The sequence below is a fragment of the Oryzias latipes genome, chromosome 17 (genome assembly GCF_053564925.1).
Source record: "Oryzias latipes strain Hd-rR chromosome 17, Olatipes_Hd-rR_3.1".
In the NCBI taxonomy this organism is placed as follows: domain Eukaryota; kingdom Metazoa; phylum Chordata; class Actinopteri; order Beloniformes; family Adrianichthyidae; genus Oryzias; species Oryzias latipes.
Genome location: NC_136253.1, coordinates 17463326 through 17592120, shown reverse-complemented (window position 1 = coordinate 17592120; position 128795 = coordinate 17463326). Strand labels below are relative to the sequence as shown.

Here is a 128795-nt window from a genome sequence, read left to right as displayed (position 1 = left end):
ACAGAACGAAATAATGTACAAAACTGACATTTCCGTCAATGTGTCCGTCTGGCGGAGCAGATATAGGTGCAATTAGACAGACAGATGGATAGATAGAGAGAGATGCATTAATTGTCCACTAGGGAAAGTTGTTTTCATAGTAAAACATTTCTTCATAAGCTACAGAATTATGTTATTCATGCATATGCCTTTAGTTTGTTTTATTTTTGATAAAACAATGTATGGCGTATGTCTCGACCATTCAGAAAGCAACAAGAAATTACATTTGCGCTGATCAATTTCCCATTTCCACGTCGATTATTACCGACTTCTGCAGCTTGTCAGATGTAATTAAATGGAGGGAAATAAAATGCCCCATCACAATGCGTAATGACGCACAATGGCTGATCTTGCGCTCTTAGAAGATGTGGCAAATGGAAGAATTCGGAGTGAACGCATCTTTAGACAGCAAGGAAACTTGTTGGCAAACGAGGACGAGTGGCTTATGAGCCGGTTCCGACTTCCTCTGCGGGATTTTGGGGGTGTGTCACCCGGTGCATCTGGCGCGTCGTTGTCCCCCTGCGCCTCAGTCACCACTCCACTTAAAAGGGATTCCCCAATTATTGCCGCCAGTCTCTCATCAGGAGGGGTCAGCTCCGGTGTCCCCCCCCCACACACACACACCCGTGGCAGACACGGGTGTGTGTGTGTGGGGGGGGGGGGTTCAGCGCTAGACGTTTTTTTGCCTTGACTTTGATGTCCGACCTTTTCTTTTTTATTTCGGCCACGGTCCGAGGTTGTGAGGCTGCAGCATTTACAGCGTCTGCCGCCGTCTGCCACTCACGTGCCTTTTTGGCAATAGTAAGGCCACACTGTGCCCTCCAAACAACATTTTTCTCCTCTTTTCCACCTCGCCAACGATAACTTCTACTTCACATTGAGTGAAGTTACGTTTTTTTTGATTTTCTCTCCGTGTTTGGCATGGTTTCGCAATCAACGAATATTCATTTGTGGGCGTTTCACGGACTATTTATGGGCAACTATAGGCGTGTCATGAGGCCGCAAAAGCTGCGCAGCATTTAGAATTGGTTGTGATTTATTAAGAGAAAGATGCGTAGGATGTGCGTGCGCACGGTTTTATAACTCCGAATATTTCTGTGCGTACGCACATCCTATGTTTCATCCGTACGCCACTTCTGACGCAAATCCTACGCAAAGTTTTATAAATGAGGCCCCTGGTCTGTCAGCTGCTTCATACAAAAGTATTTGTCTTTCTCAGACAAACACCTTTAGCTTGGAAGCTGAGGTGACTTTTATGGGCAACATAAGCACTATAGGATTTTCCTGCCACTCCAAACGCCAAAACAAACTACCGGTAGAAGCTTTTTGACATAATGTTGCACAAAGTTCTGAGAATTTGGACAGGATATGGGGGATTGCTGTACTTCTATCTGGATGACAGCCAATAAAATTGAACTAATATGCGGTTCAGCATTTATTTTATGTCCCCTACAGCCATAGGATTGACTTATTTTAATTCAGGTGGAAGTGTCTGTTTGGTTGGTTCTTCAGCACCAGTAACTAGATCTTTTTAGGACTGTCGAGTGTTAATAACATCATTAAAACGACAGTTACAACAAACATAATATATTAGAAAATCTATGTATTTTAATATGCTCATGCTCAAGAGCTATTATTATGCTGCATCTCCACGTTCAACCACTTTTTGGCAAATCACAGCTGAAATCTGTTGTATGCTCTCATAACTTTACAGCATTGCTCTACAGCCCTCTCAGATTGAAGGAGGAGAATTTGGTTGGGAACAGCTGATTGTAGTGGAACATTGGAAATAGTAAATGACAAGTAACTTGATTGCATTATGCTTAACGTTGAGGAGGTTTGAAACAATGCAAGCCCAGAGCAGTAGCATCCCATTTAAAAAAGAAAATCCACACCAATCGGTTGTCAGTGCTTAACTGTCTGGCCACTGTGATCTAGTTATATAATAATCAGTGTAATCAGCCTAACTCAGGCCCATTAGAGGCTGATCCTGCTACAAGGTGACTGTTGTGCAAAGTCGTGGTCATGTGTTTAAAGGCCATAACAGAAACGTGTTTTTTATTTTTTTTATTGGTCTTTTATGGATCGTCAAAGTTCATGCAAAGAAAGTGTAAAGATCTCATCAGATTGTGCATGCAAAGTGGTTGCATCATGTGCGCACCCTACAGCTTGTTGGATGACTGTGAGCATCATTTGGTTTTCAATAGCTGAAGATGCTGACTAACCTATCCTTTTTTTCTGTTTAAGAAAATAAAGTCATGTTTGTGGGACTTTAAGAAACCAATGAGGAGGGAAAATGGACATTAGCAGAGCCTTTTTATCCAAGGGGAAAGTTGCAACAGTATGGGATTAGAAAAAAATTCAGTTTAGAACTATTCTATTTTTACAGTCAGAAAAAATCCCAATTTAAATCTTTGTTCAGATAAACTTAATTTATCAAAATTAGGCTTTTGGGTTCAGTGAGCTGTATGATTGATGACCTGTTTCCCTGTACGTATGTGTGTGTTTTGTGATTCGAATACAAAGGATAAAGAAATCACATTAATGTGTCATCAATGAATGCAATAAATCAAAAAAAAAAATCGTATCGAGTATTCATCTGTGTAATACAAAGATTTGCCACAAGAGGACAGCCTGTAATTTGCAATGAAGTTAGAAAGAATTCAGACCAGGGATCTGAAATCTGTAATACCAAAAGGGCCGTTTAAGCCAGTTTCCAACTGACCAAAACCCAGTAAAGTTTCATCAAAAAGGGTGTCAAAAGGAAAAAAATAACGTCTTTTCCAAACCATTATAAAATTATTTGTAAAATGTGGTTTTGAACTCATTTAATTGCAAAAAAGTGTATATTTTATGAACATTACAATTGAAATTTCTATTCACTACAGTAAATACACATTCTTTTTGAAATAAAAACAAAACATAACAAAAAGGATTTAAGATGAGCCCTGTCCAAAATTTCTGGTTGTTATGACAAGAGGCTACTTTAGTAAGCCAATGTTCATTTTCTCTTCCTGATATTGAATATAAACTTGACAACACCGGTTTATGATCCAAAATCAAAAATCAAAAATCTATTCATGTTTAAGAAATTATACACTTTTTGCCTCTGAGCAACAGTTGTGGAGTTGTATAAAAGGAACAATTCTGGATTCCCTGGTTTTATTATAATATCCAATCTAGTGATAGATAAACTGGGGAAAATAGAACTAAGCAGTCACCAATTCTGCAAGTGATTTCACGTAACCCTTGTGCTATCCTAGGCACTTTAACATTGGGAGTTGGGTCATCTAGACCCACTAGACAGTGCGTTCGACCTTTTTTCTTCAACGATTTGTTAACGTCACTCATGTCCATAGATTACATGAAATCTTTCCACCTTTATCCACCTTTGTCATGGTAGGGAGAACACATCAATGCAAGGGAGGGGTCATCTAAGATAGCACAAGGGTTAAAAGAGATGATAGAGGCAAGAGACAGAATCTAAAAACAGAATCCATATAATCACATTGTGTGATTCTTTTTGAGAATATATTTGTGTAAACACACAGAAGTAAGAATTCTATTCCTCAAAGACCTTTTACTTCTTCTTTAAGAAGCTCTTCTATCCTCCACTCATTACCTGTGTTAATGGCACCTAGCTTATCACCTTGACACCTGAAAGCATGACACCTGACTTCGCCCCTAACCCTGGAGAACCCAAAACAATTTTCTTCCGAGCTTTTAAAGCTCATTTAAATATGTTTTAATTTGTTTGTTTGTTTTGGGTGGTAGCAATTACCAGCAGTCAAAAATATAAAAATTAAAGAACAAAAAGAAAAATAATTTAAAGAATGTATAAATTAAAACCCCATGGGCTCTCCAGGGTTAAACAGACAGACTGCAACCTCTCCACCATGACCAAGACCAACGTTCTGTCAAAGGACACCAGGGACAGGATTGTAGACCTGAAGAGAACCGGGATGAACCAATCCACAATAAGCAAGAGACAGAAATATCTGAGTGATTGTTTGAAAACATGCAACTCTGGAAAATTTAACATTTGAAACTTGTCAGAGTTTCTTTTGAAAAAAAAAAGTTTTCCAGATTCAAATTCTAGCATCAAAATGTCAATATTGTGTTAAGCAGCTGTGTCAACGGCCAAACATTGGGCGCTTCTGTAATCTGATCCATCTCAACTTTTATTCAGCATCTTTTTTCAAGCTTTTTCTGGCTTTTGCAGATCACTAATAAAAATAAATAAATAAATAAAACAAGAAAAAAAATGTCTACTAAAGCTTCAGGCTGGAATGATGTCCTGTTCTATTCCTTTTGTTCTGTAAATGTGTTTATTCGTCATTCTGTGTCCCTTCTGGGTCCTCATCTCCTCTCTCCATCATTTATTAGGAATTATTTTAACTGCTGTCTCTGATGCTGCAGTCCAACAAATGACTGCTCACAAAAATACACACCCTCTGGTATAGACTCATAATGTTATCTGCCACATCTTTACACAAATGTTAATGTCTTCTTTATAGGTGCTTCTGAGACTTTGAGGAGTTGGAATTTTTCAGCATCCCTGCAAGGTGGATTGGAAGACATGCACACTTGGTGGAAAAAAGCCTTGCTTTACACCGCTAATGAATTTGGTATCCCAACAAATTAACAGAGTAAGTGAAATATTTTCTGGAAAATCTGTACCAGAGACAAAACACAACAGTTTGAGTCTTTCACACTGGAACAACCCACAGACCCTGTTGGAAATTGGCAGAAATGTTGATAAATGTTGCACCTTTGTGCTGTTTTGCTTTGTACAGCACCCTCAAGGGAGAAGCAGATTAAACCCTACATTAACCCTTGTGCTATCTTAGATGACCCCACCCTGACATTGACGTGTTCTCCCTACCATGACAAAGGTGGATAAAGGTGGAAAGATTTCATGTAATCTATGGACATGAGTGACGTTAACAAATCGTTGAAGAAAAAAGGTCGAACGCACTGTCTAGTGGGTCTAGATGACCCAACTCCCAATGTTAAAGTGCCTAGGATAGCACAAGGGTTAAAAAAATAAAATACAGATTAATGGTTGCAAATCAGGAAACCACATCACCCAAAGCAAGCTCTGTTGATGACAGAGAAAAATGCCTGAAAACCCAAGTCCAGCAGTTTCTTCTCATTCTCTCTACAGCCTGTTCATCCACAAGATAAAAAAAAAGCTGACTTAAACTAAGAAAAGAATTGACTGATCAGCTGCTAAATGATCCAGGCCAGCTGGAGGCAGCGATCCCTGTACTCTGTGTTCACCATAAAGGAGTTACAACCCAATGGCACAGAAAAGAACTCAAGAAACCTTATCGACTCCAATTTCTACTTCAAATTTAGCCAGGAAAAAAAATCACATTCAATCAATTTTAAATTTTGCATATTTTCATAAAAAGAAAGAAAAGACAGAGGTCTCAATACAACAAGCATTAAATAGCTAGATATATTGCCCCATCTGCAGCTGGTTTCAGACCAGCATCTGCACAAGCATTAAAATTAACATTCACACACAAAATGAAAAACTTCAATTTTTCATAAATGTGGCTGCCTCATGTTGATCTCATCCCTGTTTATACAGGACATGCATAAAGTAAGAAGTATTCTGGTTTGTTCAAAAGCAGTTTTGGAGCCTTCACTAATACTTGCATGCTCTGATTAGACAGAAGAATGTTTCGCATGGATCCTGACAAACTGCACTTATAATAGAAATACATTACGGTAGTTGGTATTTCAAGATTTATGTCCCCAAGATTAGAGTTTCCTCTTTCAGTGGCATCTCCAAAATATTCCAGACTTTTATTGTGCTTTTTCATTGACTGGAAAGGCTCCTCCAAACTTTCCTTTTGAGAGACTTTGACCCTCTAGGACAACCCATTGTAGTGGTTGAAAAATTGTCACTCTTCAGTCAATCTCAGTCTGTCTGGACCAGGGGTCCCAAAATCCAGGCCTCGAGGGCCGGCTTACTGCTGGTTCTCCAGAAACCCTGCCTTATTTTCTGTTGATTACCTGGATCAGGTGTGTTTAGTCAACAAGGCGCTTCAATGGCAGGTTGGTTGGAAAACAAGTAGGACACTGGCCCTCTAGGCCTGGATTTGGGGACCCCTGGTCTAAAACAGCCTGCAGTACCTTGTTCTACAAGGGTTGAGGAAACTGTTGTCTTGTTATCCACTCCGCATCCGTCTAGAAAGTTCCTCATTCCATGAAACATTGCTTCTAGCTTAGCAATGGTAGCAGGGAAAACTCCAAACAGTGCTGCAACTTGGTTCTGTAGAACACTAATGTCAGTTGGCCTATTAAGCCTCGTTTCCACTAAGTGGCATGGTACGGTAATGTTCAGTTTGGTCAGGTATTTTGAGTGTCTCCATTATGAAATGGACCCATTACCCTTACCAAATCGTACCCTTTTTGGGCCCACAGAATGTGTAGGTGCAAAGAATGGATCGGTTAGGGCGGAGCAACCGTCGTCACATGATGAAACCCGTTGATTGGTGGAAGATCATTATGACGATCCAAGAAAGCGGCTGTATTCCTCGTCACCCCCCACAATCTTCTCTCAAACGACAGTACAGTGATCCCTCACTACAACGCGGTTAACTTTTCACGGCTTCGCTACTTCACGGATTTGCATTGTGTTCTGCATTCTGATTGGCTAAAAAGTCCCTCTGCTTCTTCTCTACCTGTGCGTCAATAACGTTGCAGTTTACACGTACGTGCAAATCATCTTGTAATTTCGAGTTACTCTAAAAGTATAGTAAAAAGAGCGACAACAACTGCCTATCACTGTCTTCTTCTCCCGAACAAACACACCTGCACCGCGGGCTTCAAAAGGAGAAAGCACTGCAGAGCGGAGTCAGGATGAAGCAGCTCAGTCTGAAGAGCAGTGAAATACACCTGAGTCACTATTTGTCCCACTGTACTTTGTATTTTTTTCATGATCATTTTAAATTTTCTGCCGTTTAATCCAATTACTCGGGTCGCGGTGGGCGGGGCTAATCTCCGCAATTTGAAGCCTTCTGTCCACATTGATGATTAAAATTATTATTTGACAGTACAGTACAGAAGTTATTTGTTGAAAAAAACGTTTCTAAAGTACTTTGATTTGTGAAACAAATGCTTGAGCCTGTAAAATGGTTTGTTCTTTCTTTTCAATGTATAATAGAGTATTTAATTGTATAATAATTATTTAAAAAAAAGAGGTTTCTACTTCACGGATTTTGCCTATTCTTTATTCTATTCTTTTTGGAACGTAACCCCCGCGAAAAACAAGGGTTTACTGTAATTGACTTGTATATAAAGTACCAAAAGCCAAGCGGGAAAAAAAGAGCTGCTGGTTGACTTCCACTGTTGTTGTTGATAGCTTCATTTTTGCTGTAGTCGACCTACTATGACTCAAAGCTATGCAATTGGTCTGTACCCCGAATGCGCAGTGAATGTCTAACTTTGAGTGGAAACGCTCACCTGAATTGCCTGGACCATTCTAAGCTGGACAGTACTGCTCAGTGGAAACGAGGCTTTATGAACAGCACCCATTCAAATCAAAGGTTGCATTGTGAATCTTGAAGCATCTATGGTCCTTCAGGCACAATGTCCTGCATGTTTTCAGTGCTCAACACATCTGATTAAACTTATCATCAACCTTTGTGGGGACTTGACAATGACCGCCATTAAAGGCAGGTGTGTTTCAGCAGGTCAGGATACAAAACATGCAGGTCAGTCAGCCCCAAAGACTACAGTTGGGAACCTGGCAACTGCCATACTGCCTACTGAAACAATTCCCCAAGGTTACAAAAGGTCTTGACCTGTTTTAAGCTTCTAGTAGACCCAGGTGCTGCCAAAAGCTACCAGAAGCTCAAAGCAAGTCAATAGTAACAGTAAATTATGCTGCTTGCAGCTGGTAGAGAAAATATGGCAAATATTTCACATCTTCAACTTTGCTTTATATATCACACATGAAAGTTCCCTAAAAATGTGCCACATTTGTAAAAGAAAAATCCACATACTTCACAACATTTCTGGCCCATGGACATTGTTACAACAGAGGGATATTCCACCAAACACAAATTCTTGCAGTTTTTCTGGGATTGGATGTTTTCTCGTGAAACCATTTTTTAAATGTTTTGTTTTTTCAACCCCTGTTCCAACTATTTTGAGACGTGCAGCAGGCATCACATTTAATATCAATCCAACTAGTGGATAAAAGCTTATAAAAATAGAACCGTATTTTAAACAAAACGTCATCTCATTTTATATAAAAGTCCCTTAGCCTTTATTCTATGAAAAATTATGGATATCCCACCTTTTCCAGAATTGTGGTAGTTCTTACTTGAGCACATTTCTGTCCTAATGCCTTCCTTGCAGCTTTACTGTCTTTGAAGAGCTGGAGAAAAAAATCCACAAGAATAAAATAAAGATAACTTTAGCAAGTTTGTTGCAGTATAAAGGCCACCCAACGATGCTAAGCCCCTAATAGAGGACTGAATTTCAAGGCATCACATTTTTTCCTGAAACACAGGGAAGCAGTGAAGGGACTGTCTTCTATGTTAGAAAAAGAAAGATGACATCACACCCTAAACAGGTGCAGATAACTGAGTTGACTGGAGAGATTTGTTTCTGTTGGGATTTCTGCAGCACAGGGCGATCACTGTGACAAGGACGATGATGACGGTGATGATGAGGAAGACCACTCCAACCCAGGCTCCAACACTCAGTTCTAAAAGAGAAAGGATGAATCATAGTTACTGCAGTGCATCAGGGACTTATCCCAAACTACAACAGACCATATTATCTGAAAAAAGATCTTCATTCGTCTCATTTTCCAAGGCAAACCTCCACCTCTCAAGATGTCCCTCCACCTGCTCCCTTCTCTCACTACAGATAACAATGTCATCTGTCATTTCTAACCTCATCTCTCAGTCTGTCCATCACCACAGCAAGCGTGAAGTAGCTCAAAGCTGATCTTTGATCCTGATCCTCTTCAAGGTCTCACTTATTGAGATCTTTGCTACTTCCTGCCCTACTCCACCTCTACTCTTCAAATTTTCTACATGCTCTACAGGAGCTAGCAAAAGGCATGGAATGTGTTTGTTCTTCTGGAGTTCAACATTCTGTAGCAGTTTTAGATGTTGTCTGGCACTGTGTAATGTGCTGTGTGTACCTTGCAGGATGCCGCCGTCTCCCTCAGTGCACTGCTCCAAGCTCAAGGCTCCGTTTTGATTGGCTTTGGCTCTGGATGGGATATAGGCTGCCACCATGAAGCAGTAACTCTGGCCTGGATCCAGCCCTGAGATTTCTGCTGTGCTGGTGGGGGATTCGAAGTCTCTCTGTCAAGAATGACCAGTACATTACAGTAAAAAAACACAAAAGTTTCCTTTAGGAACTCAGTTATGAAGCATAAATTTGATTTTGAATATTCACCAAAGGTCTGTCTTTTGATTTGTTACATTTTTTAACTTTGCAAAGTTTTACCTTGATAGGGCAAACTATGCACTGCTTTTTAAAATTGTGAATAATAGCATTCATAGATGATACAAAGGGGGGAAAAACATACTGAAAATGGAATATGAAGTCAGTCTGCAAGAATCTTAGATCAATCATCACTTTTTAGATTAAATAATGTAAATAATTATTATTAAAACATTCAATTTTTGACTTTCTTGAGTCCACTGTCAGCAAAGACAAATGTTTTTCCCAAACAGATTCTTTGTTTTTGAACTGAACAAGGATATGTATTGTTTATTGGTTCCTTCCTCAGTATTTTACCTCACCTCAATACCTAAGGGTCAATTGTTTTATAATGTACTGATTTTCTATGCAACTGTCAGGGATTGGTAAGTAGAGATGTCCAGCTGTGTCAGGCGTCGGGGTCGTCCCCGCACACCTGCGTGATGATCCGGTCTCGCACACCTGTTCAACATCCAATCAGGGACCCTATTTAGTCCATCTGGCCCTCCAGCCATTGTCGGTTCGTCTGCCCTAATGAAGGACTCGCCGATCCAAGCCAAAGCCAAACTAAAGCCTACGCCAAAGCCCTCGCCAAGGCCAAAGCCGAAGTCTACGCTAAAACCTACGCCGAAACCCAAGCCAAATCCAAAGCCAAGCCAAGTCAAGCCAAAGCTAACGCCCACAGTCCACACCAAGCCAAGCCGACGCCCAAGCCAACGCCAAAGCCAACGTCCACTCCAAAGCCACCAGAACCGAAGCCACAAGAACCCAAGCCTCCAGATCAAAATTTCGCAAGAAACTCTGAATCCTCCTCCAAAGAACAAAAACCCAAAAGAACCAAGACCAACACCAAAAATCCAACGCCCAACATCATCTGTTTCATCCTACAATAAAACTCACTAAATCAAACCAAGTCCTCGTCTGCCTTTTTGGGTCCAGCAACTCCAAACCTAACAAGCTGGACACCTCTTTCTCGACACAGCATCAATAAGTTCATCCGAGTCACCAGCCTCAGAAATGGCAGGTTAACAGCAGCTCAGATTAGAGGGCAGGTCAATGGCACACAGAGTTCTAGCAGCAGACACATCTCTACAACAACTGTTAAGAGGAGACTGTGTGAATCAGGCCTTCATGGCAGAATATCTGCTAGGAAACCACTGCTAAAGAAAGGCAACAAGCAGAAGAGACTTGTTTGGGCTAAAGAACACAAAGAATGGACATTAGACCAGTGGAAATCTGTGCTTTGGTCTGATGAGTCCAAATTGGAGATTTTTGGTTCCAACCACCGTGTCTTTGTGTGACGCAGAAAGACGGAACGGATGGACTCTACATGCCTGGTTCCCACCATGAAGCATGGAGGAGGAGGTGTGATGGTGTGGGGGTGCTTTGCTGGTGACACTGTTGAGGATTTATTCCAAATTGAAGGCACACTTAACCAGCATGGCTACCACAGCATCTTGCAGCGGCATGCTATTCCATCTGCTTTGCGTTTAGTTGGACCATCATTTATTTTTCAACCGGACAATGACCCCAAACACATCTCCAGGCTGTGTGAGGGCTATTTGACCAAGAAGGAGAGTGATGGGGTGCTGCACCAGATGACCTGGCCTCCAGAGTCACTGGACCTGAACCCAATGGAGATGGATTGGGGGGAGCTGGACCGCAGTGTGAAAGTAAAGCGGCCAACAAGTGCTAAGCATCTCTGGGAATCCTTCAAGACTGTTGGAAGACCGTTTCAGGTTCACCTCTTGAATCTCATCAAGAGAATGCCAAGAGTGTGCAAAGCAGTAATCAAAGCAAAAGGTGGCTACTATGAAGAACCTAGAATATGACATATTTACAGTTCACACTTTTCTGTTATGTATATAATTCCTCATGTGTTAATTCACGGTTTTGATGCCTTCAGTGTGAATCTACAATTTTTATAGTCATGAAAATAAAGAAAACTCTTTAAATGAGAAGATGTGTCCAAACGTTTGGCTTGTACTGTACATATATTGCCAATACAACTATCCAACATATTTGCCATGTGAAATTGTTGTCAAACCATTATCCAGATCAAATGAAAATAATTACACACCTTTATTCAAACATTTCACAAAAAGACAAACATCGACTGAGCTTTAAAATCTTCTTGAAGTCTTTTGACAGCATGTATGCTCAGATGTGTTAATAACAAACAACCAGCAGATATCACTATTTCTAACAGAAATAATCCAAGGGTGTCGATCTCAGCCCAGTTGTGTCAAAGTTGGTCAGTGCTTCACATTACTTCTTACAGTGGAGAACTGTTCCAAGTGCCATAGAGAGGAGCCTTTACTTACACTGTTTGGATGACATTGGTGTTTTTCCTCACCAACCTCACTGTAAAACTTCCCTTTCCCTGCCTTTTCCAAAGAAGTGATGTCATTATTGCTCTGGCTAACTTGCTAATATTTCTTTCTTACAACAAGTCGTTTGGGGTGTTTCTGTTCGTGTTTTTAATGTCTTTTCCGACCCTAACAAGTCTGGTTCTGCTGGAGGTTTCTTTCCAATCACTCATAAACAGGGAGTCATTCCTCTCAATATAATTTTAATATTATTACAGGGACTACGTTTTATATTTTTATGTTATCTATTGGTGACGTCAGGCTAGTTAAATCTGGGATAGTCCTATGGGCTTTGTTCAAATGGGTGTATAATGTAAATACTTTTACAACTACGTAGTTTGTGTTTCTTGAACTGAAAAGGACCAAACTGCCTGGAAAAATCAACTCCTCAAACAGTTACCCCAGTAAAATGTAATACTTTCTCTGATCAGTGTTAAAAATTATTCACTCAAGAACTGTAGTAGTTTGTTTCTTGCTTATCAGCAGGAGGCAAAACAGGGTGGAAATGGCATTTACAACTCCTTACCATGTGGGTTTACCCAAAAGACATTTTCAATTTCTTTTGTGCTTTAGGCTTCTTTGGTGAATCAACACTATTAATGGCTGCAATTAGCAATCAGAATATTTTTAGAAAAATGTGAAGAAGAGCAAAACTGTTCGTGTGTCAATCTGAACCTTGAGATATTCACTTTTAAACAAAAACTGGGTCCTTTTATTTAATTGCAGTTATTCCATGTAGGGTCACATGGACACTGGATCTTATCCGAACTATGTAGGGCAAGGGAGGGGTACTCCCTGGACAGGTCACCAGACATCACAGGGCCACACAACAAAAGAGAACGACACTCACTAACACACTCACATTCAGACCTAAAGGTCAGTTGTTATTTTTAAGGTACTGATTAATCCATTTGACATGTTGTTGGACAATGGGAGGAACCTGGAGTATCTAGAGAAAAGCCACGCATGAACAGAAAGAGCATGATTTTATGTTGATCTGTCTAATGTGTGACACACAACAGCAGTATAAATGGACACACTACTGTCTTGTTTACCTTTAAAAATAGGATTTTCATTGAGGTGCCTCTGAGCTGTCTAAACTCAGGAATCAATATCTACGCTAAATAAAGGACATTTGCTGTTTTCATGAAAATCAGGCTAATAACTGTCCGACTTTACTGCAGAATCTTGTCCACCGTTATCTGTCTCCAAATGTCCCTCAAATGTTTCAACTATTTCAACTTTCGCCTTTCAGTGCACTCAAACCAATCCCAAATTGACATCTTAGTTACACTGTTGAATATAGTGCACAGAGAGGTGTAAAAAATTAGCCTCAGACATGGAAAGGAATGGCACTGAAGAAGGGGTTAATGTTTGCTAAAATATCTGTCTTTTATGGATTTTAATGCATTTTGATCAGAGAAGACGAGTTGTAAAGGATGTGTGTTTCTGTAGGTTGTTAGTTAACACTTTTAATAACACAAATCACAAAATATAGTCTAAGATTGTAAATAATTAGGCCCAGGTGATTATTTTGCTGATCTATACTGATCTGAGCATCCTTTTTGCTTAAAGACCCACGCTGATGAAAATCTGTTTTTTTGTTGTTTTTTTAACATGTTCTTGTCACATTTTTCTGATCATCCATAAAAAAAAAATAAGTAAAAAATGCATTTCTCTGTATTTCTTTATTTTAAGTGCTGTGAATCAGGGTTGTGGAAAATACACTGGACAGGCCACAAGGTCCCTGCTCTGCTCTGCAACTAGGAGGGAGATGGGGGGGGCGAGATTGCTCCACCTCAATTTAGAAGTGAATTCCTAACAATCTCCTTCTGCTATGCAGAAACTAAGTCCTAAAAATACTGTTGTTTTTGTGGGGGGTTTTGGCTAAAAATGAAAAAATTATTATTGAAAGACCACTGGGAACACTTTTACAATAGATAAAAAGTTTAGAGTGGGTCTTCATAATTTGTACTATACCAAAAGTTACTGTACCTTTCTGGTGTTTCCAGACTTGTAATAGCTGATCTTGTACTTGAGATCCTTTTTGAGAATGTCTCTGATGCTGAGCTGCTGATTTTTCTGATGGATGGCTGTCAGCGGATCTGTGATGTTCACGCAGACCGTGGTCTCATTCAGCTGCGTCACAGAGAACTCCACAGCACTGATGTTACCTGCAGGGGCCAATCACATGTGCCCAATGGAACCAAAGCAGCTGCGTCAGTGTAAAGGCAACCAGCAAAGAAGGAAAGATCACTTTTTCCAATTAATGATTTGCAAGACAAATAATGAATGGAATTGCAGCAATTTGACAGAACTTAACAACAGTAAGCATTTCCCTGCAGTTTATGGCTGTTTCCCTGGCACTAAGAAGCAGCTTTAGCCCAGTTTAGGAATTCAGAGCTTGTGTTAAGTGAAAAACTCAGCCTTTAGTGAATGCCTCCTTAATCCCACGACCATCAAGAGTGGAAATGAGGATTTAAAGTCAACTGCTTTGTCATACAAAAAAATGTTTCTTTTATTTGTTGCCATATAAATGACTGCTGCTAGACATTTTGTTTCTGTTCATTTGAAAAAAACCTAACATCCAAAAGTTGATGAATTTCTAAAGAAACATCGATGTCTTACTTTCGCTGAAAGGGTTAAATTTAGGGGAATAAGTGTGAGGTAAATTTTCCACGTCGTAGTCGGCCTCCAGATGCTCCGTCTGGATATCAGCGATGTAATTCCTGTTTAAAAAAAAAAAAAAGAACCATTGAAAAGACTTTCAAACAAGTTTTTATAAATTTGAATAGTTTTTCATTCAAATTTTTGTTCCAAACCCTATTTTTCTTCTTATAAAAAATCTGTTTTAACAACAACTCCTTCCACTTTCGGCTTCTCCCATCAGGGGTCGCCACAGCGAACAAGTCGCATGGTAAGGTTGGCATTGTTTTACGCCGGATGCCCTTCCTGACGCAACCTTCTCAAACCGGGCTTGGAACCGGCAGAGGTAGAGAAGGGAACAGGGAGCAGCCCGGAGTCGAATCCTGGTTTCACAGACGGAAGGCGCCGCAAACCAGCATGAGCTAAACCGCCTCCCTGTTTTAACAACAACAACGGATTTAAACTAAACAAAGTTAGAATTGAATTAATTAAAAAAAAAATCTTAGATTAACTACAATCAAAGAACATATAATTGTGAGGCCAGAGCAGGTTTAATATATTAAAGAATTTGATAAAATAAGAAAAGTAAGTTGTTCTTTTGGCTAAAATGAATTGCATTTATATGTAGATAAAAAGTCGGCAGCTATTTTTAAAGACTGTTTCCATTGATTTACTATTAAGATCCCATACAGGCCAAGAGAAAGTTTCAATTATTACAGAAAAAAATGCTTTTGACAAAGATCTTAGCTGCTGTTCATGTAATTTCAGATGTATTGTCATTTTAAGAGACTTCTTTTTTAGTGCAAAACCAAATTAAGGATTTTTTTTAATTTAGCAGCTTTGTCGTAAGAGCGAAAATGAAGAGCAAACTTAAAAAACTGTTGTTCCCTATTTATCCGCTCAACAGTCAAATCAGAAGCTCAAAATTAGAGGCTAACTTCAGCCTTGTCTCTGAATCACTTTTCTCCAAGAAAAAGGCCTTTTTGTCGGACACACCACAAATATTTTACTGCTTTTATCATCCAGAATCAAAAGAATGCACGACTGGAAGAAATGTGAAAAAAGTTATAAAAAGTAAATGTTCTTACATGTCATAAGGTATGAGATGTTCAGTCAGATCACATTTTGTATCTGATATTCTGATGCAGTCAGGACTCTCAGTCCAGTCATCCCCATCTCTGCAATAAAAGCAAAACATTGACCACAACCAACACTTACATCCTGACTCGAGTAGAGAAACAGTTTTTTTTTTACTAAGTAAAGTTAAAAACAAAAAAATGCAACATCTTTTTGGGTTCATGTAACATAAAAACTCAGGAGATTTAACAGATTTATTTAAATCTAAACACACAAAATCCATGCTTTTTCACTTTCCTTAACAAAGCTGTAAAAAAAACGTGAAAGAAAATGCCTACAAAGACAGATTTAAAAAAAAATAGAAACTTGTTCTTGTGTTTCTCTGGTTCCCTTGGAGACACTCTAAAAACTTGCAAACCTTTAAGCAGCATTAGATCATGTCAGCTTTTGTCATGTATCCTGTCCCCAATTTTTTTGCACAAATGTCTCAACACGTGACTAAATATTTTATTCCTGACCAAGTCCTTGTGGGCTTTGTGCCTTCATTTATTTTTTCTGTTTTCTTCTAAAGTTTGGGATTAGGAGTTGAATTTCTTTGCCTGAATTTCGATTGTTAACCCATTGTTTTGACATGGTCTTAGCTTAATATAACATTTTTTTTGTATTTATTCATTTGAATTTGTCCTTACATGTTTGATCTCTGTTAATAAACACAAAATCGAATTGATCTCAATTTTGGGGGATTTTTGCAATAGAAATGACCAAATTCACTATTTGAAATTTTTTTGTAGTTTCAGGTTTATTGTGGCAATTGATGTAAAAAATGAAAATCTCACTCATTCTTATATCTATTGTTAAGGCATGCGCAGTGGTCTTTTAATTAAGATTATGTTGTTTTTAGCCAGAAAAAAACTGAATTGTTTTTCTAGGACATAGTTTATGCAGAGCAGGAGTAGTTCATTAGAACTTTGCCTTTGAGTTTTGGGCTGTCGACACAAAGTAACCTTGTCCACATTTCCCATCATCCCTTTGTTTTCAGTCTCTCCTGCTAGCTTGCAGCCACCCACAGTCCCAACCTAGTTTTACCGGGGCAACAAAAATGGCGAGCATTATTGGAGCTATCCAGCAAAATTTGAGCCAGATCTCAGCTCAGAAGAGGAAAACAAAGAATTTCATGGATTTATTTGATTTTTTATCAATGTGGATGGATCAGAATGGAGTGGAGCGGGAACCTGTGGTCTGTTGGATGTAGCACCTACAGTATATCCCAGCTACAAGCTATTTCAACGGCATTTTTTAATCTGTTCTTTATTCCCAATGATTGACTAAAGAAATACTCAGAAACACAATTTTGAGCTCCATTTTCTTTATATGAGTCCTAAATTATTGGAAAAATACATTTAAAAAAACCAAAACACGATTTTTAATGGACTGGGTCTTTAAAAAAAAGAAACTGGGGTTTTCTACAAAAATGCATATCAGGCATTGACACAAAAAACTGTTTCAGGGCAAAAGCTAAATTAGTAAAAAGCACTTGAAAAGGCTCTGTAATTATTGTAGTTAAGTACAAAAGTTATTTTTATTTTATTTATTTTTAAATTGTATTATTTATGGGTTTTAAGTGTCCCTCCAAGGACACAATCATTTTTAACTTCGTGCCGCTTTTGTCCATCAACTTCAGGAGACATCTTTGAGTTAGAAAAGTTAGAAAAAGCTGGACTGCCAGCCAAAATCCTCGGTTAATCCATCTGTTGTAAATGAAAGAAGTTTAGCAGAAGCACTGCACACACAGAGCAACCACCATCATTGGGCCCCCCACCACCCCTCTTAAGGTCTGCTCTCTTTGATGTAAAGCAATATTAACAGAAGAAACAGCAGGATGCTAATCAGATGCTTTGCACCAACTCTAAGGCTTAAAAAAAATTTTTTAGAATAAGCTCAAAGCACATCTTCCCATAGTTTCTGTTCAGATGCAAAGTTCTTAAAGAATGTAATTGCATCTACATGCACCGATTTTACAAAAATGCATTTTTCACCAACATGCCGGTAGTCATGTTTACATTTGACAGTAAAAGTGGAAATGCATCATAATGTTAGAAAATGTTTGACTTCACCTTTTTGCATTTTTAATTCAATTAAATCTGCGAGAGCAGGCAAATCTTATTTGACACAGGACGTATTTTATTTTGATAGGAACTTGTATGTGCTGTTGTCATAAATATAATTTCCTGCTGTCCCTTGGTTGCAGTATGAAACTAGCCAAGTGGTTCTTTTAGTATTAAAGGTTGCAGACTCCCAAGCTAATCCAAGTCCCTTCAATTTTATTAAATGAAAGCAGATAAGTCAAAATGATCTACAAGATCCCATATTTCAACTGTGCAAGAAAGGTGCTTTGAAATCAAGTTCTGCCTAAAGTCTAGCATAACTCAGTGGAAAAACTCAGTAGAAGGCAAAGTCTAGTGGCCATTTAGTATAATGTATGGATGTGGGTGTAAACTCACGTTGCGTACTGGACAGTGAAGCTGTAGCTTGATGGTTTTGCAGTCCAGGTGAGAACTGTTGTAAAGTCCAGAGACATCCACCTCACATTTTCTGCTTTGGGAACCGAGTTGTCATCTGTGGAGTGACATTACACAGCTCGGCTGTCATGAATAAACTTCCAGTAATGTTTTTTTCTTTTTACTGAGACAATGAATGAAGCAACACACCCTAATATGAACCATGCGTCAATAAAACAGAACTCTTACTCACAGATGAGCCCTAATCAAAGTCATACTTTGGCAATTTGCAGAAGAGGAAGTAAAGGAAGGACAAGCAAAAAAAATACAAAACAATCTTGGGTAAAACTTTCTGCAATAATACACAGATCTTCAGTTTGCATTTTTGAAGTTTAAAGACATATTTTGAAACAGTTTTTGCTCGCGAGTTTCTGCAAATGTTACCAAATGCCTGGAAAAAGGAATGCATCAAAATTGAGCAACACTAACGTGATTCATCCCCTTTGCTCTCACGGCTGACCCAGTCAAAATGTGTTCGATTGAGATTTTCTTTAGTTTATGTTCTTGATTTTTCCATGTCTTTGTACAATATCATAGAGTTCACTGAATGCTTCTCAGTATTTATCTGTCACCTGGATGTAAATCTGTGCGGATTTAGAAAATGAAAACAAGGCGTCCAGTTGTCTGTGCCGTGCCACGGGTTTACCTGCAGTGGTGATGCTAAAAGCAGACATCCAGACTCCAACCCAAAGCAGAGTTTCCACAGATGCCATGATGGATCCCAACTCAGAAGCTCTGTATCTACAGATCCCCAGCCTCAGACTTCCCTCGTTCTGTTCGGGCAGCTAAGTACCGTTTCTTTCAGCCAAACTGTGAGAGAGGGAGCTGTTTGTGTGTGAAGGGGAGGAGGGGGAGTGGCAGGGGGACCATTCAGGGTTCTGCTTCGCCTCACTTGCTGATTCTTCCCACATGTTTGCCCACATATGGGGGGTCTTTCTGAAGTCCTCCCCCCATATCAAGGCATGCGCCGACACCACAAATATCCCCAGGCTGACAGGTTTTTTTGGGCAAAAGTCTCACATTTAAAAGGATTTTTAACCATTTTTTCTTTGTGGGATGGAACAGGAGAGCTTAAGATGTTTTGACAAGCAAGCGGTGGAAGTCCTTGTTGCTATGACAACTAGCTGGTTTTGTCTAAGTGACCAAGTTCGAGCTTTAAACTGATTTATTTTGCCAGGAAAGTTTTTTTGTTGGCAAACGACAACATTTTAGCTTTTGTTTAAAAAGAACAAACCTCACTGTATTTAAAATTTTTATTATCACAAAAAAAGAAGATGTTCTCTTTGTTAGGATTATAAAGAGAAAGTCTAGCCTGTCAGAAAAAAACAAAAAAACTGGAGGGAAGTTCAAGTAACTCTGTTGGAACAATAAAATCAGCTGTTAAGCACCAAATATCTCTTTTTCAGATTTATATTAAAGAAGCAATGACAAATTGTTTGCCAACGAACACAGATACGCATTCCAGATGAAAAACACAAAGTCAGAGTAAGAAAGATTAGAGAAACCTGCTTTATCTTTTTGGCTTTGAATCAACTGCATACTTTTTTTTTTTTTCTATTACTTTTTTTTAGGGCAGTCAGTTGGAAGTTGGTTAGATGTCGAGATTTTGAGGAGTTTCTGCTTGAAAACATATCAAAACATCTTCACAGTCTTGTCCTGTCTTGTCCTGGACCTCACTTTTGCTTTTTAGTTTCCTTACCTGCAAAGTTTCAATTCTCCTTTGTGTTAACTGTAACCATGAAGCCTACAAATTATTTAATGTCACGTTATGGCTTAATATTAAAGATATAATCCGGGTGCAAACAAAAAGACAAATAAAACAAAGATAATATCAACTGTATCCTTAGGCTTTTGGACATTGGCCTTTGGGAACTTAACTTGCCATCTGCACTTAAAGCCTTGTGGGATGGAAGTTCAGGGAAAGAAGCCAAGGAATGCAAGGCTGAAGAAAGCAAACTAAAAGTCATCCCAGCTGAATCAAAGAATCCTTCCCCATGATTTGGAAATCTCTGAATACTTCTTTAATAAACATCTGGAATCTCTTGAGGCAGATCTGTTTGAGTAGCGAACTGTGGGAACTCTTGATGTTTTTTCTTGTAAGCCGGCCTGCATACCAGGCCAGGGAAGCCATTTATGAGAATGCCTTGATGGAGAAGTACTATTAGCATGTCCACTGGATAACAGGAAAGGCCGCCATAAGCCAAAAAAATACAAACATGAAAACATTAGTTAGTATGCTGAAGAAAAGGAGGAGTGAGTTTGCTTAGTCAAATGCCCCACACCGCAAACCAGGATATTTATTTAGAAAAAACAGATGAACTCAAATCCAAAATACTTCAGACTTCTTGCTGTCCAAGACAGAAAACAAGTTGGTAACAAGTTGGTAACCCCGGTCCTTTTTTTCTGTAGAAAATGAAATCCATTTGGAAAGTGGATAATCCCTGAGCGAGACACAAGAGTTCAATACGCACAAACATGTTTCCCACACAAAAAACACTGGTATCCCCACAGTGGGACACTATTTACATCATATACTCAAACACTAAGGGCAGCCAAAAATAACATCAGTTTAAATAAAAAAATGAACATCCCTTAAATGTGTTTTTAAAATTTCCCTCACCTTTAAAATGAGAAATGAAAAAAGAAAAAAAAAGACAAAAACCCCCATGGCTTTTTGTGATGGAAAAACTGAGCTGTTTGCAGAGACTTATGTATGTTTTTTTTAATGGTAAACCAAAAGACAGGCTTTGTCAGTACAATAAACACATGAACATGCTGTTTCAAAAAGTTGTAAACTGTATTTATAGAGGAGGAAGCCAGGAAATTCAAACAAAATTGGTTCAGAATTATGTCAAATCAGCTCACACATTAATAAAAGTTGTTAAGACCCCACAAAAGGGTTCCAAAGCATAACAGAATGTGAAGAAAATGTTTCATCTTTCTGTGAAAATAGGAAAGAGGAAATTAGGATTTCAAATACGCAATGACCAAGTTGCGTCAATGACTGGTTTTAGTGGGTCGGCTGACGTGGCGACCCAAGGCGCTGAAAACTCAACTCTACACTGAAAATGTTCTAATTCCTGTTTATTTTGTGTAAGCAACAAGGTTGCACAGCTGTAAACAGAAAACCAGTTTCCTCTTGAGGGCAGAACAACTTAATTGCCTATTAATCTGCAGCGCGCTCTAGACAGCCAAGTGCACTTAGGAGGACTTTCCATTGGGTTTTATAGTAGAGAGGGATGTGGTAGAAAGCACACTGTAAAAGCTCACAACAATGATGTGTATGCTGCCTGATGAAACACAGATTGCAAGTGACAGCTTGCAAATTCCTTATGGTCCGCTTCATGGGAAAGATGACTGGACTGACTCATCAGCTCATAAATTCATAAAGAACCCAGTCAGTTTGTAAAACTTCCTGGTGATTTCTCTTCAGCACATGACTCACTAGTAAAGCATGAACACAGAGCAGTCCACAGTTGTGGTTTGGTTTGTCTATAACACTTTGAGGAACTACACAACATGTGCTGACCTCTGGTCTACGACATTCAGAACATGTGTATCGCAGCAACACAGTAACCTGACCCCAAGAGGTCGATGTCTGTTAACACAAGTGTAATAACAGCCCCTGATACACAGCCTCTCACATCTGTTCCATCTCTGTAGAGGTAGGGTCTTCACAAAAAGTGGAAATAAAAGCTGATGAGGAGTATTGAAAAACAGGCCAAATTTAGTGCTGGAAACATTTAGGTTCAAGGCATTTTAATGTCTTTGTGGACATTGATAAAGAGCTGTTGTTTAGGATGAGAAACAATAGTTTCTTCCATCCATCTGCCTCTTTTTTTCAGTATTCCCGTTGTTTAAGCATTGATTTACCAGTTATTTAGCAATTCATCTTTGTAAACTTGTGTGTGGTCCTGTGATGGACTAGCAAGCCTTCAAGGGTGTACCCCGCCTTCACCCATCAGTGGCTAGGATAGGCTCCAGCAACACAGAAAGGGATTAAGCAGGTTTGGAAAATAAATGGATGGATGGATGGATGGATGGATGGATGGATGGATGGATGGATGGATGGATGGATGGATGGATGGATGGATGGATGGATGGATGGATGGATGGATGGATGGATGGATGGATGGATAAATGGATAGATGGTTTTAGCACTTCGTGTGCCCAGGTCTGGAAGAACGGGCCTGCATGCCTGAAGCACATCCTGAAGCAGAGACCGTCCACCACTACAGATGTGAAAGTTTCTTACAAAATGTGATACAATGCAGAGAATACCCTGTGACAGACTGGCAACCCATCCGGGGTGTATCCTGACTTCATCCAACAGTGGCTGGGATAGGCTCCAGCCACCCTGTGACCCCGAAATTAGGTGGGCTTGATAAATGGACAGAGATAGGTTACAGATTAGTTGATGTCACTTGTTGTTATTTAAAAGTAATTCCTGCTTCACGATATTACTGTTATATAATTTTATAAACGTGCTACAGTACTTTCTGCAGTTGCTAAGTTACTGTCTTTAAAATACTTTGAAAAAATAGAATTAAATCTGGAGTGAAAAATATGACACAAATGTGATGATTGGCAGTGTCATATAGGGAATATGACAGGTGGAATAAATATGTAAAAATAATTACTGATAATGTAATTAATGTAAAAAGTAAAAGCACTGGACCTCTCACTCTATAAAAATAAAAAAACTAATATGAAGAATGAAAAATTAGCAACGCAAAAAATGAAACAAATTTACTAACTAAAAAAAGGTTTAAAAAAGCTGGTTAAAGTTATTTTTTTAGATGAAAACAACAAGAAAGACAACTGACAGCTCTGTGAAAAACAGAACTAGACATGAGTTATTTGATAAAAATAGACACATTTATAGCTTAACAACTCCCAACGAACCCTGCAACAGACTGGCCACCGTCCAGGATGTCTCCTGCTTCGCCTACAAGTGGATAGGCTCCAACAGCCCCCTGACCCTGACAGGGACAAAACAAGTTTAGAAGATGAATGAATAAATGAATGAATGAATGAACTCTTAATGCCTCATGAACAATTATTCATGGTCTAGGTATGATGTAATTCGCAAGTTACTGGATAAATACTGAGGAAAATATTACTGGAAATTCATGAGTAATGCCTAACTCTTCTTCATTACAGCAAACTCTTACTGTATACGTGTCTGTAATGTATCACTTTTGTCATGAATTACTTGCAACACTGTGAACCAATGCCTGCTGTGTAATGAACCAAAGGCAGCCCCAGATACCAAGTGACACACCCCAACCAACCCACCCACCAGTCCAGCACAGCCGACAGAAGGAAGCAGAGGGGAGGGTTGAGGGCTCACAGAAAGGTTCAGGAGACCCAAATACAAGGCAGGAGGGCGTGGTCATGTTTAATCCGGCCCCAGCACAAAGAACAATGCAGGACAACCACTTAGACTCATCTATCTAACCACTGGTTGTTCAAAAAGAGAAATGGTTGCAGTTAAGATTTGGAATAATCTTTACCCGAAAAAGCCATAAATGTCTAAATGCAAATTAAAAAAAATCAAAAAGACATTAAGTTTATGGGGATATATGAGGTGAAAAGTTAATCTACTTAAACAACAATATTAAGACAATGCATTAGTGCATTCAGTTTTGAAAGCCAAAAAAGTGCTTCAAATGTGGAATACAGGCGTTCATACAATGAAGTTCCATCATCAAACTAACTTGGATTTCTGTGGGCTGTAGTGGATAATGTCCTGGGGTAGGAAAGCCACAGGACAAAGAACAATGCAGGCAGGACTGGCACATGGGAAATCAGGGTTCAAGTCCCAGGGGTGTGATGAGCCTCATTCAGCGTAGTTCCTAAGACCTATTGGCTAACTACATAGCCATAACGGGGGCCCGAGTCTGGTCCCCTGTGCCAGTTTCAGATAAAATACAGGGTTGTGTCAGGAAGGGCACCTGGCATGAAAATCTGTTGCAACCTCTGAAGGGATATGCCAACAGGTAAAAAAACAACACAGGGAATATTATCTAATATTGCACAATAGTCTGGCAATGACAAGTTATATTAAAAAGTCAACAAAGACACTAACCAAAAAAGGGGTGGTTTTGCTTTAGTTTTCCCATCATCTAGCTGATTGTTCTTTGATTTAATGAAATGGCCTAAAGTATTCACATTCATTTATTCTTTAGGGTTCTTTTCCTTCTTCTTTTGAGTTCGTAGGGTCTATAAAAATGCATTTTATGGATCTTTGTTGAAGAGTATAATATTAATGTTTTCAAAATAGAAATTTTGAAATACAGGAGTTAGTCAGTTATATTTATTTAAGGTGGCCGGTTTAGCTCGTGCTGGTTTGCGGCGCCTTCCGTCCGTGAAACCAGGGTTCAAATCCGGGCTGCTCCCTATTCCCTTCTCTGCGGCTGTGCCAGTCCCAAGCCCGGTTGGATTGAGAGGGTTGCGTCAGGAAGGGCATCCAGGGTAAAAACATTGCCAAGTTACCCATGCAACTCATCCTCAAGGGAGGGTTGTTTCACTGTGGCGACCCCTGATGGTAGAAGCCAAAAGTGGAAGGAGTCAGTTTTATGTATTTAAGTTTTGATGATTGCCACTGTCCAATGCTTTTTTGTGTCTCCTGGGTTATATGCATCTGTAATCTGGGACAAAAAGTGACAGGACATGTAATATTATTGCAAGAATGGCAAAAACAATTTTGCCATTCTCTCACCCGAGAAAAAAAAGAATTATGTTCTGTAGAACCACCCCTAGTTTATACGACAGTAGTCCAACTCCTCTATGAATTATTGTTATAATTGGTTATAAAAATAAACCTGAACTGTTTGGCATAAAATGAAAATGGAAAAAAATGAGTTTTTGCACAATTTGGAACCCAGTGTGATCTCTTATTTTAAGTGAAACATGATATTACCTGATATGCAACCAATGAGGCTGCAGGCTGAGGCAAAGTTAACTCTTCTCTACCTCCTTTTAAGCGCCGTGCTTCGCCAGCTGTTCTTACTCAGAGTGATTAGCTGTGCTGGGCTTCAAGATTCAAGAGCTTTTTTTATTGCAGCGTGTGCCCATCCCTGCTGTTTGAGCACAGAGGAGTTAAGAAAACAGAGTAGAAAAATATAAGCATAGGATACAAGATTGTACAAACACATAAAAAAGATTGACAGGCAAACAGTGTTTATACTGTACATTGACATATACATAAAAACACAAAGTACATGCACACATAGTTACATCAATAATGAAATTTTATATAAAGCACAGCTTAGATCTTGAAGACATGGACTCCTGAAATGGTATTAAAGCTAATTGCATTACCCCTTATTACTGCCCTCTGACTAGAATTTATTGAATGATGGGTTTACCATTAGATGTTCTAAAAGAGAGTCCTGCATGTGATCAAGATGTCTGCCCTCCTCTTCCTTCAGATGGGGCACAGAAAATGTGTGCTTGAAGTGAAAGTGAGCTCAGAGTATCTGGTGATGTGATAAGCTCTCAACTTAGTTTAAACTCAGCACAAAGGAGCGTTTTATCAGAAAAAGTTTGCAATTTGCTTTTAAAACACCATGAAAATTCCTCAGGTTAAAGTTTCCCAACAGTATGATTATTTGGCAGAAACTAGAGTCGATCTTTGTTCACAGCAGAAACTTGCTTTAAAAACCGTACACTTAGTTGGCAGCATGCCTACTGAATACTGGCCATGTTTCATATCTTAAGGGCACTCCTTTCTCTTGCAGACTCCTGTGTGTGCACGCACACTCACTTCAGGTCAGAAAATACTTTTCTTGAAAGCGAGAGATGTGCTGTCCTGAAATGAGAGGCTGATAACAAGGAATGTTCTACACATTTTTTGTTGTTTTGATAACTTTAAACTGCAGATTCAAAGTCATTTAACCTTTATTTTGTGTCCGGGTCAAAAGTGTGAAAACAGGTCAATTTTGACATGAACACAGTATGTGAATTAATGCCAGTTGCTTTGAAGTGGTTTCAAAAGTTTTTATGTGCAATTACTATCTTTATCTCATTGTAACAACTATAAATCAGTTACTTTGATTGTCTGTATCATAATTCCATGTCACATGAAAAAAACATTTAAAAGGTACCAGATATTAAAGCTCATTACAGACATTCTATTTTAGCTTTTTTGAAAATCCCAGGATCTCAAGTCTTGTGCAGTTCAAAAAACAACCACAAGGAGGCTTGTTGCACAAGAAATCGCTTCTCGTTTAGTCTAACGTAAAAATGTAAGATGCTAAGAATGATGTTAAAAGTAGAGACAAAGCTCAAAAATTATTTAAACATATTGCCTTTCCTATGAAATTGCATGTATGCAGATATCTAAACCACAGTATCAAATAGGACTTTATAGTGTAAATCTGCATGATTGATTATGTATATTTTCAGAAATCTGTCAGCAATTTGAATCTTTTTGAGATCAAACGGTTCATCTGGAGAATTGAGCCTTTTATTGGCCTCAGTCTTCTCAGCTGGTGTTAACATGTGTATTGTCCCATATCCCCTCATGGCTTTAAACCTTAATAAACAGCAGCCACTTCATCAACCCGATTTTGTAAAAAAAAAAAAGAGGGTTTCATCACAAGGATGGTGTCTCTATAGCCTAGTTTTTTTGTGGTTGCTAGGAAACAGCAGGGATCTTTGCCTGTTTCAAGAAGTGTGTGTGTCTGAGTGATGACACACACACACACACAGCATAGTCTTGAAATAAAGCAGGGATAAACTGTTTTTGGATTCTTCCCACAATTTCAAGAGTTTTTGTTCAAAAGTTATTTAAGTTAAATAATCTTCAGAATCTTCTTCTAGGACAAGTGTACAATTATGCTGAACCTTTGCCCAAAAACTTCTTGCATTTTGACAAAAATAAAACCATTAACTCTTTACTTTAAAAGTTAATTAATGAATGCAGACAAGTTGAGAATGAATTGATAAAAACCTCTGCAATCATTTACAAATAACTACAAAATATATAATTGATAGCTTTTTTGGCAAAATCGCAAAATCAATAAACCTGGGTTGTTTTCTAGGACATATCTTCTGCAGAGTAGCAGGAGTTCATCAGAAATTCACCTCTGAGTTGTGAGAGAGACTGTTACAGGGGAGTAAGGATTCTCTCATTTCCCATCATCCCTTTGTCTACGCTCTTCTGCTTATATCTCTCACATCCGCAACCTACCGGTAACATTAGCAATGTAACAAAAATGCCAAGCAATATCGGAGCTATCCAGCTGAACAGTCTTAGGCCAAATGCCAGCTCAGACGAGGAAAACAAAGACGCACATGGACTGAGTTGTCTACAAGTTGATGCATCGGAATGGATCGGAGCGAGCAGGGAGCTTGTAGCCTGTCAACTGTAGCACCCCTACATGGATGCCCTACATTTTTGTCAAAACACTTAATTTGGCTACATTTTGCAGAGGCCATTCTGTCACAATTCCTTATTGCAAAAAACCCATCTTCATTTGCTCCAGTATCACAAACACACTTTGTGACATTGCACATTGAATGTCCAGCTACTCTTTATTATATTTTTATTGGGTTAATTGTTAGATTTGAACACTTTCTACTTATTTATTCTTGTAATGTGTGTTTTAATCTACTATGTGAGTGATCTGATGGGTGTATGGAGCATTAGACTGCCATCCATCCATCCATCCATCCATCCATCCATCCATCCATCTATCTCACTTTCCTTCAGCACATAAGGAAACTGTTTTATAGTAGCTCCTGAAGAATTGGTCTGGCCAGTTGGAAATTGCACGCAGAAAAGACATTTAGGTTGTGGGAATTTTGGTTAAAACTTCATCATCATAATTAAAACACCACTGGGAATGTTGTTGTTTTTTTTAATTGTCATATGGGGAGTTTAAAAAAAAAGACCCATGCATCTGTAGAATCCAAAAAATCCCTTTCAGGGTCACAGGGGAGCTGGAGTCTACCCTACTACTGTTAGACGAAGGCAGGGTACACCTTGAACAGGTGCGTTGGACCGTGGGGGGAAGCCACGGTCCTGTTTTGCTCTATGCATGAGTTCTGAAATAGCAGACTTTTTCCTTATTTTTATCAAAAGTTTCTACAGTTTGATTCTGAGTGTTCCTCCAATTTTTCTATATTTGATGCATCTATGCTCCATAAAAAATATAATACCAATACAAGTAGGTCTCAATCCCATCAAGAACCTTCAGAGGCTACAAATCAATTTTTTTTTGGTATGATTTTCAATCCTAATCTGTTGACTAATCTAATCTAAGTATCTATCACATTACAAGCATCATCAAAAGGGCAGCAGTTAGTCAATGTGCACAAAGACAGGCGTGTTCTGGCCCTTTAACTGAAGGACCGCTCCATTTTCAGGCGCGGGGGGAGGCAGGCTGGACAGCGATTTCATGCAGCTCCAGTCACACACGACACGGACGCGGATGTTCACACGGGAGCTACGCAGAGAGCGCAGGTAAGAGCGACTGACACCTGTGCGGGGGAGTTCGAACGACACAAAATAAAAGGCTGCGTCCATCCGTGACGTCACCGCTTCAGACCGAGCAGCTGGACATCACGTAAAGCGATGTACGCAGGACCGGCAACCGGAAAAAGATTAACATACCTTCAGAATAAAAGGATAAAGCTTTTCCTCGAGTTTCAACTAGCTGTAAAATGTTTCACAACAATAGAAACGCTATATTATTGCATCTGTGGCAACTGACAGACTGCTAAAATTTTGATTAATTTGATGCTGATATCGTGCAAATAAAAATACTTTTTTTCAATGAAAAGGCAAATGTGTCAGAAAAATAAATAAATAAAATTCTATGCTAGCTTAACTGTGAAAGGTGTGAGCGGAAGTGTTATCTGCTGCTGACCGGGACACACCGTTTTGTTGTCAGGCCGAACAGACGTATTGATCTGACGGAAAAGAATGGCTGCAGCATCCTTTGTTTTCTCTGGTTCAATGTGCAGGTAGGTAGCCAGAGCCGCTCTGATCTGCCGCTCACCTGTCCATGTGACGTACGTGGGTCACTGGAACCGTTCCAGGTTACAATGCGCAACACGGATTTTTTTCTTTTTTTTTTTAAGTTCCTCCTTTCTGTGTGGTTAAGTCAGGGCGAAACCGCGTCTGTTTTTCTTGGTGTTATCACGCGGGCAGCCCCGTGGGAACCGTTATTCGGGAAAAGGCAGCTGATTCGTGACGCACTGTCGCACGCGCTCAGCAGGCGTTGATGCTGGTCTTGTCAGTGAGAAGGTCTGCCATTGCAATGCGCCAGCTCACGCACGCGCACTAGTGTTGTGCTTTCGTCCCGGCGCGCGAGCTTGCTCTGCCCCCCTCACCGGACAGTGATTTCAGGAGTCCCAGGTGCGTGGCGCAGACGCTGCGTGTCTCCCCCCACCTCTGTCATGTGTGTCTGTGCCAGACAGCAGACAGAGGCGGGACTGACCCGGTTTAATTATGGCACATTGTTCAGTTACAGCACTAGAAACGCTCGTGGGGCAGATGTGGCCCAAACCTCACGAGCTCACAAGGATTTTGGTAATATACTGTAGCCAGAGGCTGAGATTTGGACCTCGTGTGGACTTCCATGTGAGCCTTTCAGACTTCCTCACTTGTCCTGAATCAAGTTACCAGTCATGACCATATCTGTGGAAATAACTGATGGTGGACTATCTGGTGCTGCATATGGGTTAAAGATCCCCTCTGATCAAAATCACGTTTTTGGTGTTTTTAACATGTTCTTGTGACTTTTTTCTTTTTTTATGATGATGGAGGACATAAAATGCTTAAAATTGCATTTCTTGGTTTCCAATATTGCTTGCTTTTATTGTTGCACCAGTATTGTTGGTTTGGAGTTGTTTGGGGCTCTGAGCTTGCAGGAGAGTGTAAACAAAGGGATGACGGGAAGTTGGGGCAGGCTTACTCTGCAACAACAGTACCGCTCACAACTCAGACGCAACTTTCTAATGAACTCCTGCTGAAAACAACAGAAAACCACACTTTTTTTGCCTAGAAATGGCATAATCCTAATTAAAAGAGCGCTGGGAACGCTTTTACAATAGATCAAAAGATGATCAGATGCGAATTCATTCCCTACTTTTCCTGCTTTTCCTGCTTCTACATTTAGCCCTCTAAGCAGAGAGATATGGAAAAATACTGTCTTCAAATCCAGACGTTACTACCACTTGATGACGTCATGAATAGTCGATGGTCATCTACGATAAGTCCTGCAAAAACAAAATAATAATAATGGATTGGATTTATCTACGCTTTTCCAGAAACTCTAAGTGTTTACAATGTGTCCATTATTCATTCACTCCTCATTCATACTTGGGGATGACAGAGGCGTGGCTGCCAGTTCGTGCCTACGATGAATGACCATCACCGGGACATTCATGCACAACGGTGGAGCCACACTGGAGGGTGAAGTGTCTTTCCCAAGGACACAACGACAGTTGACTGTGGGGAGCAGGGATCGAAACCTCCGACTTTTCGATCATAGACAACCTGCTCAACCGCCTGAGCCACTGCCACCCAAAAACTCATTAGTAACTTTTAAATGTAAACTTTTGTGCTTCAGAGCACACGCACGTGAAGAAATGCATTTCTCCTCTGTACCGGCAGAAGGATACCCAGCCTTAAGTCGCTAAGGCTCCCCCTAAAGAAAAACTTCAGATACCACTAAAGCTTCAAATGCCCCAACAATTGGAGTAATAGGGAGGAGCCATAGGGGTAGGGAATGGATTAGGATCCAGCAGAAGTATCAGGGAACAGTTGCTGAAATGAAATTTAGTTAATAATGACTTTTCTGTTTGCCTCAATCGATGTGTGTGGATTGTTTATTTATTCCTTTCTCTCACACATTTCTGATGCTCTGATCTCTTGCTGCCTCTGTGGAGTAGAGGTTTTGCTCCTTTGCACAGTCGCCAACATACATTGCACTTTTTTCCACGTCAACTGTAAACAAAGAATGCTCTCAACAGTGGAAGTTTAATAATTTATGTTAATCAAAAAAATGCAGCAAATGAACAAACCAAAGGTGTAACCACCTTTTTGCCTTCAAAACAGCTTGTGCACCTGAAGGAACTCGGCCGGTGGGTTGTTCCAAACATCTTGGAGAACTAAACCCAGATCTTCTGTCTTTTTTTTTTCACATCCCTGTATGTTCATGTAATCCCAGAAACACTTGATGTTGAGATCGGGCCTCTGTGCGGGCCCATGCCATCACTTCCAGTACTTCTTGTTTTCGCTGAATATAATTCTTTGTGACTTTGGCCGTTTGTTTTGAGTCGTTGTCCTGCTGCAGAATAGAGAAGATAAACGCCTCCCTGGTGCACGATAGAGGAGTATCTGCCTGCATTACTCTTGAGAACACTATTCAGCCTGACCAACTCTCAACTCATTTAGTAGAAATTCAGTACCAAACATTCAAGAAACTTCCACCATGCTTCACTGTTGCCTGCAAACACTCATTATTGCAATGATCTTCAACCCCTCGAGAAACAAACAGCCTCTTGCCACACCCAGTATTTCAGATTTGGACCCATTCCAGAACACCTGCTGCCATTTTTCTTCGACGTTTAACGTCTCGTGACTAAACAAGGGGCACCAATGTGAGTGTGCACACCGACGCGAAAAAACGCCACGCGTCAAAGCATCACTTTTTAAAAAACGCCTCGGGTTCATTTTTTTGGTTTGACGCGCTGCGTCAAAAACTATACGACCAATGAGAATGGCGCTTTTGCACATGTGTCTGTAGCTTCTGAAGTTCTTGTGCCAGTCGATAAAACTCCCCATGTTCTTCTCTTCTCGTAACTATGGGATGTACCCAAAATCGACGTCTTTTCCGGCGTCTTTCATCATTCAACAGAACAATAATTTCTTCATCGCTGGAACTGGAGTTGGAGCTACTGGTGCTGGAAATATTCATGTTTTCTTTGTTTGATTCTGACAATCTCGTAAATACTTGCTCTCTTCTTCTGAGTGAAAAGCGACTTTAAGAAGCGTGAAGTTTTGCAGCGCCACCTTGTGTACAGGAGTATTACTGTTTTACATTAAGCGCCATCTAATGTCAGGGAATGAAATTGCATGTTCACTCGGCTCATCGTCAGCGAAAATCGCCTGGGTGTGAACACAAAAAACGTGTTGAAAACGCTGGAGAAAAACGGCTGGCGAATATTCGTCCCGGTGTGTACGGGCCTTTAGAAGAGCTTGAATGGAACATCTTGAAACCCCAGTGTGCTTTGAAATCTTCATCTGGACATACCTTGTTAATGCAGTACAACTACTTTTTGTCTTGTTATCATGCTTAGTCTTGCCTTTTCATGAAACTGTCTTTCTCATCCTTGTCTTGGCAGCAGAGTTTGAATGTTCCACGCCCAGTTTGAAGCCTCCTTCACAGCTATTGTGTTTCAGTTCTTGTGACATTGATAATCATTAGCACCTGTTTGGTATAATCGCTTGATCAGACACCTGACTATAATGCAACAAAATCCCTAACTTGATTGACTTGTTTACTCAGTTTGGATTTTTTAAATGTCTAAATTACGACATTTTTAGTAGCAATATTATTAGAAAAAACTTGGATGTAACTTCAAATATCACATTTCGGATCAGGTGTCTCCTTCAGTCCTTTAAAGTGGTCAGATACACAGCCTAAACCTATAATAGGGTGTGTAAATGACCCTCTTAATCTGACTTTTTTTTTAAACTGCTATTTTACCTTCTTTCTATTGAAATGCTGTAGAGCTATTGTAGTATGTAATCAAATGTGGGGGTACTTTGATATTCAGTCTGTATCAAGAGGTAACCACGGAGCTGCTGCAGAGGAAAGGGACTTATCTCAAACGATTCACAAGCACCACAGGATGATGCTGTGACTTTTCAAGGAGATATTTATCTTTTTTTCTTCTCTGATGAGCATTTTTAAGACAATCTAAACTTTTGTTCAGAAAACTTGTCAAATAGCAACTGCACAGCCCTTTTCAGGGATGATTAAAGAAAAAATCCTGATTTAGGCGTAAAAAAGTGAAAGAAAAAAAATAGGAACATGCACCGTTTACTCTTTCGTCTTTTTATTATCCTCATTGTTCTCACTGTTTTATATTTACCCGGTTATTTATTATTCATTGAGTTTGTCTATGCAGCTTTGATCTATTTTCAGTACGGCTGTACTCATGCACACCTCCTTATATACAACTGGACATCTCAATCAGTGATATTGTTTGCGGCCGTGGTGCAGCGAAAGGGCGGTCGACCCATGATCATAAGATTGCAGGTTTGATTCCCGCATTGCATGCCCATTAGTCGATGTGTCCTTGGGCAAGACACTGAACCCCACCTTGCCTCTGGACGGAGGTTGGTGCCAGTGTTTGGCAGCGGAGCCAAACACTGGCATTCAGCGTGTGAATGTGTGTGTGACTGTAAAGCGCTTTGGTCCTTGTAGGTAGAAAAGAGCTATATAAGTATACGCCATTTACCTTGTTGTAGCATAATAATCACAGAGTTTGAAAGATCCTTTGAAGTACGACACTCGTCTAAAATGGAACTGATTGACAGATCCTTAGGTGAGTGAGATGGTGTAAACATTCCCGGGTCAGGACAACCCAAACTCAGTCTTTAACAAATATCTTTCATTAACATTTGTTCCAGCTGTGTATCGGCAGTTAAAGAAAAGGTTGAAATAATGAAATCATGCCACAGTTCTTTTATATGTCACTGAGCCAGTTTGTTGCACACTAAACATTCAAATGTTAGTGAAGTTTTCAAATTTGTTGAAAAACACGTAGCTAGGATGATCCAAAATCTTTGATCCTATTATGGCAGTTCTCTGATAATGACACATCAAATTAAAACGCCAGTACTTCTGGCATAGACTGTACCCACCTTTATCCAGTATGTTCCAAAGTTTTATATCTGCACACGTTTATCTGAAAATTGACGTTTCTTCCTCATTTAGTACAAACGGAGGAAAGCATGGAGTTGTATATTGTGCAGACACATTAGTCCTCACATTAGCAAAGATAATTGTAAGATCGTCTCTGTCTTCAAGTTTATAATGAAACAGAAGAGTGGGAATTCGAGAGTCACGGGTAGTTCAATAGTTACTTTGTTACAGATGTAGTTCTCTTAAATGAATCCAAAAATGTACTAATTTCCATAATCAATGTGCATTTGTCTGATTACGCCCAGCTTTCCCCATTCTTTTGGGCAAGTTAACTGCCTCAGTGTTATAATCGAAGTGCTAATCCATGGCCTATGTCACAATAATGAAAGAAAACTTTCGTGATGCCTCCTCTGATAACCTCATGCTGGGATAAGAATAAAAAGGACAAACTGATAAGGGAGTTTAATGCCATCACTATGCAGCAAAGTGAGAACAGTATAAAGAAGTGTTCACCAGGCTACCTTTGCATCGTCATCTCTGTTGGAATGGCCTGAAATGTGTATAATCTTCTCAAATGTGTAAATGTGTTCAAATATTATATTATATTATTATATTATATTATTATATTATATTATATTATATTATATTATATTATATTATATTATATTATATTATATTATATTATATTATATTATATTATATTATATTATATTATATTATCAAATATTATTAACCTTTAAAATTTATAACAAACAAACCATTCATGAGAGCTACTGCCCTGTTTGATGCTATTTTAAGAGTAGAATCAATGAAGAAACAGTATCTTCTTCCTTCTGACTGAATGTAAATTCTCTAAACAAAGTTTGGACGGATATTAATTAAAGAGATTATTCTCTAGATTTGAGACCAACAACCTTTAGGCAATTTCTCAGTAGCGTCCCTAAATTGGGAAAATGTCCACATTTCATCTTTGAGTGACTACATCCAAACTATGCTATGCTCGTTTTGCATTCAAATGAGAGGAAAATGCAACTCTCTACTGTAAGTGCTGATCGATTACAACTTGCTTTGCAGATAGTTCAAGTCATGCATTTTTAGGTGAATCTGATTAGTTGTGCTTGAACTAAAATGAAAATACCTTATAACTGGAGTTAAGCAAATCACTTAAGGCTTTACAAGAGAACCGAAAAGTCCTGTAATGTGTGCTGTGTTTATCTCTGGCCAGTATCAGAGATTTAGATTTTAGTTATTTTTGGGGAGAGGCAGGTGACAAGCAGTGCTTCACCAGCCTAAAAAATAAAAATAAACTAAATCGGTGTCCACTAAACTGTTCCATAAATGCAATTTACAAGTTTGATTTTACTCATTGTAATAATTTTTTTTCTCAAAATCACTGTATTTTGCATATTTTCAGTTTAATTTCAGCGCAAAGCTGAGAGCTCTGCAGCATGAGAGTTTACGCAGTCATGAATGAAGTCGAGTTGATTGTTTCTTTAGTTTACTCAGCGTATGCTAATATAGTTGAGCTTATGTTCTTTTTTTTTACATTCAAGCATTTTTATTCCATGTCCTCCTTTTCTATGTGATACAATTTTGATGAATTTCACTTGAGATTCAATTGATATTTGATTTAGTTTTAACAATTTATTTAATACTTGGAAATGTTATATTCAGAAGAGGTTTTCAAAAATCAAACTCCTTTTATGTTTCACAAGGAGATTTGCATTTATTTTACTTTCCCTAAATTCACGAAAAGTCAAAATACAAGAACAATTTCCTCTTTACTTCATGATAGGCTAATAAGGTCAACTAGAACTCCTATAGTGTTTAAATATTTGTGCGTTTTTTCTTCACTTTCTTTTTTTTTTTGATTGTTCTCAATAGTTGAGCAAAACATCAGTGACTGTTAGTAAAGTTCAAAAGGAGTTCATTATTTCATGTTTTGCTCTGACTGACTGCAAAAATGATGAATGTAATATCATTAAAACTGTGTTAAATTTGGACTTTCAAGCAAATCGGGTAGTTTTAAATAATTGATTATGATGATTATTCGCTGCTAATAAATCACAAACATTTTGGGTGTGTTTTTTTTTTGTTGGGTCTGGTGGTCTTAAGATGACTTTTGGGCTGGAAAACCCCGACTATAACTGGCAACACTGGCAGAGATTAAATGATGATTCTAAGTAATTTTTTTAGAAAGTGGTAAAACAAGGCAAAGTGGTCCGGAGGACTATGCCTTTGTACTGGTTATGATAAACAACAACTGATAGAGCATGTTAAAAATAATAATAATAAGCAGCCAGGAAAAGCAGTATTTTATACTGGTTGCACATGAAGAATAAATACAGTCTAGCATTTCCCATGTCTGGGCTTCTTTACCCATTCATTTTCATTGTTTTTCTATTGGCCCTATTAGATGTGTTTCTGTTGTAAAGCTCTTTTGCCTTTGATGTAGGCTATTTTTAGCACACAGGGCTGGGAAATTTACTAACACTTCTCAGTCTGAAAGATTCCCTGAGTTACCAGCATACACATAAACACCTGATGGACAGACACTTGCATCTCAGAGACATATACGTGTCAGCATGATTGGTCTTAGCATGCGATACGTGATGCGCTCTCTAATGTCTCTGACAGTGAAACATGAAAACAAATCCTCTGCACGTAATAACTAACAGCATTTGGTTTGCTGCTGCGCCTCATCTGCTGCCCTGCCTGGATTTGGTAGGATTAAGGAATAAAAAAAATATTCAATCAGGAAATGTACACCAAGGTCACCTGACAATACCATTTTTTCCCGCACTATAATGCTAAGTATCCACTGGGTACACAAAGAGCTTTCTAAAATGCACTGATCTCTGGTTCTTGAACGTGCTTTTAGCATACGGTGTTCACACTGGAATGCCTGATCCCAGCACATGTACTCACAGTTGGAAGAGTCTTGGTGCGAAATGTTGAAGTAGTGCAAATCTCAAGAATCTCGCTCCAGGCTTTTCTTTCACAGCTCTTTTCCAATATATGAATGACTTGCTGTCATATAATTCTGTCCGGGCACAAACCGCAATTATTACTTTCTCCTCCATGATAGCGTTTCGAAAAGTTGGCACTTAAAAAAGGATGCTACCAGATGTCACTACCAAAGCCCTGAGAGTCCCTGATTGGTCAAAGTTCAACTTATTTAATTTTCAACATGTGTTCAATGGACATGCTTTTTTTTTTTTACAAAGAGAGAACTGACTTAGAAAAAAAAGTAGCGATGTATTAGCGAGACAGTTTCGAACGCGGAAGCCCGAAACCCTCATATTTGCACATTTACATCGACTATTCATCAAAAGTGTTCAGTTGAACAAGCGATGCAGATGTTGGTGTGAATGTAACCTGGGTCTCACTTAAAAGCATAGATTTTTTTTTTTTAATGACAGTGTGCCTTAGAATCAGGAGCACTTTATATATGGATTATTTCTGGTTGTGCTTACTGATGTTAAAGTAATTTTGAGAGGCACGCAGCACTCTGTCAGATAGCTTAGTTGGCAGGTTGTAGGACTGCCGCAATGTGGTTTGTCATATTTTGTACTTTTTGGAAAGAAGTTGGTTTGGCAGCAAAACAGACTGTTATTAATCTTCTGCTTTGCATTTTATCTGAGCCTCATTACCAACCTGTGCACTATATGTGTTTAAACCTTCACTTTTTCTTTCATTCACACATCGCCCTTCCTGCAGCCCTTCCTGCAACTTTAGGAGTTTCATCATCAGAAACAGCAGAAGATGTTAGTTGATTCTTTTGCATAGTAGGATGCAGGAATGCAGTATAAACCAAGCAACTTGCAAAGCTGAAAAGTGAGAAAGGTGAAAACACTCTGCAGCACCCTATTATGACATATACAAAGTATTATATAGAATATATACAGTGAGGTCAATAAGTATTTGATCACCCTGTGATTTAGCAAGTTCTCCCACTTAGAAAACATGGAGGGGTCTATAATTTTCATCATAGGTGCATTTCCACAGTGAGAGACAGAATCTGAAGAAGCATTCAGAAATCACGTTGTACGATTTTTTACAACAATTTATTTGTATATTACTGTGACAAATAAGTATGTGATCACTTGAGTTAAAGAACTTTAATATTTGGTACAGAAGCCTTTGTTAACAATTACAGAGGTCAAACGGTTCCTGTAGTTCTTCACTAGGTTTCTACACACTGCAGCAGGGATTTTGGCCCACTCCACCATACAGATCTTCTCTGGATGTGTCAGGGTTCGGGGCTGTCGCTGAGCAAAACGGAGTTTCAGCTCCCTCCAAAGATTCTCTATTGGATTTAGGTCTGGAGACTGGCTACGCCACTCCAGAACCTCAATATGGTTCTTACGGAGCCACTCCTTGGTTTTCTTGGCTGTGTGCTTCGGGTCATTGTAATGCTGAAAGACCCAGCCACGACTCATCTTCAAAGCTCTGACAGAGGTTAGGAGGTTTTTGCCCAATATCTCACAATACAGAGCCCCGTTCATCCTCTCCTTAATACAGTGCAGTCGTCCTGTCCCCTGTGCAGAAAAGCACCCCCAGAGCATGATGCTTTCCTAAAAATCCATCAACCCACGTAGCTGATAGTTGCAGTTTAAACAGACATTCAGCCATTTTGTAAACAATGTTGTGGGGAACTGGGACCTAGCCCCGCCCATGGCCACTAAGACTCATGGGAAGTGTTGATTCCCCCACCATGAGTTGGGGAGCTGTGAAGAGAAGTGATACTCATGTTGGTACAGTTTATGTGTTTGATCAAAGAGAATGGGCTGTAATGCTGTAAACTTGGGTGAATATATTACAAGTCTGCTCGCCCCAACCATACTGAATCTGTTAGGGGTTGTTACGTTTGCAGGGCATAGATAGCTCTCTATCGCAGCAAGTTGAATGGCAGCTTCCCTCTCTCCACTGCGCTGAGAGTGGTGCTCTAGCTGGCCCATACATCTCCCTCCGTATCTCACACCGTCCCCTTCAACGCCCCACAGCTACACATTAGGCGCACCGCCTCATAGGGCGCCCCCCACAGTTTGGAGAAAATTTAAGACTTTTAAGTGCGCCTTATAGTCGTGAAAATACAGTTAGTGATTTTCTATGGGTTACATCACACTCACTTGGTCCAGTTCCTTTATACAGTCAATGGTTGGCATTTGAACACTGCTGCAGACATGCTTGGATGCATGGTCATCAAGCCCAAATAATCAAAGCAAAATTATATTTGAAAAACCTTTTGGTAGAATATATTTACTTCTACTGCGCGGTGATATACTGGTTGCCCCTCTCCCCTCACAGTGAGAAGGCCTGGTTCAAATCCCAGTGTGTCTTGATCATCTCATTAATTGGAGTCTTCATGTTCTCCCTGTGCATGTGTGGGTTTTGTCCAGGCACTCAAACCTCCTCCTATGGTCTAAAAGCATACTTCAAAGGTCAATTAAAGTCTTGAAATTGCCCCTTCGGTGTATGTTTGCCCCTTCAACGGACTGTCGAACCGTCCAGGGTGTATCCCGCCATTACCTAACAGTAACAGGGATAGGCTCCAGGTCTAAATGATCAAAAGAACGGTGAGCAAAAATCCCAGAACCACACAGGGGGAATCTAGTGAATGACCTGCAGAGAGCTGGGACCAAAGTAACAAAGGCTACATTGCCAGGGACTTCAATCCTTCAGTGCCAGACGTGTCCCCCTGCTAAAGCCAGTACATGTGCAGGCCTGTCTAAAGTTTGCTAGAGAGCATTCAGATGATCCAGAAGAGGGTTGGGAGAATGTCCTGTGGTCAGATGAAACCAAAATTGAACTTTTTTATTAACTCTACTCGTCGTGTTTAGAGGAGAAAGAATCCTGAGCATGGTGGAAACATCATGCTTTCAGGCTGTTTTTGAGTAAAGGGACCAGGACGACTGATCCGTGTAAAAGAAAGAATGAATGGGGCCATGTGTCTTCAGACTTTGAGTGAAAACCTCCTTTCATCATCAAGGGCATTGAAGATAAAACGTGGCTGGATCTTTCAGCATGACAACGACCCCAAACACAAACGCCGGTTAATCAAGGAGTGGCTTCATAAGAAGCATTTCAAATCTTTGGAGAGAGTTGAGAGTCCGCGTTGCCCATCGACAGCCCCAAAACATCAGTGCTCTAGAGGAGATCTGCATGGAGGAATGGGGCAAAATACCAGCAGCAGTTGGTGAAAACCTTGTGAAGACTTACAGAAAGCGTTTGACTGCTGTCATTGCTAACAAATAATATAGAACAAAGTATTGAGTTGAACTGTTTTGATTGACCAAACACTTATTTTCCACCTTAATTTACAAATATATCAGACAATGTGATTTTCTGGATTTTTTTCTCTCTCATTTTTTTCTCTTGTAGTTGAAGAATACCTATTGTGAAAATTACAGACTGCTGTCATTTTTTAAGTGTTAGAACTTGCACAATTAGTGGCTGACTAAATACTTTTTGCCCCAATGTAGGCTTAAATAAGCATTGGTTTCTGCCTATCCCCTTTCAAGCTTGTATTTTTTTTATTTCACTCTAATGGAGCCTTTTTTTCATTTTTTAAATATTGAAGATGGTGATTTTTGTTTTTCACATTTTTGTTTTACATGTATATATGTGTATAAAAAAGGAATCCCAATCTAAATAGGCAGAGTGTTTGCTCCTACCACATTGCATCTGTTCATTTTTACCTTGGTTAATCCTATGTGATGGTGATCGGGGCTGATCCGTGCCACTAAAGAGGGTGACGTGTGTGTTGCTCAGTGAGCTGTCTGTGTGCAGAACTCTAAAGCCTGACTGGATTAACCTTTGTGCTGTCTTGATCTGGTTTGCTGCTTTGTCTCTGTGCAGAAAACGGCCCCAGAGCATAACTGGAAGTCAAAAGGCAATCATATTAAAAATGTCTGCAGTTTACAAGGAATTTCCCAGATTGTTTTTGTTGTACTGCTTCGATCGGATGTGCTGATTTACTGATTAAAGCAAACTAAAGACTTTCTATCTTGTTACTTAAAAAGTATTTACACTTGGTTCACATATTTTGAACAGCCTACAGGTCAGATTAGTTTGATATGGCTACCATGCTGTGGTGTGTCTAGTTTTACCTTAGTTTATACTGTGATCTGTGCACATTAGACATTTAACCATAAAGAGCACTTAAGATGTTGGGTTTGTTGGTCACAAAAACTGCCAAATGTTTCTGTTCTGCTCCAGTAAATAAAAAAGATGTTTTTTTTATTGAGATGTTCCCTAACCATCAGACTCGAGAGCATTTATGAAGACCATGTACTTATTTCAAACAGTTTGTCCAAGTCTGAGAAGTTTGTCTAATCTATTTTGCTTGTTGAAGCCTCCTCATGACCCCCATCTTTGTTTTCTTTTGCTTGTTTCCTCCTCTGTTCCTTGTGTCGGGATTAGTCTGAGCAGATCTTGGCTCAGCGTTGCTCAGTAACAAGCTGCTATATCCACTTTTTTACTTGAACATTACAATGCAAAATTGAAAATGTTTTTTTTTTAAAAGTGGTTTAGTGTACTCATATCTGACCCAGACTTCTTATTTACCAGCGTTTTCCAGGTTTGGTGCTTCAGAGAAAGCTGGATGAGAGATCAGTGTGTTCAGGTTGGGATGTAAGGCTCTGGTAAACTCATTAACCAGCCAGATTAACCCTCATTTTATCCAGAGCAAGGCTTCTTAGCAGCACCTTTACTCTCGCTCAACTTATACCTGGAAGAGTGGCACTCTGATCTGGATCTTTTCAAGGATTCCTTTATTTTACTTTTACTGTGATTACAAACAATAAACCCATTGTTTTAGTTGGCTTTATCGGGATCTAAGGCCATGGGCAGCCATGTGTACCATGATTGCGTGCTTCTTAATTCGTCTCATTGTCAAGTGCTTGATAAATTTGTGGAACTCCAGGAAATGCTCTTGTGGTGAGTCCAGCAGCGTGACAATGTTTGTTCTGAATCTTAGTCAGTAAATTTATAAGTAACAATGGTAATACCTTGTAATTATCTTTATTGAATTCTCTATTGAATGATGCCATCATGTGTTGAAGCGAAAGTTCATCCAGTAATTTGTAAGACATAATCTATCAGTGAGGCATCTGTTTCCAAAGAAGTTGATGTACCCTCATATCAAGACTGGAAATGATACCTGAAAGGCTTTTCAAAAGCAGTGACCTTTATTTTGTGGGGGAAAAAAAGATGTGTTCATCACATGGGTGTTGGCAATCTCCCAAATTAGAAATATGAGTTATTGTTGGTATTAGCTACTTGACCTAGTTCTAAGGAAAATCTTGAAGGTCACCACATTAATCAAGTAGCATTTAGCTAACCAAACTTTCCCGCAGCATGTCGCTTTTATGATTGATTGTTGCACAATCAGGATTAAGTTAACTACGGTACTGAAGAAGGATAAAAAAAACCTTTTCTGTAGTTTGGAAGTAGTTTGTCTGTTATCAGATCAAATGGAGCAATGAGGATTCCTTCATGGTATGTTGCTACAGTCCAGTGGCCATTTTAAGCTGTCTTTTGGTGTGCCACATGCTACTTTTAGGAGAGCAATGACTGAAGCAGACCAAACAAAGTTAAGAGGAAATCATTCATAAAGCTCTGCTAATACGACCAGTTTGATTTAATTTGGTTGTTGCTACATGTTCCTGCTTCCTCAGATCTGCGCTGATCGGAGGATCGCAGGTTCGTTTCCCGCCTTGCCCACCCATGTGTCAAAGTGTTCTTGTTCAAGACACTGAACCCCGATTTGTTCCTGGTGGTTATGCGTTGGTGCCAGTGTGTGTGGGTGATTCGTAAGCAACGATGAATGGGACAGTGACTGTGAAGGGCTTTGGACCTTCAAAGAATGGCAGCTATTTACCGTTTCTGAAAACTATTGACCTCTGTTGTAACTAGCATTTTTTTGCAGCTCAGATCATTCTTATTTTTAGTTGCCAGATTGGTAAAAACATGTCCTAGTTTTACTTTGAAAGACCGTTGAAGAGATTAGGTGCTAAATATGGACGCTATCTCCTGTTCTGTTATTCTTTTCTGGGATGGAGCTGGCTGACACATGCACACATATAGAGAGCTCTGACATTGACATCTACCACCTGGACGTGCCACAAGCCTCAATAAAGCTGTCCTTGGACTCCATTTTTACAGATGCTGGACATTACATGTCAGTTTATTCTTCTGAACTACAAAGGCTGTTGGGTTGATCACAAAGGAACATGCTCTCTTCTAAATACACGGCTGTGTTTCTGGGTTTTGTGGAAACAGAGGTTCGTTTTGAACAGAGGCAGATGACTCACTGTGGTGACACCTAATTGGAGCAGCCGAATAGAAAAGAAGAGTTTTGTTGGTTGAGTTGATTTATTGTTAATAGATAAAGGTTCAGAAATATAATTATACAAAATGTGTTTCTATTGTTTCTCTCCTTTGGGAAATAATTTTAAAGGTAGGGTATAGGGAGATCATTTCAGGATGTTGAAGCAGTGTCTGCTTTTTCCTCATGATAACAAGGCTTTAGTCATTCAATTTACACCAAGCAAAAGTGGCTGACAAGCACTATTTAAGGTACTTTAAAAAAAATACAAAGTACTGAAATATGCCCCAAAATGTATTAAATCTGATTTTTTTGTTTTATTTAAAACTTCCAATAGGCGCTTATGTTATTCCAATTTATAAATGTATAAATGGAATCTTTACAGTTGAATTTTTTTATCTAATGGCACATTAGAAACACTAGAGAGAGAAAAAAGAACGTTACTAGCTGTTTTGTTTTTGGTTTTTACTTTAAAACCAATGAGAAACTGCTTTAACCCTTTAACACCTGAAGATCGCCGACAACACGTAAATAACACGCTCTTTGACATACAGTAACTCTTCAACCTGAATTGTTCATTCTTATGTGGAGATATCTGCACAAGAATGCCTTCTCCATTTCAGAATTTGCTAGAATTTTGTTTATTGCCTAAACAGTCGAAGAGTTACGATAGTCGGTAAAATGTCAACACTGAAACTAAAGTTAAAATTTTCTTTCTAATTTTGAAAAACCAATAAATAGTTAGGTTATTGATTCCTAACATAGACTCTCTTCCAACTTTCAGATCAAAACTCAAAACTCACCTGTTTATTTCTGCCCTTCCATCCTGATTCACTTTTGATTTTTCTTATATAGTTAATGTGCTTTTAATGTCGATTTTTAACCTTTGTTTGTACAGTGTCCTTGGGTTTCATGAAAGGCGCTTTAAATAAAATTGATTATTATTATTATTATTACTAGGTCTGAAAATAACTAACAAGAGGCTCAGCTATCTTTAGAGATTTTTTTAATATGCCATTGTTGTAAATCTTGCAGATGGTTCGATTTCATGTTTAACAGGCTAAACCGAAAAAAGGAGGCTTTACAAGCTCCATTTCAAAATAAGAGACATGTTTTAGGCTAAATAACATGTTTTTAGCCGTGTTACGTAAAATCTCTGCCAGACCATCTGTGCGAAAGCTGATTCTCTGTGGTGACCCCTTATATGCTAAAAGGTGTCTATAAAGTCGTGACGTTTTTGCATTTTATGTGTTTACGTTTGAGCTGCCCGTATGGTATGAAAGTAAGCTGTTGGTTTTTCTTGTCTATATTGAATTAGAAGCTACATAAAACACAAATGTATTGTAATGTAATCCACAACTGTAACTTATAGGAGGAATATGGTGTCATGTATCCCTTGCTGCCTCAGCTAAAATGTCCTAAAAAGTGTTGTCCATGTCAGTTGAGAAGGGAGAAAACAAGCCCTTTCTGTCTTTACTAGTGAGTGAAGTACATGATTGCTTTGACTTTGAGGGTTTGTTTGGGGTTAGTGTGGTGTTTTTGTCGGCCTGACTCTGCCCTGTGTGGCTGCAGTGGAGCTGGGGAGGTTGTTTGTTGGGACTCCAGCTCACACTGAGGTACCATCTGGACAGATTTGCACCTCCTGCACACGCAGGGATCACAGCGAGTCCTTGTAGAAAAATCTGCAAGTGCAGGGCCAAATAGTGACATCATGTTTTATTTAAAAATCAACTGTGACTGGTAAAAAGTGGGGAAACAGCTAACTAAAGGAAAAGTAGACTTTATCCGTTCTGTTGTCATTCGGATACGTTATGTGTTGCTGAAAAGAAGGAGGCAGATCTTCCTTTCATGGTTACTCACTATTTACAAGAGCACACACTTTTGCTAAGCTCCACTCATTATCAGGCTGAAATGTCCCTTATTGTGAAAATAGCAGTGGTTGTTAACGTGGATCATCTTTTCATCCAGAGTTTCTGAGAGCTCTCTGTTTACACTCTTTCCTGCTAGCTTACAGCTTAACATTAGCAATGCAACAAAAATGGGAACAATATTGGAACTATCCAGCTGTATAGTTTTGATCCAGATACCAGCTCAGACAGGAAAAGGAACTGATCTATCTGTCTTCAAGTGAGCAGAGCAGCTTGTGGCCTGCCCACATCACAAATATGCTCTTTTCAAACATTTTTAACGTCTGCTCATGATTCACAATTTGAATAAAACAAAACTCAGAAATGCAATTTTAATCATCATTTTCTATAACTATGTCCTTGTTATTGAAAGTGGACATGATGTATAGAAAGTAGGAGCAGTCAGAACTAAAATACCTTTTTTTATGCTGTTACTTATGCAGATTTGCTTCAGGCCAATAAAGGCTTCTTTCCTGCAAAATGATCTGATGTCCTCTATGTGTTGTTCTGTGGTGCAGCTTCGCCTTGCTGACTGAACTGCGCATCTGCCAGGTTCTCAAACCCTCGATTACCTTGTTTTCTAGGGAGTCTGGTAGAAGTCTTAGGCTCAGGGTTCTGCTGTTTCACTTAATGAAAGCTGGATACGCCCTGTTCTTGAAAATGTCCTCCTGTTATTGGCAGCTGTGACGCCCGCTGACAACCTGCAGGACCTGCAAGAGAGAGAAGACAAACCTGCTGTCAACAGTCAGTAACAATCTTTAAGAAGAGCTGAACCAAGATAACTTCTTTAAACAGGTACTAAATGTTTCTTTTTATCCAAAAAGAAAATCTCTTAGAGAAACTGAAATAAGTTGAACAATTAAATTACATTTTGACTTATTTTAAGTTTTAATAGATGTGAATATTTATATTTGTGTGAATGACAATTTGTAATTATGTAATATCTCTGTTTATGAGACCTCCAGCTAGTTTACAGCCCCATGCACATTACCAGTGCAACAAAAAGGGAGAGCAAGATTGGAGCTGTAAAAAAGTCCAGTTTTAAACCAGATGCCTGCTCGGACGAGGACAAGGACAACGTACATGGATCTACTTGTCGACAAGTGGATGCATCAGAATGGAGCGGAGCAGGGAGCTTGTGGCTTGAGTCAGGAAGCGACTAAAGCTAACACTGCTGTCAGTTTTAAAACTTTTACCTTCTAAACCAGTGTTTTTCAACCAGTGTGCCTTGAGAGATGGTCCGGTGTGCCGCAAGAAATTATTAATATTCACTGATCTAAAAACATTTATCATCACCAGAATATCAGCTCTGTGTTCATCAACAACAGTCCAGGTTTCACACTGAGTAGTTTGCCAACAGCTTTGTGAAGCTCTCAAATACAAGAACACCGGATCTCTCAACATCATCTGTGTCTCTTTCATAAGGAGGGCGAAAAAAACTTTAGATGGTAGCTCCTCCCACTCTGTGGGAGCAGCAGGGTAACAAACGCACTTTTGGTGCTACAGACACATTTAAACTAAAAAGAAACAATTTAAACACCTAGAAATAAATAAAACATTTGTGCTAAAGTTACAATTTTGATTTAGACAAAAAAAAACAACTAAACCTTCACATGTTCACGTTTTGTCTAGTTACAAGTGAACTTATGAACATGAATGTAATGTTGTTCTTTTTTGTCTAAAATGTCTCAAACATGCTGTGATCAAATAATTGTGCAAAAATTCTAAAAACTATTTTTTATGAAGAATGTAACTTTATTCGCTTTGTTTTGGTTGTTGGTGTGCCGTGGGATTTTTGTCATGGAACAAGTCTACCTTGGCTCAAAAAAGGTTGAAAAACACGGTTCTGAAACGACTTTTATTTTCCAGATCGCCTCTGCAATGATTCCAATGTGAAGTTATGTCTGGTTGTATACAGGTATATGTGGTGTATACAGTATAGCTGTTGTTGTTTTTTTGCTTTCCAAAAGAACACAACATATGGCAAAGATCTGCAAATGTGAGTCTGGCTGTGGAGACAGCGACAACCCAGTGGCTTCCCGTCTCACAGCTGAGAGCTGGTCATTGCCAACACGAGCAGCTGCTGCAAATGTCGCTCAGTCATTATTTATATCTCACTGTTCACACCTAGTTTTTAATTCCTCACTCCCATCTCAGATTTAAACCTCACTTTCAACGCCTTTGTGGCAAATATATACATACACTTACAGTCATTTATCATGCATTAGATTCTTTTTTTTTAATCCTAGAATTCCTTAAGATTTTTCCAAATTCCCAAAAACACCACAGATCATGGCAAACCCAAAATTGAGAGGAGCACCCGGCATTATTTTGCATCAAAATACATCCTTTTTTTAAAGTCACATGACAACTTTGCCATCACTTATGAGTAGGACTGCTAACTTACATACACGTACATTTGTGAGGTGAACCTTAGAAAGACCGTCTTTTGAAAACAAATGGAAAGCTGCTTACATACAAGAACTAGTTTGTATTTTCTTTCATTCTGGCGTCAATAGAGTCCAGAGGAAGAAACTAAACCAAATTGGATGGAGTTGTGACTAAAAATGGCACAAATCTTGGTTTAAAGCAGAATTGTATGTTACACCATTGAACCAAATCATGGGGAAAGTGTATCATTGCATCCCCACTTCATACATTTGCACATGTTTAAGTTGAAAGTGTCAAACACATGCTGTACCAGTTGAGTATGTTTTGGACCGTACTTGTTGGACAAAGTAAGATTAACTTTAGGCTCTTCAAATAAGTTTCAGGAGCACAGCGTTCTAGTGACACATGGTGCAAAGCAGATGCAGGATTAGAGCTGTGATGGTGTGGGATTTTTGATCACCGCTGTGATGAACCAGCAGGGGGCGCAGTGTCTCGGTTAGCCGCATTTTTTAAAATTGCATGTCTAAGTATTTCTTTATTCAAATCATTTGTAAATCAGGAGCAGAATAATAAAAAATCATAGGAAAAAGCCTAAAGAAAGCCACAAGCTCTATTCAGATGCATCCGCATGTACACAACTAGATCCATATACATCTGAGCTGGCGTCTGGCTCCAAACTGTATGGCTGGATACCTCGTTGCACCGGTAATGTTAATATGGAGTTGTAAGTGGCTGTAATCCTTTGTATAAACAAAGGATGATGGGAAATGAGGCCAGGCTTACTCCACGCCAACAGTACTGCTAACAAAAGAGTTAAATATCTATGGGACCACTGCCGCTCTGCAGAAACGATGCCCTAGAAAACTCCATGTTTTTTTAGTTTGGCTAAAAACTAATAATCATAATTAAAAAGTCCATTCAGAAAGCTTTAACAGTGGACCAAAAGATAATCATAGTGGGACTTTAACGACATGCCAATTCAAAACTTGGTCAAAACGTTGAAGCATTTAACAACATGGACCTGTTTCAGATTTAAATTTGGTAAAAGAGCAGGACTGTCTTTATCAAGAAGTGAAATGATGTCAGTCTAACTGAACAACAGTGGGGCCCAATGTAGTTTATTTGTTCTACCTGTTATCAGCCTCACCTTTGGTGCTCACACTCTAACCCAACTGATGGCACGTGTCTGTTTTTTCTCTCACTTGTTTTAGATTGGGTGCTAAGGGAACAAACACCTGACCTGTCGTGGATGAGCTCCAGGACTGTTCTTCCTCCCTTCTTTGTTGGTGGTACACCGTTTGCTGCTTGTATTTGGCCTCTTTGTTCTATCCATTCCCCTATGTTTATATCAACCAGACCACGAGTCTGGTAATGATTTATCCTCCCAGTCACGTGATGCACGGGTACATGTGACTGCTGCCCTCCCCCCTATAAAAGCCCCAGCCCAACCCTCCTTTGCCTCCCGTTGCTTCTCGCACCATGAGGAGGGCCAGGGGCTCCATCTCTCTGTGAATCTGGTCTCAACCTCGTGTCTTCATGCTTTGGGGGTCCACTGGTGCTCCCGCCCTCTGTCGACCTCCCTGCACCTCTTGCCACCACGGCCGGCCACCCCAGTCGCCCTGTTGCCATGCCGACAGAGACACTGGCTCCAAACCTGCCAGATAGCAAGGCCACTGGCCCTGCCACACCCTTAAGCGCCACCGTCCCCCTCCGCATCCTGAACAAGGGCCCTGACTACTTTAGGAGACAGGTACAGAGTAAAAAGGAAGCATTTAATGAATGAAAATAAAATATGTTAAAAATAAAAGGTACAAATTGAAGGCCGTATTCATGTTTGTGTTAACAGCTTGCTTCTATAGAGTCAGACCTGTTGATATTTTACAATTGGCAAGGTATTTTAGTGACTAAAAAAAAAGAAATCAGATTAATTGTTACATTTGCTTTTTATATAGAAATAGTAAAATACGTTATTTAAATGGGTATTCTGGTTCATTGATATGTAATAGCTCAGAAATAGTTTTTTGTTGGTAAGGTCTGATACTTTGCTCATTTTCTTTGTACACATAAAACACTGAAACCAACCAAAACTAATTCTTTTGTGTCTGAACATCAGGTTGACCCTAATCCAAAGCGCCTCAGTGCTGTTGAGAGGCTAGAAGCTGATAAGGCCAAGTATGTCAAGAGCCAGGAAGTGATCAATGCCAAGCAAGAGCCCATCAAACCACCCATCCTGGCCAAGCCTGCTGGCCACGCCTTTTTGCTGAAGAGAGGCTCTGGGACTGTTGGGGGTGGAAATGGAGGAGGGACACCTTTCAAAGCTTCCAATAACAATGCAAAGTCAGACTCCTGTGCAACAAGCAGCGGCGGCACCAAAAGGGAAAATCTAAATCTGGAGATCTTAAAGAACCTGCTGAACTCCTCGTCGTCTTCAGGAGCCGGATCCGAAGGGCTGGCGAGTGGATCGAAGAGCGCTGTACTGATGAGGTCATCAGGTGGAATAACCAGGAGTTGGACACCGTCTGGGTAAACTGAGCTGCTGTTTCAAAATCTGTTTGTTTGTTTTTTACTTTGATTTTAAAGGTTTTTTTCTACATTTAGTGTGATTCTTGTGTTTGTATCAAAAATAACCTTCTGAAAGTTCAGAACATGCAAATCTTCAATGGCTGTTCTCATGTCACCTAAGCAAATATTTATTTTTACTAAATATACCAGAAGCAATGCCACTTCTACCTCTTGAAGATAAAAATAGATAAATAAAGAAGTTAGAATAAAAGACATAAAAACAAATATATATCGAACAATGATCAAATAAGTGAAGCCACATTTCCAGTGAACAAGGGTGGATTTTGAGATCTAGGTTGAATATTTACTATTTTTCTAAGGAGTCAAAAATCTGGGGCACGCATGTGACCCGCTTGAAATTTTAAGATAGATTGTATTTTAGTGTACTCAGAAGGATAATCTTCAGTTTGGGTTGAATTGGTGATAAAGATATTGTCAGAGCACAGATGTTGTTTTAATCATCCTAATGTGAGAACACCAAAGGGGATTATGATGTTCTTTACACTCGTTTCTGTATTTCTGCTCTTAGGATGCCGTTAACCTACCGATCAACAATGACCCTCAACGAGCCCCCGCCAGACTCAGCCCCCAGCCCCAGCACCTCGCACTCCCTCAGGTCCTTCCCCCACTCTCTGAAGGTCCCCCTGACCAACAGTTGGGGGCGCTGCAGCCCACAGCTTGGAGGAAATCTCAACCTCAGTAGAAGAGTCCAGGACGAGAGGGGATACGAAGGCATAGTTGTTGAACGTTCTCGTTCTCCGTTGCCGCCTCTGCTCTCCTCCCACTCGTCTTCCGACCTTCTTCGACTCTGCAACGGAAAACCGCTCCGCACAGCCCGATCCAGCAGCTCCTCGGCTCCTCCCCTTCCTCCCAAACCCAATCCTGCTTCTCTCCCTCCACCTGCGCTGTCCTTGTCGCTGCCACCTCGCCGGTCAGCATTGTCCCTAGCCCCCTGTGACAACAGCACCCCCCAATCATTGCCCTGTCATCTCGGAGACCCTCCCGATGCCTCTGGTGATGCAAACATGGAACTTGAGCAAGGGCCAAACGTGGCGCTCCGCTCCTCACTGCACAGATCGAAGTCCGACTTATCAGATCGCTACGCCCGGGCCGGGGCTGACGTGGAACGCTTTTTTAACTACTGTGGCCTCGACCCCGAGGAGTTGGAGGTGGTCGGTCTGGAGAACTTTGCACGAGCCAACTCAGACATCGTCAGCCTGAACTTTCGATCCGCTTCCATGATTTCATCTGACTGTGACCAATCACGGCGGTCCTCCAACGACGGAGTATCAGAGGGAGATGAGGCTGAGGACGAGGAAGAGGAAGCTGGCGAGCGCGTACCTTATGGCATCTCAGCTGTCGAGCGGAATGCAAGAGTCATTAAATGGCTGTACAGCATCAAACAAGCCCGAGAGACTCAGAAAGTCTCACACGTTTGAGATTGGTACTTCTGCGGAGTGGGGGGGGGGGCTTGAAACCTCTGACAATCTGTCCTGAGTATGTGGATCAAATGAAAGAGCCACATTTTTCTAGACGGATATTCGTACAAACAGATAAGTCAAAGAATGAACGAAAAGAGGGACAAGAACTGAAAACAAACTGGGTCCAAACTACAGGAGACCGGAGATGTTTGAAGATGTGGTGGAAACGATTGGAATCCCCCAACTTTTACTTCAAGTGAGAGACAGAAACAAATGTAAATGCAAAAGTTTTAACAAGAAAGACTAAACTATAAGTTGTTTCTCCAAGGACACAAAATTGGCAGGTCGTGTCAGTTTTTTTGAAACAACGGAAATGCCTGCAGTGCAGGCATTCAAGTACTCATGAAGCCAGCACTTCAATGTGCTCCCCCTGAAGACGTTGGGACTTGTCTGACATTTCTGTCAAGGCCAGTTCTGTGTAGCCTGTTCTTTTATTCCTTCCTTTTTTGTCCTCCCGTTCATGCTCAGTTGTCTTATCTGTCGAGCTGTTCAAACGGTCTGCAGAGCTCTCTTCTCATGGTTGACCAATCGGACGAAAAAGGTTTCTTGAGAAAATATCAACATCCAAAGTAGCACACACAAATCGAAGGTTCCTGGAGATGTGGACCATTGTTCCCACTTTCTAGTACAATTGCTGTTTCGTGTTTATTTTGCACAAAGTTGGACCAGGAGCATTTTGTGTTTTGCATAGTCAGCTGACCTGTGATGAATGTGCCAACTGGTTTTAGAGTTGAAGTTTGTGGTTCTGTGTCAAATCAATGAGCCAGGCTCCCAGCTGCCTTGTAGCCCACGTCATAGCCACTTCTCCTCGTAGAAACCATTTGTGTGGACTTGACCTGGACTAGAACTATTGCTTTTGACCCTTGGTGGTGGTGTTGCACTTTCTGCAGCTGTTTCCCACCCTTTTTTGAGGAGCTGCATCAAGGTTAACATTTCTGCTTTTATCAAACTAAAGTCAGATAGGTGGCTTAAGCACATCATTTACCTTTTCTAAAGTGTTGACCCCTCACACAGGAGGAATTACTTCCTAATTGAGAGCTTAGAAAGCTCAGACCTTCCCAAAGGAAATAAAAATTCCAAATGTGCTGATGTACTTAAGCCGTTAACGTCCTGCGACAGCTCCAAGTCCTCTTAATGAACAGTCTAACTTCTGGTACTGTTCTCACAGAGCATTGTGAACAACTGCACAAAAATGTAGAAGTCCGAGGTCCAGTCCAGAGGAGCTCCATGTGGATTCAACACAGAACCACGAGCCAAGCTTTAAACCTGAAAATGTTGGACAAAACACCTGGTTTTATTGTATGGGCGAAGAAAGAAGAGCTTTTTGACTCCAAATGCAAATGTTTGCGGTTTTCACTGCAGTCCATCCAGCAGGCATTGATGCAGAGTTCACACCTCGCTTGTAGCTCATGTGATGAACGGCTAAGAGGATTGACCTGTTGACCTGCACGCCATTACCAGTGCTGATGCTAAGCAAAAAAAATAAAACATCTGTAAGAAAAAGAAAAAAACACAATAAAAGCAAGATGAATAAATTCTACTCATGTTTTGCCTGTTAATTTTTAAGTTTACATCTGAAGAAGTATGGGGAAACTAAACTAAACTGTAATATTATGAATGCATTTTTTTTATATGTTCTATGTTACCAATATGTGAACGACAAAATCTTAACAGACCTAAAAAACAAAAATAATTAAAGCCGCAAGCGGCGTTGTATGGCCCGCAGACGCAACCCGCCTTCCATGCCCAACTCTACGCACCACCACCACCCTCACCATCCACCTTTGATCAAGGCTAGTCAAAGCTGCATATGCTAATCATGCTAACTATGCTAATTTGGCTAAAAGTGCTAGCATATGGATCAGCATCATCAACTGACTCAGAAAAACACATTGCTCCATTGGTGAGAGCTATATGTCATAAGTTGATAAAAAAAAATCCCACTTTTTTCAAAATGGCAGCTTTTCTGTTGATTTTATCTCCATAGAAACCATTTTATATTTTAGTCGTCTCGGGAGGACGAACGGATTGACGTCAGTTTCAGACGAATCGGTAAAAGTAAACTTCTTGTTGTCCTTAGCAACAGTGGTTTTATGCTAACCACGCCCACATTCCTTATATCTCCATGTCCAGTGTTTTTTATTGTGTTCAGTTCCTGACATTGATGCATGCATTCAAATTTCACTATTGCATTGAAAGTCATGGCAGTTATAACAGTGCGCCACTTTGCTAGCTTGCCACGCGCACGCCGTTCAAAATCTACAACTTCTAATTCCAACATTTTGTCCAGAGTAGCTGGCCGTTGATGTCCGAAAAGTTACGAGAAGATTGAAGAAAATTCCAACAACGAGTTTTCGTTTGTATCTGGTGCTAAAGGTGCTTTTTTGAGAAAATTACAGATGGCGGCCTTTTCCCAAGGTCAAAGGTCAACGACACTTCTGTGGTGTTTGTAGACTGGAGCTGGCAGCAAGTGTGTGCAATTGCTTGAAAATCGCTCAAACAAAAGTGTCGTCTTCCCATATCGTGGGAAAACAGAAAAATCGGCAATTCTCAGAGTTCGCCACAAAATGGCCGCCAAGCCGTAGGTGGTGTGGCCATCCCATAATGGTCTCAAAACTTCTTTGGGATATCCCCGACACGTGTGTTTTGGTTTCGCGACTGTATTTGGAAGTACATTTTGTACGCGATTTTCGGCCGATTCATTTTTTTGACGGGATGGCTGGCCGTGATGTCATCGTCTTCCGGGGGGTGACATTGACTTTGTGGAAAATTCATTTGCAATTTATCCCAGGTGTATGCACGTTTTGGTGACTTTTCGAGCATGCGGCGGGGGTCACATTCTCGCTGAAAGGCGGCGAAGTCGTCGTTCCAACTGCGAAAACAATATGGTCCTTGCAGTCTGACTGCTGCTGCGGGCCATAATTAAAGTTTCTAACAAAGCAATTAACCCTTGTGCTATCCTAGGCACTTTAACATTGGGAGTTGGGTCATCTAGACCCACTAGACAGTGAGCTGAACCTTTTTTCTTCAATGATTTGTGAACCTCACTGGTGTCCATGGATTACATGAAATCCTCTTCACCTTTATCCACCTTTGTCATGGTAGGGAGAACACGTCAATGTAAGGGTGGGGTCATCTAAGATAGCACAAGGGTTAAAGGGGGTTTTTGTGTTCGTGCTTTACTAACTGCAGTTCCAGCAGTTTTCGCAGGTCCCAGTTGAAGTAAGTAAGAATTAGACGTTAGACTGCTGGTGTGTTGATTGACCCCAGCGGTGCAATCCCTCATATCCTATACCATTTTCCTCCAAAAAAAAATCCTATAAACACACCCCTCAACCTTGTGAACAGCCTTCCCAGAAGAGTTGAAGCTGTAAAAGCTGCAAAAGGTGGGCCAACATCATATTGAACTCTATGGGTTAGGGATGGGATGGTACTTTAGTTCATATGTGAGGCAAGGCAGGTGAGTGAATGCTTTTGGTATTATAGTGTAATTAGTTCTATTACCCCGTTACTTAAATTTTAACGCCATTAGTAACACAGTTATACCTAAACGCCGTTACTCCCAACACCGGGAGTGAATAGAAACAAAAAGCAACAAGTTGCTGGAGGTTTATCAACAGTTCTGTGAGGTGCAGATGATAAGTCACAAAGTCAGCATGTTAACACGTGAACACATACACAATACAACTGCAGCTCACACATGTACATTCTTAAGCATGCAAACAAAGTATTTGTGCAAAGGTGAGCTAGCACCTGTGCTCAGGTGAGTGTTGGTGTTCTACTGTGGTGCATGATGGGATATAAAAGATGAGGAGTGCCTGGTCACCCACACACCAAGACCCCTGCCAAAAACACCATCTTCATTGGTTTGGGTCTTTAAACATGTCAGTAAAAAGAGATTGACTCGCATTTGCATCCAACTCCTTGTGGTCATTAAGGAAAAAACAAAACGTTGCAATTCTTATTATGCTTTAAAAAGGAAAAATGCCTTAGATTAAAAGTTGCTAACCAAGTTTTTTTTTTTTTATAAATACAATTTATGGTCTGAATAGATTACCTCTCTGATGGCATCACAGAGTATGACGTCATAAAATAAATACATTACTCCTCTTTGTGATGTAATCAAATGAATGATGTCATCAAGCCAAAATCCAAGAAAAAAAAGAGGTTCAACAACACAGAAAACATTTCAACACGTCTGAGAAGAAGAGACGTGAAAGACTAAGCAAACCAACTCAAAAGGTCCATCGATCTCAGTGTTTGAACCACTTTAAAGAAATTAAGCATTAAGTCAAAACCTGTTTCAAATGCAGCGGCCCGCTCTTTCAAACCCAAATCATCAGCAAAGCCAGCTTCTGTCTGCAGCCAACCTGAACGGCACCTGAACCTGAGTCCACAAAGAACTCACCTGACGCTCCCAAACCCTTCGCACATCCCTGTCGGAGAAACAAAATTCAACATGGTAACTGGGAAATGGAATTCAGTGAAGACGATGATGACATTTATTCAAAGAAAATGGCGTCTCGGCGGCACCACCCCATGGCAGGAAATGGCACTGCATCCAAAAGTGCAGTCAGAAAATGACTCAGTTCCAGGGTTCAAAATAAATGAAACTAGTTACCATTGCTGAAAAAAAATTATATACCATTTGCCCACCCATTTTACATGTATAAAACGAAAAAGCTACCTGGAGAGCAGAGTGGATTTGACCCTACACGCCCTCAGACAAATAAGGCAGACACATAACGTTTTAAAGTCGAGAAAACCACCTGATTGCTTACCAAGGCATGCCAGGCGCAGATCTTCCACACATCATTCTCTCAGCCTCTGTGGTTCTGCTGCAGCTCAACTATCCACAAAAGGTGTGTTGACCCGGGTTAGATCCCCTTGCTCTCACTGAAAAGCACTAGTTCTAACAGGGGTTCTGCTTCTGTTCCCAATGTATTGCTGATAAGTAAGTCATGGGTTGAACCAGAACTGCTAGTCCGGAACAAACTAAAGAATTTCAAGACTAAATTAATTGCACACTGGTTCTGATCTGGTGAAGTTCTAACAGGTTGAATAAGCCACAGGTCAGGCCTCCAGCACTGTCTGAGCTCAGTCAATTCTCTTGGTTCTGATGGGTTAGTGGCATCACGGTGGGCAGGCATCGTGTGCGCCGGCAGCCAAGTGAAGGTGGTAGGTGTGGTCGTGGGACATCAGCAGGCTGTAAAAGTTCTCTCCTCCTCGAAGAAATCCATGCTCTCTCCCTCCCCAGGACACGGGGCTGTCCGCGAAACCGTGAACTGTCAGCACCGCCCAGGACTGGACCTGCTCCAGGTGACTCCTGCGAGACAGGCGAGTCACACACCAAGCCCACTCCCACATGCTTTGAATGTGTACCATCAGCTGACCTGAGCTGACCAATGAGGCGCTGGATGTCTTGCGGTAGCAGCATGCCGCTCACACACGCGCTCAGAGCGCAGTTGGTCTGAGTTTTCGGTTCCGGACAGATCAGTGAGGACAGGAAGCTGTTGGACGAGTTCTCACTGAAACCCAGAAATGCACGCATCATGCAACCACGTTGTGTGATGAGCTAACGACGAAAGAACGCCATACCCGCTGACGCCGGACTCCACCGCACCCAACCACTGCAGGAAGCTGTGAGGGTCACATGACTCGGGGACAGGAAAGGACACGTTGGTCAGGCTGCGGAATTTGACCTCAGGTTGGTGCTCTGACCAATCACAGCAAGACAAAAGGGGATGCAAAGAAGCCCCACCCCCTGCAAGACAGAGAAAGACACAGCTTGGTCTCATATGTCTATATGAAGCCCATTGAGACGACTGTTGTTGTGAATTTGGGCTATACAAATTAAATTGAACTGAACTGGAATATGGAGTCACTCACCTGGATGATGTGACAACAGGAAGTCCGTTTGTAGCGGAAGGCGTGACTTCAGACCCTCAAGAAGTCTGAGGTAATTCCGCCTTCCAGGAGCCATGCAGCTGTCCGTTAGGTTCACAGTTACCACTGAAGTTCATACAGGTGCACAGAAAAAGGATCTGCTCACTCATTTCTGTCAGATCCTCATTTTGTTGCTGGTTTCTTCTGTTCTTACATAACATGCGTCTCTATGTACCATAATTTCCAGATTATAAACCGCTACCTTTATCACACGCTTTCAACCCTGCGGCTTATTCAATGATGCGGCTAATTTATGCATTTTTTTCCTTCTTTTTTTAAGGCATTTTTTTCGAACAGCCACTAGGGGGCGCTCGAGCAGAGAGGGTTAGAGTGAGACAGGGGGAATACGGTAAATGTGTCGAGGAAGACACAAGTTTTATGTAAATTCCTGCTTTGTGAATGAATAGCACGAACAGACCCTCATCATTGAAAATGCAAGAATAAATGCATATGACGCAGCTTTCAAGTTAAAAGCAGTGTGAAAAAAATCTACCATCACCAACGGGTTTGGAAAAGCCGGTCTGCTGCGTGACGGAGAGGACAGGGCAAGCTTTTTTAACTTGTCCTGTCTAACAGCTATAAATTAATCATGGAGGCGAAATTAATAATTGTGGTTTGTGCCCGATCGGAATTATATGACACCAAGTCTTTCATATGTCGGAATAGAGCTGGGAAAGAAAAAGCCTGGATAGCTACGTGAGATTTGCACCGCTTAGGGATTTCACACCAAGCCTCTTCCAACTGTAGGTGGCGAAGTAAATAGAACAAGAAAAATAAGAAGAGGCCCCTCCCAGCTTCTCTCGTGTGAATGCCATGCGCTAAACGTGCATTCAAGAATGTGCATCATAAGACCAGTGTGCCAGTAGTTTCAGACTCCAATCAGTCACAGCAGATGATTGGTTTTATGGAATCTAGTTCTGCAACGGGTTTCTTCCTCGTTTTCCACCAATTTCTCCTTCTCCACTGTCCGCTTTTGTTTGCTCAGTACAGGGATTACACAGCAAACCCCTCAGTGCTTTGACACCACCTTCGTTGTGAACTAACGCTTTAGAAATTGTTAAGTTGTGCATAACAAACCAAATCTGCTGCAACGCCTGTGGTTAAACCTTGATGGTTTCCCCTCGAAGCCCAGCAGCTCAAAAGAGTCTTTGTCCAGGGACAGGGTCAAGATACCTGAGGACAGACAGACAAGATCATGTGATCCAAGAACAGATGAAAAGGGTCATTTGACCATGGAGATCCACACAACAAACAGGAAGTGATGCTTTTTACCGTTGGGCATTAGGGAGACACAGTTATCCTCGTCGATGCGAGTCTGGTGGGATAAACCATACACGCTGCCTGCAGCACATAGGAACAGGTGAGTCATGTGACCAGATGAGAGCAGGTCTCAGCTAGGTTTAGTGAAGACGGGCGTTTTGTTACCGTTGTAGATGGCACTCCGCAGGAAGTTCTCATTCAGCAGCTTGTAGATGGGCAGCTTCTTAATCAGGTAAAAACTGTTGAATGACTTCAATGTTTCATCCAGATGGGAGGGGGCGGAGCTACAATCAGGCAGTAGCAGAGACACCTGCACAGGCATAGGAAGCAGTAGATCGTGGCTGTTTCAGTGACAGGTCACAATTTTTAACTAAATTTTCCTGAATTTCGCAAAGACCTGCCAAAATAAAAGACGGAACGGCCAATCAGCAGTCTCTATGATTCAATATTAAACATAGAAGAATATACTTTGATGCTGCCTTCAAGAACTTAACATCACTCCATGCTGCTTTTAAAAGCACTACTTAAGATCATCAGTCTTTGCTGCCTTCAGGGACAGGAGTAGTATCATGTCCCTCGGTGCTGCCTTCAGAAACACGGGAATATATCTCTCAATGTTGCCTTCAAAAACAGTTTGTCAAGAGGATGCATCATTCTGCTTCCTTAAACTAATTCACATGCGGACTTGAATATTTTAATTTTCACCTTGTAGTTAAAATGCATTTGCTCCACCTGTGCGCTGACCCTGTTTTTCTCGTTCTGGAAGCTGGACCGCTCACAGACCAGCAGGTTCCGAGGACATCGGCTCAGGTCCTGCATCCTGATGCAGTTCCTGCACGATCTCAGACACGGGGCCTCGGGAAATGTTCTCACTTTAAAGCATGCAGGAGGCAAGGCAAGAAACCCGGAAGCGAACTGAAACACATGGAGGTTTGGTCAGAACGCAGCACTGCGCAGCCGCAATGGGTTGGCCCCTCTTGTTCGCCGTAGTCACGTGATCAGAGCCGGAAGTTGAAGGAGCAGCACGCTGTTGACTTCTATACCACCCGAACAAGGCGGCCCGGTGAAGGTGGGCTTCTTATCAACCAAATACAGCGGGATTACTTTGCGTGGGCTGTGGGTTCATGGAGGAGGTCACGTGCGTTCCTGGACAGTTTGATGACGCTGAGGTAGACAGGTAAAGGTTTGGTTTGGTTTGGTTTGGTTTGGTTTGGTTTGGTTTGGTTCTCTTTGTCGCTCTGTCTGTGTCGTCAGGAAAAAATCTAGTCCCCATGTCAGAAAAAAGGTCGTATGGGTCCAAGCCCAAACGCTAGTTCTGAGTGGTCCAGTAGTCGATTATCCATGTACTAACATTTCTGATGAATCATTTTGACTGGCTTGTTTAGTTTAGTCAGCACCTGGAAAGGCCAAAACCAGCTCCTCAGTGAGTGTCTAATCCGGGTCAGAACCTAAATCATCCTGCCAAAAAGAAAGAACCGACCCCATGAGCAGAACAGTGTCTTCTGTCAGGTTCACCTGTTACGGCCTGGTTCTGTGATCCCATAAGAAATGACTGCCAAAGCTTTCAGAAGATCCAAAATCCTCAGTGTTTCATGAACAATTGTCTCCTCCTGTGGTTTGGGTCTTGCAAAGACTTTGATTTTTATGGTGCAGGAGGACAGATGATGCCTTCTCTGTTACCATGGTAACCAAATGGGGCAAGTACCTTCTCTCCAGAGGGTCTTCTCCAGGTTTCTGGGCTGTATCTCCTCACAGTTATGCCTATTTGAGTTCAGATGTTATTTTTTGGACTTTTCTAACCATCAAAGCCTCATACCCACTGACAAAACAACATCCATTTGTGGCAGTTTAAGATTTTTAATGCCGTGTAAGCATTAGAAAATGTTGTCACAAGTAGGGAGCCATGTTTGGGACCAACGATAGAGGAACTGAAGAGATTTTAATGTGTTTTTTGACCATAATTGGTATTATTTTGCCTTCAATCCTAATCACAAGATTAGAGCGACGTGCACAAATTTTACCTACACAAATACATGTTTTTGTCCACAAAAGTGATCTGCTCGAGTGTTACTCATGTAGCCTTGTGGCTACATATTTTCAGGTGCAAACACCACCTGAACATATCTTCCCTGTAATTGGCTGAGGGTCTGGACTCTTCCTCCCTGTTGGTTCTTTCTCAGTCTGTCTTTTTCTGTTTCCTGCAGAGACCAATCAGAGCCTTCGTTGCTACCAAGCCTCATCAATGATGTCGCTGCGCAGAGGGTCGACAGTGATGAGGAGGAGGACGAAGTGGATGATGATTATGATGATGAGGATGATGAAGAGGATTGGGCGTACCATTCTGCTGCCAATCTGACCAGCAGATTAAACCGGAGCGGCCTCAACTGCCAGGTTCTGATCCAGATACATTAAAATTTAGTTGCCATGTTAAATGTCAGTTAGGGTATATTGGTTCCTTTTCAGTTAAAGAAGTCACATCACGGTCACGGTTCAGAATTATTTATCAGTGATAATGAGTCTGATCCCACTGCCCTTTTGTTTCTCTGTCACTGTTCTCAGGCAAACAGACAGAACCCGTCGAATAAGATGATCTCGTCCTCGACCCCGTCTGACAAAGCTTTGAGGAAATACGAACACAAAATCAACCTGGGTACACACACGTGCACACTCACATGCATAGACCACAGCTGTGGAGGGTTCTGGTTAGGCCTGCACAATATACCGCAAATTTATCGTTATCGCAATATCCAGCTCTGCAATAGGCATATCGCAAAAGACTGCGAATATCGCAATAAATCGTAAACCCAAAATGTGTTAAAACAATCTTCTAGCAGCTTGAAGCATTTAACGAATCAAATAAATCCCTTTATGCTTTGACCAATCAGATGGACGCCTTCCCATTGTTTACCAATCAGATGGAGGCCTATTATGTTAGATGTTTGTCACCTATGTCAATGAGGGTCATTTGGAGTGTAATTTTAAACTGTTTCTAATCAAATGGGAATGGTGTTTTTGGCATTTTTCTATTTTTTTATATACCGCAAATTATATCGTTATCGCAATATTAATCTCTAATATCGCATATCGCAAGTTTTCCTCATATCGTGCAGCCCTAGTTCTGGTTTTCCTGTCCGACATGGTGTGACCTTAAAAAGTGTCTGCCCCTCTGTGAGGTCAAACAATCTCCAGTAAGAAGATGGCTGATAGTTCTGAATAATCTCCTATGGATGTGTGAAAAAGTATTAGCCCCGCCCTGATTTCCTCTACATGAGAGAAGATGGAGTTTATTTTTAGAGGCAAACACAATTTCATACAAGAAAGTTAACCTACCACTGTTTTTGTTGATGTTTTTGTTTACATTAGCATTTTTATTGAAACACATAAATAGGTTAAAAAACAAGGCAATGATAGATATTATTCTACTATCTTCTTTTCCAGAAAGTCTTAATTCCAGAAAACATTTTGTTCTGCAAAGATTTTTGTTTTGGTCGCATAGTCTGAAGGTCTTTGTTCTAAAAGACCTATGTTCTAAGATTGTCTTCTGGACTAATGGGTTTTCTGTTCTAGAGCTTTTTTGGTTCTTCTGTTCTTTGAGGTCTTCCATTCTTGATGGTCTACTGTTCTAGTCGTTTTGCTGTTTCAGGAGATCCTCGATTTTACTTTGTCTTCCGTTCCTAGAAGGTCTTTTGTTTTGGGAGACATTCTGTTCTTGGAAATTCTTTTTTTTTTATCTTCCATTTTATGAAGTCTGCTGTTCTATTATGGATTTTGTTTTCGAGTGGATTCTAGTTTGATTTTCTGCTCTTGATAATAACTGTTTTAGTCAGTCTTCTGCTCTGGAAGGTTTTGGTTCTAAGATATCTTTTGTTCTAGAATGTCTAGTGTTTTAGAGGGTGTTCTGCTCTACGACGTCTGTTGTTGTTCTGGAATGTCTTCTGTTCTTGAAGATCTAATATTCCAATTCTTTCCAGTTTTTGGTCTGTTCATATTTTTTCCGTATTCAAGGTCTACTTTGTAACCACTCAGAGGCTGCTCTTTTAAAAAGGTCTAATGCTCATGTCTGCAGACTAACAGCTGCTTTTGATACGGTCAAATATCAGGTTTTGACTGAGCATTTCTATTCTGTTTTTAGATTCACCCCGTAAATGGTTTCATCTCATATTTAACAGACAGAACTTTAGCACTACAAAGTGTCAGAACGGAGAGAATTGACTTGGGGTTTGCCTCAGGGGCTTCAGGTGCTCTTTTATTTATTTTCTACATGATGCCACTTGAGCAGCTTATTGGTTTGTTTTATTCAGGTCTCTAATCATATTTATGTAGATGACATTCTCTTTATTACACTTTTAATGAGACAGACATCAGTAAATTAACCGGTCTGTTAATTTTTTTTGTCTAGAAAATAAAAGGGTTTAGAAACAACTGTTAAAGACAGAGACTTTGATTTTTGCTTCTGACGACAAGATTCCTCATGTAACCCTTGTGCTATCCTAGGCACTTTAACATTGGGAGTTGGGTCATCTAGACCCACTAGACAGTGCTCTGAACCTTTTTTCTTCAATGATTTGTGATCTTCACTGGTGTCCATGGATTCCATGAAATCTTTCCACCTTTATCCTCCTTTGTCATGGTAGGGAGAACACGTCAATGTAAGGGTGGGGTCATCTGAGATAGCACAAGGGTTAAGATGATACCTCTTGGCCCCAGTCAAGTATTGAAAACCTAGAAGTGCTTTTTGGCAGTTCACCTTCTTTGGAAGGCTATTTAGGCCAGATAGTTCAAAAATAAAAAAGCCTGGTAACTTAAAAATAAAAAGTAATGAATCAGCCACACTTTTATTTTGGCAGGCATGGACTATTTTGAACATCAATAAGTGCTTTAAAGACCCACTCCAATAAAAACTTGTTTTTGGTGTTTTTAACATGTTCTTGTGGCGTTTTTCTAACAATAGAGGACATATGCAAAGAAATTTAGGCTCAAAATTGAGTTTCTTAATTTAAATTGTTGTGAATCAAGAGCAGATGGAAAAATGCTGTAGGTAAAAGTCTGTAGCCGTGACAGAGATGCTATTGTCTCCCTGCTTCTTTCCATATTGATGCTTTCACTTGTAGCCCACAAGATCCATGTACGTCTTTGTTTTTCCTTGTTTGAGCTGGCATCAGGCTCAAAACTATACGGCTGGATAGCTCACTTCCCTGTTTTTTATTGAAAAAGAACTTTGTGATTGGATGTTGGATAGGTGCAGTGACGTATGGATCAAAGGATGCTTGATTGGCCGTTTTGCATGTCAATCAAGTCACGTACTTCTTGGTAACGATTTTGATTCGCTGACGGATTTTTTAGAAATATATATTTATTTTTTTTGGTTATTTGCCTTTGCTGGCCTGCGATCTACCCTCTTGTCCTTGAAGATCGAACGGTCGATCGCGATCGTTGTCACCCCTGATCTAGATCCTCTAAACTGAGCATGCTCAGATCATAGTGTTTTGAAGGTAACGAACACATGTCAGCGTTTTCATGTGCTTTTGTAGATGATGATGGATTTATGGTGCTGTTTCTGAGTAATTTGTTCTCCTGCAGATAAACTGAACTATGCAGACTCTGTGATCAATAAAGTCACTGCCATGCAGAGGCAGAAAGAAGCCGACACGTAAGCTGAACCCACCTGAAGACGGTGTCGTTCCTGTTCTGTAAACGGTTCCTCTAACGCTCTGATGGCTGCTGTCCACAGGTACAGAGTAAAGGACAAATCGGACCGAGCTACGGTGGAGCAGGTGAGGCTGGCAGGGCGAAGCTTTTCATTTGAAAAGCCTTGCCAAACTGTTGATTTCACGTGTACAGCCTGTCTGACTGCACATATGCAGACTCGGCTGTTTTTACGCGAGACTCCAAACCTCATTCATGAAGATTTCTGTACCCTAAATAAACCAGGTGCAAATGTGTGTATGCCAAACTCAAAGCAAATGCTGGTGATTAAAAAAGAAAAAAATAACCGTGCATGAAACACCTTCAGGTGAAACACCTTCAGGTGTTTTCCCCTACTGAGTTGGAGAGCTTTAATGAAAAAATATAAAAAAAAGAAAACTACTCTTGACATGACCAAAATTTGTACACCGATGTTGACTTCACTTACCACTGATAAACTGATCACCACTCACGTGAAGGTTTCTATACCTGCAGGTTTTGGATCCACGAACTCGAATGATTCTCTTCAAGATGTTGAGTCGAGGAATCATCTCTGAAATCAACGGTTGCATAAGTACAGGAAAGGAGGTCAGGTCATTCATATTCTTCACACTGATAGGCAGACCTCAGCCAGGCTTATAGTCCTAGCTGGTTGTGTCTGTTAAGGCTCTGTCCCATAGAGTCCATACTAGGAGTTGAGCTCAGAGGAGGTTCTTTGTGTTTTTCAGGCCAACGTCTATCACGCCATCACGGCGTCAGGAGAAAGCAGAGCCATCAAGATCTACAAGACGTCCATCCTGCTCTTCAAGGATCGGGACAAATATGTCAGCGGCGAGTTCAGGTGGGCGTCACCTGGTCTTTAGTTCCTGTTGCATCTAAAACAAACATAGACATTCTCTTCCTGCTGTTCCTGTGGGGTTCTGCAGGTTCCGTCATGGGTACTGTAAAGGAAATCCCAGGAAGATGGTGAGAACGTGGGCAGAGAAAGAAATGAGGAACCTCATCAGGTTGGACCATTAAATCAACCAGAATCTGATTAATAGACCTTGTAATACCTACTGAGATAGAACCAGATGGGCTGTATTGAACTAGTAGAAGCTAGCATAAACTAGGAGGTGTGCTGGCAGGAACCCAGTTTTGTAGATATAATCTTTGTGACCAGAGGAGAACCTGGTTTACATGGTTTATGTGTTCTAGATTGCAGATGGCCGGAATTCCAAGTCCAGAACCACTGCTACTCAGAAGTCATGTTCTGCTGATGGGCTTCATTGGAAAGGACAACATGTAAGAGCCATTAGGCGGTGAGGTATCTGTGGCTTAAAAAGCAGTGTGCTGATGAGGTTCTGTTCTGACGACTAGGCCAGCTCCCCTACTAAAGAATGCGGCGCTGTCCGAGTCTAAGGCCCGGGAGCTGTACCTGCAGGTGGTCCAGAACGTGAGAAAGATGTTCCAGGATGCCCGGCTGGTCCACGCTGACCTCAGCGAGTTCAACATGCTGTAAGACGATAGTGGCAAGCAGAGCCCGGCCCGGTGCTGTGGTATGGTTCTGAGGTTCTGACCTGTGCCCAGGTACCATGATGGCGATGCTTACATCATTGATGTGTCGCAGTCGGTGGAGCACGACCACCCGCATGCCCTTGAGTTTCTCAGGAAAGACTGCAGCAACGTCAACGGTGAGACTTTGGTCCAACCTGGACGGATAAGAAACCCAACTGTTGGACTGGGAAGTTCTGCTCTGATCTGGGTCAGTCTTCCTGTTTTACAGAGTTCTTTGTGAAGCATGGAGTCGCTGCCATGACGGTTCGTGAGCTGTTTGACTTCATAACGGATCCGTCCATCACCCCCCAGAACATGGACCGGTACCTGGAGAAGGTGGGGTCTCCCCGCAGCGATGTATCATTAATAAAACGCATGTGAATGTGACACTCTGCTGTCTGTGGTTGAGCAGGCAATGGAGATGGCGACTGAACGGACCTCGGAGCAAAGATCGGACCAGAACCATGTGGATGAGGAGGTGATGGTGGAGCAGATGGTACCGATCTCAGCTTTCAGTCCTGAAGTCTGACCTGTGGCTCCCCCTGCAGGTGTTCAAGAGGGCCTACATCCCGCGCACACTGACAGAGGTGAGCCACTATGAGCGCGATGTGGAGATGATGAAGGCAGCGCTGGATGAGCCGTCTACTTGCCCGCAGAATGACCAGGTAAGGACTGCCAGAACTCTGACCTGCTGAGGGAGATGAAGGTGCTGATGAAGAGTCTGTGTGTTCAGGTTCTGTACCAGACGCTCACCGGGCTGAAGAAGGATCTGTCCGGGGTTCAGACGGTACCACTTTTTTCTTTCTCTTGACCCGTCGCTTCAGGCAGACTTTGATGCCCAGAAATGTTCCACCAGGTTCCTGCGCTGCTGGAGGACGAGCACCCTTCCTCAGAGGAAGAGGAGGAAGAAGAAGAGGAGGAGGAGAATGCAGAAGAGAAGGCTGAGAAAACCCCAGTGGACAAAAAGGTGGTCAGAGTGAAGAAATGAAGGGATGAAGAGGTGAGAAAATACTCACCTGTGTGTTCTTGCAGGAGAGGAAGAAGATGGTGAAGGAGGCCCAGAGAGAGAAGAGGAAGAACAAAGTGCCAAAGCATGTGAAGAAGAGGAAGGACAAGGTGGCCAAGATAAAAAAAGGCAAATGAGTTGAACCAAACCAGACGAGTGGCTGCACGTGCACGCCTGCAGGTCAGCTGACAGGAAGTGTTTGTGATGCTCTAAAGACTGAAATCAAACGTTCAGTGTTCCTGCGTGATGTTTCAGCTGGTTCTCCAGCTTGATCGGGTCAACACCCAGAGTCAAGATGTTCTCTGGATCAGAATAGGGGGATTAACACAAAACCCATCCCTAAAAGCTATGTGGTTGTTATTTAAAATGTGTAGACAGAGATGCCTGGCGAGGTTTTGAAAAATAAGCCGTTTTATTGAGAAAATGAGAAAACCTCACACGGTGTGTCCAAACAAACAGATAACCAAACCCAGCTGTGATCACGGTGTGCCTCAGTAACTGACAGTTCACATGCAGGATCTTTCTTTACACTATTACTTATTTACAGTATCTTTAGAAGTGGATTTACCTCCACATGCTTGGTTCCTCGAAAGGAGACGCTGTGGCGGTTCTGACTCTCTTGTCTGCCCTCGTGTGTGTCTAATAACTATAAAAGCTTTCTGTCTGGGAGTTTGAAAATGTCTTGGTTCAACATTAAAGAACTGGGGGAGGTGGTTTTTGACAAAAATGTGATAAATAAAAACGAGAGGCAGAGCCAGAGTCTGCATCGGGCCAAAAACGTTTTCAGACTTTTGGGTCTCGGGTGTCTTTTTTTCAGATCTTCAGGTATGTCACGTGTAAATGCTCTCTCCCAGGAAGTTAGAAACATTTAACTAAATGGAAGATTTATGGGTAATCTGGCCAGAAAGACCCACTCGGATGGAAATTGTATATTTTGTGTTTTTAACATGTTCATGTGGCATTTTTCTAATGGAGGACATATATAAAGAAAATTGCTCAAAATTGCATTTCTGAGTATTCCTTTATTCAAATTGTTGTGAATCAGGAGCAGATGGAAGAAATGCTGTATTTGTGACATACAAAATACGCTGGCCGCAAGCTCTAATAAATTACTGAATTTAGGTCTTAAGAGAACAACACTTTTTTTTTTAAATTTTAGCTACAAATGGCAACATCATAATTAAACGACCACCCGTAAAACCCCTTTACAATAGATCAAAAGATGATCCGAGTGGTGCTTTATGGAAATCATTGGTAAAACACAACATTAAATCTTCAGAAATTGATGGCAGCCCATTACAGTAATATCACAGAAACCTAGAATCTACAAGAGTAAGGACTTTAAATCTGGAGACATTCTAAATGCAGGAAAGAAAAACACAAATTTCAAATAGATATACAGCTTCAGAAAGACCCTGCAGTCTCTGTTGGATGGATCCCCCATCGTGTTTGGCTCATTATATGGAAGAGATGTTTGAACCACAAACACAACCAGATCAGGAAGAACAGCGGCTGCTGAAGGACCCAGTTTAACAGCATGAAAGTCTGCTTCCTCCTGGCAAACTTTCAGCGAAAGAGAGGGACATTTTTAGAATGCTAATATGATGCATTTAACCTAATTTACTCTTCACTTCTATACGGATTGTTTATATGTATCTATTTTTTACAAATAAATTATTCAAATAAAGTGTGGGGTGTAAACAGCCATACTTTTTTTTTTCTGCACCAACTTTTGGGGTGATCTCTGAGAAAAAAAGAAAAAAACCCTGTCCAAGCCACTAACAAGAGAGGATGTAATATTTGGTACAACCTTAACAGGACAGAGGAACATAACCCGTTACCTCTACCTGAAAATATATCCTTCATGGACCTTTGCCTCTGTGCCATGAGATTGATCCCACAAAAATCAGTTTGATTGATTTCAACAAATTTTTTGTACCAAGGAGGTCATCAAAGGACAGTGGAGGAGCCTGGGTATTTATTTATTTTGAAAATCTTTATTTTAAATACAGAAATGATGTAAGGAACGCAGACAACTAAACAGTACTGTACATCAATTTTTCGTGATGAATGCCTGGGGGTTCATTATTGAAAATTAATAAAATTAAAATCATGTCCATCTATATAGCTGAGAAAGATTGTGTTTACTGTTTTTTATTCGTACTGGGTGAAGCAAAGTATCTGATTTGGGGAAGTAAGTCTCAGAAATGTGTAGTTTTCTTACGAAATCTAGTTTTATAACTAATATTTTGTTATTAAGATTAGAAGATGTATCAAGTAGAACTAAACATTTTCATCATCAGTAAGCCCAAACAGGATGTTTTTTCATGTAAAAAAAGAAATGGGGATAAATTTGATTCATAATATCAGAGCTGGCAATTAATATGTTAGGTCCAACATGTGTGTAACAACGATTTTTTTTAATTTTTCACAAAACGCAAAGTTGGTTTTAATTGAGATCTTTTAGGAGGAGCCTGAAATGAGCAGGGCAAGAAGAACCAATGAGGTCAACAATAAAAAGTTCCGTCCGCTCTTCTACCTGTACAGAGCTACAGGAAGTGACGTCATGCAGCGGGAGGAAAAGAAGAAACCCGGAAGTGAGTGTCTCAAAGAGGCTGCAGGTCAGTTGGTTTATTTATGTACTTTTGCGGTGAGTTTAAAGTCGCATGAGCTCACAAGGAAACATTTGAGGATCGAGGGAAATAAAACAGTTCTGTTCCATCAATGAGTTCAGAGGCTCAGAGCTGTAACTGCGATGAAGGAACTTCGTTCCAGAAGACGAACAGTTCGAGCAGCTGACTGAGGAAATGATGAATGGAGACACAATTAACCTTTGCGTTCTGCACACCTACAGAAAACATTCCTGACATCTCTGACGTGATTGTGTGGAGAGTGAGAAGTTAGTAAGCAAATCAGTGTCATGGTGGATGTGAAGATCATGGAAACTCTGCAGATGAAGGTGGATCATGGAGAGGAAAGTTCTGCAGTTAGTTAACCAGGGGTAACATCAGCAGGGTTACACCAGGACGTATTAGGTTAGATAAGAAACACCAGGTAACAAAAGGAAAAGTTAGTTTCTTGAGGAAACATCAGACAGGAAGCACAAGTTACATCAAGAAATATTTGGCAGTAGCAGGTGACATTAGATTACATCAGGTAGTAGCAAAAAGGGCAGAATTTCAGATGAAATTCCAACATATTTGGCCTTTCATGACAAGAATATGGACTTGATTATAAAAGTGGCTATTAATCTACTTATCATCCATCCATCCATTTTCTGAACCCACTTTATCCCTTTTGGGGTCGCGAGAGCCTGACCTGGCTACTGTTGGGCTTAAGGGGCGGGTACACAGGTCGCCGGTCTGTACCACATGATCATGCAGGGCCACACAATCACACCTATAGACAATTTAGAGCTCGTGTGTCAAACTCATTTTCACTGAGGGCCACATCAGCATAGTTGCTGTCCTCAAGGGACCAGATATACCGTATACATGTAACTAAATGTAATGAAAAATAAATGTAACTACTCCTTAATGTTGAATAGCTCATTATTTATTTATTATAACTTTTTAAAGTGACAATTACAGGTGCATAGAAAACATATGTTTGCTTGTTACTCTAGCATAAATCTTTTTACATTTGATTCTGTCAGGTTAGGTTATATGGACAGTGTTTAAGTCCTAATGTATAGTTGCCCAATCCCATATTTCAAGTCTGATTCCCCCTAGATATGAATAAATACACACCAATTTTTATTTTAAGAAATGAAAAACTTTTATGCTCCACATTCGCTCCACATATGGGCCACATAAAATGACATGGCGGGCCACATTTGGCCCACAGGCCTTGAGTTTGACACACGTGATTTAGAGCAACCAATCAACCTATAGTCATTTTTTGGACTGTGGGAGGAAGCCGGAGTACCTGGAGAAAACCCACACATGAAATGGGAAAACATGCAAACTCCACACAGAAAGGCCCCAATTGAAATTTGAACTTGGGCTTTCTCACTGTGAGACGAAAGCGCTAACCACTGTGCAGCCCCCTGCTGATTATACTTGGTAAATTTCCTATTCACAAATCAGAATTTTCTTCATCACGACTTTTTCCCCTGTAATAATTAGAGTCTTGCTTATTTACAATTTTTAACAGTGTAAATGAAAAAGCTGTATTTAGATATATGAAAATTGTCTTTGGATGTTTTTAATTTATTGTAATGTATGTTTTGTATTGTGCATGCTATGCCCTGACATTCTTATTGTTATTGATTTTAATGAATGAATGAAGGAATGAACTGGGTTCAGCAGATGGACTGAATGTGTAGGTCGAGCAAAGATCAATGTAAAATGATTGTGCTGATCGGTCAGCTGCACTCATTAATCTCTAGTCCATTGATTACTTTGACCGTCTTAATCTCCAGGGTCCGTGTGTCTTTAACGCCATCATGGCCGACATCTGGCAAAGCGCTATGGACCATGCCGTTACCGTGGCGAGGAAAGCTGGAGAGGTAAGGTATCGTTTCTGCTAATCCAACCTGGAAACGAGTGAAACCAGTTTGAGCTCCAACAGATTATTTGGTACAAACTCAGTCATAACCAGAATGGTTTCAACATCTTTCTGCATTTACAAGTGTTTAGACAAACGGGGGCAGAGCTCACTCCACAGTTTGCAGAACCTGATCGCTCATCAATGGCTACAGAATTATTGACAGTGGCTGGTGTTGCTAGGTAGTACTTGTGTCTGAGTGCACAGCTGATTTAGAGATGCTCCGGGACCGGACCTGGACCTGTGGTGTTCTTCACTTCTTCTCAGTTTCATGAAGCTGAAGCAGGTTCACTGAGACTGATGGATCCCTAACTCCAACCAGGATAAACCTTATAAAAGGATTGACTGAAGGTGTTGGAGACCGCAGGACAGGTGTGAATAAAGACCCAGATGCTCCATCTGCCAAATTTTGTGACTCGTTTGGTTTGTGACTCTCCCTCTAGGTTCTGTTGGACTAACCCTTCAATATGTTTCACCCAAATGTTGTGACATGTCTTGGCTTGATTCTGTGGGTTTTTTTTTTTTTTTTGCTGACATCAATGAGGAATATTGACAGATCTGACTCTGTTTATCCCAACTGTTCTGAACACGTGTTCTTCGCTTCTTTCATCCACTTCGATACAGTTGAATGTAATTTAAATGTAACAATTTGCAACAGAGATCATCTTAAAGTGCAACACCAAGAAACTCTCAGTCCAAATCCTTCTAATAAGACCAGATGCTCCTAATCATCTGGTCTCATTAGCTGTTTTCTGAAACTCAGAGTGGTTCTGACTGTTCTGTTCAGGAACCCAGATTTCTGCTGCTTTTCCTTTCTCTGTGGTTTACTCCTTAGCTATGGGACAGCCTACTGCAGATCTGGCCACCATCCACATTTTCTGTTTTTAAATCTAATCTTAGATAATCTTCTCCCTTACCTTTGAAACCCAGTTCTGAGTTGACTTAAATGAAGTTTTATTTATTTCATTTTTACTACTTTTATAGTTTTTTGGTCCAATTGTTTTATATTTACTGGTGGACTTTATTTTATTCTTTTTATATTAAATAGACGTTTTTACTTGTATTATGTAACCCTTGTGCTATCCTAGGCACTTTAACATTGGGAGTTGGGTCATCTAGACCCACTAGACAGTGCTCTGAACCTTTTTTCTTCAATGATTTGTGAACCCCACTGGTGTCCATGGATTACATGAAATCTTTCCACCTTAATCCACCTTTGTCGTAGTATGGAGAACACATCAGTGTAAGGGTGGGGTCATCTAAGATAGCACAAGGGTTATATGGATGGCATTTGTGTGTTGATTCATGTGCATGAAGCACATTTCTAGTTTTACAGCAGTGACTTTTGATGCCGTGCGTTGCTTCTGGCTGTGGTAGATAGTGCGAGGGGCCCTGAAGGATGAGAGAACCGTGATGACTAAGAGTTGTGCTGTTGATCTGGTGACCCAGACAGACCAGAAGGTGGAGCAGCTCATCATCCAATCAGTGAAGGAGAAATTCCCCACGCACAGGTACACACCGACACTTTGACAAAAGCAAAGCTGCCGGGAAGCTTTAAAGCCCAATCGTTTACGTGGTCCAGCTGCTCGCATGCTTTTATTTTGAAATGCGAGCAGCTTCAGCATTTATAGAGTTGGGTCTCTACTCCTAAAATGACAGACCGGAGAAGGGATCAGCTGTAATCTACAGAAACATTGAAAGGAAATGCAGTCTGTTAAATAAATCTGAAATTTTAAAGTTAGTTTCCATGGTAACGAGTTACAAAAGTCTCTATTTGAGCTACTTTCACTAAACCCGCTGTCGGGGACTAAACATATACACTAAGGTGTTTGTCTGTCTCAGGTTTATAGGGGAGGAGTCTGTCGCTGCAGGTGAGTCCTGTATCCTGAGTGATGACCCCACCTGGATCATTGACCCCATTGACGGAACCACTAACTTTGTTCACGCGTAGGTCCATTTCTCATAATGTTCTCTTCTTTCTCCCATCATTTAGTCTTTATTTTTTATCATTTTTCCCAATCTCTCTTCCTGTCCACTAAATTTTCTCATCTTCTCTTCATGTTCATTTTTTTTCTTAAAAATTTTCTTTGTTTTCATCATTTTCTCATATCATCCTTGTACTTTCATCATGTCTTCTAAAATGTCCCTTTATGTTCTTTGCACATTCTTGTGTTAATTATTTTCTGTTTTGTTCATGTTTCCTGTATTTTAATAACTTACATTCTTTAAGTTCTTGGCTCTGACCCGTCTGTAAGGAGGAGATAACTTTTACGTCATTAGCTTTGCTCTGACTTTGCAGGTTTCCGTTTGTTGCCGTCTCCATTGGCTTCTCCATCAACAAGCAGGTGAGGTTCATCTTTCTTTTGGTGAAAGAGAGAAGCATATTTCTCCATGTGCACTAGAATCAGAACCATCCATGGTTACCTGGCTTTAACACATGGACACCTGACATGCTGCAGCTGCATCTCAGTTGAGAAAGGGCTTCTGGTTCTGTTGTGATCCATAAAGATCTAGAGAACCCTGCACTAACCACCCTGAGTTGTCATTGATGAGAACCCACAGAACATGCAGGTCTCTGGGGGCACTTTACAGTCCAGTTCAAGCTGGACCATCCCAAAGAACGTGTGGACCCGTCCATCCAGACTTCCCCTTGTGGTCATGTTGGTGAAGGCTGTGGTCTTGTCTGTGCAGGTGGAATTTGGCGTTGTCTACAGCTGCCTGGAGGACAAAATGTTCACCGCACGGCGGGGGAAGGGAGCATTCTGCAATGGCGAGCCCCTGCAGGTTTCTGAACAGGCAGGTGAGCCAAGCATCCATGAGAAATCAATGTCGGTCTGAAGGCGTGACCCAACGCTGGACTGTCTTCCTCAGACATCCATCAGGCCATCGTTGCCACAGAATTCGGCTCCAGCAGAGACCCGGCAGCCGTGGATCACATCTTCCGAAGCCTCAGGAACATCCTGTGCCTGCCTGTTCACGGGTAACCCTGCGGCCGCCTGTCATCGCGCTGCTGCGTCCAGCCGCTGCCATGACTCACAACACCTGTGTGTTCAGGGTGCGAGGTGCCGGCACCGCCGCCATAAACATGTGTCTGGTGGCTTCGGGCTGTGTGGAGGCGTACTACGAGATTGGGATTCACGTGTGGGACGTAGCTGCCGGCTCCCTGATTGTATCTGAGGCAGGTGGCGTCCTGATGGATGTGGAGGGTAAGACACAGCAGTTCAAGTGATGAAAGGAGATCCCAGAAAGCTTCTATAGTTTGAATCTGATCGGCTGCACAATGGGGACATGGGATTTGCAATATTGAAACATTTTTTTTTAACAACATGGCATCAGCTTCATCTGTCACTGCAGTCATGCTGATGTTGGAACGCTTCGTTTCATCCTGTATCGTCGATCGTCCTCAGAGTTTCTCTGGGAGGTCAAAGATGGAAACAGAATTTACAGAAGTAGATCGTTCATGCACATAAAAAAATATCCTTAATCTACATTTTACCAAAAAGAAGGAATAGTTGATCAAGAACTAACCTGCTTTAGTTGAAGCCAGATTTTCTAGTTCTGCCATTTATTGGGAAGAGACCAAAAAAACAAAAACAAAGGCAGATATCTAGACCAAAATTCCAGAAAGCAAAGCTTGACAGAAAACATTAATGTGATCTTCAAAATGATCAGTTTTTATTTGACTGATCTGCTCCTTTCCTGTATATTTCAGTTTGTTTTCTGTTGTTTCTTTTGATTTAGTGTAAAAGCCTTCCCAGTGGTCATTTAATTAGGACAAAGTTTCTGCAGAGCGGCAGGGGTTCATAAGAAAGTTACCTCTGAGTTGTTGGCGGGACCATTGGCACAGAGCACCCCCCCCTTCCCTCCCTGTTGCTGAGAGCTCTCTGTTTTCATACTCTCCTGCAAGCTTACAGCCCCTCACACCCCAAGCTAACATTAACGGTGCAACAAAAACGACGAGCAATATTGGCACTATTCAGCCAAACAAGTCAGAGCCAGATTCCAGCTCAAAATGAAGACATCTATGAATCCATTTGTCTGGAAGTATCAGAATGGAGCAGAGCAGGGAGCTTCTGGCCGGCCCGGTGTTTTTTCTACAGCATTTTTGTCACGATTTGAACAAAGAAAATACTCAGAAGTGAAATTTTGAGCTTAATTCTGCCACAAGAACATAGTAAAAACATCCAAAACACGGTTTCATTGTAGTAGATTTTTAAATTGCTGGTGGGGTTTTGTGCTGATTTGGCTCGCCTGCACAGACTTGGACCCTCCCTGCTCAAGTCTGATTGGTTTGTGTTTAGGAGGAGACATGGACCTGATGTCCAGGAGGATCGTGGCCGCCAACAACAGGACGATCGCAGAGCGGATCGTCAAAGAGATCGTGTCCTTCACCCTGCAGCGAGACGACGCGCCGCTTCAGAGCTGATTTTCTTCATGCATGTTGACCTATTAAATTTTCTTTCATCTGATGCGTGTGGTTCTTTTCAGTCCAAAATAAGAACCATGTCTTCAGAAGGGCTCAGGTGAGCCTCCGGCAGAAATGAGGGAGTCTGGAAACATGAAACTATATTTATTTGTTAAATAAACAGTTAAAACACTAACACCTGGAGCGCTTGTTCGCCTAGTGCTGGTTTATTAGTAAGCTTCAATTAGCTACTCAGTGATGTTTGGTCCCTATCAAGGTTGATCTTTTTCTTCCTGTGGATACTAGGGGCTAATCAGAAGTTACTAGCCAGGTTTGGCCACACCCTTGATGTCATTGTCACCCAATGGAGAGTTATTGGAGACGTCCTCCAGCTGGTACACAAGTATGGAAGAAGACAGTCGCACAGGGCGGGGCTTCAGCCGTCTCTCATAGCGTCAGTGAAGAACACCGTTAGTACCGGAGAGGAATGTGATTGGTCAACATCTGCAGAGAGTGAGAATCTAGAGCTGTGATTGGCTGAAGAGAATAAAAATCTGGTAAATTTGGCAATTCAGGATTTTGCACAAATGCACGAGTATAATGAGTGTCAACAGCCTGTTTACGGAGATTTCCTGTCCAGAACTGAGTAGTCAGCCAAAGTAAAGTCAAAGTTAATTATAAGGTTGTGTCACACAGCCGCTATGTACTTTATGCGCATATTGCATCGATGAAAATTGGTCATATGTGAATTAACATAGAAGTGAGAAAAGTTGTGGTCTTTATGTCCAATTTTTACAGATGCATCACAAACGAACCACAGAGGAAGTACAGAAAAAAAAACACGCAAAGAACACGTAAATCAGTGTAAAAAAACTAATCTGGCCCAAAATGTGTGCGTCTTCAAGATACGAAAGGGATACATTGGTGTAACATTTTAGAAAAGTCCATTAACCCCTGTGCTATCCTAGTCACGTTAACATTGGGAGTTGGGTCATCTAGACCCACTAGACAGTGCGCTGAACCTTTTTTCTTCAATGATTTGTGATCTTCACTGGTGTCCATGGATTACATGAAATCTTTCCACCTTTATCCACCTTTGTCATGGTAGGGAGAACACGTCAATGTCAGGGTGGGGTCATCTAAGACAGCACAAGGGTTAAACACATGTGGAACTGTTGTGAAAAGCCACAAATTTGCGCGTGCATCTTGCAAAAAATAAAATCACACAATTGCGTACGATTTATGTAATAATTGCATCCAGCCGCCCAACTGAGCAAAAATTTCAAACAGCTGAAAACCGAATTTACATAAAGACCCTTCAGCCGAAACCCACGACAAACATCTGCACACATCGAAGAATAAGGAATGCAAGAAACACTTAAGAATTATGTATATCAGGCATGTATCACGAAAGACCGAAGTATACATAATATACATAGTGGCTGTGTGACACGCCTATAAGACGGGATAGGGTTGAGGCTACGTTCACATCGCGCATTTAAGTGACCACTTTCATTTAAACGTCAGTGTAAACATATGTGTACATTTTGGGCTTCTGTGTTCAAACTGGCATTCATACTTCTAACACCGTTTTTGGGCTCTACGTACAAAACACCTGGCCATTAGACGCACGTTGAAAGGGAAACTAGGTTGAACTTTAACCAACCAGGAACTTGGATTTGGTAGTGACGTATGGATGGCGTCCATTTTCATTCACAAAAGTGCCAATTGTTAGCAAGCTTATCATGAAGGAGAAATTAATCATTGTGGTCTGTTCCCGACCAGTATTATATGACACCAAGTCTTTCAGATATCAGAATAGAGCTGTGCAAAAAAAAAGCCAGAAGCAAGATTGACGAGACTTGCACTGCTGTGACATCTCACACAAAGATTCTTCCAACTGTAGTGGACATGTGCTAGTAAACAGTAGAAAAAGGGAAAAAAAGAAGATGAGCCTCTCTGTTTGTGAACACCATGGACTAAACGCACGTTCTGGACCGCGCGCTTAGTGTGTACTTGAACATGTGTGACATGCCAGGTATGAACATAGCATCACAGGTTGCCCAATCCCCATGGGGTGCCCTAGTCAAACACCCTAAAGTCTAAGAGAAAAGCATCAATTGATACCAACAATCATCCTGCTGTAGTTAGGTTTCTGTCAAACAAAGCAGATGCACATTAGTTAACTTTTTTTACAGAGTCTTTGAAAATAACTTTAATTTTCAGTGCAACACGTTCAGATGTTTTCTTATTCTCTAGATCTTCTAAAATGATTCAAGTGTTTTGTGATGACGACAGGTCAACAACCAAAGAGTGGGTCACTCACAAGGCGCAGTCGATGTGCATACAATGGCTCCGGCTCATCGGGCCTCATGGACGGCACCGGGATTCGCCATCGCTGGAGTTCTGCCACCATCTCTGCCGGGCTGAAGAGGACTGCAGGGTCACAGTGGAAACGATTGATCAGCTCCACCAGACGTTCCTTATAGTGTAGTCTGCGGAAACCAGATTAGCACACCTGAGCCCCAAATGAAACAATGCACTTACACAGGACTAAGTGGAGAGAACAGGGCTAGAACTAGACTTTGATTGGGGGAGCTGGTTTTACTGGCAGTATCCTTGAAACCCCTGCGGTGTTGGACGTCCACATGGCTCCTCCCTTTTGCTGCCATCATCTCTGAGCTCCAACACAGAACATACAGCTGGAACACAAACAGAGTTGTCAATCAAAATGAAGGATTGCCAGATTCTGTAAGTCCTGGTCTGATATTCTTTTGATCTATTGTAAAAGTGTTCCCAGTGGTCTTTTAATTAGGATACCGTTTTTACTATATTTTTTTACTATATATATATATATATATATATATATATATATATATATATATATATATATATATATATATATATATATATATATATATATATATATATATATATATATATATATATATATATATATATATATATATATATATATATACATACATACATATCAAAAACCTGTGTTGTTTTCTAGGACATAGTTTCTGCAGAGCGGCAGCATTCACTGCTGAGAGCTTATTTTCAACATCACAAATAAGCTCTTTTTCCAGCAGCATTTTTACGTATGCTACTGATTAACAACAATTGGGACAAAGAAATACTCTGAAATGCAATTTTTATCTTAATTTTCTATATAGATGTCCTCCATCATCAGAAAAATGCAACAAGAACAGGTGAAAAACACCAAAAATCCTCTTTTCATCAGAGTGGGTCTATAACCCTTGTGCTATCCTAGGCACTTTAACATTGGGAGTTGGGTCATCTAGACCCACTAGACAGTGCTCTGAACCTTTTTTCTTCAATAATTTATGATCTTCACTGGTGTCCATGGATTACATGAAATCTTTCCACCTTTATCCACCTTTGTCATGGTAGGGAGAACACGTCAATGCAAGCGCGGGGTCATCTAAGATAGCACAAGGGTTAAAGGACACCATTGGAACAACTTACCTGTCTGTGTGCCATCAGATGAGCTGCCACTGGCTGGTTTTATCCAGGCTGGAGATATTCTGTAATGCTGGGAGACATCACAGCATCAGCACTGAGTGAAGTACAGCTGGACTCACCCAAGTCTTAGGTGCTCCTCACCTGGAGCAGCAGGAGAAGGCGGCTCACGCTCCAGTCTCTGAGGTGAAACAGGCAGTCTCTGGGGTGATGGGCATGAAGGCCTTTGGTTCCACACTCGGCAGAGAAACCACAGGCCTGAATATATAAAGAGAAACACCAATAAGCTCTTTAAAGAACCTACGATGCAGAACTGACACAGACAGACAGACTCACAAACACATTCACCCCAAATATCCCAGACTCACACACATCTAGACCAAGCTGACTATTTTCATGCAGATGCTTGCAGGCGCCTGCATGAAAGCATACGCCAGACAATTTTAGGAATCTGAGTGTTCTCTTCCTGTCCTGTTGTTCATCCACTCATCTTGGGACTCTGGCCTATGACAGAGACTGAGTCTCTAACATGTGCACATTCAAGCAAATGCTTGTTTCGATGAGTGTGTTGGGCCTGCAACCAGAAGCATAAGAATGACTTACAGATCCTGCTGTGAAGGTCCTGGCACAGCCGCCACAGAACTGGTGCTGACACTGAGTGCAGGTGAAATGCAGGCAACCTCCTCTGGCCAGGCTGAAGACGGAGCGGCAGCCGGGACATTCTGAGGACAGACGGACCATCGAAACCCTTAGCTTCTGCTACAGTACCTTCTGGGTTCCACAGGAAGGAGCTCAGGACCCCTGATTCCAGTCTGTTTTATAAGAAACAAACAGCACTGGTGTTCCTCCTCCCCACTGTGAGCTCTGCAAACACTGCGGTTTATATTCTGTTCTTCAGTTCTTCTTCAGGTTCTTCATGAGCTCAGGATCAAGGGAGAAGAACCCTTCAGTACACAGCTTGGATGAGGGAAGTGTGTTTGTACCAATGCTGTTAGAGATCGGGGTGGAGCCGTGATGGTCTAGCTGGTTCTGCTCCTGCCAAGCCTTGAACTGCTCACACGAGAGTCTTTGATGCTGGGGGGCCCACTGCAGAAAGAACAGATGGTTTACAGTTTTGGAACAGGTTTGAGATCAGCTCAAAGATAGGTGTGTCTTACAGGTGACCTGCACCGAGAGCAGGTGCTCTTCTTACAGCTGGGACAGTCCATCCGGAGACGCTCCGCCTCATGGAGAATCCCAAATGAACACTGGAATGTGCACAACATCCCGTTAGAACCCAGAGTCCACCCGGGTTCTTCTAAACTCTAAAACATCCTTTCCTCAATTCATCAATTAATCTCAACAAAAGCAAAGAAAAAGGAGGCCTCTGTGTTGATTCTGCTAATAATGAGAAGGACTTCCGGACCTCCTTTCCTTTTCAGAGGCAGTACTTCCAGGTCATTGCACTCTCTACCGTCCACGTCTCAGGCAGCCTTACATGGGCACACCAGCAGAAGTCGGGCATTTCCCGAAGAGTTCGGTCTCTGAGCTTCCTCTGGAAGAGTTCATGGATGTCACGAGGCAAGTAGTGACGAATCTAGTACAAAATAACCAAAAATGGTCAAGAACAGCCAGAAAACATGAATAACAGGGCGTGGTGTCTTGTCTGTGGTCCCCCACCTGTGTATCCAGCAGGTTGAAGTACTCAGTGGCGTCCTCCAGCCCTCCTTGAGCTCGAACCTCAGGCTTACCACATTGAGGACAGACCAACTGATCTACACTGCGCTCCTTAATAGCTACAGAGAAGAAAGCTGTGAAGCACACCTGACACAGGAAGCAGGAACAGTGAGTCATGGTGACAATCTGGAAGTAGAAGACATAGAGGAGGTTAGCCAACAGCTAAACACGTTCTGATTGGCTGATTTAGAGGAGATGTGTCCTACCTTGCTGAAGGACACCTGTTCATGACAGATGGGGCAGGTGTGAGTCAAGAACTTCAGTGCTGATGAGAAATCCTTGTTGAGCTGGACGGCTTCTAGAGCATCAGCAGGACTGAAACTCTGCCCCTGCAAGGTCATCAAAGCGAGGAAGACTGCTGCCTGGTCCGCTGGGAGCCGAGCAGCCAGCTGAGAGATGGATACAACATCTAAGTACACCTGAGAACTGCTGAGACCAGGTGAATCCAACAAAAACTCTAGAATACAGCCTGAATCCAAAATGAGATCTGCTAAGATCCAATAAGACTATCTGAATCCAAACAAGACGTCCTAGGATGTAATGAGAGTACCTAAATTCAAGTGAGACTTTCTACATCCTAACAAGGCCATCTTGATTACTTTCAACAACAGCTTTGAAGAGCTGCTTTAACATTGTAGGCTTATGAAAAGGCTAATTACATTTGGTTGAAATTTTTCTAGCGGTGGCACTTAAAGATTGGACAGGTGCCTCTCCCAGACGTTACCAGCAGACCATCACTACACATTTGGGTCTACCAGGACTTTTCGTCTGTCATCTGATCAAATTTTCCAAGTGGTGACCAGCTGATGGCTCGCCTCTCTCCTTCCCCAAATGTTAAGAACCTGAGGCTACAAGTTTGATGAGATGACTACAGAGTTGCTGGGTGTACTTCTGGAGCATTGAACTGAACCGTGACCAACAGACAACACAAATGAAATTATGTAGATATTGAACATCAACTTTATCTGAACCTCAAACTTCTGACCCAAGATCCAGTCCTGCTCACCTTGCTGAAGTCTGCTCCAGAACCTGCGGTGGCACTGTCCTGAGCTCCTTTAAATGTGACCTTTGGAGCAGTGAAGCCATCCTGGTGGTTTCTACTGGATCCTTCTTCCAAAATCAGAGCTGCCATGGTGCTGCTGAGGGGGTCTACAAGAGTGTCACCTGTGGGCCAGAGAGACAGAGAATTTTAAAACATTTGTTTGACAGAGTCTCCTGAGAACACTTTCAAGTTGCAGGGGTGTGGACTTCCAACGATCTCACTCCTGATTGGCGAGAATGGTTCCCATGAAAAAGGTGACTCGGACCGGTATGGACCAATCACTTCTCACTGACGTTGTCTGTTGTACATTGTAAAAATGACCAAGTGGACAACACAAATGTAGTGACAACAAAAAATGATCAATCTATCATTACAGTCCAATGTGTGGAAACACTTTTTTTTTTTTTTTAACTTGTCCTGTCCAACAGCTGGGCAGACAGATGAGAGCTGAAGGCCTCTTATTTTAGACATATTTTACTTTAACAACAGGGGTTATGAATCTTCTGACAAACCAGAGGTATGTCTGAATAAACCCCTTTTGTAATTGAGGCCAAACTTTATTAATTTCAATCATGTTTGAAAATCTTTGGTGTTGGACCAGACGGAAAAGGAAAGAAGGGAAGAAGAGAGAGGGACGTTAGAGAGAGGGGGGGGTAGGAGGGTGATAATAGGAGGGGAAGGGGGGTAAGACCATGAAGCAGCATAAAGCAACAAGCTACTAGATGTTTATCATTACGGTAACGTTCAGATAGAATACAAATCTCAAAGGGGCGTGGAAACACTTTGAAGACATGTGACCATACAGCAGTGGCTGACCGTGCATTACCTCGGCCTTCAATAGTCTTACGTCTGAATCACTCAACCCCTCATTAAGCATTTTTATGCCTCTAAATAAACTGAATAAACAAAACAGTAAACAAATCTCCCTTTGCAACTACTGCCAGCAAAAAACATTGAAAATAACAATATCAATTTGGAATATTATTATTTCACTGATCAAAACATCGGATTATTTGAAGACAAAATCCATTCTCCTCTCTTTCCTCCAAAACAGTTTGATCACCCTGTCATGTAGATTATCGCGCTTCAGTTCCATCAGGAAGTCCTTTTTTAATTCCATCAAGGCCAGTGCTGAGAGCCGAGTCTGTCCAGTTGTGTTTCTGCATGAGTTTTAATTTGCTTTAGAGCCGAAAATGTCCCCTCGACAGTCACAGTGGTTACGGGGATGGTCATCGCCAAAAACACAAATCTGTACATCTGCTTCATGATTCACCAAGATTTTTCTGATGAAGGAAGTCAAGGAGATCAGTGGGAGGTTTTCCAGCCAACTCCTCCATGGCGTACATTACAGTCAGCTCTGTTTTTAACCGAGACGGATCAAAATGTGCTCCGCGGCTCTGTGTCAAACTGGACAAGGCTGCATATGGGAAATTTTTCCTGTTTTTCGGAAACTTCTGTCCAATCAGAGGGTCTGAATACGGTGACGTTACCTAAGCCTGCTAGAAGGCCCTGCTGACACCAACTCAAAATCTGATAGGTTGAAAGAAATTAAATCGTGTCACAGGACCTTCAAAACTATTGCTGAAGTCCCTTATCCTGCCTGGCAACAAAGGGCAGCTGAAATGCGATTGGTGAATTGCTCCAATGTGAAAATACGTCTGTCTGGAAGCAGCATATCCATCATAAACACAATAAAAGAGGATGGACAGATCATTTGGAATGATTTAATGAGTATGCATGGACAAAATATGATTAACACATGATTCAGATATTTTTTAGGCCTTCAGAGAAGGGCTTGATGGCTCTCATGGCCCACCAATGCCAAACAGTGTGACAGAATGTTGTAACGTTCCCTTTGGATTATTTTGATGAGGAAAAACAACAGTGGACTGAACCTTATGAAAGTAAAATGTGAATGGATTTCCCATCAATTCTTGTTTACTTTTTTGTTTGTTCACATATTTAATTTACACTTGATTATCTTGAAAGTAATCAAAGGAATCTGGTAAACCTCACCTGCACTATTCAGGTCCAGGTATTTATCTCTGAGGCACTTAATCGTTACACTCTTACATTTCATCGGAACCGGCGATAAACCATTTTCCATGGGTGACATCACACTCGCTCGGTCGAGTTCTCATATAAAGTCAATGGCTTTAATCCCCCAATCAGGGAAGGGTGCAAAACAACAAATATTCAAAAATCTGACAACTGTTTTCAACTTCCTGATTGGACAATACAGCTCGCATGCGCGGGTTTAGAATGAAAAAAAGTGCTGGTTAACTATAAACACTGGAATAGGGCATGTGAATGCACACGCACACCAGACTACATTAACAATAAAACATAAAGTCTTGGCTCACCTGATGAGGCGGAACCTAAGAACGGATTAGTGCTGACGTTGGAGGACAAAGGAGGGGCGCTGAAGTCGATTCCTTGAAGCTCTTCTACATAGGACGAACGCACCCCCCCCTGGCTGCTCTGGTCCCATCCACTAGCTGCCTCAGGGGTAAAGCTTAGTCAGGTAACAGTAAGACCACCGATGATGCTTAATACCTGTTTATGAGCTAACAAAAAGAAGGTTTACCTTTGTGTCCACTTAGGTGAGAGGAGGGGTTGGGCAGTTGTATATTCAGAGGGGAAGATCTGGAAGAAATATTTTGGATGCTGCAGAGGATGCATAACATTGTTAGGTTACAGTGACAACAAGTGAAAGTTTCTGAGTCAAACAAATTCTATTCAATTCATTTTTAAAGCTCCAAAGCACTACACAAAATAAAAATAAAAACTTCATGGAGCTTAATAAATTATAATTTTATAATCCCATTTAGTCCAGATCAGGGGTGGGCAACTTCAGGCCTCAAGGGCAGGTGTGTCAGGATGTTTTCCAGATTTCCGTACCCTACTCATGGCCGATTACCTGGAGCGGTTGAGTCCAGCCAATTAGGTCGTGGTAGAGCAGGGTTTGTTTGAAAACAAGAAGGAATGAGGCCTCAATGCCTATCTCTGGTCCAGATCATTAAAAAAAGGTAAGATTGTCATAACCGTCTGCATAAGTGACCAAAAAATTCCACGGAAGAGTAATCCCCATCACTAACCAAGTAAAAGACTACAGTGGAGAGGAAAACTCTGTAACATTCAGTAAGGACAACCAACAGATTTGTCTGGTTGCAGTCGGAAGTGTTGATGTAGCCCTCCGCTAGCCTCCAAGTTGGTTGATGAGGAAGCGAGAGATACAAACCTTGGTTAGAAAATTAATCCAGTTATTAAAAAGTTGGATCAAGTAGCATGGAGCTTTGGGTGTCCAGCAGCATGGATTACTGACCGGCCAACGAGCACCAAAAATTAGGCAGATTGTCAGCAGCAATAGTAAAAGTAGTAATAGTACAACAATTGATTCCAAGCCAGAGGAGAGGAAGAGTACTCTGTAACTTTATGGTTTCATATGATCATTGAGGTTTGGCTCATGCTCTAATTGGTTGGGTTATGTGCAACATTCTGAATGCGGTGTCCAATCCATGACATCTGCTTTCTTCTTCTGGCTCCTGCAGTCGAACGAGGTCATTTTCCTGCACAGTGGAAAGATACCTAGACTGAACTTGTCCTTCGAAAGTCATATCAAGGCCCTTGTTTTCATTGGAAATTTGCTTCATCAGAGTTAAATAACGTTAAGGCATTAAATATATGTAAATATATGTGACCGGACGACTTGACGTGTCAAAAATGAGTGGGATGTGGTGGGGAGAATTCAGTAACCCCCCCCTTCCTACAAAATCAGATTATATATAAAATGGGAAAAATATAGGTTATATTTGTCTATCTATGGCCCAGTGCCAACTGTCCACTCAGACCAGTATAACAGGTATGGAAAATGCTCAGTTTTTCCTAAAGCAAACCCTCCAGAAGTCTAAAGCTAGCAGCAAAACTAAAAGCACGAGTCAAGGTCACTAAGAGAGAGACAGAGGAAAAAAGCAGACCCGAGGTGCTGTGAGTGATTGGAGTGTAACCCGCTTGGATGACACAAAGAAGCTCAAATATGAAAAGTAAATGTTGCCGGCGAAGCGAGCAGCAGGTGCTGACTCATTAGTTTGATTTGAAACGTTTTTTTCCAAGCAATCAAATAAGAATAATTAACAAAAACATTACAATCAACAGTTACAAATTCATACAATGACGTATCAAACTTGGGATAATTAGACATAAAATTATATATTGCTTAAAATATTATAAATTCTGGACCCACAGCTTTGCCACCATACTTGGTGACATCAGCTTACAGAAAGCTGGCGATAGTCCCAAAACCCTTTCTGCTCTTTGATGATTGATCTTTACTTTCTGAACTCCAACAGGACTTGGCTGCTGCAACAAGGTTACTGTGCAAGTTAAAGAAGGGAAACAAAAACCAACTGACCTGGAAAGAGGGGGCAAAGCTTGACCAGGTGACTGATGCTTCCTTGCAGGTGGCGGAGCTTCAACAGGTGACAGGTGCACGACTGGAGAGGATGGAGTTTGGACAGCTGACAGGTGCACGCCAGCAGGGAGGGGAGCTTAAACAGATGACATGTGAACACTTGCAGGGGGTGAAGCTTTAACATCTATAAGCTGCATACCACGTAAGGGCAGAGCTTGGAACCAAACACACCTGCAAGGGGTGGAGCTTAAATTGGTGACAGGTGCATACCTGTAGTAGATGGAGCTCGGACAGATGACAACTGCACATTTGCAGAGGCCGGAGCTTTGACAGCTGACAGGTGCACATCTGCAAAGGATGGAGCTTGGACAGGGCACCTAGCATAAATCGGCGTATCTCTTTGAAAGACCTGTATCATCTCAGCCAGCAGTTCTGATAGGCTGGAAACACCCTGATAGAAGTGAAACAAACAGTGACATCGGAATAGAAACTTTTAAAAACTTTATTAAGAACATGGATGATACAGGGAGAACTTTATCAGGCCCCTGTTTTCCGTAGTGAAACTACAGAATGTCTGGAAAAAAACTGTAAATAGAAAATAAGCTGCTCGCTCCAGTGAGCTACCCATTGCTTATGCTTACCCGAGTCCATTTAGTAAGCCCGTCCAGACTGATGTTACCCGACGCATTGATGCAGGGACAGGACGGGTTGATTACCATAGAGGCGGACGGACAAACGTAGCAGCGAGGGCAGGACTCTGGATGGGTCACGTGTAGCCAAACACACACTGGAATATTGTATGTACTTCCTTCGGGGACAGATTAATGTGGACCTAAGTGATGAATATTACCACCAGCAAAACAAACTGGGCCAACTGACCTTCATATAAAACAGGAAGCGTGCCCGCCAGGAAGACTAGCTTTTTAGTCTCCTTGTTTGGGAAACCTGTTAAAACACAAACCATGTCACCTTTGTTTAGTGACACTAGATATTACTGGCACAATATTGGTGTTTGCAAATAAGCAATTTAATACAATTTAAATGATCTACATTATCATACATGATCCATCAGTTTGCTGAACATGTTTAACAAAGATGTCTCTATCTTAATACCAGCTGGGCGTAAATGTGAATGTGCTGTTCTCCTCCCTCCCCCACCCCACTCACTATCCACAGAAGATCCATGTTAACGGGAAATAAATAGGTAAAAATGTATGTGTTGCTTTGGTAAGACCAATCGGAAAGCAGAATGTGATGACAAGGAAAACATCTGATTAGAGTATGAGGTGGAGGTGCTGCTGTGTGGAGACACAACTCAACACATTTGTCATATTTGTCAGGACAAGTCATGCGTGTGAAGTTGTGTAATACTTCAGTTTTAGATTCGAATGGGTCTAATACTAATAATACTGAAACGTTTTGCTTTTTTACCTATAAAAATAAAATTTTGCATCAAGTCTTGTGCAGGTATATTTCTATCTAGTTTACCTTCATTTTTCAATCATAGAAATCTGTAGAGATGAGACTAGTTTGGATTACAACTGTTGTGTGCTTAATGCTAATCTTAGTTTTCAAGCAACATTGTCTTTTTCGGCATTTAACAGCTTGAATCAGTCACAGCTCAAAGGCACATCTGAAAATGCTCAGGTAAAAGGAACAGAATTAAAGAAAAGTGAGAGGAAGACTAAAAAATACAATAGTCTTGATTCTACATAAAACATGGACATATTTTTGTTTTTATAAGACAATCTTATCTAAAGTGACTAATATGGGGCGACAGTGGCTCAGGTGGTTGAGCGGGTTGTCCAATGATCGAAGGGTTGGCGGTTCGATCCCCGCTCCCACCAGCCAAAATGTCGTTGTGTCCTTGGGCAAGACACTTCACCCTCCTTGCCTCCAGTGTGTGAATGTGTATGAATGTCCCGGTGATGGTCAGAGGGGCCGTAGGCGCGAAATGGCAGCCACGCCTCTGTCAGTCTGCCCCAGGGCAGCTGTGGCTACAACAGTAGCTTACCATCACCAAGTATGAATGAGGAGTGACTGAATAATGGACACAATGTAAGCGCTTTGGGTGTCTTGAAAAGCGCAGATAAATCCAATCCATTATTATTATTATATGTTTTTTTAAACTAAGGACAATGTGGGGTTAAGAGTCTTTCCCAGGGGCAGAATGACAGTTGAGCCTGGGTTTTAAATCAGCCAACCCACTGACTGGAAGAAGGGTGTTGACACCACTAAGCTGTTCCAATTGGGCGGAGGTTTTAACTAAGGGGTAAAAGTTTAAACCTACAATTGAATCCCAACGTTCAAAAGAACAGTTAACAACGGTTTGACTGAACCCAGAATCCATCAGTGTCTGTCTGACAATTGTGTGGTACCTACAGTAATAATCAGCATACAAAGAAAGATCAGGAAACCGAGACCGAGCCTCCTGAAGGTCCAAGAGAGTTTCTACGGGATGAGAATACTGACACTGAGGACAAAAAAAAAAAAAAAAACACCAGTTAGAAAACAGAATTTTCTGCAGAGACTGTTTCTACAACTTCTCTCTGCCTATTTCTACATCAATAATATTCCGCCTGTTTCTACAAGTTTCTTTCAGACTATTTCTACATCACTTTCCTTCAGACTGATTATTTCTAAAACTTCTGTCTGACTCTTTCTACATTTCTTTCAGACTGTTTCTACCAAGCCTGTCTGAATGTTTATACATCCGTTTATTTCAAACATTTTATACAACTTCTCACTGACAGTTTTTATACCAGTTTCTTTCAGATTTTTTCTACAAGTTTTGACAATTTCTACATCAACTTTTGTCTGCCTGGTTCTACATCAGTTTTATTCAGACTGTTGTACAACATTTGTCTGACTGTTTCTACAAGTTTCTTTCAGACTGTTCCTACAACTTCTGTTTGACTGTTTCTACACCAGTTTCTGTTAGACTTTTTCAACAACTTCCGACTATTTCTACATCAAATTTCTTCAGACTGACTGTTTCAACAACTTCTGACTGTTCTATGTTTGACTGTATTTTACATCAGTTTATTTCAAAAAATTTCCACAACTTCTTACTGAATCTTTTATACATCAGTTTATGTCAAACAAGACCCACAACTTCTATTTGACTGTCTACAACTTCTGCCTGACTGTTTCTAAATCAGTTTCTTTCAACTGTTTCTACATCAACTTCTGTCCGACTGTTCCTACAACTTCTGTCTGACTGTTTCTAAATCAGTTTCTTTCACCGTTTCTACATCAACTTCTGTCTGACTGTTCCTACAACTTCTGTCTGACTGTTCCTACAACTTCTGTCTGACTGTTTCTAAATCAATTTCTTTCACCGTTTCTACATCAACTTCTGTCTGACTGTTCCTACAACTTCTGTCTGACTGTTCCTAAATCAGTTTCTTTCAACGTTTCTACATCAACTTCTGTCTGACTGTTCCTACAACTTCTGTCTGACGTCTCTAAATCAGTTTCTTTCATCGTTTCTACATCAACTTCTGTCTGACTGTTCCTAAATCAGTTTCTTTCAACGTTTCAACATCAACTTCTGTCCGACTGTTCCTACAACTTCTGTCTGACGTCTCTAAATCAGTTTCTTTCATCGTTTCTACATCAACTTCTTTCTGACTGTTCCTACAACTTCTGTCTGACTTTTCCTACAACTTCTGTCTGACTATTTCTAAATCAGTTCCTTTCACTGTTTCTACATCAACTTCTGTCTGACTGTTCCTACAACTTCTGTCTGACTGTTTCTAAATCAGTTTATTTCACTGTTTCTACATCAACTTTTGTCTGACTGTTCCTACATTAGATTCCTTTAGACTGTTTTTAGCGTCTGACTCTTTCCAAATCAATTTCTTTAACTAAGGCTGTTTGTACAACGGCTTTGACTGTTCTTTGTCAGTTTGTGCAAGCCTCTTTTTCCTACATCAATTTCTTTCGGACGGTTTCTACAATGTCTAACTGTTTCTATGAATTTCTATCTGACTGTTTCTGCATTAATTGGATATTTTTCTACATGAATGTGGTACTGTTTCTACTTTGCATTGATTAGTCTTTTCCTCAACATGTCAAACTGTTTTTACATCAACTTTTTTCTGACCGTTTTTACCTCACTTTCATGTTCCTGTCTTTGTGGTGAGGTTAGGCCAAAGCCAAAGCAGCTTGGTTCTGTGTTCTCACCTCAGTCAGAATCCTCAGCTCCGCCTTCGGTCGCACTTTCTGCATGTCGCACTTTCGCTCTTTCTACCCTTTTCTTCAGTTTCGGTCCATAGCCTCATGCTAACAGGGTCACGGCTCTTGTTCTGTCACCTGAGGGACGATCTGCGCCTCTCTGCTGCCCCTCTTGGCACAGTCTGACTGCGTCCTGGTTCAGTTCTCTCCCTGCGTGTTTTGGTTGTTAAAACTGCTTTTTGCGCGTGGTACAGACCCGGGGCTCTTTCAATAAGCGGATTATTAGGATAAAATCCTGGCTGCAAAAGTTACTGTGCCAGATATCTTTGTTTCATTTCCAAATTCACAGAATCCACGTGGAAGCGATGATCAAACGCAATTTTTCCTTAATATTTAAGACGGAATTTTCCTGTAAGTGAATTTGATGTAGAAAAAGAGAAACGACAGAAAAGTCATCTAAATTCTTCTGTTTCACCCCTCGATAAACTCCTCCCCATTCATAAAATATTAAAGCACATGAATAAATTTTTAATTCAACAAGTGTCATTCTGCAAGTTTCAAAAGGTCAGTCTGCAGTTTAATGCACACACATCTTCATCACGTGTTAGTGAGGAAGACTATAATAACTGAATGTGTGTTCATTAATCTGCAGGTAGTTTGATAACTATCATAAAGTTCTGATATTTATAGAAATGATCATGAATCTGAAAGGTCTGTCAGAAGCTTCACTTATTCAGACTAACTCCAGTAAGGAAATTATTTATTCAGAAATGAATCAAATAAAAAATGTTCTTTATTTATGATCAAGCAGAAAACTTGAATTATAAAACATTTTTCTATAAATTTTAAAATGGTTAATATAAATATCAAAGTAATCAACCCAGATCGACATAACAGCTAAATTGATAATTGTCTGTTTGTATTACCGTACATTGTTTTTATTACGCAAATAACATTCAACCCAGCCCCCTTTTATGTTATTAGTTTTTTTTTTGTCTGTTTTAGTTTTTTGTTCATTCCTAATTCAGAAAGATTCTTTTTTGTCATCCGTTTCTGTCAGAGAAAACTCTGTATAATTTCATCACGTTGCATTCAGTATTTAATTGTTTTTCAGCTTGACCTTTTGCTGCCACTTTTAATTTATTTTATTTTAGAAAACACTGTATAGTGTATTATCACAAAGAGCTCCACTGATTTCCTCTCCTGTCTGTTATGTCACGATCTAATCATCGTGGTTAGAACTTAGCCATGTCTGCATTTCTGAATTCAGATTTTAGCTCAGGCTCAGCCTAGTCAGAGTTTCTCAGTTTTCTTAAGACATGCTCAAGGGAGTGTTTCATTCTTTGACTTTAGTCTTTAAAGATTTCCTTCATACTCTTATTGTTAAAGTGCCTGCACACCACAGGTGTCACTTCCTGTTTATTCACTTTGACTCATCAAAAAGAAAACAGCATTCAGTCAATTTAAACAGAAATCTTTTCCAAACTTAAACTCTCATAAATCCTTTCATGCTGATTGTGGGCGTGGCCCCACAGATGGGTGTTGTCCCTCAGATGGGCGTGGCCCTCCATTCTTTGCCTTCAGTCAGAGCTCTGGGCTGGTGAATGAACACGCTGTAGCGAACCCCCTGATTGGTTGCTGCTCTAACGAAGCGGCTGTTGGCTGTCATGGTGACAGCTCTCAGCTGGTCTCCGGTGCCGAAAATCATGAGGGAGCGCTGGTTGATTTTGGCGCTGGGTGTAAGGCGTAGCGTGCGCTCCGACGGCTGGTCTTCCACCACCTGGAGACGGGCGAGGAGCTTCTGAGCGCGTTCCTTCTCACCGGGCCCCCCAAGCGTATCCAGGATGACCTGGAAGTCCTGGACGGCAGCGCGGCAGGCAAACAGCTCCTTGCCCTCCATGAAGGCATCGAGCTGCGGCAGCACCTGCTGGTGGCGCTCCTGAGCTGCCTGCTCGGTCAGCACTGGCTCGCGGAAGGTGAAGTGGCAGCGGCCGTGGCTCAGTGACGATACATACGTGATGAGCGTGGTGATGTCCAGGTTAACCCGCTGACACTCCTCCACTTGCACCTGCGCCGGGAACGCCAGGCTGGCCACCACAGTGTGGCGGTCCACCCGTGTCAGCTCTGCCTGCTCCTCTTCCTCGCTGTCATCCTCTATGTCTTCTTCCTCATCCTCCTCCTCCTCTTCTTCTTCTTCTCCACGAGGATCCTCAAGCACAATGGTGTTGACGGCCACGATGTCTCCGCGGACGGACACGCCCATCTCTTTGAGCCGGTCAGCCATGGGGCTGGACACTCCGTTGTAGAAAGCAAACACAATGTGGGGGTGTCGGTATTGGACGGGCTGCTGACGGCTGGCCTGCAGGAAGTCCTCCGCCTGCAGGATGATGCTCTTGTCTCCGTACTGGCCCCGCCCCTGCCAGATGTTGTGCAGAGCCTCTGCCTTTCTGCCCACTGCCTTCACCCACGTGTGGCCCCCATTGGCCACCACATCTACCACCAGGGTGCGGCGGCAGCCGGAGGTGTCCTGGTATGTGAAGACATGCAGCAGTGCCACCACGTCCTCTAGACTTTGGGCGGAGTCTACGATGGCTGTCAGGTGGGTCAGGTTAGTGCTGTGGAGGTGGGACTCCTTGACCTTCAGCTCACCCTTCTCTACTTTCCGCAGGAAGCGAAGCTCAGCTCGCAGCTTGCCACATAGCTTCTGGTGGCCTTCCACCCCGGCGCAGAGCTGTTCTGCCCGCTGCAGCAGCACCTGGGCGGAGCTTATTCTCTGGTGGAGCGTGGCCTGGAGCGACATGTTTCAATCACACCTGAGAACACACACAAGGCTTTGATGACAGGGGATTCAGCCCAGGGCTTGCGTCAAATCAGCACCAAAAAGAGTCTGGAGCTTCGATTATGTGTTTAACACTTTTAGTAACATTTTCTTGAATAAAACTCGCCGCATTCGTGCATTTTTTTAATCAAACAACGTAAGGCACCGCCTCTTTTCTGTCATTTTCTTGGGGAACAAATGAAAGAATCACACCACAACTGATGTATCTTCTCAAACGTGTCTAGCAGAATCAAGCCAGTGCTGCTGGAGGAAAGAGGAAATAGGAATAAAAGAGGAAGAATAAGTCCAACTGATGAGCTTCTAGCGTCTTTGCAAATGAGCTCAAATCCTGGGCCTCTACATTGCCTGAATTCACCTAAAGCTGAGATGAAGGCATCAACATGAACATAAAAACATCCATCAACTGATGGTCTGAGGTTGAGGGGCTGCCGGCTGGACAGTGTTACTTTAAATTCTAAAAAGAATTTTTATTCAACTTTAAAAAAATTATTTGAAGGTAGACTCAAAGTGAAGCAATGAGCTGGACATCTGCACTCAAGTGTTTTTTTTAGCCCCGTCTCACAGTGAAAACTGATGGATATTGTAAAACAATCTTACGAGAGGTTGGTGAGGTTACAGGAAGCGGAGGTGGAGAAGGTGGAGGACCTTAAGTACTGTAGGGGCCACAAAGTCTGACTTTACCCTTTAGAAAAATAAGACACGGATTTGCATTCATGCTACTGTTACTATTATGATAAATATAAATGAACTGCTGCTTTTTGTTACCATAAAGAAAAAAGAAAGAGAAAATCTACTTTTTTTTCAGACTATGAAATAGTTTTTCCTCTGAAACAGGTTTGCATGACTTTCTTTCAAAATAAGACACCTAGTGCCACTCGTCTCAATGCAGCAAAGCATTGAGTAGGTTGTGTAATGTCAGAAACAATAATAATTATAATGCTAAAAAGTACATTTTACCACAATAGAAAATCTGCCTTATAGCCAAATGCACCTTTATGAACTCTAGTTGAGCTTACTTAAACTCAAATGGGTTTTCTATGGAACACGGACCTAAAAAAATCTGTCAAAGTCTTTGGTAAACTATGAAGGATTGTTGGACAAAAACAGCTAGCATAATCAGGAACATTATGAAGTAAAACATGATGTCCTTCAACTGTGTGAATGAGTTGAATAAGGTTTGAGTTAGTTTACTTTACAGTTGCTTTTTAACATTAAACCCTTTTAATTTTTCTTTAACCAGAGAGCCGCAATGGAGGGGTTAAAGAGCCACATGACCAGGTCCAGGAGCCTCAGGTTGGAGACCTCTGGACCTGGTCCAGCTGCAGCAGGGACTGTGAAAAAGAGCTAAAGAAGAAGCGCGTGCAAGCGGGGGGAGCGGGTGGGGGAAGATTTCAGGTACAAGAGTGTCCCCCAAAATAAAGGGAGAGGTGCAGAAGACTGTGTTGACAGCCAGAGTGTTGGAGACTGGAGGCAGCAGATCTGAAGTTGTTGAAGGAAAATGCAGGAAGACCACATTTTGGACACGTTGACAGAGGTGGGGGACAGGGTTGATAAGAGAATGCCGTGGTTGGAGCTACCAGGGTGGAGGCGTAGAGGAAGAGCAGAAAAGAGGTTTGTGGATCACAGGGAGGACAGGAGGGCACTTGAAATTGAAGTGACTTTAGTATGCACAGGCTACACCACTCTCTCTCTCTGAACCTTTCATTACTTTCAGAACACCCCTGAAAAATCTGAACTTAATAAGCGTAAGGACATATTTCTGTTATCAACTAACGTAAAAAATAAATAAAAACGAACACATAACGGTACTTACATTAAATAGTGACGCCAGAAAGGAGTTCGCTGATCGTATAGCCTCAATTAAAAGCTAACCGAATGCTAACTGTCAGAAGCTTCTTCTATTTGGCATGAAGTTAAACAGGAAGTAAAATACGCACTTCCGGGCGTCCTTTCAGAATAAAAGCACAACACTTGCGGTTGCAGTCAAAGGCAGTTTAAACCATTCAACCGTAAACATTAATCAAACTTTTTGGATAAATTGAAAAAGTAGTTTTGTGAAGCCGGCTGTAGTAAGTCTAATTCAGGGTTCTGCAACCTGAGGCTTTGGAGCCACATGTGTCTCTTTTACCTCTCTATTGTGGCTCACTGGTTAAAGAAAACATACAAATTAAAAGGTTTTAATTTTGAAAAGTAACTGTGAAGTAAAAAAATAAGTAAGCAGTAAATTAAGAGAAAACTGTATTCAACTCATCCACAAAAGTTGAAGGACAGTATGTATATTAATATGATCAAACCATCATATTTTGACATGTTTGTGTGCGCCTTGTACCTCACAAAATCAGGTCATTAAGCACATCCAGAATTAAGGCATACCAAGGAATATGAAATATTTTTTATTTTTTAACAAATCAAAGGATTTTAAAATACGGCAAGAGTCATCTTGTTCTACCATCTGTAACTCTGGTCAGTGCGACTTACCAATTTCTGGCTGAGATAAACAAAACATAGTCAAATAAACTGTGTTTTTTTATATTTAGCTGCTAACATTATGCTACCTATTTCATTTACTGCATTGACATGATCCTATGTGACACAGGATCCTATGTGCACAAATGGTAAGATGGTATAAGTCATATATTTATGTAGCGCTTTACTACCTTCTTAGAAGGCCTAAAGCGCTTTACAGTCAGTCTCATTCACCCGTTCACACACGCTGATGACAGCTCTGCTGCAGAACACTGGTGCCAATCTATAACCAACAGCAGCAATGTGGGGATCAGCGTCCTGTGCAAGGACACAGCGATACATGGACATGCATATTAGGAACCAAACTTGCAATCTTCCAGAGGTTGACCGCTCTACATCAGCACCATGGCCGCCCTACAAATGGAAAACAAGCTCTTGTCGCAACTCTTGTCTTTTATTTTGACAGGAAGCCTTTCAGTTAGTTTTGCCAAATGTTAGCTCATATTTTGAAAATAAATTGTATTTTTTTCTTTATGTTTTAATAATGCTAAAAAACATCAGTATTTATGCTAATAGTAATAACATAAATATAAATATGTGTCTTGGTACTGACAGAAAAAACTTTTATGTAAAAGAGTGTATGACGCGTTTGAGGCGGTATGTGATGGCATCATGTCTCTTTGCGGTGTAATTTTGGATTAACAATCTCTTTTTGAGATGAAGAAAAGAATGAACCTTTCTCTTTTAGAAAGCTTTTTATTGTTTTTTTCATCCTGCAAATTTATTTATTTATTTTTATTTATTTTTTTGCAAATTTCTGTAGACAATAACCTTAATTATGTTTTATGCTTTTAGGTTTAACTCATTTGTTTTAATGTGTGTCTAATGCCAAAATATTTAGATTGTCAACTATTAAGAAGAATGTATTTCCAAAAACACATTCATTACTCTATTGAAGGTTTCCCAAACTGTTAACTGTTTAACAGTTTGACTGTTTAACTGTTTTTTTTTACCAGTAGTTGGTATGGTAGAGCGAATGAAGCTTCAAGAAGCTTTGCGCTTCAATGACTCAATCTGACTTAAAAGACTCAAGTCCATAATGAGATCTCATCCAGCCATCACTAAATGAAACTAAGGCAGGCTCTGGATGGGACTAAAGCAGACCAAAAGGCGCTGACCTGGACCTGACTACATGGATTTGAACTTGACTGGAGCGAAACACAACCTTCTAAATGGGGCTAAAGCAGACCCCTTTGATCTAAACCTGACTAGACACATCTGTGTTAATGTGGTTCTATTTGAATCAAAGTAGATCTCTGTATTTCTAAACATATTTTCACACATAATAGTTCTGATATTTAAATTTATTTAGCTAAATCCACAACATGTTTGCGGCTCAAAGATTATGCATGGCTCAAAGTTGGACACATTTTTAATAATCTCTCAATCTCATGATTTTGGAGCAGACAATGGTAGAGACGATTGTTTGATGTAGAAACAAGTGAATAATCACAAATCCCATCTTTTTTATTATTTTATTTATTGTGATCAACAATACAATTGAAAACAAAATAAATATGGCTGATTGATCAGTGATCACTCTGATAGGCTGCATGCTGAAAAGCTAAGGCACACAGAGCTGTGATGTCATAATCCGGTCAGTTCGCCAGTCCCGAACACCTGAAGACAAAAACCTCCAATTGGAAGTTGGCAGGTCAGCTCTTTACCTGCCAAATCAAAGGTGTGGTCAGAGGCAGAGCTTCAATCAGCTGTTCATCTGCTTTTTCTTTTGGATAAGCTCAGCCAGCACCTTGTAACGAGACACACACTCCTCCTGTCAACAACACACACAAACATTAAGGTAAGTTTGTACACTGGGAGAAATGAGTTTTATTCAAAAACTTTTATGCACCAAAAGTTTTTTTCTTTAATACAGATAGTAAAAGCCTTGGTAGAGAGAATCGAGGACAAAGATTTATAATTCATCAAACACAATTTTTAGCCCCTTGCATTGTTAAGGCGTACATTAAGGGCCAAAGTGAAGCGCTGCCCCAACCTGATATACTGTTTATGTGCCTCTGATCCGCTGTATGCTTAAATCCAGGCATCTCTTTCTAAACTCCAACCTACTGTTAATGCTCCCCCCGCCCATTTATCTATAGGAGCTCCATGTTAATGAGAAATGAATATGGGAAGACTCATGAGCAGCTTTGGTTAACCAATCAGAAAAAACTGAATGGACTTGTCAGCAACAAAAACAGGTTTGAGTGTGAGGATGAGGGGCTGCTGACAGAGGTGGAGCAGAAGGGTGTTCAGCCAGGGATGGGCAACTCCAGGCCTCGAGGGTTGCATTGCAGCATGTTTTTCCAACATCCCCTGCTTTGGCATGTTCCAATTGGCTGAACACACCTGAACTAGGTACTCAGTCATGAGTAGGGCTTGGATATCTTGAAATGGGGTGGACACAACGGAGTTGCCCATCCCTGACTGACTCACAGCTAACAACCTCAGGAGGAACATCTGCAGGAGGCAAAGACAGTCAGATGGTGTCTCTCTGGTGATGGGGGCCCATCCACGGATGAAAAGAAGATAGTCATAGCCAAAAATACTGACACCCTTGCAAGTCTGTAAGAAAATGCCACACTTTCTTTTTTTATTTTTACAGAAAATCGTTGTGATTGCAAATGTTTTGCTATTCACATGTTTATTCTTTGTGTAACCCAGACAAGCCAAATTGACTGATTTCTGGTCCCCGCCCTTATTGCTGTGGCTCCTGTCCTATAGAACACCCTGGTAAGTCTTTCGGCTTCCTGCTTCCTGTCTTCAGCTGCTACTGTTTGCTGTGGTTGGGTTAACGTGTGTTTGAAGCTGCATGTTTGTCATCAAGACATTCCATTTCGCTAAAACCTTCGCTGATCCAACTAACAACCTGACTAGACTCAACTGATCTTCTGTCAGGTATTCTTTTTTTCTTCCGTTCACCCTTTGGATTCAGTGACTTCTTCAACTATTCACCCTCACGACATTGGTTGGCAAGCTACCCAATGAACTGCACTGTGGAGTTGTGGAACTTAAATCCACCACAGAAACCTGGAAACAAGACCTCACGTCATTCTGGAACTCTAGACAAGAGAAGACAATTCCTCTTGGACCTTGAACCTACCACTGCACTCATCAACACGTATCTGTTTATTTGTCTCTGTCATGTTTTTCATTTTTTTCAATACAATCAATTCCTTCTCTTAATACTCTTCTTCTTGCAGTGCAACATCTAAAGAACAGAACACAAAAATGGATAGACAAAATGATTGGCACCTTGTCGATACTATAAGCAATAACTGCTTTGGTGTATGTGTGATTCGTACCAAGACACACCTGGGGCAAATAACAGGTGTGGGTAGTATAGTCATCACACTTTTACCAGTTAAAATGGAGAAATGGAAAACTCTGACTTTAAAATGTGGGTGACACTCAGTACCAATAGGTGTTAGGGGTATTGAGAGCAAATAAAGTGTTGAAAAACTGCAGAGATCTCCATGTTTCTGTGCATAATACGACTAAGAGAATTACAGGCCTTGACGTGTTTAAAAGAGCAAAATAATGAAAAACTACAACAAAGGACCGTTTGAAAGGTGGACAAAGAACCCAAATAAACTTCCAAAAATATTCAAGCTGATCTGCAGACACAGAGTACAACAGTGTCAGCTCGCACCGTCGCAATCTGAATGAAACGAGGCGCTATGGTAGGAGATCCAAAAGGACACCACTGCTGACACAAAGCCATAAAAAAACAAGACGTGAGTTTGCCAAAATGTATGGGACAAAACCACAATTCTTCTGACAGAACGTCCGGTGGACAAATGAGACGAAAGGGAGCTTTCTGTGAAAGGACGTCATGGTGTTGTTTACAGAAAAAAAGAAATGAAGCCTTTGAAGAAAAGAACCCGGTTCCTGTGGTCAAATATGGTGGAGGTTGAAATATGCTTTAGTGTTGCTTTGCTGAAAGCCTTTATTGTGTGAACGGTATCATGAAATCTGGTGATTTCCAGAGAATAATGGGAAACATCAGAGTGGCCAGTGTCTCAAAGCTGCTTCTTTACCAGAGGTCTTTCAAAAACCTAAGCCACACTTTAAAAAGGACTCCGTATTGAGAAAAAGTACCGGAAAATTCTGAAACGATCAGCAACAAGTCCAGATCTGAACGCCTGTGGAGAGATAGCGGCGTAATAGTTGGGACGCCTACATTTTTGTGCATAGAAGCCGTCATAGTTGAGTTTACGGGTCTGTAGCAGCAGCACAGTGGAACTTTTATCATCTGCTGCATCAGCTGTGCACATCAACACAAAAGCTGTAAAGGAGGGGGCAGAATTCATTTTGCTTTCACCTTAGATGGATTTCTTTAAATGTTCAATGGAGCATACTTTTAAGTTTCATCAAAGCATTAAAAAAAGATTCCCTTAATTAGAAGCAATATAAAAAAAATGTGATAAAACTATAATGGCAACATGAACAACAAAAATAAACTAATAGTTCTACAGACTCATTTATGATTTATTTGGAATGACTGATTTTTTTTCTATACGTCTTTTCTGATCTGTGGGGTTCTTATCTTCCTCCAGACGGCAGCAAGGAGATGGAATGATGAAGAGGATGAGTGGCGTCCTTCATGATTAAAAAGGGTTTTCCCAAAGTTTTGATTGCCTGTACATTCCACTGGGGGGGGGGGGGTCCTGTAGTTTTTAGGTGCTTTTTGTTGCCTGATTTCTTGTTCTGGTGAGGATTGTTGAGAGTTGGACTACACAAATCTTAAATCATATAGTTTAGGAAACCACTCTCTCCAATCAGGAGTGAGCTTGTTGCAAGTCCACACCCGACCACTTGAAAGCGCTTTTGTGAGAATCTGTTGATCAAATGTTTTAAACATTCCTTGTGAGACCACATACTTTTATCGAGGCATCTGATTGGTCGGTTTCTAACTTGAATAACTAACAAATAGAATGGCTGATAGCTGGTTGTTTCTCAATAGAAGTCTATGGGGCCTTGGCTTCTTGGAGCCAGCGAGTACTTCCTGTTGGGAATCTAAGGTGGAAGGAGTCACTCAGTCAACTTTTCATATACAGTCAAATGTTCAAAACCAGAAAGCCCTCTTGATAAGTGCAACCTCCTGCTGAGGAGTCAATCATGGTGGAAGAGCTCATGTTTGTAATTGGTCCCTCTTTAGCCCGCTGTACTTACCTTGGTCTTTCCTGGGACCACCTTGGCAATCCGGTCCCAGCGTTCTGCAGTTCCTCGTGGGAACTGCTGCAGAGCCAGTTCCAAAAGTTTCTGCTGGTTCTGAGTCCAGGTGGAAGCATGACTCTTCTCTACGTTGTCTTGAGGCTCCGCCTCCTCCCTTTCTACTGCATTTGGGTCAAAATCTCTCTGCCGGCGACTCCGGACCTTCGCTTCTGCACCTTCTTTGTTCCGCCGTCGAACGGGCAGAGCTGCATCCTTTTGAGTCTCCTCCTGCTCCTGCTCTACCCCGACTCCTGGCACCGAGTCATGGGCAGGAAGTGGTTTCCCATGATGTCCCTTTAGGTCTGAAAACTTTACCAGACCTGGAAAAGGGACAGAAAGGAGGGAAACTTTTAAAAAGGTACTGATTGCTGTTCTTGCACTTTCATCTTAATCTCACGTCTCTTGCTTGTGTCCTTGAAAGTAAGGAAGAGACTTAAAACCATGAAGATCAGCATTCTGGAAGCTATAATCAAGTGTTAAGGAGTAAAATATGAGGCCTTATAGTCAAAAGCACCACATGATTAGTGATCGCCCGGTTATATTTGATTTTGTTTCCTGTGGGACAGTGAGTGCATGGGGGAGAGTCTTCATGAGCAGAGAAGAAAGGCATCTTCATTTGAAAAGTTAAATTTTTTTTCTGAACAAATACAGAAATTACTTGATTTTTTAACGGACGTATTGAAGTAAAATCTAAAGAAAATTGAAACTTTACAGACAGCAGAAGGGACTCCATCTGAATCAGGAGACATTCAAGAGTCCTCACAGCGGTTTTGGAGGCATTTTTTAAGAAATCTTGGGAGGAAGGCACAATTTATCCCAAATCCACCAGCACAGACCTGCTTCAGTGAGCCAAACTACTCTGCGTTCAGACAATCCACTGCTGTGCTGGAACGTTAACAACCATTGCTAGCGTCCCTGCTAATCAAAGCAGGAACCAACCAAGTCAGTGCACCTTCAACCAGAGTTCAGGGTCACAGACTCTCTAACTCCAATATACATGTTTAAAAATAAGAAACAGGGAGCTGAAATCCTGGTCCTCCCTAAAAAGGAACAGCCTTTGAGTCCCTCGAGCTGAAAAGAATAAAATAATCTGCATTTTTACATATTAGACTTGTCCACTTTAAAGCCATGTTTTGGTCCTGCTGAGCTTTAGGAATTTGAAGATGCATCCAAAATTTCTAAGGCAATCAGAACGTTTTGTGTCCTTTTTTTTATCTGAGTTTTAAAATTTATCTAAAAAGTTTCAGTAGTGATACCTGAATAAAATCTTGCATAAATGTTTCAAAATAAAAGCAGGACAGTTGCATCATTTAAATAATTGTAGGCTTTTTTCTGCTGAGGAACTTCTTTAAGAACATATAATGTTGACTACAGCGTACCTGGGGTGTGGTTCACGTTGTCCTTCACCTGCTTGACTTTGGCCGTCACCTGTTGAAAGCACAAGTTTGAAATATTTCAGGGGTCTTAAAAACACAGAACCAGTTCAAGAAGCAGCCACAGTCCTTGTGTGTCGGAACTGTGGGCCTCTTTATCAACCCACACAATTGAACACAGACTCACATCGGTTACGGATCGGCCCAGCTCATGAGCAATCTTCTCCCATCGCCCCGGGGAACCACCTGGGAATTTCCCCATCAACCTGCTGAGCAGACTCATCTCCTCCTCTGTCCATGCCGAGGCCTGCAGACAGAAAAGGCATGTCAGAATCGGCATACATGTCGTCTGAAGCATCAAAAACTTCAGAATGAAGCTGAATCCCTCAATGGTAAAAGAAACTGTGTAACTTTACTCAGCCCCCAGTAATCTAATTACTTAGACTAGAACAGGAACAGCTTTTTTAAACCTGATTGAGCGGTTTTCTCTCGTCCAGCAGCCTGTTTCATCTTTAGTGGTGCGCATCTTTAAACGAAGATGATTGACTGAGAAGGAAAGATGTCACAGTAAAAGCTATCAGGACTCGATACGTTTGAAACTAAAAGAACTTTGGACTGGCTTTCATCCTGTTAACCTGGGACAACTTTTAAAATGATCCTGTCAGGGAGACAGACAGCTCTCACAGACTCTCCTCTGGTGTTCTACAGGGTTCTGTTTTTGGTCCCCCTACTTTGCTCCCTGCAAGTGCCACATGTCTCAGCTCCATCAGTGAAGGTCAGACATTTCTATTCTCCGAGTTCACACTCTTGTACTCTCTGTGATGATCTTCTAAAGCTACGTCCACACCAGCCTCGGAAACACGCGCTTAAGTGACCACTTCCAATGAAAAATCTATGTAAACTCGAGTCCATGTTCATTTCAGGCTTCCCCGTTCAAAACTCACATTCAGTTTTTACAACCGTTTTCAGGCTCTGTGTACAAAACACGCGGCCATTGAACGTGCAGTGTAATGTTAAACCAGGTCAAACTAAATCCAAATCAGGGACTCGGATCTGGTAGTGACGTATGGATCCCGTTCCTTTTCATTCACGAAAGTACCAACCGTTTAAAAACTGATCATGAAGGAGGATTTAATAATTGCAGTAAGTGTCTGGCTGGAATTCTATGACACCATTTCTTACAGAATCAGAATAGAGCTGTGAAAGAAAAAGCCTGGAGCAAGATTCACGCGATTTGTACCACTTTCTGACATTTCACACCAACTTCCAACTGCAAGTGGTGGACATGCGCTAGTAAACCCGCACTTAGCGTGTCCTTGAACAACTGTCACGTTTGATTTGTCCGTAGCTTAATAGACGCAGCAGTAAGTCTGCACAATGGGGGCCGGTTCAGCTCGTGCTGGTTTGCGGCGCCTTTCATCCGTGAAACCAGGGTTCGAATCCGGGCTGCTCCCTATTCCCTTCTCTGCTGCTGTGCCGGTCCCAGGCCCGGTTGGATTAAGAGGGTTGCGTCAGGAAGGGCATCCGGCATAAAAACTTTGCCAAGTTAAACAATGCAACTCGCCCTCGAAGGAGGGTTGTTTCGCTGTGGCGACCCCTTATGGGAGAAGCCGAAAGTGAAAGAAGAAGTAAGCCTGCACAATAAATCCCAAATTTATCTTTATCGCAATATCCAGCTTTGAAATACTCATATTGCAAAAGTCGGAGAAAATTGCAATAAATGGTTACCTTAAATGTGCTAAAACAATCTTATGGCAGCTTGAAGTATTTAACAAATCAAATAAATCCATTTATGCATTTGATTTGACCAATCGGATGGAACCCTTTTATGTTAGATGACTGCCTCCTGTCATTTGGAGTATAATATAAGTTATGTTGAGTCTTATTTAAATTAAACTGTTGCAGTGAAATGGAATTATATATTTAGATGTTTTGCTATTCTTCATGTATCGCAAGTTATATGGTCATCGAAAAATGAACACTAATCGCAAATTGCGAGTTTTCCTCATAGCGTGCAGCCATATGCAGCGTCAAGCTTCTGCAGAGGATCCACATCTTCTTTTTGAATCACCACTGTTCAAATCTCTGCACAGCCTTCCTGTTCCCCCCAAAAGCACCCTCATCAGCACAGAGTGTCAAGAGCTTGGAAACAAATTCAACAATGAAGAAATGCTGACCTGCAGTGATGTGATTTCTCTCTGCAGCCTTGAATCATGACAATATCTGTGTACCAAAATGGCGCCAACTTTTCCAGTGTGGCCACAAATGCCTCACTGTGAGAGCTGTACATGAAGAGCACTTCAGCTGCACTGAGTGCTCTTCATGATGCTGCAGGATATCACACCTTCTTTTTGGAGGCCTTGCCATCTTGCAGCCAGTCATCCATCTGGTCTTCAATTTCCTCGATGGATGTGGCCTGGTCGTACATCTGGTAGTTCTGGCTGTCTGCTGGAATCTCATAAACGGGAAACTCTACTTTGGGCTTCCTGACCTTTGTCCTCTTTTCTCCTGCGATGGAGGAGCAGAGGAGGGAATCAAACAGCCTGATCACTTAAATTAAGCAAAAGAGAAGACACAATTTGATTAGAAAAGCAGCTCACGGGGGGCAACTTCCTGCTCTGAGGCAGCTTCCTCCTCTTGCTGCCGCTTCATCTGCTGGTACTCCTCATAGTACTGCTTTACCTCCTGAAACACAGAGAGCAGAACCAGAGCTCAGACCTGCGAACCGAAGCACGTGGTTCCAACAGCTGCTCATTTGGGGGCGCTATAGTCTAAAACAAACTCTGATCAGGACGGAAAAAAGCAGGAAGAACAAAAGCAGCAAAACTCGCTTGTACTCTAACTGTTATATGAGCGGCTGGAACTTTTCACTATACCATAAACACCCAGCAGGCATTTTCAAAATGATTTCCTGGTTCTTCAAGTTGATGCCATGTGCTGCTTTTTTTTCTCCTTTCTAAAACATGGAGCTCAAATAATTTCCTCCCTTTGGTTTTCTTCCCAGTCTATGTGCATTCACACTGAAGTGAACCGCAACAGAGTTCAACTGCAAGTGAAGAGAGTCCAGAGTCTTGCTAGACCAAGAGGACTATTGAACCTCATTTCCACTGAGCGGTACAGTACGGTACCCATTAAGGTGGACCGAACATACCATTTTGGTTGTAGGTCCATAGAAAATAGAACCAACCAGTTAGGGTGAAGCAGCTGTTGAAACCCGTTGTTTGAATGAAAGTCATTACTACAACAAAAAGCTCCAAGAAAGCGGCTGTATTTCCTCTTGCCCCCTCAAACATTAAATGATTCATTTACGAAGTACCAAAAGTCAAGCAGAAAAAAGTGAGCTGCTAGATGACCTCCATTGTTGTTGTTGTTAGCTTCATCCCTGTCATGCACCATGACAGTCCAGTTTTGAGCAGAAATGCTCACCTGAATTGCCTGGACTATTTATTCTACACCAGACTGGACCGGACCGTACCGCTCAGTGGCAATAAGACTATAGACGAATCATCGCTAGATTAGATCTGGATTAAACCTGGTGTGAAAGGATCTACATTTTTCAATGTGTTTGATGGTTTTTAGGTCCAAACGCTAAAGTTTAGCACGTGATTTAAACTGTGGGTCCTTTCTCTGAAGGTCCTGGAATCAGTCTGAGTTCAAGTACGCCACCTCCTGGAAATCCTGGGCATTTGTTATTGGAACGTTCAGTGCACCTTTAATTTCGCTCTTAAGATCTGAGTGAAACAATTACTGCAGCACAACAGAAAAACTCCAATAGAAACCACCGGGACTCATTTCCTGCCTCTGTAGTCTTTGTTTTATCTGACCAATGGGAAAAGGTGTAGGGTCAAATCAGGACTAACTTAAAATAAATGAGAACCAGACTGTAAGAAAGAAAAAAGATAAAACAGTTTATTTACTTTAAGATTACCCTCATTTGACCCCCACACCTCATGATGCTTTTAAGTGCGCATAATTCTTTTTTTTTTAAGTAGTCCAACATTAGCTAAGCCCACTTTAGAGACCGTCCAGTATTTGCCACACCTGGAGAGTTTGGGGCAGGTTTTTGATTGACAGGTAAAGCCAGATGCTGAGCTTCAGTGGAAGGATGTCCTGCCAATGAGGTCTTTCTTGATTTCTAAAACAAGAAACAAAAAAAACAGAATGAGAGACAAACCAGCAAACAGAATGATTGAATGGGGAAGATGCCACTCAGGTATCAGAAAGACTTTATTGATCACACACTTTGGAAATTTGTGATAAGTACCTTTCAGTCTGATCCTGACCAATACATCTGAGGTCATCTACAGGTCTTGAGTTCATCTTCTTCTTCTTGTCTTTTTTCTTCTTGCTCAGGAGCTCATCCTGGAAACATGAAGCTCAGGTTACACGATCTGCCCATATCTGAGTATCTGCCAAAGGCCTGCTTAACTCTGATTGGCTGTCTTACCAGTTGTTTCTCCAGGTAAATGGACCAGATGACAGCATAGTGCCCCACAGTGAGAATGAGGAAAAGGAGGAAGCCCAGCTCTGCGTTGCTCATCTTTCTGACCCGTCTGTAGTAAAAGACTGGCTGCCGCCAGTCGGGAAGCCCGTTCACCAGGATGTCGTCGTACCTGGGAAAGATACCAGTTAAGCGTTCCCAGTAGTCTTTCAAATATTTTTATGCTGTTTTTACCCAAATAAAACAAAGGTGTAGTTTTCTGGGACATAGTTTCTGGAGAGCAGCAGGAGTTCATTCGAAATTTACTTCTGAGTTGTGGGCGGGACAGTTTGTGCAGGACAACCCCACCCCCCCTTCCCATCACTCATCTGTTAACACCAGGGGTTCTCAAAGTTTTTGTAGCTGAGGGCCAAATTAAGAACTCGACAGTAGACTGGGGGCAAATTTTGGTGGAAAAAAAAGGATAAACGGAAAAAAGTGTTTTTAATAACTTTAATGACCAAGTGTCATTTGTACAGTTAACCAGACCCTCCAGATGTTTTCCCATTTGCAGTCAGAGGTTGCTGCTCAGATCTTCTGCTCGTCTATTAATTGTATCATTGGATAGACTTATTTCTTCAAACTTTTTCTTTTGCTCTAGACAAACAATGTCAGCTCCTTTCAGCATGCATTCTGTTTACAAACTCCCCGCCACTGAAGGGCTTGCTACGCCGGGCCATTTCCAAAGCCACAACATAGCTAGCTTCTGTCCCAGCTTCACTGGATTTAGCCATTTTTGTCAACATTATCTGCTGTGCAGCATAGCTTCATTGTAGCTCTTGGAGCTTATTGTTACGCTCCTCCTGTAAATTTGTCATAGTTTTTATGATTTGTAACATAGTGACGATTTATTTTGAATTCTTTGAGCATTGCATTTACCTGCTTGTAAATCAGGCACATGACTTTATCCAGCCCATGAGGTACGACAAAGTAAATATTTATCCACTTAGCTTGAAAGCATCTTTTCTCCTCGCCAACACAACGTTTTTTTCTTAAAGGAACCTGCTCTGGCTCTCTTTTATTGAGGGCCACAAAAAATTCTTCCCGCGGGCCGCCATTGGCCCCCGGGCCGCACTTTAAGAACCCCTTTAAGAACGCCCTTTAAGAACCCCTTTAAGAACCTTTAAGAACACACTCTCCCGCTGGCTTACGGCCTCTTGTACCCCTCACCCAAACATTACCAGTGCAACAAATATAGCGAGTAATACTGGAGCTATCCACTCGTACAGTTTTAAGCCAGACGCCAGCTCAGACGAGAAAAACAAAACAATGGATCTATTTGTCAGCGGGTGGATGCATCAGAATGGAGCGGAGCTTTTTCCAACAGCATTTTTTTGTCTGCTCCTAATTCACAACCATTTAAATAAATAAATACTCAGGAATGCAATTTGAGCTATATTTTCTTAATATATGTCCTTCATCACGAGAAAACATTTCCCAAGACCATGTTAGAAACACCAAAAAACTCCACTTTCATTGAAGGGAGCTCCCTGTAGAGGTGCAGGAAGCCTGTGGCTGCCTGATCATACAGGTAATACGCACCTGCGCCGCCTCTCCTCGTCCTTCAAGACTTCATAAATGGCCACAAGCTGCAAACCAAGAAAGAACCAACAGTCAGCTCCAGTCTGTGGAATCCTCTAGTTTGGGTTTGCAGCTCTTACCTGTCGGAACTGAGTCTCTGCATTCTCATCTTTGTTCTTGTCCGGATGCAGAGAGAGGGACAGCCGGCGGTAAGCCTTCTTGATCTCTGCCGGCGCTGCATCCTGACAAACGCGGGTGAGACATCGACAGGTGAGCAGGTCAAAGCAGGTCAAAGCAGGTCATGATCATTAGAGAGACACTAAACGATCAGGAGAGGGTTGAAGACAAAGTTTTGATCATTAACTAATCGATAATAATCTGATTATGATCTCATAGTGACCTGATAATCATTATAACCCAACTTAATTTGATTATAATCTGATTGATTTTACAATAGGACAGGATTTTGACAATAATCTGACGTTGATGTGCAGGTGAGGCTTCTTTCTGTGTCCACCTAGGGAAGCAGATGTTTGGCTTTTCTATTCCATCATTGCTGTTACCAAATTGATGAGAAGTTAGTAAACAGAACCTTCAAACCACAGACAAACTGGGATCTCGTTAATCCGAAATACTGACCACAGACCTCTGTGATCTGGTTTTTATTCATTCCAAAATTCATCTTCCTTCATTCGTTAGCCTGATGCTAACCTGCCAATCCGCCTATGGGTCGCTGTGTGTACGTGGCCGCCACGTGATTACCATGGAAACCGTGCAGGTACCAACCTGGTCCAGGTTCATGAACTGGTAGAACGTCTGCGGGATCTCCTCGACCAGGTCGAACAGCTCCAGGTCCGCGTCCCAGGCTGTTAGAGGAGGAGGCGTGGAGAGCAGCAGGCTCAAGGCCAGCAGAACCGGGCCGAAGTGGGCCGGATACAGCGCCATCATCCTGGACAGAAAGGACACTAGCCTAGAAGACACGGCTAATGAGTTTCCGGGATCAAAACATGGGCCAGTTGCAAGTGGGCCCTGAAATGGGAACTTTCTTCGTTTTAGACTGTTTTTGGTACAAATCTACTGGGAGCATCACCGCCACCTGCTGGTGGGAGGGCGTAACAGTTTTTTTTTAGGGTAAATGCCAACTACCCCTGGCTGCAGCCTGCAGAACTGCAGCCAGGGCTTACTCGTGAATGCTGCAAAAAACAAAAAGTTTTTGTTTGACATTTTTATCAGTTTTTGTTAAGAACTCTGTTAGGTTTTCTCAAAAATATTAAAATAAAATAGAATACAATTTTACTGGTCCCAACCAGGGAAATTCAGCTATCCAACAGTGGACAAGTAATAAATTACTCAATGAAAGTTTAAATGAAACACAAAAAGCCCTATAAAACTATATTTATATAACCCATATTATTCCCCGTATAGATGGTATAGAATGTCAGAGGAGTTTTACAATTGGTTGGATGTAGAAACTATGACATTTCCCAACCTCATAGTTCTAAACTTTAGTCAGATGAGTCTGTTCTCAGTGCTATGTTATCCAACTGCATTCAATTAAAAACAAGAAATAAAACACTGGTAATCTTCTTCCACCTCAGCCGCTTTTTGCCCACACATGAAGGCTGATGTAAAAGTTAATTAAGTTTCTGTCAAAGAAATGTTTTTTTTGGAAGATATAATAAAGAGAATAATTAATTTCCTGATAAAGATGTCTATAAAAGGTATTCAAGTTTAAGGAAAGGTTTTTATCACAGCGAGTGAGTACATGTGTGTGTGTGTGGGGGTGGGGGTTAGTTGGCATTGTGCCGGTTTTTTAATTACATGTTTGTTTTGTCCTTTGTTTTTAAATTTCATCATGTAAAGCACTTTGAGTACATGAGGTTGGAAAAGTGCTATACAAATGAACTTTGATTTGATTAGATAATTGAGTGTTGTAGCTGGATCTCTGTCTCGGGCCTCGGGTCGCCTGCTCCGCCTGGATCCTGACTACCCCTGTCTCTTCTCTGATGCTCTCATGCCTGTTATTGACCCCTGCCTGCCTGACCCTGATTTAGCTTTGTGAACTTTTAGCTGAGCTAATATACCTGCTGTAATTGGAACCAGCCGTCTGCCTGTTCTTGTGACACATATAAGGCCTGACAGTCATCGTGTAGCTAACGGTTTCAGCCTCTGCCACTGTGGAAAACTAAGAGATTTACAGTGATTGCCAAAAGCTGATGGACTTCTGGCTCTAAAATTCAAATAACTGATCTCTCAAAAACAGAGTAGATGCTCCCATGCACTACAGAAAATGCCTCTAAAAGGACCTCTGGTCATAAATGTTGGGGATCTTTCTCAAAGTGTGTGTTGTCTTTGCGACAGGAAAATGATCCCAAATAGCAACAAATCTAGAATCAATTTGCAGACCCTTCTATCTTCAACATCATTTCCAGTCAGTGGCATTATGGGGTAGTGATGGGACATTTTACAGTTTTTACAGAGATTGTTATGGTTTGTTTTCTAAAATAATCTGGCTCTACCCATTCCTAAAGGACCCGTCATTCGGTACTCTGGTTCTCAGACTTTACACATGAGATCCTGGAATCTTTACATTAAGGTTTCAGGTCTGGACATTGCAAGGGGACGACACTTTACTTTTTTTTTAAATTATGTTCTGATAGCAACTGATGCTGGTGAACTAGGCGTTCATTTATTATTGCATCTATTGGCAGCTTTTGACACAGTTCATCACGAGATCCTGATTGGCCGGTTAGAACAGTGGGCAGGGCTTCTGGGGAAGCCCTACAGTGGATGTGGTCTTCCCTTACAGACAGGTCTGTAAGTTTTAGAATAGATCTTCACTCATCCAAGTGTTAGTCCCTGAAGTGGGGTCGATTCTGGGCCCAGTGCTATTTTTTATTTATTCTCTGCTACTGGGAATGCTGTTCCTGAAGCACAAGGTGAACTTTTACCTTCATGCCGACGACGCCCAAATTTATGCTCCTATATGTAAGGGACCCGACCCCATGATTAAAACAATAATTGACTGCCTTGCTGATGACAAGTTTTGGATGTCTGCTTCCTTTTTTCTGGCTAAAATGAAAGCAAAACTGAGGTAATTGTGTTAACCCCTAGTGGTTGAAAAGATCATGGTCTTGATTTCCTCTCTCTTGCCCCTTTTGAACAGTGTGTGGTCATGAACCTGTGTGTGAAACTTGATGCAGCTTTGAAACTCGACCTCCAAATAAATGCTGTGACTAGGTCATACTTTTTCTTTAGTTGTGACATTTGGCTAGGATTAATTCTTTTATATAAAAAAAAAACCTTGAAATTGTCACCCATGCCTTCGTATTGTCCAGACTAAATTATGGCAGCTCTTTATATGCTGGGTTACCCTAGCCTTCAATAGCCAGGCTGCAGCTGGTCCAAAATGCAGCAGCCAGATTTATTTGTGGGGCAAAGAAGTTTGACCACATAACACAAATCTGGGATCTCTTAAAACTGGCTACCAGTGCAATACTTGGCTTTTACTAAAATTCTGGTCCTTACTTTTAAGTCCCTTACAGTTATGGTACCTTCTTACCTCTGCAGTCCGCTTTTAAGATATTCCCTGCTAAAGTTCTTAAACTCCGCCTACCAGTTTGTGTTTATGGTTCCCAGAACCAAACCTACGTTTCGGAGGGGACTGTACGTTTGCTGTGTTGACTCCTAAACTATGGAATCAGTTGCCACCTGCAACTAGACAGGTCACGCTCCTGGAGAGTTTTGAAAAAGACTTGTTCCTCCATTTCAGTGCTTCAGCATCAGCCTAATCCTGTTATTATGCTGGTTTTAATTTCAGCTGTAAATTGGTTTTATGCTTTTTATTCTTTTTATATTTTATGATTGTATAATGTTTTGTGTTTGTTCTTCCTATGTACAGCACTTAGGGCCTCATTGGCTGGTGGTGAAAGGTGCTTTATAAATGAATGAATGAATGAATGAATGAACGAATGAATGAATGAATGGAACCAGAACTTTTGTCAGGGGAAAGCAAAATTACTCCCAGGTGTTCCCAGCATTCAGATCAAATCAGTGGGAGTAATATTTTGGCACCAGAGACCCACCAACTTGCTTTAGTGACATACTACAACATTTTTGTTACCATGGGGATTTCATCCTGACAACAAGGATCTCACGAGAGAATAGAAGATGAGGGGTGTGTACTTAAATTTCAGCAAAGTAGAATGATGCTGCATTTGTAAAAGTGAAAGGAGACAAAGAAATATCCATGTGAGCTGTGTCTAAAAAAATTCTTGAATTTTTATCCTTTGAGGTTTTGTGCAGAAGGACCAAACCAGGATGTTGCTATGGCAGATGTTTTATCACTGTTCAGTTATTAACCGATTGCCTTTAGGTCAAAATAGTTTCTCCTGTTTATTCTTTCCTGCACTTTGGTTCAACTTAAGTGAACAGAGACTCTTGCTCTCAAGGGCACCAAGGTTTGCCTGTTTATCTGCACCAGAGCTCAGGCGATCTTTTACATCAGTCAAACAAATCCTGCTAGTGTCACGTGTCTCACTGTGATGGCTCTATCTTTCACTGTGAACTACTGTAAATGGATAAAATCCTCATGCAAAGGAAGTCACCAAACTCTCATTAAGAAGTGCTTTCTATTTTATAAACATTGATCTCAATAGAAACTCTTTAGGAAAAGAACATGCGAGGTAAAATATTAACAATAGATTCAGTCACAGTCATATGAATCCCTTCATACACAGGTCCAAGCAAACCAGAACAGAAACAAAATAAACCAAGAGTCTGAACGTCTTCAGTGCAGGTTGGAAGAAAGAAAGGACAAATGCTTTAACTGGAAGGAGCTGACATGATTCCTCTTTCTGTGACTTCAGAAGTTTCTCTTGGAAAAAGCAGATTCAATAATGCAGCCCTCCTCATCTCACTTTCCCATCTCCACCTGCAGGTTGTAGAGTTGGGTAGATCGAGCATTCAGTCTGCGACCAGCTCAGTGGGTTTTCTGCTAAATGAACAAGTAGTTTCTCAATAAGATCCAAACTTTGCTTCAACTGTAGAATTTCATTTCCTGTAACTTTTATCCAAGAGCCCCAACTGTCCTTGGTGACTTTCCCTCCACTTGAACCCAATGTAGGGTTGCTTGGCTGCATGTAACAGTCGCACAGCCACAATGCAGTCAATCAAACAAGCAGCAGAACATGAGGGAACGCTTGTCTTTGGTTCCTTGTGTTGAAGTAAACTTGCACTGCCTTGGAAAATGTTTTGGTGTGGACCCCAGTGAAGTACCTCCCAGCAGGTGGCCAGATTGCTCTTTCGGTAAATGTGGTGGCAAATAAAGACCCAAACGCATCATAAAAAGAAACATAATTCAATAATTTAAGTGTAACAAAAATACACCAAAAGAAAAAAAAACAACATGAAATAGGATGTTGCAAATGGTGGATACTAGAGGATTTAAAAAACTTTGAACTGAAAAATCCTTGTCACTAAGTAACAAAAAACAAAACAGTTGGTTAATTGGAAACTTGGACATAGTGTCATGTTCCCGGAAGTAAAAAGAAAACTAAACTGGTTAAATAACATATTTTCACAGAAGATCGTCCCAAATGCCACATCCTGGTTGCCCTACACAAAGTGTGAAACAAACTTTAAGGAGGAGACTTGGAGGAGGACCAGAACAAAAAACACAAGCTATGAAGAAGTCCTGAGGCTTCAGCTCCTGAGGGACGAAGGATCTTTTGGTGATGAGGGAGACAGAAGAAAAGAGTGCCTGTTGACCCCCTCATGGATGGATAAACAGAAGAGGAGGTTGGAAGAGACCCCCCAAAGTGATGCATCCCCCAAGAAAAGTAGAGTAGAACCATCTCTTGTGGCCCCCTCAGGAGGAATGAAAATAAAACACAGGAGGCTGTAGGAAAACTTGCAGTGGTTGCAGTGTAGCATGTAGACCTTCAGAGTTCTAACTTTTTTTTTTTAAAACATCCAGGGTCCAAAGTTCTGTTTGCTGTGGAACAAAAAGAATAGCCTCTCTGAACCGGTCACATCTAGGCTACTAACTAAATTTGGTTCACCCAGCAGAACCATATTGAATAATTCTGGTTCCACTGCAGTTTTCTTTTTCCAATAAGACGTCTATTGACTCTTTCACAAAACACATTTACAGACTCTTCCATAATAGTTTCTTGACTCTTAAACAATAAAAATGGGGATGTACTGTCAAATAACAGGAAGTGAGATCAGATGGGCGTGGCTTCAGCAGTGTGTTCACATCTTTGCAGATCACTTTGTTATTTTATCGTTTTTTTCACTATTGTCCAACTTTTACGATAAAAAACAGGAGTTGGTGTCCAAAGGAGCTTTGTCAGGAATGTCTTCCGGCAGAATGTGTCAGCCTCACAACATGCTTCATAGGTGTGAGGACAAGTAAAGTTACGCCAGTCCTCACAAATCACTCTCCTGCAGATCAAGCCACTGCCCCCTCTTGTTGTGACTATAGAGTTCAGCAAGCTTCCTGAACCTCGGCCCCCACTCCTTCAGGAAGGAATAGCCCCCTTCAGATTCTCCTGAGTCTTGAGAGTTCAATGAGCTCAGTGACACGGCTGCTGACCCGACACCTTCGAAGTTGTAAGTCTGCAGGGAGTCAAAGGGAGGCGCTGTCAGGTCCTGGTCTGCTACCTGGAGTCGGTCCCTGATGAACTCCTGGATCATCCTGTGTCTTTCTGTCCCGGAGTTTGGCAGCCTGCTTGTCAGCTTAGTTTGGTTCAGGTGTCTCAGTGCTGTAATGTCAAAGGCCTCTGTGTCCTCCTCTCCCCCACCTTCATCATCACAGTAGACTATGTTCTCTTGGATGTCCTGCTCGTGGTCCAGAATCCGGGTTTGCTGCTTCCTGCATCTGATGACCGTGGTCACTATGACAATGCCTACGGAGACAGGAAAACCTAACAAGCCGAGCAACAGCAGAGATTGAATTGTATTTTAAAATGAAGATCTGTAGAATCAGTATCGCAGCTCCACTTTGATAAATTTATGAATTCCGAAGGGGTCAGGATCTGATCTGAGTCACAGGAAACTGGACCTGTTTCTACAGACTTCAAGGGGGGTATTCCAGAAAGCATGTTTAAACTACCCTGACTTTAATCCTGAACTCTGGCTAAAATCCGCCTGAACTTGCTTACTCTGGGTATGTCGGTTCCAAAAGACCGGATATGAGTTGGCGTAATTACACTCGACTTGGTAACCCTGGGTTAATGGGCGTGCACAGCAGGTACATAAAGACATTCTCAATGGATCGCCGATTTCCAGAGTCACCATGGAAACGCGTGGAGAAAAAAAGAGCGCTATACTTCAATGAGACGGAGTCGGAGATTTTAATGATGGCGTATGAAAATTATACGCCCATCAAAAAAGCAATACTGCTGCATCAGCAAAAACAAGAGTTTCTGCTTGGAGAAAAAGAACGGACAAAGTAAACGCAAGAGTTTCTGATTTTATTTTCCTTGTGACGCATATATATATATAACTTAAATTAATTCAATTAATTAAAATTAATTCAATTAGTAACAAGTAATTAAGTTAAATTTATTCAACCTAATTTCTTACATCTATCCAACTCAATATTTTTTTACAACTCAAATTTACATATTTATCTAACTATATGTCATATTACTCCAATTCAATCAAAGTTTTTCCATCTTAATTTATTGTAATTCTTGAACTCTCATGTCTAAATTTGAGCCTGCAGATATACTAATTTTTATAATAAGATAAATTAAACAAAACGGAATTGGATAACGCCACCACCTACCATATCTCTGAATTTATAATTACTTCACTACACATAAACTCATCATCCTCTCCCTTCCAGTCACTCATGGTGCAGAAAGAATTAAATATAACAGTACAAATAACTGGGCAAAACACAGTAAAACAGCTAAACAACTAAACACATTTGGTCAAAAACTCACACTTAAACCCAAATCCATCCAGACAGGCAAAGGGAATGGTATCCCACAATTCCTTGCATTGCCGATCTAACAGCAGCACCAAAGTTAAACCTACTTAATTGAATTAATTTAAATGAAAGTAAAATAAATGTCTGATAACTACGTGTTAGTTTTAAGCTGAATTAACTAATAAGAATTGATTTATCTTAACTAAAGCAAATATTTAAGTTAAATCAATGTAAAAGGATTTATCTTTCCAACATCCATATGTGGTCTTATCACCCTCTCATCGTGGAAAAAGTATTATCTGAGCTTCTTCATCCACTAAATCATCTTCAAATGGACACATCATGCTGCTTCACCTCTCTGAAACAAACTAACCCTCAACTAAACTTGCTCTAGACCAGGTTATGTTCAGAGCATGAGTTGCCAGGGGAACTGAGCATACCCTGAAACATACCTCTGTTTTTGAAACCGAAAGCGGTGGTTGTACACTTTTTTAGCCTCAAACCTACCGTGGGAGCTAGCATAACCTGCTTTCTGGAATACCCCCCAGATGTGTGAGTGGGGGTTATGAATGCTCTGTCCATACCCAGCAGTGTGAGCACACAGGTCATGACAGTGGCAGCACTTAGGATGCTTTGAAAATGTGGCGCCCCCCAGTGGCACAGCCGCTGCCCTCCATGGAGGTCACAGCTGCACATGGTGATGGTCAGGGTGTTGGTGCTACTCAGGGACGGGTGGCCTCCGTCTGAGATCACCACCGGCAGGAAATGCATCAGCTGATCCCGTCGCAAGAGACCAGTTTGCCGAGTCAGGACAGATGCCGTGTTGTCTGTACACGGACAGGTAAGCCGGCATGTGATCAAGGGGGATGGACTTTGTGAGGGGGACCTAGAACATCACTTTAAAGTTTGAGGTGGACTGACCGTGGTTGTCTGTCAGAGTGAAACTATGATGGGCTGCTGTCAGAGAAAACAGGAAGCGATGTCCCCTCTCTGGTTCATCCGGATCCACAGCGCTCAGCGTCTCAACAACCTGAAGTCCCAAAAACAAACTGGGTTAATGACTCAAATTCTGATCTGTTGAAACCAGGTCACATGACTCAGAAGTGACACAGAATCAGGTCACCACATTACTGGCACCATGATACAGTGAGCTCATTTTGTCCCAGATAAACATGTGTGACCCATCCGAACTAGTGATGAAACCAGTGAAGAAACCGTTTACAAGATTTTACAGTCAAGCTGTAAAAAGAGCTTTTCACATTCCTGAACCCAAAGCTCTTCACCAGGAGTAAAGGTGTAACTTCTATCTTCAGTATTGCTGAATGAATGCAAGAGTGTGGCAGGCATATAAGGCTCACCTGTCCTGGCTGGGCGTTCTCGCAGACTGAGATGTGGTACTTCCTGGCAAAGCTTGGAGCATTGTCGTTAACGTCTGTTACAGAGATCAGAACCACGGCTGAGCCTGCCAGGGACTGACCCTCTAAAGCACGAAAAACACCCGTCAGGTACATACTAACAAAAACATCAGTTACTGCATCATGTGACCAGTTTGGGGCTAGCATTTTTCTATTATATTACTTTTTTTTTCTTTCATTTTTGGTCCTCGAAGGTAATTCCTTCCCTTTGAACGTGATTCAGAATATTGTTTGCTCCATGAATCCTGGCTTACTTTTAAGTTACTTCTGGATAACACCTGTAGCTTATAAAGTGATAAATAGATTTTAGTTTCAGATGAGGGGTGATATAGGCAGGGACTACTGATATTTCTACGTTTTGGTAAAATTAAAGCACAGGAAGCACAATTGAACCAATTCCTCAGCCTTGGTCAATTCAATTAATGTAAATAAAAATTTATGCAATTTACTTTTAAAAAATAAGAAAACAGAGACCAAACAGAGAACCTGAGACCATAGCAAATGTTATTAGGTAAGAACTGGTTCAAATGACACCAACTATCCAACGACAAGAAGACAGAGAAACATGGCTCTGTGGAAAACACACTTGCTCAAAACACAAAAATAGTCACCAAGGAAGATAATTGATTCAGTACTACTACTTCAGTCAATATTAATTTTAAAACACTAAAAGTGACTTATAAGAGCAGAAAAATTATTTTGTTTGTATCTCCAAATGACCTTGGGTCTTGCTGCTTTAAAATATTTCTTTTTGGGTTAATCTGTTGTAATACATACGTTGATGAACATGCAATGAGTAAAAATTACTCAGAAGTCGTTACATAATATTACACTGCTTTTTCTAGCAAAAAAGTAACATCCATCCATCCATCCATCCATCCATCCATCCATCCATCCATCCATCCATCCATCCATCCATCCATCCATCCATCCATCCATCCATCCATCTTATAAACCCACTGAATCCCTTTCGGGGTTGCTGGAGCCACACACACACTCCCATGCACTTTAGAGTCATCAATGAACCTATATAGCATGTTTTTGGACTGTGGGAGGAAACCGGAGAGCCCAGAGAAAACTCACACATGCATTTGGAAAACATGCAAACTCCACACAGAAAGGTCCCAGCCGGGATTTGAACCAGAGCCTTCTCACTGTGAAGTGAGAATGTCCCAATGCCCCAAAAATACCATGTAACTGTTATTTATTACTTTTGTCATAAGTTCCTCCCAACTCTGCATGAGACCTACGTTTTTCTGTTGCGGTGATGGTGATGTTGTGCAGAGCTCTGCTCTCTCTGTCCAGATGTTTGTTTGTCCTGATGACACCTGAGCTGCTGTCTATACTGAAGTGACGCTCCATGTCTGACCGTTTGTCGATAGCGTACCTGCAGACGGACGTATAGACAGGTGTTGGTTTTTAAAAAGATCTATTCATTCTACTGCTGTCAACTCATTGTCTCACCTGACTGGACTGTTGGAGTCATCCGGATCACTTGCTGAAACAGATCCCACTATGGTCCCCACTGGAGCTGCTTCAGAGACCATCATCCAACTGACAGAAGGGGTAAACACTGGTGGCTCGTCCACGTCCTCCACCTGCAGCTGAACTGTGGTCAGGTCACTGAATGGACCCACCAAAAGAAAGCGAGGCTCCACTATGCGGTTGGAGACTTCCACATGTAAAGAGAAACTGGATCTGCTTTCAAAGTCCAGAGGCTGTTGGAAAAAAGAGACCAGATAATTGTAAGAAACAGCGAATCTTAGTGACAAAGCAGGAGTAAAAACATTTCATGATCACATTCAGGGATCTGTGGAGGATGGAGGAGTAACCAACAGATTAGCTTAGGCAGAAAGAAAAAGGATGTGTGTCCAAAGTCTTGATCAGGATTCAAGACTTTGTCACAGTTCAACAGGACCCCACTGTCTGCAGAAAACCAGAAGTCAGACGGAAACTAAGACTGGAATTTCAAAACCATGTTTGCAGGAAGGAGAATTATGTCACTTCCCGTTTACTTTGATTGATTTGCTTCATAAAATAAATGTGAATCTTGATCTTTTAAAAATGTTTGCTTTTTAAATTCGTTCTTAGTATAAAACCAGACTACTATGACTAAAAGCTCAAGGTAATAATCATGTAATTTCACAACCATGTTTAGGTTCCTAGAACCTTCATTCATCTCTTGATTATTTCTAAAATCAGAAACATTCTGTCTCAGAATGACATAAAGAAATGAGTTCATTCAAGTTGAGGTCAGATTGTTGTTATTCTTTGTTATCAAGCAGCTCGAAAACAGTCTTCAAAGAACCTCCAGCTTGTCCAAAATGCTGCAGGCTGTTTATTTTGGTCAGGAGCAATTAACTACAGACAAAACAAATGGAAATATTAAAAAAATTAAAATTAAATACCATTGAAAAAAATATTAAGATAAATAAATAAGAAATGAAATTGTGGCCAAAATTGACCCCAATGGGTTCTCCAGGGTTAAAGGAAAAATTACACAAAAGAAAAAAATCCAATCTTAGCCATTTCAGCTTCTATTCAGTGCTTTCTGTTTAAAATGATTGTACTACTAGTTTACTCTATCAACATTTTTTCACAACTTTGAAAGTTTAGGTTTTCTCTCTGTGCTTTTTGTATAAAAATGTTCAGTACTAGTTGATAAAACTGACAGCATTCAGAAAATTACACTGAATTGACTGAACTGACTTGGTTTGGTTGGAGCCGGAAATGAGCCATTTTCTATGGGGGATGTCACTCTGTCCACTATTTTAATACAGCCAGTGGTTTCCCTGCAGCGCTTGCAACTTTGCAACTAACCTCTATCTACATGTGGGGCATCCTCCATGAGGGCTGTCTAAAGAAGTTTATTAAAACTTCTTGAATAATAACTTTAAATAATGCCAATATAAAAGTTAAACGTAAATTTAGTTTGCTTAACTGTATGAAAGCCAAAATCCGAAGGAAATTAAAAGGTTTCTAACTAAAATAGCTAACTAAACTAGAGCTGAAATTAGGATGCTGAACGCAATGTAAATATAAAATAGTCAACAAGATTAAGGATAATAAAGGGGCAAAATCCTGATCTGTAAATCCTTTGTGGTCTGTGTCAACCTAAGTCTAATACAGTTTAAGAGTGGCTGCATGTTTGAAGCTCATTATGAACTACATTAGACCTAAAAGCCTCTACTGACAAACCCCCATCTTCCAACCTGTATGTGCAACAGGGTTAGTTAAACCATTACCGTGTGTAAGATGATCAGTCCCTCCTGTGTGTCTGGATCAGTGATGATGCCGAAGGTACCCAGTTCATCTCCGTCCAGGATCTTGTAGTCCATCTCAGCATTCCGACCAAGATCGAGATCCACGGCTTTGATCTTAGCAACCACAGATAAGATCAAAGCCGATTCTGGTACAGTAAACTGGTAAATCTCTGTTGAACACAGCAGTCATGAATCATCAACATGTCAGGTGCATGAAGACATTTCAGAGAAAGTGCTTACTGAGAGGGAAGCGAGGTGGGTTGTCATTGATGTCAGTCAGCATCACAGTGACAGATGTGGTTCCTGACAGACCTCCCATTTGACCAATCATGTCTTTAGCTAGGATGATCAGGAGATACTGGTCCCGTGCCTCCCGATCAAGGTCTGGCAGAGCTGTCAATATCACACCTGGAGGACAGGTGAGAAGATCTGGAGCACCCTAATGTCACCATCTGATGCAATGTCTAAAAATGTCTGACTAAAGCCAGGAAATACAACCAAAGCAGACTTGTCCTCAGATCACTGCTGGATTTTTATTACTCAGAGAATAGCAGCTGTTGGTTTTAGATTCTCTTGTGGTGCAGCACCAAAGTACATCTCTGACATGTTGGTCTGACATGAACTAGCTGAAACTCTGAGAAGCTCAGAAACAGACTATTTCATCCTGATTTGAATAAAGAAATACCGGTACTCAGAAAGCTGGATTTTCTTTATATATGATCTCCATCATGAGAAAAATGGCAGAAGACCATATTGGGAACACTAAAAACACAATTTTCATCAGAATGGGTCTTTAATTGTAATTTTAGTGTTTTAACTGTGTTATCTGCGAAGCATTTTTAATCAGAATTTTTATAAAATGTGTGATCCAAACTAAGTTTCCTTGCTACAGTTTATTTAATGAGCCAAAGTCTTTACTGTAGGTCAATCAAGCTCGTGGATCTCTGGGATGAGAGAATATAGTTCGCAAAAACAACGTTTTCAGATCATTCAGCAATTCTGGCAGCAAAGCCCGAAGGTCTGTGTACCTTTGCCAATGAGCTGTCGGTGACATGATAGGCTGCAAATACTGCTTATAAGATGGTGCTGCTGTATGTGTCATCTCACTTATATGAACCCAAATACCTCATGGATGATGTGAGCAGAAAGCTTGTGTAAGCTGTTTTAATGATTTATAATCTGGTGTGTTTGTGTGGGCTGGGGGGAGGGGGGGGGGTCCCTACACACTTTCAGGATCATGCACAGACTAACTCTATAGAGGTGGGGGTGGTTGGTGTTTGTACAGTCCTTTATTTCATTGGTGCAGCCTGATCTCAACACTGGTTTTGGATGAAAAACTGACCCGTGAGGGCTCAGTGTTCTCACCTGTCTTTGGCTCCACAGAGAAATATGGCTCCCCCTGCAGAATGCTGTAGACAACTCTGGCAGAGTTTCCATAGGTCGGATCGTCAGCATCTGTCGCCACTACGGTCAGCACTGACGTACCTGCAGAAAGAATATATAAAGACGCTTTAGTTTAGAACCCAAACTGATCCTTTCACATTAAGAGCTTGACTTCACTTCATGTTCACATTGACAGCTGGAGTTGGTTTTTGCTAGAAGGCTCTGGTGAGCTTTGGGACAATGATGATACTGTCTGCAGTCTTTCTTTGCTATACTAAAACATCAGTCATTTTGGCAATTTACGTTTCCTGTCCACACCTACCTACAGGTGAGCTCTCATCAACCTGGGCACTGTATGGTCCATCAAGGAATACTGGTGCATTATCATTGATGTCCTGGACTTTGATGATGAACTGGGACTCTGGCTCCACCAACATATTGGAGATCTTGTCTCGAGCCTGAGCTCGAAGGGTGTAATAGGCCTGTTGTTCCCTGTCCAGCCTCTTGATGGCATGGATGTCTCCAGTTTCCTCATTGATGGTGAAGATAGACATGGCTCCTTCCCCAGCCAGGAAGTACTTTACCTTGCCATCCCCTTTATCCATATCAGAGTGAAGCTGAAGGGATCAAAGCAAAATCCAGTCAAACCAGTTGGTGAAATAAAAAGAAATGTAGATGGTAACCGGTTTATCAAAATGAATAGCAAAGCAGATTTAATACTGCAAGGGAAACATGAGGAGCAGAACCAGCAGCACAGGGACACGGACAATCCTGGGCTCAGATGTGATGAGATCCTCGGCTCGTGAGATCTCTGGGATGCCCCAGCACACCTGGAAGGGGGATCACCAGGCCCAGAAAGCCAATGCCCAAGAGACACAACCTAAAGTACTGAGCGACTGGCTCCTCCCACAGGGGAGTGGACAGAAAATCTATGGTAACCGTTCTTCTTTTAACTTGTGTATAGGTCTGTATTGTGTGTTTTGGAAAGGAGTAAAAGTATTAGGAGGTGTGAAAATAGTTAAATGTGTTGGGTTGGGCACTGTAAGGACACCTCCTGTTTGTTAGCAAAGATGTCTCGGCTACATTTTTAACTGGATTCCCCATTCAGACCTTGCTTTATCTCTCCCAAGACATGACGGAGAAGGTTCTCCTTTCTCCAGGTGACATCTTGAAGTTGAGTCATGCAATGATGCCATGACTCAACTTCAGACCCTCTTCCAAGACAGTAGAGGAAGTTGAACTTCATATTGCATCAAACAGATTTGACCTTACTAAATGTAACCATTTTACACTGGAGCTTTAGTTCCAGAGTTAACATATATTCGTCTATCGTAACTTTTTAAATGTTTATGTATTCATGTAATTCCAGTGGATTCTGAAGCAAAGAAAAGCAGTCGTGTGCCCTTATGCAGCACTTGACAATAGTAATGTTTTGCATATCAATGCACAGCTGATATGAATCATGTTGATTGTGTGATTGGTCGAGGAGTTACGATATGTTAAAGAGCGCATCGCTGGCAACATCTCCTGTGTTCAAGGGTTAATTAACTTACTTTATATCAATGTAAAAAAAAATGATTTTACTTATCATTGGAAGTAGTCAAAAAGAGAGAAATAACGTAAATTCAAATAAATCAGTACAATTCTGCAACCAACATACAGTGCAGTACAAGGACATAAAAACTTTTTATATTTTTGGACACTTATACGTAAAAAATCTATTAACTGAGTTATTTTTTGTACCTTTCCGATGTACAGAGGCTCATCCCCTGTGTACTCCTCCAACACAAAGAATTGGTTCCACACCCAACTTCTTCTCCTCCTTCTCTGATAGACTCCTGCTCCTCCACCTGAGATGTGGTGGAGGATGACCGAGTTCAGCGTCAATGCCTTACAGCCTGATTCCTCCCACTTTGACAAGACACACCAACAGAGCACACTTAAGAAGAGGCGATGGCTCATCTCTATGAAGATAGATGTGCCAAATGAAAAAAAGTATGATCTTTAAATGTCCAATAAGGAGTACTATAGGACCAGCAGAAGACTGTAAACTGTCCAGCAGGGAGCAGAAAGTTGTTTATGCGAGAGGGTTCTGCAGACAGCCAGGATTATCTGGGAGAAACAGAAAGAAAATGTCAAGGTGGTTGACCAAACCATTCATCCTGAGTTCAGATCCACTAAAAAGGATTTTGACATTAAATTAAACCTGACACAAAAACATACAAATCTAAAGCAATGCAGGGAAATTACTCTTTAGTACATTTGGCATCTAACAGTAAAGCTCAGGTATTTCCGTCGAACATTGAATGGGTTTAAAGAGAACACATTAAAATGTCAGTATATTATCTTTGATAACGTTTCTCTAACAAGTTTCCTAAATTAAAATAACACGATTTCTTGTTTTTCCTGAACAAATGGTTACTGTCAGAACTGCAAATTAAACCCATTGACTGTAAAAAAACAACAATTGGAAAGAGGAAGTGTGAGATCACGCGTAGGAAATGGTTTGCTTCAAGCTCAGACAAAATTAAGTCAATTCAGTCACCATTTTTTAGCGATATGGACATCGCCATGTCAGGTGTCATAAGTAAGTAGCGATTGGTGTGAGTTGGTCTGAGTCAACATTTCTATGGCAACCACTCTCCCCAAGCAGAATTGAGTTTGTTGGAAGTCCACATCCCTGCCACTTGAAAACAAGCTCGAGAGAATCTCACGTTGGACGTGAAAACACATACCTAAGGCATCTGATTGGTTAGTCTATAACTTGATATCATGAAAAAAAATAGGATCAGTAAGAACATGTAAAAAAAAAAGGTAGCAGAGCAAGATTGGTGATTCTGACAAATTGAATGACTGAGTAATAGCTGTTTATTTCTCAATAGAAGTCTATTAGATTTTGTCTTCTTGGGGCCAGCAGGTACTTCCTGTTTGGAATGTGAGGGGGGAGGAGTCACTTAGTCCAGTTCTCATACACAGTCAATGGTTAAACCTCTATCTAAGGTTTAAATAAGCAGAAAAGAAAAAAAAACTGGTGTGCGCAAAAGCACAAGCAACACACGCACTGACACACAGACTCTGACACACAATTGGAATGCTCACAAATATAGACACACTTACAGATACACACATACATACTAACACACAAACAGAGAAACAAACAAGCAGAAACATACTTACACAAGCACACTCGGGGACAAATACAGACACAAGCGTACCCGTACACACAAACACAAAAGACCATACACAACAGCATGAGCACACAATGAATACGTGTATATTTACCCTACATGTACATTTGCATGGAAATGTATGTAGATACAAGAACACCTGCACATGAAAAAAATCACACACAAACCCCAGCACAAATTTACTGTGTGTGCACGTGTACGAAAACACACGAGCACTCATGAACACACGCACAAATGCCCAAGAAAACACACAAACTTACAAACACCCAAAAACAAGCACAAATACGCAGTAACAGAAAAGCATACGGACACATACACACATGAAGCACTTGCAAACATACATGTCAAAATGGGCTACTACACAACCAAATGTGTCCCACACACGAACACTCCAAAACAAATGTGCCTGCCAATGTGCAAACACACACAAAAAAGCAAACATACACATAAACATACAAACATAAACAGACAAGAACACACACAAATATTCATGCACAAACACATAAACTCATGCACACAAAAATCCCCTCACATACAGTATATGCATACCAGTAAGTGCATGGACATACAAAACATGCACATACACACAAAACCACTTGCAACTTGGCACAAACGTATGTCTGTTTAAAAGCATAATTATACACTCTCACACATTAAAGTACAAACAGGCAAACAAACACGTATGCACACAGAGAAAAACAAATTACGTGCACACAAACAGATATACACACATACATGTGTACGAACGCATAAATACACACAAGCAAATGATTCTCAGTACACAAATGGTTTAGTCTCTTTAGTTCAATTTAGTATTTTCCTATTGAATTCTATGCATTATTATCCTTTTGATTGTATATTTACTTTACAATTACCAGTAAGAAGCCCATTGAGACGGCTGTTGTTGTGAATTTGGGCCATACAAATAAAATTGAATTGAATTAAATTGAATATACACAAATATGGACAAATCCACATGACACAAATGTTGGGTCATGTTTTTCCTTGGAAGAGGCTTTTATCCAAACCCACAAATTTAGAAGGGTCAGTGTGTGCAAATGTGTGTGTATGCAAAGATACCCACTTGGGTATCATGTGCACTCTGACTCTCACACATGTCCTACTTTATACATTTCATTGACTTCCATTCATCTGAACAGCCAAACCTTCCCATGACCCCTAATCTCGTCTGCTCCAGGGCTGTAAACGTAGCACACAATGTGATGTATGGGTTTGGTTTGGACTAACAATAACTACCAAGAAGGATCAGCAAAATCTCTGTGTGGACAAAAGTGAGTTCCTGTTCTGACCATAGGCCTGACTCTCAGTGGGAAATAATGAATGCTGATAAAGAGCTAAATTCTTACCGTCCAGCTGCTGTTGAGGAACTTCTGTGCTGATCTGGAGACTCTTTATAGTTGAGATTTGATAATTGTTCCAAGCTGATTGGGAATTAAAAAATGGCATCATCTGCACTTTTCTGGGATCCTGGTGTGACTTGGTATCTCCCCTCAGAGGCAATCTACTTTGTAGGGTGGGGGGCATACTGCAGTGTTGAGCTCCTCCCCATCCCAGGGAGAGAGATGGGGGGTGAGAAGCTTTAACACATCTGCAGTTCTTTTCCAGCTTGTTGGCCTCTGAGTTATTCTTTGAGTCAAAATTCCTTATTTCAAGTTCTTATTAAAAAAAAAAAACATATTCATTGAGAAAAATCACAGCAATAACCCCAGAACACAGAAACACCATCACACAGATACTGGAACATCTAGAAAGACGTTCACAGTTCCTGACAGGAAGTGAAAATTCAGTCAAAAAGAAAACGGTTTCATCCTGAAGAAGAAACTGAGCTATATTGTTTGTGCAGCGCAGTCAGACCCAAACCAAGGAGCTCCACCAAGTCTCAGTCCAGGGGAGCAGCTCCAGCCCATGTGACTGTCTGCAGCTCCATCAACACAAATCCCCTCCTAACCCAGAGCAACAGACAAACACGCTGGAATGAAAGAGAGAAGCACAGACACACTGTCAATCCATGGATAATCTGAACAACTGTAATCTGATTAAACAGATGTTCTGTAAACACAGTACTAAACAAGATGAAAGAAAAACAAGTGCACCGTTCGATTGCCCTTTAAAGTCATCAAATAAAGCTGCTCTGAAACAAAAAAGGTACTTAAATCTGAATCGGGTCTGACGGTCCTCGTGATGGTTTGTTATAGAGATTTTTCATGTCCAAAATGCAAATCCCACCTGACATGGAGAGGGGGGGGGTCCAGCCAGGACCACATTTATGATTTTTTGGGCACCAAAGCTAGTGTTTTATTTGTGTAAACTCTTTGAGCTAACAAACCCAAAGAACACAAATTAATGCTTCAAAGATAACGTGAGAAAAAAAGGTTTAGTCAACCTTTTTCAGTCTTATGCACTTCCTTCAGTATAAAAAACGGTTAGATAGATTAGTATATAAATCAGACAATTGTCATAACTGGGTTTAAGTCCTTGGTAAGTAAGATGAATATTTTTGTCATCATAATAGATTTATAGTTTTTTTCTCTTTCACCTGTCTAATTCAATGTTTGTGCAATTATGTGTTTTGTCTTTTGTTGTTTTTTTGAGTCGCAGTGATGCAAATAGGCAAATATGAGATTCATATAAGGAGCCTAAAGTATCAGTTTTTTTTTTAACTCCTGAGAGCTTTGCTACATCTGTGATCTA

At 41.2% G+C, this 128795-nt stretch overlaps 9 protein-coding genes across 19 annotated transcripts; 3 read left to right on the top strand and 6 right to left on the bottom strand.

Annotated features, from left to right (window-relative positions):
* Positions 1-7296: 7296 nt before the first annotated feature.
* Positions 7297-18980, bottom strand: LOC101164095 (tissue factor). Its single transcript, XM_004078886.5, has 7 exons — positions 18798-18980; positions 18095-18209; positions 15605-15694; positions 14499-14599; positions 13866-14044; positions 9215-9380; positions 7297-8770 (listed from the first exon to the last, which is right to left on the bottom strand). The coding sequence occupies exons 1-7, from the start codon at positions 18862-18864 to the stop codon at positions 8628-8630; spliced, it is 861 nt and encodes a 286-aa protein (XP_004078934.1). The 5' UTR covers positions 18865-18980; the 3' UTR covers positions 7297-8627.
* A 9505-nt stretch (positions 18981-28485) lies between these two features.
* Positions 28486-53256, top strand: fam110b (family with sequence similarity 110 member B). Of its 3 annotated transcripts, none has more exons than XM_011486374.3 (5): positions 28486-28625; positions 45964-46077; positions 48885-49423; positions 49787-50196; positions 50765-53256. In XM_011486374.3, exons 3-5 carry the CDS (start codon positions 49301-49303, stop codon positions 51672-51674), a joined length of 1443 nt encoding a protein of 480 aa, XP_011484676.1. In that variant the 5' UTR covers positions 28486-28625; positions 45964-46077; positions 48885-49300; the 3' UTR covers positions 51675-53256. The 3 variants fall into 3 exon arrangements, with proteins under 3 accessions (XP_011484676.1, XP_011484675.1, XP_011484677.1); XM_011486373.3 differs by lacking the exon at positions 28486-28625 and adding an exon at positions 28990-29128; XM_011486375.4 differs by lacking the exon at positions 28486-28625 and adding an exon at positions 41773-41985.
* Positions 53257-55311: 2055 nt separating this feature from the next.
* On the bottom strand, positions 55312-59883 carry rpp40 (ribonuclease P/MRP 40 subunit). Of its 2 annotated transcripts, XR_910403.3 has the most exons (9): positions 59628-59875; positions 59088-59232; positions 58935-59003; positions 58740-58835; positions 57606-57728; positions 57315-57480; positions 57110-57244; positions 56498-57042; positions 55678-56152 (listed from the first exon to the last, which is right to left on the bottom strand). XR_910403.3 is itself a non-coding variant. In XM_004078885.4 (8 exons), the coding sequence occupies exons 1-8, from the start codon at positions 59739-59741 to the stop codon at positions 56850-56852; spliced, it is 1041 nt and encodes a 346-aa protein (XP_004078933.1). In that variant the 5' UTR covers positions 59742-59883; the 3' UTR covers positions 55312-56849. The 2 variants fall into 2 exon arrangements, 1 of the variants encoding a protein (XP_004078933.1); XM_004078885.4 differs by having other exon boundaries at positions 55312-57042; positions 59628-59883.
* Positions 59836-68151, top strand: riok1 (RIO kinase 1 (yeast)). 2 transcript variants are annotated; one of them, XM_004078884.4, is made up of 17 exons: positions 59836-60099; positions 61127-61313; positions 61482-61572; positions 64503-64572; positions 64654-64696; positions 65103-65195; positions 65336-65448; positions 65534-65614; positions 65805-65891; positions 65967-66104; positions 66177-66280; positions 66373-66479; positions 66556-66621; positions 66692-66808; positions 66877-66930; positions 67000-67110; positions 67176-68151. In XM_004078884.4, exons 1-17 carry the CDS (start codon positions 60047-60049, stop codon positions 67284-67286), a joined length of 1626 nt encoding a protein of 541 aa, XP_004078932.1. In that variant the 5' UTR covers positions 59836-60046; the 3' UTR covers positions 67287-68151. The 2 variants fall into 2 exon arrangements, with proteins under 2 accessions (XP_004078932.1, XP_078790953.1); XM_078934827.1 differs by having other exon boundaries at positions 59908-59991.
* A 1463-nt stretch (positions 68152-69614) lies between these two features.
* On the top strand, positions 69615-76166 carry impa1 (inositol monophosphatase 1). The gene is made up of 9 exons (XM_004078882.4): positions 69615-69770; positions 71573-71659; positions 73075-73208; positions 73540-73644; positions 73997-74042; positions 74389-74497; positions 74569-74677; positions 74752-74903; positions 75999-76166. The coding sequence occupies exons 1-9, from the start codon at positions 69651-69653 to the stop codon at positions 76121-76123; spliced, it is 987 nt and encodes a 328-aa protein (XP_004078930.2). The 5' UTR covers positions 69615-69650; the 3' UTR covers positions 76124-76166.
* An 86-nt stretch (positions 76167-76252) lies between these two features.
* LOC101162956 (E3 ubiquitin-protein ligase RNF31) lies at positions 76253-91345 on the bottom strand. Of its 7 annotated transcripts, none has more exons than XM_078934823.1 (21): positions 90946-91345; positions 89140-89230; positions 87637-87702; positions 87399-87565; positions 87028-87208; positions 86758-86893; positions 84934-85013; positions 84710-84844; positions 82311-82468; positions 81511-81693; positions 81248-81430; positions 81066-81164; positions 80746-80835; positions 80572-80674; positions 80192-80310; positions 79733-79846; positions 79595-79661; positions 78711-78804; positions 78429-78597; positions 78230-78257; positions 76253-76606 (listed from the first exon to the last, which is right to left on the bottom strand). In XM_078934823.1, exons 1-21 carry the CDS (start codon positions 90988-90990, stop codon positions 76539-76541), a joined length of 2376 nt encoding a protein of 791 aa, XP_078790949.1. In that variant the 5' UTR covers positions 90991-91345; the 3' UTR covers positions 76253-76538. The 7 variants fall into 7 exon arrangements, 6 of the variants coding, with proteins under 6 accessions (XP_078790949.1, XP_078790951.1, XP_011484670.1 ...); XM_078934825.1 differs by having other exon boundaries at positions 90875-91020; XM_078934824.1 differs by having other exon boundaries at positions 76432-76606; positions 78234-78257.
* A 968-nt stretch (positions 91346-92313) lies between these two features.
* c17h7orf25 (chromosome 17 C7orf25 homolog) lies at positions 92314-95721 on the bottom strand. Its single transcript, XM_004078880.5, has 2 exons — positions 95589-95721; positions 92314-93749 (listed from the first exon to the last, which is right to left on the bottom strand). Exon 2 carries the CDS (start codon positions 93734-93736, stop codon positions 92486-92488), a length of 1251 nt encoding a protein of 416 aa, XP_004078928.1. The 5' UTR covers positions 93737-93749; positions 95589-95721; the 3' UTR covers positions 92314-92485.
* A 2041-nt stretch (positions 95722-97762) lies between these two features.
* dnajc1 (DnaJ (Hsp40) homolog, subfamily C, member 1) lies at positions 97763-109970 on the bottom strand. The gene is made up of 12 exons (XM_004078879.5): positions 109679-109970; positions 109033-109134; positions 108914-108960; positions 107339-107504; positions 107156-107253; positions 106933-107026; positions 105492-105576; positions 105236-105399; positions 103079-103198; positions 102898-102946; positions 101477-101838; positions 97763-98075 (listed from the first exon to the last, which is right to left on the bottom strand). The coding sequence occupies exons 1-12, from the start codon at positions 109838-109840 to the stop codon at positions 98007-98009; spliced, it is 1518 nt and encodes a 505-aa protein (XP_004078927.1). The 5' UTR covers positions 109841-109970; the 3' UTR covers positions 97763-98006.
* A 4267-nt stretch (positions 109971-114237) lies between these two features.
* LOC101159613 (cadherin-7-like) lies at positions 114238-127591 on the bottom strand. Its single transcript, XM_020710840.3, has 12 exons — positions 127451-127591; positions 124639-125007; positions 123218-123512; positions 122878-122997; positions 121753-121920; positions 121495-121682; positions 119714-119967; positions 119500-119636; positions 118193-118314; positions 117756-117864; positions 117419-117661; positions 114238-115803 (listed from the first exon to the last, which is right to left on the bottom strand). Exons 2-12 carry the CDS (start codon positions 124855-124857, stop codon positions 115325-115327), a joined length of 2334 nt encoding a protein of 777 aa, XP_020566499.1. The 5' UTR covers positions 124858-125007; positions 127451-127591; the 3' UTR covers positions 114238-115324.
* Between the last annotated feature and the right edge of the window lie 1204 nt (positions 127592-128795).

Excerpts from the sequence above, each read along its gene's own strand:
- riok1 (XM_004078884.4), top strand. The coding sequence starts at position 60,047 with ATGGAGGAGGTCACGTGCGTTCCTGGACAGTTTGATGACGCTGAGGTA. Across the intron at positions 61,573-64,502 it reads CGAACACAAAATCAACCTGG|ATAAACTGAACTATGCAGAC; the intron begins GTACACACACGT and ends GTTCTCCTGCAG. Across the intron at positions 66,931-66,999 it reads ATCTGTCCGGGGTTCAGACG|GTTCCTGCGCTGCTGGAGGA; the intron begins GTACCACTTTTT and ends ATGTTCCACCAG.
- rpp40 (XM_004078885.4), bottom strand. The coding sequence starts at position 59,741 with ATGCAGGACCTGAGCCGATGTCCTCGGAACCTGCTGGTCTGTGAGCGG. Across the intron at positions 58,836-58,934 it reads TGTCTCCCTAATGCCCAACG|GTATCTTGACCCTGTCCCTG; the intron begins GTAAAAAGCATC and ends GTCTGTCCTCAG. Across the intron at positions 57,481-57,605 it reads CCTGTTGTCACATCATCCAG|GGGGTGGGGCTTCTTTGCAT; the intron begins GTGAGTGACTCC and ends TCTGTCTTGCAG.
- dnajc1 (XM_004078879.5), bottom strand. The coding sequence starts at position 109,840 with ATGATGGCGCTGTATCCGGCCCACTTCGGCCCGGTTCTGCTGGCCTTG. Across the intron at positions 107,254-107,338 it reads TTTACCTGGAGAAACAACTG|GATGAGCTCCTGAGCAAGAA; the intron begins GTAAGACAGCCA and ends TCATGTTTCCAG. Across the intron at positions 101,839-102,897 it reads CAACGTGAACCACACCCCAG|GTCTGGTAAAGTTTTCAGAC; the intron begins GTACGCTGTAGT and ends TCCCTTTTCCAG.
- c17h7orf25 (XM_004078880.5), bottom strand. The coding sequence starts at position 93,736 with ATGTCGCTCCAGGCCACGCTCCACCAGAGAATAAGCTCCGCCCAGGTG.
- LOC101162956 (XM_078934823.1), bottom strand. The coding sequence starts at position 90,990 with ATGCAGAAAGTGCGACCGAAGGCGGAGCTGAGGATTCTGACTGAG. Across the intron at positions 85,014-86,757 it reads GCTTTGCCCCCTCTTTCCAG|CATCCAAAATATTTCTTCCA; the intron begins GTCAGTTGGTTT and ends CATCCTCTGCAG. Across the intron at positions 80,311-80,571 it reads CCCGATCTCTAACAGCATTG|AATGTCCCGGCTGCCGCTCC; the intron begins GTACAAACACAC and ends GTCTGTCCTCAG.
- impa1 (XM_004078882.4), top strand. The coding sequence starts at position 69,651 with ATGAGGTCAACAATAAAAAGTTCCGTCCGCTCTTCTACCTGTACAGAG. Across the intron at positions 69,771-71,572 it reads GTGTCTCAAAGAGGCTGCAG|GGTCCGTGTGTCTTTAACGC; the intron begins GTCAGTTGGTTT and ends CTTAATCTCCAG. Across the intron at positions 71,660-73,074 it reads TGGCGAGGAAAGCTGGAGAG|ATAGTGCGAGGGGCCCTGAA; the intron begins GTAAGGTATCGT and ends TGGCTGTGGTAG.
- LOC101159613 (XM_020710840.3), bottom strand. The coding sequence starts at position 124,857 with ATGAGCCATCGCCTCTTCTTAAGTGTGCTCTGTTGGTGTGTCTTGTCA. Across the intron at positions 121,921-122,877 it reads CTCTGTGGAGCCAAAGACAG|GTGTGATATTGACAGCTCTG; the intron begins GTGAGAACACTG and ends CCTGTCCTCCAG. Across the intron at positions 119,968-121,494 it reads GACTGATCATCTTACACACG|CCTCTGGACTTTGAAAGCAG; the intron begins GTAATGGTTTAA and ends TTTTTCCAACAG.
- fam110b (XM_011486374.3), top strand. The coding sequence starts at position 49,301 with ATGCCGACAGAGACACTGGCTCCAAACCTGCCAGATAGCAAGGCCACT. Across the intron at positions 49,424-49,786 it reads CTGACTACTTTAGGAGACAG|GTTGACCCTAATCCAAAGCG; the intron begins GTACAGAGTAAA and ends TCTGAACATCAG. Across the intron at positions 50,197-50,764 it reads AGGAGTTGGACACCGTCTGG|GATGCCGTTAACCTACCGAT; the intron begins GTAAACTGAGCT and ends TTCTGCTCTTAG.
- LOC101164095 (XM_004078886.5), bottom strand. The coding sequence starts at position 18,864 with ATGGCATCTGTGGAAACTCTGCTTTGGGTTGGAGTCTGGATGTCTGCT. Across the intron at positions 14,045-14,498 it reads ATTTAACCCTTTCAGCGAAA|GTAACATCAGTGCTGTGGAG; the intron begins GTAAGACATCGA and ends TGGCCCCTGCAG. Across the intron at positions 8,771-9,214 it reads AGACGGCGGCATCCTGCAAG|AACTGAGTGTTGGAGCCTGG; the intron begins GTACACACAGCA and ends TTTCTCTTTTAG.